This window comes from Bufo gargarizans, chromosome 2 (assembly GCF_014858855.1).
Source record: "Bufo gargarizans isolate SCDJY-AF-19 chromosome 2, ASM1485885v1, whole genome shotgun sequence".
NCBI lineage: Eukaryota > Metazoa > Chordata > Amphibia > Anura > Bufonidae > Bufo > Bufo gargarizans.
In genome coordinates this window covers 513,025,980-513,170,158 of record NC_058081.1, presented here as the reverse complement: position 1 = coordinate 513,170,158, position 144,179 = coordinate 513,025,980, and the positions used below count along the sequence as shown (strand labels likewise).

The following is a 144,179-nucleotide window of genomic DNA, read 5'->3' as shown; positions in this document are numbered from 1 at the left end:
ATAAAGTGACACATGTCAGATTTGCAAAAAATGGTGAAAACAGGCACGGGGTTGAAGGGGTTAACAAGTGAAATGCTCTATTGGGTTCAGATCAGGTGACTGACTTGGCCATTCAAGAATATTCCACTTCTTTGCTTTAATAAACTCCTGGGTTGCTTTGGCTTTCTGTTTTGGGTCATTGTCCATCTGTATTATAGGATCTCAATACCAGGAAAAAAAACGCTTCAGTTTTGTCCCCATTCATTGTCAATGGGGATAAAACTCAACTGAACAGATTAGAATGCTCTAAAATGGATTCCTTTCCGTTTAGTTGCGTTCCCAGACCGGAGAGCAAACCACAACATGTTGTATTTTGCTTTCTGTCCTGGGATGCGGATGCAAGACGTATCCCGCATTACCCCAATGCAAGTCAATGGGGACAGATCGGTTTTCTCTGACACAATCTGACACAATAGAAAATGAATCCATTCCCCATTGACTTGCAATGGAGTTAATGACGCATCCGTCTTGGCAATGTTAAAGATATGTTAAAGATAATACAACTGGATCCGTTTATGACAGATGCAGATTGTTGTTTTATCAGTAATGGCAGCGTTTTTGCTGGACCCTGTTGGATCCAGCAAAAATGCTAGTGTGAAAGTACCTGGCATGGTCCCTCAGGTGACGGGTGTCAGGAGGTTTTAGTAGATAACAGGTCGGCACTACCTTCTCGAAGTTTGCGGTGCACGTGTCAGTGGAATGTTGTCCAATCAAACAATGTAGTAAGAAGACCGGCACCTCGCAGGAATTTCAACCAAGAATGCGATTTATTGGTCACATATTATAGTTCCATAGTGACGCGTTTCAGCACAAATGTGCTTTCATCAGACTACAAATAAACATCTCACTTACAGGCTTTAAATACAGGGGAACTGATGTCATCAGTAAAACTCCTCCCCCTCATTGACGATAGTAACCATATCATCAAAATTTTATAACCAGATGTAATCCAATATTCGGTAATTAATCCCGCTGGGGGAAAAAGGAAAAGTACATTTGTAAAAATTCGTTCTTCCACCTCTACAGAAGTTAGGTGTCGCGTTTGTTTGTGTTTGTATATTCCCTGTTGTTTTGTATCTGGGCCTGAGACAGAGACTTCCATTCGTCCATCTGGGAAGAAATGGGTTGTCTCTGCTCCTTACTTTATTTCAGGACCTTATAGAGAAATCAGGGCCTAGGTATCCTGCATATGAATACATAGAAAAAACACAGTGCAAAAAAAACGCACCACAATTATCGCAATAAAGGCGAATAATATGCAATCTTGGAGACCCAGACCAGATTTTGGATAGAATTGGGATCCAGAACAGATTTTCAAAAATACCAACAGCAACTATAAAATACAGGGACAATAGAATCGGGGCGATACCACTGAGGAAGGGGACAGCGTCTCCCCGAAACGCGTTTGGTGAGCATCTAGGTAATATCCTGGACTAAAGACCCCGAACCCTATTCTGGATTAAAAGTGCACTTCTTACAAAGAGAAAGACTTCCTGGATACATATTGGAAAAGAGTGGATACGTCATCCCGCCAGCGCTCGGAAACAAGCGGCTGCATACCTCACGTAGGAACATCACGTGAGAAGCAGCAGTGAAGAGACACGAGGGACGCTAATACCACAGCCGGGACGCCGGCATACTGAGCGGTACAAAAGACTACCTACTAGTCCCATCGAGCAGAGCGCAGGCAGAGGTAAGCCCACACCTGTGGGGAAATTAATATTCCTCTAACTGAAGTGACACCTACCACGGTGATTACCGCTGTTATTATATAAGAAAAGAACAGAGCTGCACTATACAACGTAAAATATAGTGGAATAATCAACAGCCCTCTATGTAAAGAATATACTCTGCCGGTAACTACAAACAGCGGACAACTATCTCGCAACAATGTCAGCTGTAGAAATTGCTATACTGGTTTTTGGAAAGTTGCTGTGCAGGAACTATTGGTTCATTTCAAGTACGGACTGTTAAACACCGGTCTGTAACAGTGTATAAACATCGTGGATAAAGATACACTCTCTTGCTGAAAAATTGCTTTATCTTACCAATATATTGAAAGCATTGAATTTTGTGTATCTGAGATCTTCTTAATATATGGACTTCAATCAGTGAAAGCTGGAACAATACATGGAAATTGAAATCGTTGTTTTAGGCCTCTTTCACACTACAGTTTTTTGCGTTCCGTATACGGTCCGTTTTTTGCGTTCCGTATACGGTCCGTATACGGAACCATTCATTTCAATGGTTCTGCAAAAAAACGGAATGTGTTCCGTATGCATTCCGTTTCCGTATTTCCGTTTTTCCGTTCCGTTGAAAAGATAGAACATGTCCTATATTTGGCCGCAAATCACAGTCCGTGGCTCCATTCAAGTCAATGGGTCCGCAAAAAAAACGGAACACATACGGAAATGCATCCGTATGTCTTCCGTTTCCGTTCCGTTTTTTGCGGAACCATCTATTGAAAATGTTATGCCCAGCCCAATTTTTAATATGAAATTACTGTATACTGTATTTGCCATATGGAAAAACGGAACGGAACAACAGAACGGAAACGGAACCACAACGGAAGCAAAAAACGGAACAACGGATCCGTGAAAAACGGAACGCAAAACACTGAATTCAACATACTGTAGTGTGAAAGAGGCCTTAAGGGAATACCATTTAGGTTTGCAGTAACCAGCGGCACCATCATCTTTTTAATTCAACAGCTAGGACCATTGGGTCCAAAGAACGTCTGGTGCCAGCGGTTCCTGCACTATATATATTATTTTTTATTTTTGTCTTTTTGATGTTTTTGATGTATCAAGATTTTAATATATGAATTATTGTATTCATAGTGTATTTTATTGAATATCTATTTGTGACAGGCGATAATATTTCCAATTTAATTTTACTCAATAAACCATGTTTGTATTCCTTATATGAATGCCAGTCCAATCCAATTTTCCATCTACAACTTATTTTGAGGGGTGTCTCAATTTCTGGACTAGAGCACCTGCCCTGAGGGGACAGAGGTGAGCGGGCCCTATTTTTTGATTCACGTTTGTTTGTGTTTGTATATTCTGGGCCTGAGACAGAGACTTCCATTCGTCCATCTGGGAAGAAATGGGTTGTCTCTGCTCCTTACTTTATTTCAGGACCTTATAGAGAAATCAGGGCCTAGGTATCCTGCATATGAATATTACTACAGTCAAGGTCTATTCATATTTATAGGTAGTTAGGGCCCGGATTAGGGTTGTCTAGGAGGCGACCTGTTTCTTCCCTAGTTTCCAGGCCCAGTTACTGTTCCCCTTCCCTCCTGTGTTCTGTATGGAGTTCCCCCTCCCCCACACACTGATTGAGACAGTACCCTTATGAAACGCTGACCAATCAGTTTGGCTGTATTTGAGCACACAGTATGTCTCTGAAAACCCCACAATTCATCCGGCTGCTTCTGTCCTGTGTCACATCATCAATAAACACTAGGGACCCAGTGCCACTGGCAGCCATGCATGCCCAAGCCATCACACTGCCTCTGCCATGTTTTACAGATGATTTGGTATGCTTTGGATCATGAGCTGTACCATGCCTTCGCCATACTATACGCCTATATCCTGGAGAGTGTTGTTCACTTGGTTGATTGTTGTGAAGGGGTTTCTTTTCACCAAGGTAATTATTCTGCCATCACTGTTGTCTTCCGTGGGCGTCCAAGTCTTTTTGCACTGTTGAGGTCACCAGTGCTTTCTTTCTTTCTCAGGATGTACCAAACTGTAGATTTTGCCACTCCTAATAGTGTAGCAATTTCTCGGATGGGATTTTTCGGTTTTCGCAGATGAAGGAGAGCTGCATGGAGAGCTTCACCTGCATGGAGAGCTCCTTTGACCGCTCGTTTATTTCTCAGCAAAATCTTCAAAATGCAAGCACCACACCTCAAATCAACTCCAGGCCTTTTATGTGCTTAAGTGAGAATGAAATAATTAAGGAATTGACCACACCTGCCCATGAAACAGCCTGTAAGTCAGTTGTCCAATTACTTTTGGTCATTTAAAAACAGGGTGCCAAAACTCCTAAACCCTTCATCCAATTTAAAAATTTTAATGTGGATACCCTCAAATGAAAGCTGGTAATAAAAACTAAATTTGTGTCAGTGTCCAAATATTTAAGGACCTAACTGTATATGCTGCGTGTAGTTGTTTTTTTTTTCGTCCGAAAGCTGGCATATATGCCGGATACAGTGACCGGAGTGCTGGAGTTCACAACGCAGATGTGAACCTTGCCTTACCTTGATTTCTGCATCTACTTATAAGATATTGTCTGTTATCTAAAGGTCCCTTTAGATGGGACAATACAGCAGCAGGTTGTCGGGAAGGAAGCTTTTACATGCAGCGATCTCCTCCTCAGTATAGGGAGGAGCGATCGCTAATGTCATCGCTTGTCCCCATACACACTCGTTGTTTGACGGCAGCAGAGCGTGTTTACACACTACAATCTGCTGCGGGCAAACAACGATTTTTGTGTAAACATGAATAATCAATTACCTGATTAACGAGTGTTTTGCTCATTTATCGATTAATGGTGGCACTTTTACACAATGGCAGATACTTGCTAAGGAGCGTTCTTATGAATGCTTATTAGCGATTATCTTGCTGATTCTCAGCCTGTGTAAAGGGCCCTTAAGTCAGATGTGCAAAGTACAACTATTTGTATTGTTAGATTAGATCGTGTTCGTCTGTCATTGAGACTTAGATAATAATCAGATCATATTTCATAATAATCAGTGCAGAAATCCAGGTCATTCTAAAGGGTTCACTTACCTTTTCATTGCATCTGTAGGAGCTATGTGCACAGCTGCCCAGGATTTAATGGAGAACCAGGCTTCAGACGAATTCCCTTCACACGCGGCAGATTTTGGTGCAAAAAATTCCGCGACTAAAAATCTGTTCCATTCACCTTAATGGAGATTGCAGAAATCCATCTGCTTGCTGCCCCATTTAAATGAATGGAACTGATTTTCAGTCTCAGAATTTTCTGCCACAAAATCTGCCGTGTGTGAAGGCTCTCTAAAAAGGCAAGGTGCTTAGACTGAGGCAACAAGCATACAGTTACAGTCCCATAGAGGGCACAAACTTGATGGTTACTCACAGTATTGTCAAAAGACAAAAAAGTCTGGTATCCTGTTAGTCAATGAAAAAAAGGTTTAATTGCGCTGGGAGTTTAATATTCATGATTCATCCTCAGAAAAAGTCACCTGAATGTCAGTGAGCTGCAGAAAGTCCATGTGACCAGCCAAGAAAGAGGTTACAGCACCCGCCCGAGTGACGCGGTCCTTTCCAACAGCTGAACCATGGGGGTGCCCGGAGTCAGACAGACTACCACCGACCAGCTATTAATCATTAGCTAAATCAATATTTAACCCCTGTCTAACCTCTTTGCCTGATACCTGAGATTTTGCACAATTGTCTCAAAGTGTGTAAATCATAAAACATGTATGATGCATTGTACACGCTGGAGGGTTGTGGAACATAGATTATTCTATAAGATTGTGACAACCACCCGCCAATCCCGTCGTACTATGCCACAGTTGCCATACAGGTCTCGTTCACTAGAGACTTCTGGAGGCGAATCCACTGTGAGCACAGTAGACGTTTAGGATTGGTTGGTGGGCCCAGACAGGATACAATCACGATTGTATGTACAATCAGTAAAATAAAATTATTGATTTTGAGCTGAAAATCAAATTAATTTGCTGCCACCACTCTTCGTATTGAATCGGCGCGAAGAGACCCCGGCTAGCTAATCCTAAAGGGACGAAACGGTTATTTGCAACCTAGCTAACCAATTAACAATTTATAGAAATAAGACAATGCTGTAGTACGTCTCTTCTGAGTACAGGGTTCTTAGCATATAGATAGACCAGATAATCAAGTAACAAGGGCAAAACTGGAACAATTAAATCGTTTAGTTTTTAGAATAAAACTATACACAAAAAATATATACATTAAAACTGACAGGTAAATATACCTGCCAGTCAAACAGATTGGTTGGATAGAAATAGGTAAGAGGTAGAAGGGAATAAAATGTCTGTAAGTTCAGAATTACTGTGGTAAAGTCCAGTAAAAGATAAAGTCTTTGAAGGAATAATCCAAGATGGCGGGGTGCGCGTGTCTAGCGGAGCGGTCCTGATGTTAATCGACGTCAGATGGTAGATGAAGGACTAGGATCTGCGTAGGTCACTCTGTTTTACCCACTCTGGCGGTGGGAGTGGCTGGGACACGCACAAGTCCAGCCTTGTGTAATTGGAAGAGGGGCAGAGGGCGAAAATCTGGAAGCATCATTGCTTTGCCAGTTTCTCCGTACCCGTAGGTCAAATCAGGAAATAAAGTTCATATTTATAATCAGGACAATTTTGTGCATCATCTGATATCAAATATGACTGGAAGACAATACAGTGTGCCTGAGAACCGTCATATCTCAGAGAGGGAATTTCTGATTTGTTTGCGGATTTCCAGGAAGGTGTGTTAGAATAACCAGGGGGTGCTCCTCTGTCCAGGAAGATTCTTTTGGCATGGAGGTGCTAATTGACTCTAATCTGTGAGATGTGCTAGCAAAGTGAATTACTTCTGGGCTGAAAAAAAAAGAAAAAAGACTTTAACTCTTTGTGTGCAGGGGAGGGCTCTTGTGATTTTAAAACCGGACGCATTTTAAAACCGGACGCATTTGCAATTTCTTCGTATTGCTGAGATCGTGAAGCATCACAAAGATAACACGCAAAACCTTATACAAAGCGCATCACTGGAAACGTCAGGAGAGAAAATAGGTAAGGATTGCTTTAAGGGGTTATCCAACCCCAGAAATGCCCCCCCCCCCCCCGGGCCCCTCACACACAATGTACTTACCTTGTTCCCTAGCACCCACGTTGCTTCTGAAACTCATACAGCTGCCGCTGAATCTCCCTGTCGCGTGGATGAGAACATCTGGGGTTGGGGGTGGGGTAAGTGGTTGGGCAGCCAATAGCAGGCGGTGACAGGGACGAGCCTCCCTAGCGATGCTGGAGAGGCTCATCCCAGTTACCGCCAGTTATTTGTTCCCCCCCGACACCGGATGTTTTCATCTGCGTAACAGAAAGACGCAGCAGCGTCCGTGAGGGCTTCAGAAGCGGCATGGGTGCTGGGGAGCGAGGTACGAACATAGTGTGTGAGGGGCCCGGGCATATGGGGGGGAAACTTCAGGGGTCGGATAACCCCTTTTATTTCAGACTATTTATTGATGTTACCCAACTTATTTAAAGGGTTTGTCCAAGTTCGATAAAAACTCAGGCAGCCCCTGTAAATGTGGTAAAATAAAAATAAAAAAAGACACCCCCCTTTCTCCGCTCATGTGTCCTACGCTGTTGCTCCAACTTTCCCCACTGCTGTTTGTTTTCCTGGCTGCAGCAGTGACATTCAGTGCACAGGGGCCACTACTGCAGCCAATCGCAGAACTCAGTAATGACATCCGGTGGACTGTGGCTAGTGGTACGTTACCGCTGCAGCCAGGAAGATGACGTCAGCAATCAAGAGGACTGGAGTGCGGCCTGGAAGAAGCTAAGGAGAAAAGTATCTATTCTTTATTTGTTTAACACACTTACAGGGACTGCCCAGATTTTTATTGAATGTGGACAACCTATTTAACAACCTTTAAATAAAAATAATAAACCTTTATTTGGTTTTATACTGATAAAAAAAACTTGGCCTTAAGCCCCATAGATCTGGAGATTTACAGCCGTAGTGCCCAGTTTTTTTTATAAGCTGTAGAGGGAAGGGTGATATTTAAATATATATATGTATATCCATTGTAATATACATAGATGTTTTGGCCTTGAATGACCAGTGAGGATATGTATGTATATGTATATACCCCCTGTATTAGGGAAGTGGGATATATATAATGTACATGTGTATATATTAGTGATGAGCGAGCATGCTTAGCCGAATACCAGTTGCTCGAGCATCGCTATGCTCGGCACATGGCGGTACTCGGCCGAGTACTGCATGTGCTTGAGCGCAATGCTCGAGTCTCCTCCCTGCACGTTTCACGGCTGCTCAGCAGCAAATAAACGTTCAGGTAAGTACTGCCCTCACTGTAATGCCAGTAGCCATGTTGGCTACTGGCATTACAGTGATTGGCTGGCTGGAACACGTCATCGGGTGCTATAAAGCAGCCAATGATACATGTTCGGCTCATTCTAAGTCAGGGAGATCTGAGGATAGGAAGAGACAAAGAGTGTAGGGAGTGTATGCAAAAAAACTTTTCAGACCCTCAAAAGTCCTTTTAAGCCCTTAAGGACTCAGCCCTATTTCACCTTAAGGACTTCGCCATTTTTTTGCAAATCTGACCAGTGTCACTTAAAGTGCTGACTTTAAAATGCTTTTACTTACCCAGGCCGTTCTGAGATTGTTTTTTTCGTCACATATTGTACTTCATGACACTGCTAAAATTGGGGCAAAAAGGTTAATTTTTTTTGCATAAAAAAATACCAAATTTACAAAAAAAAATGAAAAATTAGCAGATTTCGAAGTTTCAATTTCTCTACTTCTGTAATACATAGTAAAACCCCCAAAAATTGTGATGACTTTACATTCCCCATATGTCTACTTCATGTTTGTATCATTTTGGGAATGTCATTTTATTGTTGGGGGATGTTACATAGCTTAGAAGTTTAGAAGCAAATTTTGAAATTTTTCAGAAATTTTCCAAATCCCACTTTTTATGGACCAGTTCAGGTCTGAAGTCCTTTTGTGAGGCTTACGTAATAGAAACCACCCAAAAATGACCCCATTTTAGAAACTACACCCCTCAAGGTATTCAAAACAGGTTTTACAAACTTTGTTAACCCTTTAGGTCTTCCACAATACTTCATAGCAAATGGACATAAAATGCAAGAATTTAGATTTTTGGGAAAAATTTTCCAATATAATCCATTTTTCCCAAGAACAAAGCAAGGGTAAACTGCCAAACAAAACTCAATATGGGAAGAAGTGGAGGGCACTCAGATGACTGGGTATATAGATACTCAATATTGTCAATACAGGTATAGTATGTAAGGTTTATTATATAAAATATATATACGTAGTACTGGATCTATCGATTCAGTAATCTTTGATACATATATACAGTACAGACCAAAAGTTTGGACACACCTTCTCATTCAAAGAGTTTTCTTTATTTTCATGACTATGAAAATTGTAGATTCACACTGAAGGCATCAAAACTATGAATTAATACATGTGGAATTATATACATAACAAAAAAGTGTGAAACAACTGAAAATATGTAATATTATAGGTTCTTCAAAGTAGCCACCTTTTGCTTTGATTACTGCTTTGCGCACTTTTGGTATTCTCTTGATGAGCTTCAAGAGGTAGTCACCTGAAATGGTCTTCCAACAGTCTTGAAGGAGTTCCCAGAGATGCTTAGCACTTGTTGGCCCTTTTGCCTTCACTCTGCTCGATTGGGTTCAGGTCCGGTGACTGTGGAGGCCAGGTCATCTAACGCAGCACCCCATCACTCTCCTTCATGGTCAAATAGCCCTTACACAGCCTGGAGGTGTGTTTGGGGTCATTGTCCTGTTGAAAAATAAATGATGGTCCAACTAAACGCAAACCGATATGGAATAGCATGCCGCTGCAAGATGCCGTGGTAGCCATGCTGGTTCAGTATGCCTTCAATTTTGAATAAATCCCCAACAGTGTCACCAGCAAGGCACCCCCACACCAGCACACCTCCTCCTCCATGCTTCACGGTGGGAACCAGGCATGTAGAGTCCATCCGTTCACCTTTTCTGCGTCGCACAAAGACACGGTGGTTGGAACCAAAGATCTCAAATTTGGACTCAGACCAAAGCACAGATTTCCACTGGTCTAATGTCCATTCCTTGTGTTCTTTAGCCCAAACAAGTCTCTTCTGCTTGTTGCCTGTCCTTAGCAGTGGTTTCCTAGCAGATATTCTACCATGAAGGCCTGATTCACACAGTCTCCTCTTAACAGTTGTTCTAGAGATGTGTCTGCTGCTAGAACTCTGTGTGGCATTGACCTGGTCTCTAATCTGAGCTGCTGCTAACCTGCGATTTCTGAGGCTGGTGACTCAGATGAACTTATCCTCCGCAGCAGAGGTGACTCTTGGTCTTTCTTTCCTGGGGCGGTCCGCATGTGAGCCTGATTCTATGTAGCGCTTGATGGTTTTTGTGACTGCACTTGGGGACACTTTCAAAGTTTTCCCAATTTTTCGGACTGACTGACCTTCATTTCTTAAAGTAATGATGGCCACTCGTTTTTCTCTACTTAGCTGCTTTTTTCTTGCCATAATACAAATTCTAACAGTCTATTTAGTAGGACTATCAGCTGTGTATCCACCTGACTTCTCCACAATGCAACTGATGGTCCCAACCCCATTTATAAGGCAAGAAATCCCACTTATTAAACCTGACAGGGCACACCTGTCAAGTGAAAACCATTTCAGGTAACTACCTCTTGAAGCTCATCGAGACAATGCCAAGAGTGTGCAAAGCAGTAATCAAAGCAAAAGGTGGCTACTTTGAAGAACCTAGAATATGACATATTTTCAGTAGTTTCACACTTTTTTGTTATGTATATAATTCCACATGTGTTAATTCATAGTTTTGATGCCTTCAGTGTGAATCTACAATTTTCATAGTCATCAAAATAAAGAAAACTCTTTGAATGAGAAGGTGTGTCCAAACATTTGGTCTGTACTGTATGACAAAAGTTGGTTTGTTGATTCAGAATATGTTGACTTGCTTATACAGGTGATCAGTCTGTATAGAGGTACTGATTAAAATAAAATGAAATCATGTGCACAATAAAACCATTAATAGTATGAGTATTGTTGCTTAAATCTTGGATAAATATTTATGGCCGTATATACTGTTGAACAGTCTTACCCCAGGATTTAAGCAACAATACTCATACTATCAATGGTTTTATTGTGCACATGATTTTATTTTATTTTAAGCTGCTGTTTCCCGGTACGAAAAGATCAGGTCCTTGAGGACTGCCTCATAGAATTGGAGGAATGTCCCTGTGCTGCCAGCACTTCGGGATAGTACAAAAGCGTTGTACATGGCAACCTGCACCAAGTAGACCGCAACTTTTTTGTACCATGCCCGGGTTTTGCGCATGGCATTATATGGCTTCAGGACTTGATCAGAGAGATCAACTCCTCCCATATACCGATTGTAGTCGACTATACAATTGGGCTTGAGGACCGTTGCCACGGTACCTCGCACAGGGACAGGGGTGATGCTGTGGACAGTATAAGGACATCCCTCTTGTCCTTATACCTGACCAGCGACAGGTTTCCACTGGTAAGGGCATGGGTCTCACCCCTGGGGATAGGTACCTGGAGGGGGTAGGTAGGGAGGCCGCATTGATTTTTCCGCACGGTCCCACAAGCGAACGTGGATCTGGCGGCAAGGGACCTGAACAAGGGAATGCTAGTATAAAAGTTATCCAAGTACAAGTGGTAACCCTTATCTAGCAGTGGGTACATAAGGTCCCACACGAGTTTCCCGCTAACACCCAGAGTGGGGGGACATTCTGGGGGTTCAATACGGGAATCTCGCCCCTCGTACACACAAAATTTGTACGTGTACCCTTAGGTACTCTAACAAATTTTGTACATGTTCACACCATACCTCGCCCGCGTAGTGGAAATGTATTGGCGGAAACTGAGTCTCCCCTTGAACGCAACAAGAGACTCATCAACCGCGACCTCCCTTCCAGGTACGTAGGCCTGCGCAAATTTGGCCCCGAAGTGATCCATGACCGGCCGTATCTTATACAGACGGTCATGGGCAGGATCACCTCGGGGGGAACATGCTGCATTATCTGAATAATGCAGACATTTCCAGATGGCCTCAAACCGGGGATGTGTCATGGCCATACTGTAGAGTGGGGTCTGGTAGAGGACGTCCCTACTCCAGTATTGCCTGACACCGGGTTTTTGCACTAGACCCATGTGCAGCACAAGGCCCCAAAATGTCCTCATCTCGGCTGCACTGACCGACGTCCAGCCACCGGGTCTAGCCAAAAAGGAGCCCGGGTGCTCAGCAACAAACTGCGTACAGGTTCGTCTGCTCCACCATTAGATTCACAAATGGATCACTGAAAAAAAATAAAAACTTGAGAAGTCCATTTCAGTAAACCCCACTGTGGGAATCTGGATTCCTGGATTGCCAACAAAATCCAGAATCTTGGGCTCAAAATCCACTGGGGGACACCAGCTAAGTTCACCGGTAGGGGGCTCCGGTGGGCTTATTTGGTGGGCCGGGAAACCAGTACGAGCCCCAGGGCAGCTCGTACTAGGGTGGGCCACAGGGTCCCTAGCATGTGGGGCCCCTGGCTCCGCCTGGCGGCTCATCGTCATCAGATGATTATGAGGAGGATGCGGATGACAAGAGGAACGTGGGGTCATCCTCATCCTCTCTGGGGCTCTCGGAGTCGGAGGCAATCTGGGCGTATGCCCCCTCCACTGAGAACATCCGGCGGCCATGGGTATGTGTGTGTGTGTGCGTGTGTATGTGCGTGCGTTTAAAATTTATTGCATGTGCGTATGTGTGGGGGCACGGGTGTTTGCGTACTAAAGAGTAAAAAAATTAAAAATGGAAAAGTTCAAACTTGCTGATCAGCGGTACAACGCTGATCAGCGGTGGGGCGGGCGATGTGCCGGCCAGTCAGTGCATGCACAAAAATAAAAGTGGGGTGGGGGGTGGTTGGTTGTGGGAATAGGGGGCTGGCGGTGGTGGGGGTCTAGGGTCTCAAAGCTGGAAAACAGTAAATTAGTAAATTTAGATAAAAGTTTTTTTGTTTTTTTCCTAACTAACTTTTCCCTTCTATCCCTGCCTAACGATGCCTCTCCCTCACTGACCCCAACCTAACTGGAGGGTGATTGGTGCATGAGGGTGATGGGTGTCAATGGGGGGAAATCGCAGGAGCCTGGTGAGCACGATGCTGGACGGTGCAGGTGCTGAACAGGAAGAGGAGGGGAGAGAGGAGCGCTGGAAGTTTGAATCTCGCGCCTCTCTCCCTGCACCAATCAGCACAGCACCCTGGACAGCGGCATTCAGCGCCACGGCCAGCTATATACAGTGGATATAAAAAGTCTACACACTCTTGTTAAAATGTCAGGTTTCTATGCTGTAAAAAATGTAGACAAAGATAAATCATTTTAGAACTTTTTCCACCTTTAATGTGACCTATAAACTGTACAACTCAATTGAAAAACAAACTGAAATCTTTTAGGTGGAGGGAAGAAAACAAAAACTCTAATAATAACTGGGGATGTAGCTGTGTTCAGAATTAAGCAATCACATTCAAAATCATGTTAAATAGGAGTCAGCATACACCTGCCATCATTTAAAGTGCCTCTGATTAACCCCAAATAAAGTCCAGCTGCTCTAGTTGGTCTTTCCTGAAATTTTCTTAGTCACATCCCACAGCAAAAGCCATGGTCCACAGAGAGCTTCCAAAGCATCAGAGGGATCTCATTGTTAAAAGGTATCAGTCAGGAGAAGGGTGCAAAAGAATTTCCAAGGCATTAGATATACCATGGAACACAGTGAAGACAGTCATCATCAGGTGGAGAAAATATGGCACAACAGTGACATTACCAAGAACTGGACGTCCCTCCAAAATTGATGAAAAGACGAGAAGAAAACTGGTCTGGGAGGCTACCAAGAGGCATACAGCAACATTAAAGGAGCTGCAGGAATATCTGGCACTCCTTTAATAGTGACCTCCACAGTGCCCGTCCCTTTAATAGTGACTGCCCCTTTAACAGTGATCTTGACAGTACCTGCCCCTTTAACAGTGACCTCCACAGTGCCCGCCCCTTTGACATTGAACTCCACAGCAGCCGTCCCTTTAATAGTGGCCCCTTCCCCCCATGCATGTAGCAGTGTAGTTGTGCCGTCGTACGTCATATGACTCAATATTTAAGGACCTTCGAACTGCTAAAACCTGTGATCAGTTGTTATGGCAACCTGGAGTAGGACCTGCGAGCTTCTATTGGCTAATAAGCGTATTTAAGTGAAAGGCTTACTGGCTTCTTTTGGCTAATGCAGGTCATTTTGGGGGAATATCTCAGGAACCTTCCCGGACACCTGATGTACCTGTATGCCAAATTTGGTGAAGATCGGTCCAGTTGTTTGGTTGCGCATAAAGAACGTCCAGACAGACAGAAACTCATATATATATATATATATATATATATATATATATATATATATGTGAAATAGGCAGTCATCGAGAAATGACTTACACCTATTTATGAATATTAGTTATTAATAGTAATCAAAATATTAATCATTAATTAATATCCCCTTTTACATTAGTGAGCCAGGCCCACTGCTAATAATTTGTTTTTGTGTTTGGCTTTGGTGAAGAAAATCGCTTACTCAGTGAACTAGTCAGGCAAGAGTGATGCGGTCAGTGGTTTCTGAGCGTCCAGGGCTTGATAGTTCGGACAGGTAACGCTTTTTTTTTTTTTTTTTTCAATCAGAGCTAAAACACAAGGCAAGATCTACAGCAGAGAACCTAAATCTTTAGATTTTTTTTGTGTATAATAATTTTTTTGTTGCCTTTCCCGAACAGTTAACACGTGCAAACATCCACAAAAGAAATCTCATACAGTCTCTTGGAGAGAACCATCGCCATTGGAGCTGTTCAGAAGAAGTCCGGCTGGGCGGGAGAAGGCGTTCCGGATACTAGAGGACCTCCTCCAAGCAGCAAACCATAGACAAGGACAAGGAAAGGACAGCACCAAAGAAGATGGTATCTCAACAAAAAGTAAGTATGGACTTCTCCACACTGAAACACCTAGCAAAACACAACATATTCACCTCCATCCTCCCCACCACTTATAAATCTACAGAGCTGCTATGGTCCACTTTGTTGGACCAGGCATATACTCACGATAAAGGTATGCATCAGCAAAAGGGTCTTCAGTTAAACTAACAAACGGCTCCAAATGTTAACTAAATTGGTGCACATCTATGAATATACCATTTGGAAGCCAGAACATGCAGAGACACTCACCAGCACAAAAAGGGCAGAGGAAGGTTTCCAACACGGCAAACTTTCACTGCAATTGTTGTGTTGAGAACATCAGACAAGTACACACGTTAGAATCTCAACTTCAAGAAAAAAAAAAATGTGTGTTAGAGTCTAAACTCTCGGAAAAGGAGAGTTTCTACTCTGACATGGACAAGGAGCTGCTCAGACTGTACACTGAGATAAATCAGCTCAAGAACAGCGCGGCATCAACAGATGCTTTGATTGTTCAACTTTGAGAGGACCTGACTACAAAAACGCAGACCATTGCGGATTTGCAACAGTTAATCTCAAATTTGTCACAACCTGGTACTAACGGCATGTTGCCCACGAAACAGGTTTACAACGGTGCCGATGTCTCCCACGGATCAAACATCCGATGCTCTAGACACTAGGGGACAGGTGGAACAGATGCTACAGTTCTCCCCAACACCCAGGGAGAACAGATATAGCAGCCGTATCTAGGATCAGGGCAACACTTGGGGATGGGGAAGTGGTTGGCAATATACCACTTCCAATCCGCCAACGCGTCCGGAAAGACAGGAGGAAGTTTATCCTAACCATTCCAGTATGGAAAGGATAAATATCCTGTTACGGATCTGCAAGGAGATCCGAAAATACGATTCCAATGTAGATCCGTTCACTTCATGCAATATTTTCAAGGGTCATTGTAACAAATATTCAGTGGCTCCCGAATATCGTATCAAGTTATTCAAATTATGGTTACCCATACACCTGAATCAAAGGTATGAGGTAACAGGGAGGACTCAACACAAAAATGGACAGTTTCATGATAAGGAGGAACGTCTCAACATACTCATGAGACTGGCAACGGGCCGTTGGGATGTTACTTTGGACATCCTGACAAAATTTAAGCCATGAAGCCATGTACAGGAAGGTTACGAAGGATCAAGGTATCGGAATTCCACAGGGTATGATCTGTATGTGCAGTTAGGGTGCGGCCATGATTATTGAGCAGTGTAGACAGGATACACTGCACAATAAAAAAAAATCTGTTAAAGTGAGGGAGTGTGTGCCTGTACACGTTAGATCTCAAGAGGAGCGTGTACAGCACACCAAATCTAATTCAACTGTTCGCCCTACGGCCCCGCCATTGGAAAAGACAGGAAGCATTCGATGCTTTCTGTGTTTACTATACGGCACATAAAGAGGAATTGTCCACAATGGCCACAAAATAATCGTGCAAATCCGGAAAAAAATGGCAATAATAATGGTTTCAGGATGAAACCCAATTATGCCAAATGAGCGGGGTAAAAGGTTGAGAAAAATCAGGGACATTCACAAGGGCAGGCACCAAAAGCTTGTGGCCATTGTGAATACCCCAGCCCAGACAGTAGAGGATGGGTTCAGGGTAAGATCCCACAAGTGGCAGTATCTACCTCACAGGTACCTACTGGGAGTCTGGTACAAATTGATTGAAGATCAGGGTTCCCTAAAGATCTGGCGCCAGTATGTCCCATCATACTGGATTCTTCAGGGAGACCCCACATAAAAGCCAGAATAAAGGACCAAGAGACAAAAATCATGCTTGACCATAGTGCGGAAGTTTCCATTACCAATGTCAAACATCATTTACACCCCAACAGCCCTCAGTGTGTGGTGATCGGATTTAATCACCAACAAATTGTCCAGATTGCCAGATACATGACCCTTAAGATCCCAATGTGGTATTACCCCGGTTCTGACAACATCATCGGAACCGACGTTCTGACCCAAAATGGGTGGATCTTAGATCTGGCAAACTGTATTGTATGGAAGGGCCCCAGACAATCCAAGGTGTTTGTTCATTCGACGTCAGTGTCTGGGACCACCCTTGCCAGCAATGGAAAATTTTACTGACATACTCAAACACAAATGACAGGGCGTCTCACACAATCCGGACCTTGAGCTCATTGTGTACGTGCATCCCGATCTGTGAGCCCAGAGCAAAAATGACTGTTGCAGACCGATTGGAGTTTAGGTCGACATACAAGGTCCCGACCCTCCACCTCAACGCCAATACCGCTTTCTGCCAGAAGCCACCCAGTCAATTATGGACACTGTCCAGGAATTGAAGACAGGGGGTGTGGTCATAGAGGGGAATTCAAAATGCAACAATTCCTTCTGGCCAGTAAAGAAGTAGGACACCAATGCATGGAGGCTCACCATAGATCTCCGGGTCCTTAAAGGGTACACCCCAATGTCCGTTCCGGTGGTGGCACAGACTCCCGACATTATGGCTAGAATAGGCGTCAAAAGTCACGTATTCTCGACCATAGATGTTGCCAATGGATTATTTTCCATTGAACTTACGGAGAACTGCAGGTACAAATTTGCCTTTACGGTGGGGAACAAACAGTACACGTATTTTCACCAGGCATTAGCGGCCTTACTGAGCATGTTTTCATGGCCGGAATGTCTTCTGCAATACGTGGATGGCTTTCTCTTACAGAATGCATTGAAGAACACTTTGTTCTGTTTACAGAGAGTTCTTGGGACTCGAGTCCTGCCCTGGCCAGAAGTTTAGTCCCTACAAGGCAAATTTGGCCAAAGCAGAGGTGACTTTCCTTGGGGTCCAAATTTATTTTGGAGCCAAAGGAATCGTGGCAGCCCGAGAGGAAGCCATGGTAAAGTTACCTAGGCCTGGCACTCTAAAGGATTTGAGAACATTCCTGGGAGTAGCCAACTTCATGCGGAAGTTCATAAAAGATTTTGCTGCCAAAGCGAAACCTCTCTATGAACTCCTCCGAGGTGAAGAGCCTTCACTCAAAGGTTGGTCTGATGCTCAGGAGGAGGCCTTTTCTACCTCTGCCCCTGTATTGGCCACACCCCATCCGGAGGGGGAAATGGCCATACAGGAGCATGCAGGGATGGAGTCTATCTCATCGGTCCTTCTGCAGCAGATAGGGTACGAGACTAGACCGCTGGGATACTTCTCCAGGCTACTTTCGCCCGTTGAATGAGGGTTCGATGAGTGTGCCAAACAACTGTCAGCCATAAACTATGCCGTCAAAACTACCGAGCATATTGTAGGCTTCAGGCTCCTCGCCTTGCAGACTCCACATTTTCCTTTGGCCCTCCTGCTCCGTGATACACTTCCCGGAGTCTCCCAACAGAGATTCAGGAGGTGGATTATGGATCTCAGTGGGTGGAATCTGAAGATGAACCACAAAGCCAAGTATGTTCTGTCTCAGTTATTGAACATGACTGGAACAGAACATGACTGTGGACAACCAGCGCAAATCAACGCATCACAAATGCTCAGGACCGACTGACATCCAGAAGACAGAGTCATCTTTGTTGATGGCTCTCGATTCTACATGGTAACACACATGCTTTCTGAGACATTATCTAAACTAAATGTGTTAAGCAAACACCTTCAAATCACTTTTCAATAACTTTTGTTTCAAGATAACACGATGAGTTAAGAAACTTGAGTTAAGAGTTTGTGTGTTAACCCTGCTACATCTGTATGCGACAGGTTTTGCTGTGCTGGATGAGACCAAAGGTACCCAGAGTCTTGTCAGGTTGCCAGGTCACATGTCAGCACAGCGGGCAGAACTGGAGGCTGTCAAGGAAGCTCTGCTCCTTCAACCTCCAGGGAAACAAACTATAGATAGAGACAGTTCATATGCAGTTCGCTCCCTCACCCTGCACCTTGATACATGGAAGAGACAAGGATTTTTGGACAGCCCAAAAAAACCTCTGGCTCATGTGTCGGTCTTGAAAGAACTGTGGGAATGGGGCATGACACACGCGGCGAAAGCAGCCATCATTAAAATCCCTGCTCATCATAAAGGGGACGAGCCTTTGACGCTAGGCAACAACAAGGCAAATGAATTGGCAAAACTAGCAGCAGTGTCTGGGACTCTTCGGGAACCAGGCACTGAGCCGCTACCAGCTTACCGGATTGCACTAAGACAAGCCAATCTGAAAGATGGTCCTGTCTCATTTGAGGAGGAACAATCCAAAGATCCTCTTCTAATGGCACACATCACATCACCACAGCATCCCTGGTCAACACGACAAGCGATCCTGTGTTATGATACCGGTACACAGCAACTTCCTCTTCCCGTGGGGCCGCAGCATCTGCAAGCAGAACTGACGAGTGTGAACCCACCAACTGTTTGGACACTTTGGCCGGGATAAGCGCTTGTCTTTTCTGAGGGACAAATTATACTGGCCAGGAATGTCCAATATAGTGGAAGAGGTTACCCAACAGTGCCTGGTATGTGCTCAAATGAACCCAAGGGCGTCTGCCCTGAAGCCGGTGTTGCAGCAGGTTCCTCCTACAGATGGTCCATCGCCTGCAATCCAAATTGATTATATAGGACCTTTACAAGCAGGAAGTCGTAACTGTCGTTACGCGCTGGTGATGGTGGATGTCTTCTCTAAATGGGTTGAAGCCCTCCCCACGGTCAATAATTCGGCTGAAATCACTGCCCATGTTCTTTAGGAACAGGTTCTGTCACAATGAGTCAGACAGAGGAATCCATTTCAAGGGTAAGGTAATGAAAGCGCTTTGTGTTTTTTTTAGACATAAAGCAAAGGTTTCATGTTCCTTACCATCCTCAGTCTGCGGGCATCATTGAGCGGATTAACCGGACCATTAAAACAAAGCTTTCCAAAGTACTACTGAAGAAAGGTTCCTCGTGGGTAACCTCTCTTCCAGCCGTGCTAATGGACATCCGAGTGTCACGGCGGACGTGCACTCAGTATAACAGACAACGCTCCAACCAGGCTCTGGACGAGAGACAGGGGAAGGGTCACCTCCTAGCTCATCCCTGACCTCTTTCCCTGCACTGCTCAGCCCACATGCAGACCTTGAAGGTAGGTGTGCTGTGTCCTCCAGCCTGGGCTGACAAAACCCTGAACTCCCTGAGATGGTGAAGTGGGGAAATAGGAGCAGCCTGCTCGCACAGAACCTGGATGGGATAGATGACACAAACAACCAAACTAGAAATGACACTTATCTTAGAGAGCAGGAACTGACAGCCAACCTTCCCTACAAGCTTCCCAGACCACAATGATCAGTATAATCCGCTCAGAGCACTTAGCTGGAGGCCATTTAAACTAATGACTCCACCCAGTGCACCTGATGAGAGGCGGATCCAGCACGGCACCAAAAACAAATACTAAACTCGTGCTGCTATCCTGGCCGACCTCCGCACATCGTCAGAGTGGGGCATGAAAGTACCCCCCCCCCTTCTACGGGTAACTTCCGGACACCCCGGACCAACCTTATCCGGATGGGACCTATGAAAGGCCCTCACCAGTCGGCTGGCGTTGACATCTGACGCCGAAACCCACATCCTCTCCTCAGGACCGTATCCCCTCCAGTACCTGGTACTGGAGGGAACCCCGAAAAACTCTCAAGTTGAGAATCCTGGAGATATCGAACTCCAAGTTTCCCTCGACTAGAACAGGAGGAGGCAATGGCGATGGTACCACCGGTTTAACTTTTTTTTTTAAAAAGACCTGTGGAAGACATCATGGATCCTCCAAGTCTGCGGAAGATCCAGCCGAAACGCCACAGGATTGATCACCACAGAAATTTTATACGGACCAACAAATCTTGGACCCAATTTCCAAGATGGCACTCTCAACTTGATATTCTTAGTGGACAACCACACCAGATCACCCACACACAGGTCCGGACCAGTCACACGTCTCCTGTCAGCCATTCGTTTATACCTCTCACCCATCCTCTCCAAATTCCCTTGAATCCTCCGCCAGATAGAGGACAAGGCAGAAGAGAATCTCTCCTCCTCTGGCATCCCAGAGGAACCAGACCCAGAAAAGGTACCAAACTGAGGATGGAAACCGTATGCGCCAAAAAATGGCGACTTACCCGTGGACTCCTGCCTACGGTTATTCAATGCAAATTCTGCTAAGGACAAGAATGAGGACCAGTCCTCCTGATTCTCAGCCACAAAGCACCTCAAGTAGGTCTCCAGGTTTTGATTGGTACGCTCCGTCTGACCATTTGACTGCGGATGAAAAGCCGACGAGAATGAAAGTTGAATGCCAAGCCAAGAGCAGAACGCCCTCCAAAACCTGGAGACAAAAAGTGTGCCCCTATCAGAGACCACATCCGAAGGAATACCGTGCAATTTCACAATATTATCCACAAAAATCTGCGCAAGAGTCTTAGCGTTAGGAAGACTCGTTAGTGGTATAAAGTGAGCCATTTTACTGAAACGGTCGACTACCGCCAAAATCACTGTTTTCCCGGAGGAACTCGGCAGGTCCGTAATAAAGTCCATGGACAAATGCGTCCAAAGACGAGATGGAATAGACAATGGAAGAAGTGAACCAGGCGGTCGAGTATGAGCAACCGTTGACCGAGCGCAGGTTTCACAAGCTGTCACGTAATTCTCAATGCTCTTATGTAACCCTGGCCACGAGAACCTCCGGGACACCAGATCACAGGTGGACTTACCACCAGGATGTCCAGCGAGAACAGTATTGTGATGTTCCTTGAACACCTTGTATCGTAGGCCCTCAGGAACAAACAACCTCCCTGGGGGACAAGAACCAGGAGCCCCCTCCTGAGCTCCCAACACCTCCATCTCCAATTCAGGGTACAGAGCGGAGATCACCACCCCATCCACCAAAATCGGCGCTGGATCTTCTGAATCACCTCCCCCAGGGAAGCTGCGAGACAAGGCATCTGCCTTGACGTTCTTGACCCCTGGGCGAAAGGTAACCACGAAATTGAACCTGGTAAAAAACAGTGACCATCTGGCCTGCCTAGGGTTCAGACGCTTGGCAGATTGCAGGCAAGCCAAATTCTTATGGTCTGTATACACCGTAACGGGGTGAGACGCCCCCTCTAACCAGTGACGCCATTCCTCAAAGGCCAACAACTCCCTATCTCCAACATCATAATTCCTCTCGGCGACCAAGAGCTTCTTGGAGAAGAAGGCACACGGGACCCATTTGCCAGGAGAAGAACCCTGTGACAGCACCGCCCCAACCCCCACTTCTGATGCATCAACCTCCACCACGAATGGCTGAGACACATCCGGCTGCACAAGAATGGGAAGAGACGCAAAACGCTCCTTAATAGACGAAAAGGCCTGCAATGCCTCATCCGACCAGACAGACATCGGCGCCCTTCTTGGTCATATCAGTAAGAGGTTTGACTAGGGTGGAATAATTCAAAATACATTTTCTATAATAATTCGTAAACCCCAAGAACCGTATCAAAGCTTTCTGATTCTCCGGTCGGTCCCACTCCAGAACCGCCCAGACCTTTTCGGGGTCCATACGAAAACCGGAATCAGAAAGCATGTATCCCAAGAACGGAAGCTCTTGCACCGCAAACAAACATTTCTCCAATTTGGCATATAACTTATTCTCCCGAAGGATCGTCAAAACCTGTCTCACATGATCCTGATGGGTCTTCAGATCAGGAGAATAAATTAAAATGTCATCTAGGTAAATTACTACGAACCTCCCCACCAAGTGATGAAAAATGTCATTGACGAATCGCTGAAATACTGCTGGCGCATTCGTCAACCCAAAAGGCATTACCAGGTTCTCTAAATGACCCTCGTGCGTATTGAAGGCCGTTTTCCACTCATCCCCCTCCTTGATCCTGATCAGATTGTATGCTCCTCTCAAATCCAACTTGGAGAACACCTTGGCTCCAACAATCTGATCAAAAAGATCAGAGATCAAAGGCAGGGGATATGGATCCCGGACTGTAATACGGTTCAACTCCCGGAAATCCAAACACTGTCTCAGTGATCCATCTTTATTCTTCACGAAGAACAAACCTACTGCCACTGGAGACTTAGATGGTCTAATATGACCCTTTGCCAAACTCTCGGCGACATACTTTCGCATGACCTCTCTCTCTCGGGTTGAGCGAGGTTGTAAAGCCGAGACTTAGGCAACTTAGCCCCTGGAATGAGATTCACTGGTCAATCATAGTCTCGATGAGGGGGCAATTCCTGAGCCCCACCCTCCGAAAAGACATCCGAAAAATCCGAGAGATACTGAGGCAAGGCCGTAATGGACACATCAGAGATAGATGTGACAAGACAATTATCCGAACAAAACTTGCTCCAACCAATGATTTGTCTCGCTTGCCAGTCTATAATTGGGTTATGTCTAGACAACCATGGCAGTACGAAAAAGTCAGCAGCACTCGTCAGTTAGTGGTAAATAAAGTAGATTTATTCCATACAAACAGCAAACCTTCTAAAATACCGGTACATAAACAAACAGGATGTTACCCCTGCTTGGGATGCTGTCATTGTAATAGCATGACAAAAGGGAAGACATTCGTACATCCACATACCGGAAAAAAATATAAAATCAAACAATTCTATACTTGCAACTCCACCTTTGTCATATATACTCTCCAATGCCCGTGTGGGCTCCTTTATGTAGGAGAGACCACACATGAAATAAAAAAGAGGATCACACAGCATAAATCTAAGATCAGGAAAAAAGCATTGGATCTTCCGGTTCCAGACCATTTTGATAAAATGGGACATAATCTGTCACAACTCCGATTTCAGGTTATAGATGGAATTTCACCATTACGGAGAGGAGGAGATCAGGAGACGCTCCTTAAACAATTGGAGTTGAAGTGGATTTATAAACTAGATACACGTGAACCAAGGGGACTCAATAGGGACTTCAATTTGGGATTCTTCCTATAGGGGTCTCTGTGCATCTCCTCTGAAATGTAGACTGGACATATATTTATTATTTTGTGTAACTTAAGATTGTGCCCAACCTAGTTGTGATGAGTTTTAATCAATATTTTTTGATATGTTCACTAACACGAACACTGTATATTTCCCCTTTATTTTTCCTCAGGGATGTCTACATTGGGGTCCTCCTCCGTCTCGTACTCTCTAATGCTGATATCCCCAAGATCATTTAGCAGATGGTCCAGAATGTATGGCCAACGGACATGTCCTAGTATGAGGGGTGAGTCCTATCCATGCTCTGTTACCTGTAAGCTGAAAAATATGGCTGATGAATGAATGAATGAATTCGTGGTGCCACGGGAGTCATTGTCATTGAATTTGACTGACACTCGGGATACCTACGAGATCCTAAAAAATTCCTAGTGGAGGGCATCTGCCTCATCAAGTGATACTGAGACAGGATTGCCTTCATAAAGGAAAGGACAGTTTGGGATGTGATGACCTCAGAGGGGTGTATTGCTGAGGAGATACGGCAATTACTCTGGAGGAACCATATCAAGTAAAATGTGGCTGTAAGAGAGCTTTGAATCTTGTGGGGTGGAGAAAACACCATGGATTGAATGTTGGAGGTATTTTGGAGCAAGGAGAGATGAACTCACACCTACAGGGATGCGTCCGGAGACCAATGAAATAGTGACAGGAGGAGGAGTCGAGTGACGCGCGCGTTATGTAAACTGATCGCGTCTCCATGACGACCCCTATGTCACTAACAAGGGACAGAATGGACGCGCTACAATGACGTGGAGCAAAGTCTGCCTCCGCGCCATTGACAACTGGTGACGTCAGTTAAAGAATTTTTTCTATTGGCTATTGATCAAAGGGGACGCATGCGCATTGGAGACTCCGGGACGCCGAACAAAACTCGTTCTAAAGACGATCCGGAAGAGAGGAAAATAGACCCCATGGACATTTCCCTGTGGGAGAGGTAATGGAATTTAAGTTATATTGCACAAAGACGCTATTGGTTAATGGCCATGTATATGCACCAATGTAATGAACGGTTGAACCTGGGGGAGGGCTCAGGTAATTGACTAGGCACTATATAAAACACATGTTTTTGTATTCACTTTACTGCTTGATAAAGACCGGGAACGGTCGAAACGTCACATTCCTTTGCTGTTTGTATGGAATAAATCCACTTTATTTACCACTAACTGACGAGTGCTGCGGACTTTTTCGTACTGCTATTTGATGGTGGATCAACAGCCAGGATCCCGATCTGCTGGCACCAACACTACCGTGGTTAAGGTATAGTGCATGGACTTTCCAAATTGGCTGATTTTTGGAAACAGGAGTGCTGCCGGACCTATCTATATAGACAACCATGGCAACACCAAAACTATTGGAGCTGGCAAATCCTTCATGACAAAACAAGAAATAATTTCAGCATGTGAATCACCCACCCTTAAATGAATACCATGAACAATGTGAGTAAGGCTCCTTTGAGAAAGAGGGGAAGAATCAATTGCAAAAACACGAATCTCGTTCTCTAACGTGCAAGTACTTAGTCCTAGGTCTTGAAGAAAAAGAAAGTCAATTAGGTTTACCCCAGCACTACAATCAAGGAAAACATCAACAAACAAATTTCTAGACTCTAGCGCCACCATAGCTGAAAGGAGAAAACGGGAACTGCAGGGAGCTTGCATACCCGTCTGCTCCAGCACACCATTCATACTACCAAGTGTCAGGGGAGGTTTTTTTTTCTTTTTCTCTTCCACCTGTGGTTTAACATAAGGACAAGAAAAAATAAAATGACCCCTCTTCCCACAATAGTAACATAGATAGTAGAGACTTTCGAAAAGTGCACAATCAGAATGGCAAGATATCTGACCTAACTGCATGGGTTCCTCCCCTACCCCAGAGTAACAAGCAATATCATCCTGGGCAGCTGGTGAAACAAAACCACACGCGGGAGGAATCCCCTGCACGGAGGGACCCTTACACCTCTCTCCGATACGTCTATCCAAACGTATAGCCAAAGACATTGCATTCTCCAAAGTATCTGGGTATTCATGAAAAGCCAGGGCATCTTTCAACCTTTCAGATAACCCCTGACAAAACTGACTACATAACGCGGGGTTGTTCCACCCCGACTCAGTAGCCCACCTCCGAAACTCTGTGCAGTAAACCTCAGCAGTATGTTTACCCTGTAGTAAGTTACGCAATTTCGATTCTGCCATCGAGACTCGATCTGGGTCATCGTAAATCAATCCCAGGGCTTTAAAAAACTCCTCCACCGACCGGAGGGCCAGAGAACCGGGCGGCAGAGAAAAAGCCCAGGATTGCGCATCCCCTTTAAGCAAAGACATGATGATACCCAACCTCTGATCTTCATTACCTGATGAAAATGGACGCAATCGAAAGTACAAATTACATGACTCTTTGAAGCGGAAAAAATCATCCGTTATCCCTGTAAATTTCTCGGGAAGAGCGACTTTAGGCTCCCCAACAATTTTCACAGATAGTGCTACAGGCTGGAGAGAGTGATCAGTGGTACCAGTTCAGAGGTAGAGGGCAAGTGTGTTACGGTGATAAGGATCCCCTACGAAACAGAAGGTCTCCAACCTGTGAAACCACACCTGGACTCTTGCAACACCCCTATCCATCAATTGGCCGATCCTATAATATGGAAAGTCATCACGGGAAAAAAAAAAATCATCCTATACACCTGGAGGATTTCCGTGGATGACTTCAGAGTAGACCGTTGGGATCATAGATGTGAGGAGTTTGTGAGGAACCAAATTGACAATTAGAGGTTGGATAGAGGCGGGGCAAAAGGTAAGAAAAGATGAACCCCTGCACAGGAAATTCAGGGGGAGAAGAGATCTGGTAGCCATGGGACTAGGCAGAGGTGCATTGGGATTGGGCGCCCTGAGCACTATGGATATGGAAGCCCTGAGAAGTAAACTTACGAATGTTGCACATCACACCAGGGAAGGATTCAAGACCCAGCTTTATGTAAAACACGTCCTTGAGGGTTTTCAGCATTCGCACATAGATGCCACTACTTCTCTATCTTCTGCTCTACGAGAGGAGTTTAGAAGGTTAGTTGTGGATCTCTTGGAGGAGCAGGACAGAGCTCAGCTTGCCCTGGCGTGTACAAGAGTTCAAAGTGAACTCTCGGACAACCTTAAACCTATTGCATCATCCTTGTACAGTGGCCACTACCCATTTAACCTCCGTCAACGGGCAAGTCCCCTGATCTCTCAGTTTGCAGCCAATCACACTAACTGGAGGGTGGTCCAGATGTCAGAATCTCACTTGTACTGCGTCGTCATTGGCACCTGTATCTGGCCATCTTAGACAGGGATACGGTGTTATTAACCTGGGAATTGTTGTGAATAACCATACGGTACTTCATCCACAGCTCTCCTCAAATGTTCTAACCTATAAGAGAGGCCATCCTTATCTGTTTGGCACAGAGGGATGTTGGAAGAAAAAGGATGCTATCCTCTGTCGAGGTAATCAGAATCGGGTGCTTAGACATCAGTGTTGGAACACCGAGGGGTCCTGCGAGATGAAGGCCAGCCCAATACCCTCCCTCCGTCTGAAATACTTGGGACAGGGGTATTGTGTTGGTACTAAGGAGAAAATATGTCATATACCATCTTTGGAACTAACTGCACTGAGAGAGGAAATCTCCTCCCAGGAGCGTATTACACCCTTAGTCCCGTCCTAGGGTTAGACGTTGCAGAACAACAGGGAAGGACACAGATCTCTCCGGAGAAGAGACTCAAAATCCGCCCTGACACTTCCGTGAGACTTCAGAAGATTCTTCTTGGATTTGGTAAATAACTCAAGCATCTCCTGCTAGACTTCAGCCAAGAAGACGAGATACTTCTGAATCTTCTAAAGGCTGAGAATCAGGCCACCATCCAACTAACCCATAACAAGACCAAGATAACCGCGATTGCAACTGCATTAGAAAAGGACTCAAACGTGTCATGGTGGGAGAGTCTATTTGGCTACTGTAAAGGGGGAATATCACCAATATTATGCGAATATCGATAATTAATATTCATAAATAGGAGGAACGTCTATTGATGACTCCTTTATACAACAATAACACAATACTTTCGCTATGCTTTACACTGATTACTATACTAGCTGCATGCGCCTTACTCACTACCGCTAACAAGTACACACTACACAAAGGGTACAAGTAACACAGTATTTATTAATACCTGACACTACGCATACAATACAGTAACAATACAGCACTAAATATACAGTACTCTACTACTCTACACGTTCCCAATTCCACCCATAAACTAACTAGACAATTCACACATACAAGTAACATTAACAACCCACCCACCTGACTAATATTCTATCCCTAGGGGGCACGACGAGGGTTAACAGTGGTCTAACCGGGGTGTAATCAGACCACAAACACTAAGGGGGACTCAGGGGTAAGAAAGGGGTTATACCAACAGGGAATCTGGACCGGTAAGGAAGGGGTTAAACAGTGAATCAGGGGTGGTAAGATCAGGGAGGGTAATTAGGGGTGGTAGGATCAGGGCAGGGACTTGACAGGGTTAATCAGGAGGCACAATTGGGGTATCAGGGGTGTATTGCTGAGGAGATACGGCAATTACTCTGGAGGAACCATATCAAGTAAAATGTGGCTGTAAGAGAGCTTTGAATCTTGTGGGGTGGAGAAAACACCATGGATTGAATGTTGGAGGTATTTTGGAGCAAGGAGAGATGAACTCACACCTACAGGGATGCGTCCGGAGACCAATGAAATAGTGACAGGAGGAGGAGTCGAGTGACGCGCGCGTTATGTAAACTGATCGCGTCTCCATGACGACCCCTATGTCACTAACAAGGGACAGAATGGACGCGCTACAATGACGTGGAGCAAAGTCTGCCTCCGCGCCATTGACAACTGGTGACGTCAGTTAAAGAATTTTTTCTATTGGCTATTGATCAAAGGGGACGCATGCGCATTGGAGACTCCGGGACGCCGAACAAAACTCGTTCTAAAGACGATCCGGAAGAGAGGAAAATAGACCCCATGGACATTTCCCTGTGGGAGAGGTAATGGAATTTAAGTTATATTGCACAAAGACGCTATTGGTTAATGGCCATGTATATGCACCAATGTAATGAACGGTTGTACCTGGGGGAGGGCTCAGGTAATTGACTAGGCACTATATAAAACACATGTTTTTGTATTCACTTTACTGCTTAATAAAGACCGGGAACGGTCGAAACGTCACATTCCTTTGCTGTTTGTATGGAATAAATCCACTTTATTTACCACTAACTGACGAGTGCTGCGGACTTTTTCGTACTGCACGACGAGGGTTAACAGTGGTCTAACCGGGGTGTAATCAGACCACAAACACTAAGGGGGACTCAGGGGTAAGAAAGGGGTTATACCAACAGGGAATCTGGACCGGTAAGGAAGGGGTTAAACAGTGAATCAGGGGTGGTAAGATCAGGGAGGGTAATTAGGGGTGGTAGGATCAGGGCAGGGACTTGACAAGGTTAATCAGGAGGCACAATTGGGGTATCAGGGCAGGGACTAGACAGGGTTAATCAGGGGTGGCAGGGACTAGGGCAAATCAGGGGTTTATGGGGTCAGGGAATTAAAGGGTTAAACGTTAGTGGTATAGTGGTCAGGGAATCAGGGGTTAATCGTTGGTGGTATAGGGAGGGATAAAGGGGTTAATGATACTTAATGTTCTGCTCGTTGTCCAGGGGGGGCTCGTCAGTCCAGGGGGGCTCGTCAGTCCAGGGGATGATGTCTCTTTCTGCCCGGTGGTGATTTCGGACTGCTGAGCGGAGCGCCGCCCGCCTATTTAAACTTGGCGGCGCCCGCTCGCAGTCCCCCTTTTGCCGCTGTGCGCATGCGCACTGCCGGCCTGAACACGTGGGCCGGCGCGGTGATGTGACGTCACCGCGCCAGCCCGAGGATCTCGGGGCGCGCTTACAGGGGGGGGATCCTTTGATCCTCCCGCCTGTGAAGCGGGCGCCTACCTCCGGCGCTGTAATTACAGCGCCGGAGGTCAGCCACTCACAGGGGCATGGGAACTCTTTGTTCCCATGTCTCTGTTAGGCGTACCATCTCTGGCGCGACCGGAGATGGTGACAAAGGGCAAAGGATCTCATTGATCCTCTGTCCTTTGTAGAGGCCGACGCTGGACATGATTGTCCAACTGTCGGTCTCCTCCACCCCTCCAGCAGGCAGCATGATTCCGGCCATATATGCCCATAGATGCTTGGGGCACATCTATAAGCATATATGAACGGACAGTACATATGGGGGCATATTTATACTTTCAGGGGGCATAAAAGGGGCACATCACATATCAAGGGGGCACATATATATATCAAGGGGGCTATATCAAGGGGGCACATATATATCAAGGGGGCACATATATATCAAGGGGGCACATATATATCAATTCCCACAGGGGCATGAATGAGCCTCTGGGGAATATCAGAGGCAGATGGGCGCAGGTGCTGGGCACATCTGCGCACATCGCCCTCTGAGGGAATTATGCACCGCCAATACATATATATATGTATGCCCCAGTAGGCATGCATATCTACCACCCTTCCTCAACAGCTACAGTCCGAAGGCTACTTAATTTTTCAATCTGTTGATACACCCGCTGATAGTTCTTCTGATTATCATCATGTACATGGGACTGTGCCCAATTTACCGGAGGGTTAAGAGACTTGCGGACCAATTAAACCAGAACCAGAGATAGAACTTCACAAAGTTAATCGGAGGAGGCTTAGGATATAAAGTCCTGAAGCAAGGGATCTCATGGACATACTTTGTTTTCTATGAGGGTTCAGGATGTAAATCCAATGCAATCCTGAAACCCCATAGTATTGTATATATATATATATATTGTTCATTTGTAAGTTTTTTCTATGGGATTAGGAGTGTTGGGTGGGGGTGTGAAAACATGGGATTTGTGTGAATGGGAACAAGAATAGGGCACTATAGGGACAGGCCCCCTCCTTTACTGCGCTATTTGGCACTTTAACCCCAAGAACGGTGAAGTACGTAAGGGAGGGACTGAATGTTAGTAAGTGCGGTGTTCTTTCCCGCAGTTAGAATTTAGGTATTATGACATCACCTCTTATTCAAGTAATTCTGACCTGCCTTGTAAAGACCTATGTATCTGTCCATGGGAGAACCTCAACGATAGATTATTCAATCAAGAAAGGAGAAGTGTTGGATTGAAAGTCGGCCGTTGCTGACAGAAGGCAATTCCCCGGTTGACTGGGAATAAAGTGCTATGTGGATCGACCTAGAGATAGTGAAGCCATCCCAGAGTCTGACCAATAAAAAAAGTTGACAGTGGGAGCAGCTGATACCTGAATGTAAGAAGAAGTGTTGGATGGAAGTACGGTGAGGGTGAAGCCATCCCAGAGTCCGACCCATAAAAGACGACAGTGAGAGCGGCTGATACCTGAAGATCGACACTGAAGTTCCATAGCAAGACCCAGAGAGAAGATGTTGTTTTCTGTTGATGGAGACGTTTGGTTACGGTGAAGGGCAGGGAAGAGGTCGCAGCCACGAGGGGCGATGTCTAGGTACCTAAGTAACAGATTATACTCGCCAACAGTGAGTGGGGTTGTGGGTGAAAATACATCCCAACCCTTCCTTCGGACTTTATTGTTGTGTAATCGACAATAGGGGCAATTAGAGAGAAGGGTGAATATATATATATATATATATATATATATACACACACACACACACACACGTACATCATATATATCCCACTTGGCTAATACAGGGGGTATATACAGTACATATACATACTGTACATATCCTCACTGGCCATTCAAGGCCAATACATATATATGTGTATATTACAATATATACACATATATATATATATATTTAGTGTAGTTAATATATTACTGTGCGCGACTATTAGTATATATATTTATATGTCCATTGATATAAATATAGTTATAGCAATAATAAGACTGTAGACTTGTTATTGTATAATAAGAGTTATTATTCGTAGTACAGCCTATAGTCATTTATTGTAGTAGTCGCCGCCGTAGTAGTAATTTGCACGTAGTTCAGTTCAAAGTTAGTGCAAACAAGGAAGTTAGTTAGTATTTTATAGTATAAATAGGCAGAGTCTTAAAGAGACGACACACCTATTTATGAATATTAATTATTAATAGTAAATAGTAATTTATCGTTTTCTCAGGCAGCGACACATTGCAGATTTTTTTAAACAAAATTTTGATTTATCAATGAGCAGTGAATTCAGATAACCCCTTTAAAACAGAGCAATGATTCTGCAATCATGAGGTCTCACGTCGCCTGCTTCTGCCAAGTTATATCTGTTCCTAGAATATCTCGGTGACTACCAATATAGCCTTGCATGCATTGCAAGTTTCCATCCAGCTGTCTCAAAATCAAGAATGGCAAGTGTCTCCAGATATTGGCATGCCGAGCGGAGGAAGCTCCTGAGATTCTTTATCATGTATGCAGAGTGTGTAGAATAGGCACCCCCTGACGCCGCAGGCTTCATGCATACTGGCAATCTCTGCAGCTTTCATAGGTCAGTACAGCGGCATAACTAGAACTGGGGTCCACAGCTAATTTTTGAATGACCCCCACCCCCAGAAACTCCCTCCTCCTATGCAACATTCACTACTGCCACTAGTGAAGATCGCTCTCTAGACCGACCCGGCAGCCGCTCTGTCCGTTTCCTACATGTATTTTCTGTATGTCATTGTTATGGTATACTGTATAATGTCATTGTATAATACCGTTGAGGAGGCTCTAAGACTAAAATCTTTCAGACGCCGTCCTGGAGGGGCCCTTCTGAGTTTGGGTCCTGCAGCAGCCACTTCCCTTTCTTTCACTATAGCTACACTCCTCGGTACGTACATGGTTCCGAGTTCAGCCATGTGGTGGACTTTGGCACTTTATAGACAGTAATGTCTCTGGACAGTGACAGTGGTTGGAGGGGTTTCTCTCAGTGTGATTGGTGACCAGGCAGAACTAACAGAGGGAGAAATTATTTCATGCAGACATAGACTTAGCGGCTCATTTACTAATCTGAAATACGCCTAAATTAGGCATATTTTAGGCGCAGATGGTTGCGCAACGGTTTATTGCACCACCATCTGCGACTTTTCCCCGCTCACGCCAGGTCTAAAAATGTGGGCGGGAAAGGGGAACATAGATGTTTTGGGCGTAGAAAATAGTCTAATTGTTAGACAGCTTGGAAGCTGACTTGAATTTAGCACTGGCACTGGATGCACGTGAAATTCTGGAGAGGCTGGTGCCTCTTCTTAACTTTGGCAGATCCACCACCAGCTATCGGGCTTTATTAAGACCGCCATCTAAAACGCCAGTTTTAATAAATGTGCCCCTTTGTGCCTTTATTTTCTGTGACACTAACAGTGCAACAAGCCGGACCGCAGGGGAAACACGTGAGGCTGCGGTGGGACAATGGGGGTAGTAGTTGTTTGTATTCACAGTTAGCAGAGCCTCCCTGGGTCGGCAGTGCAGTGGATGGGAAGACAGCACTAAATCCTCCGGGGCACTCTCGGTTACAGGGAACACCAGCCAGATGAATGTTGAGGTGCCCTTGATGGAATAGGTGTTTAAGGTGCTTTGGTGGCTGGGCCCCTGTGTTCCTGATGCCAGCACCGTAAGGTGCAAATGTTGATAGTAGTAGTAGAAATGATGAGGAGTCGGTTGTAATCAAACAGTTGAACATTTACTGAATCAATTGTCTTCAGGTAGTCAGTACAGATACAGTTAATTTGTATGGCATGAGTGATGACTTATCAGGTTTAGGCAATTGTCAGTTGATAAGTTCTCTTTAAAGGCTGATACTTTACAGGCAAGACTTCTGTAATTATTCTAAGTCCAAAACTATAGCACTCTGGTATTAAATATGCTGTTTTCTACTTATCTTGAGCTATCCCATAGGTGCGTTTCTCCCTCGCGGCAGGCAAACTCTCTGCAACATTATTTGCAGGATGCTGTCCTGAAGTATTCAGGTTCACTATATCCCGAAAGGCTTCTAGTGAATAAGGATAATTATGGCCTTTAATCCTCCAGTCATGTCCAGGAACTAGGAAAGTTACTATCGTTCATTTGTGCTTGTGAAGTCCATAGGCCATACTCAGCTCTAACGTTCACTAGGCTTGCTTTATATTTAGACATAGATTTACTGTCCAGTGCTAAGCTGCTGTAACTACTCCTAGTTTGTCCTCTCCAGGAATGATCAAGTCCCGGAGGAAATAAATTGCAGCTACATTGTGTATAAGGCCTGTTTCTCGCCTCCATACACTTGTTTTTCTCCTCTCTACAATATACTACACTCTGAACCCAACAAACTTCGTTCACAAACCCCTGGCTATATACACTCACCTAAAGAATTATTAGGAACACCATACTTATACGGTGTTGGAACCCCTTTTGCCTTCAGAACTGCCTTAATTCTACGTGGCATTGATTCAACAAGGTGCTGATAGCATTCTTTAGAAATGTTGGCCCATATTGATAGGATAGCATCTTGCAGTTGATGGAGATTTGAGGGATGCACATCCAGGGCATGAAGCTCCCGTTCCACCACATCCCAAAGATGCTCTATTGGGTTGAGATCTGGTGACTGTGGGGGCCATTTTAGTACAGTGAACTCATTGTCATGTTCAAGAAACCAATTTAAAATGATTTGAGCTTTGTGACATTGTGAATTATCCTGCTGGAAGTAGCCATCAGAGGATGGGTACATGGTGGTCATGAAGGGATGCACATGGTCAGAAACAATGCTCAGGTAGCCCGTGGCATTTAAACGATGGCCAATTGGCACTAAGGGGCCTAAAGTGTGCCCAGAAAACATCCCCCACACCATTACACCACCACCACCAGCCTGCACAGTGGTAACAAGGCATGATGGATACATGCTCTCATTCTGTTTACGCCAAATTCGGACTCTACCATTTGAATGTCTCAACAGAAATCAAGACTCATCAGACCAGGCAACATTGTTCCAGTCTTCAACAGTCCAATTTTGGTGAGCTCGTGCAAATTGTAGCCTCTTTTTCCTATTTGTAGTGGAGATGAGTGGTACCCAGTGGGGTCTTCTGCTGTTGTAGCCCATCCGCCTCAAGGTTGTGCGTGTTGTGGCTTCACAAATGCTTTGCTGCATACCTCGGTTGTAACAAGTGGTTATTTCAGTCAACGTTGCTCTTCTATCAGCTTGAATCAGTCGGCCCATTCTCCTCTGACCTCTAGCATCAACAAGGCATTTTCGCCCACAGGACTGCCGCATACTGGATGTTTTCCCTTTTCACACCATTCTTTGTAAACCCTAGAACTGGTTGTGCGTGAAAATCCCAGTAACTGAGCATATTGTGAAATACTCAGACTGGCCCGTCTGGCACCAACAACCATGCCACGCTCAAAATTGCTTAAATCACCTTTCTTTCCCATTCTGAGATTCAGTTTGGAGTTCAGGAGATTGTCTTGACCAGGACCACAACCCTACATGCATTGAAGCAACTGCCATGTGATTGGTTGACTAGATAATCGCATTAATGAGAAATAGAACAGGTGTTCCTAATAATTCTTTAGGTGAGTGTATATATTTTTAGGCACCAGCACCACCTAGGGGCGAATGGGTGTAATGACATTGCCAGCCTGATAGATAGGAAATACCATACATTGCAAATACATTAGATAAATAGGCAGATGTTTAAAATGTCCATTTTACACACATATGTGGGACGCTGCAACAGGTTACACGAGGAAGAGAATGCACAGGAGGAGTCAGGGGTTCTCATTTTTGGTTTGGGGCATATATAAGAGTAGTTTAGGGGCTCATAATCTCAAATCAGAGGTGGCTGCTCCTCTGATCTACTCAATAATCTATTTGTTCAGATATTTTGGAGGAGAGCTGATTGTTGATGTCAGTGCAGAATCCCAGGATACCTGCACTAACAGATCCGCTCCTCCCTGGAGTGCAGAGAACCTGAGCCTGTAAACAGACAGACTCATCATTACTTTAATATTACTTTATTTTAAGACGGATGCAGACAAATCATGGAGAAGAGCCTGCAGTCACACTGGGGCCCAAATTCCTGAGGGGGTCCCTCTCCCACATTAGAGGTCAGCATGACTGCAAAAAGCATCTGATTGTTCAGTATGGGCAATAATAGACAGACGAGATCAGATCAAGATTAAGAAACAGACCTTGTCTTGAATGCTTTGGCACAAAAACAGGAGCAATCATGTGGTTGCAGTGAATTAAAGTGGTCAAGTCTATCTTTGTATGAGCAGGCCGGTCACAGTGCAGATGGAAAGGGGGCGGGCGGCTGGAGGTCACTTTTCTTATTACCTGGGGACTGTAAAAAATGTTTAGTAGGGGGCGTGGCCTGACTGTCATGGTGTGAGGACGCAAGTCGTTTCAGCTCCGCCACTATCCTGCGTTATCCTCATCGTCTGAGCATCTGACTGGAAGAAACACCCCTATGTGATTCGGGGCCTCGCGGTTTACCGGTACCCGGGCTTTCTGGACTGTAGCTGCTGCGGTCTCTGTCTGCGGGATACCTTTGTGTGCGGCCTGTGAGCGGAGCGGTTCCCTGTGCTACGGACCCCTCGGTGAGAGCGGGGGGAGTGGGGACGCTACAGGATTGTACTCACCGGCTCTGGCGATCGGGTGGCGTCTGGAGCGGCAGGTCGCGGTGGCTCCCGGGCCCTCTCCCTCCTTCCTTGCTGGTCTGCCGGCGGCTCCCCACGTGTCTGGTGGTGCGGGCGCCATCTTGCCGGTGACGCTGGGGACGGTCCTTTTCGCGCTCCTGGACTGGCGCGGGTCCCTTGTGCTCCTGGTGGCATCGGGTGCAGCGTGAGGCTTGCCTGTAGCTGTGGGACAAGTGCCCTCTGGTCCGAAGCTGACAATTGTGCTGGCGAAGTGGTGCAGCGGCTGTCCTGTTAACCCTGTGTGAGGGAGCTGATTAAAGGGCCAGTACGCCTATTGCCGGTGGAGGGCTGGTCACCTTATGGGCCGAAAAACGGGCACCTCGAGTACAGCTATTCCACCTAAATTAATGCTGGACAACATGAGCCAAACGGACAATCGGGAGGCTGGGACCTCCTCTGGGCACTCAGCAGTGGACCTTGCGAAAGTTATGGCGGCCATCACTACCTGCCAGACGGCGCTCACGGTTAAAATTGACCATGTCCAGGCTGATCTTACTCTCCTCAGACATGATATAGAGAAAATTAGAGAGAGAACAACCGAAGTGGAAAGGAGGGTGAGTGACGTGGAGGACAGGGTTCAGCGTGATGACTCTGCGATAAACGCTCTGCAGAATCAAGTCAAGACTCTGATGGCGAAGGTAGAAGACGCCGAGAACCGTAACAGACGGAATAATATCCGCATTATGGGGTTACCCGAAAGAGCAGAGGGGCCCTCTCCTGAGGAGTTTGTGGAGCGTCTTATAAAGCAACTCTTTGATCCGATAAATCTCTCAGGGACTTTTGCGGTGGAACGGGCCCACAGGATTCCCACTCGTCCCCTGCCTCCGGGAGCACCTTCTCGTCCTTTTATCTTCAAGGTCCTTAATTATAGAGACCGTGATGCTATCCTGGCTGCAGCTCGCCGACTGAAGGACATTCATTTTGACAACACCCGGATTTCCTTTTACCCGGACTTCTCTGCAGAGGTGCAGAAGCAACGTAGGCAGTTTACGGCGGTGAGGGCCCGACTAAGAGAAAAGGGACTTATGTATGCCATGATGTATCCGGCACGGCTTAGAGTGCAGGAGGGAGAGCAGGTGAAATTCTTTGCCACCCCTGAAGAGGCATCGGACTGGCTTGACCGCAGGGGCTGAGCGCTACATATCTGATGTTTTGGGGTGTCTCTCCGTTTGTTTTCAGATGTTCGCAATATCATCGGAGCTGAATGTGTGATGGTTGAGGTTGCCTGCTGCACAGTTTCAGTTGCGGTTTACCTAGGGCAGTGGGGTTTAAAACGGGGTCTCGGTTTCCCCTTTTCTATTAACGAGGTAAATGGGGGGAGGGTTGTTAGGCTTGGATAAGTTGGGGGCATCTGGGCAGGGTGGGGGGCATTGCCTGTCGGTACGGGCTTGTTTTGGGGCTCTGGTTCTAAGTTGGGGAAGATGGTATGACTGTGTGAGTGTATGGCTTGGGTGGTGCGGTTGCTTCTGGGGTTATTGCCTTAATAAGCCGCCATGATGTCGGTATGTCGATTTGTCTCTTGGAATGTCAGGGGTCTCAATGACAAGATTAAAAGATCACTGGTCTTTAATTTTCTGAGAATCCACAACCCGGACGTTCTGATATTGCAGGAGACACATTTACAGGGGCGGAAACTTTTGGCGTTAAAGAAGCCCTGGGTGGGCTCGGCATACCACGCTGTTTACAATTCTAGGGCCCGAGTCCCGTGTCCATTCTGGTAGCAAAGTCCCTTCCTTTCCGGTCATATTCTGTGTATACTGATGCGATGGGGCGCTTTGTGATTATCCATGCTGCAATCAGGGGCATTGATTATCTTGTGGTGGGTATTTATATTCCCCCTCCCTTTCGTAGGGAAATCTTGGATGAGATTATGAGGAGAGTAGCATCTATGCCTCCGGCGCCTCTGATTGCATTTGGGGATTACAACGCGACACTGGACCGGTCATTAGATCGGCTTCGCCCTAGTGATGCCCATACTGACGCGTTAAGCTCCTGGGCGGATGTATTTGATTTAACAGAGGGTTGGAGGTACTTGCACCCGGGATTGCGCCAATATTCCTGTTATTCTGCCCCGCATGCAACGCTTTCACGGATAGACTTAGTTTTCCTTAGTAGAGATCTATTACCCGCTCTGGTGGTGGCTGACTATTTGCCACGAGGTATTTCTGACCATGCCCCCCTGTTGGTGGTTCTGAAGCAGCCCATTGCACCAGCTGGGAGAGTATGGAGACTCAATAGTAAATGGCTGGAGGTCCTACCAGTTCTTTGGGTGGTACAGTGAGGTATAAAGGACTACTGGGATCTCAATGAGGGCTCAACTAACCCGTTGACAGAGTGGGATGCCTTTAAGGTGGTAATGAGGGGCACTCTGATTCAAGCAATAGCAACGTATAGGAAGGAGATAAGTGTTACTAGGACTAAGTTAGAGGGGGAGGTGGTAGAGAAAGAGCAGGCTTTTATTGCGAATCCAGATGGGGAAAACCGTAGGTTATGGGATGAGGCTCAGAGGAAACTTAGTCTACACTTGACAGAATATACCCAGAAGAAGCTATTGTATCAAAGGCGTTTATTATTTGCTGATGGGGATAAGAATGGGAGTGCCTTGGCATTCCTGGCTAGGACTGAATCGCCTCAGACAGTGGTCCCGCACATCACTTGTGGGGATGGCGTGAGGGTATACCGGCCGGAGGACATCTGTGACCATTTTGTTAAATTTTATGAGGATCTGTATAGCTCCAAAATTGGGTTGTCCCCGGAAGAGACCCGGTCCTTCCTTCATACCATTCCCCTCACACCTGTTGCGAGGACGGATAGGAATTTTTTAGAGGCTGCTATTGATGTAGAAGAAATTAAGGCGGCGATTGGGGATATGGCAGTGGGGAAATCACCTGGTCCGGATGGGTTCCCAGTCGAATGGTACAGATTGGATGTTGAGATGCATTCTGCACGTCTATTGAAACTGTTCAATTATGCGTATGAGGCCGGTGGGTTGCCTTCATCCTTTGGAGAGGCTACCATTGTGGTGATTCATAAAACTGGGAAGCCTCCGGACCACTGTGCGTCGTATAGACCTATTTCCCTACTGAATACTGATGCCAAAATCTTGGCTAAAATCTTGGCCAAGAGACTTAGTAGGGTAGTCTTATCTACTATTGATCCTGACCAATCTGGCTTTATGCCTGGGAAGACAACGGATATCAACCTTAGGAGATTATTTACGAACTTGCAGGTCAGGCATGATAATGCGGGTTCAAGAGCTCTGGCTTCTCTGGATAACGAGAAAGCTTTTGACTCGGTAGAGTGGCATTTTATCTGGGAAACAATGTCCCGCCTTAGCATCCCTCCCTCCTTTGTTCAGTGGGTTCAATTATTGTATCAGGCACCTACAGCGCGCATCAGAGTTAATGGCGTTCTTTCCCGACCTTTTAGGCTATTTAGGGGTACGAGGCAGGGCTGCCCCCTGTCCCCGTTGCTGTTCGCTTTGATAATGGAACCCCTTACGCAGTTGATCAATAATAGCTCTTTGATAGAAGGGTGGACGATAGCTGGGATACAAGAGAAAGTATCGCTATACGCGGATAACCTGTTGGTCTACTTAGCGGACCCTGGTCCCTCCTTAGAAACCCTGCTAGATGTGGTAAATGGGTATGGTAGATATTCAGGACTACGAGTGAACTGGGCCAAATCTAGTCTGTGTATAGTGGACACGGAGGAGGGAGTGGATATCTCTCCGGTATCCCCCCTGAAGGTGGTAGATAGTTTCCTTTATTTGGGGATACATATACATAGAGATCCTCGGCAGTTCTGTCATCTAAACTTGAGGCCCACTATGGAATATGTCACGCGCAAGTTAGAGGCCTGGGAAAATCTCCCCTTGTCTTTAATAGGCAGGATTAACATCTTTAAAATGGTGTTGTTACCAAAACTATTATACGTATATAGAGCGGCTCCAGTGAGGGTCCCGAAGTCCCACTTTGATGCCTTAGACAAGGTTACGACCCGATTCTTATGGTGTCATCGGGCCCCTAGGATAGCAAGGAAGACGTTGAAAGCCTCCTACTTACAGGGGGGTTTGCAACTTCCCGACCTATATGTTTATTATATTGCGACACGCCTGATGTACGCATCCTGGTGGATTAGAGCAGACCCCAACAATCCTGCGGTGGTGCTGGAGGCAGCGCTGGTTGGCTCTTATGAAGCTCTAACGAACTTGGTTTACAGGGGAGGGGGAGTTTTGGTCGAGGGGAGATACACGGAGTCTATGGTGACAGTTATAGAGGCCTGGGAGAGGTTTGTGGAGACTCATATGGATACTCAGGCAGGGAACATCTGGTCTCCATATATCCCACTATGGCGTAACAAGCACCTCCCTGAGCTGCTACATTTGCCAGATTTTGAATTTTGGCCTAGGAAGGGGCTTAAGAACATACTTTTGAACTGGAAACCTCCCAAGTGTCCCACGGTGAATCAGTGGGTGCAACTTATTAACAAGGATCTTCAGATGTACAAATTGACGTATGAAGCGAGAGGAGCCCCTGATCGTTTTGACAAAATCTGGGGTATATGGGTGCAAGCGGAGGGTACGGTTTGAGGTCCACGGTCGGTTGGGACTGCATCACCCAAGTGTGTGGCTGTGTGTGTGGTTGTGGAGTGAGTGAGTACAGACCTTTGTTCTCCTTTTCTTTTGTGACAACAGTGATGTACTGTAATTAATTACATTTGTATCTCGTACTGTTGTACATTTTTGTCATTGATAATTCTGTCTGGTCTTGCTTGCATGCGTGACTGGCAACTGGATCTGTTTTAACTTGAAAAATGTTAAATAAATGCTATAAAAAAAAAAAAATGTTTAGTAGCATCCATGGAAATCTGTGATTTGTGTAACTTCTGGTAATGATAATCATCAAGTTGCTGCAGCCATGGCATCGGGGGCTCTCTGCTTCATCTAGTGGTGATATGCGGTAATGCCGTTTTTCAAGATCATTTTCACATCTTCAGTCTGCTTCCAAGTCACCAATATCACAGCCAAAGGTTACTTTGACATCTGTCTCTTGAAGCCAAGCCCAACGCTGGAGGTAAACTGAGACTGACCTTTGAACGACAGCTATCGCCGGGATTATATGGGGACTTCATTAACACTGTGGGAATTACCTGGAGCTGCACACCTAAAGGGAACCTTGGTGGCTTAAGGTGGATTTACATGTCCAGATTATCGGGAATGAATGTTCCCAACAATCTGCCTGTATAAAAGGTGCCGCTGATCACCGAATAAACGAGCGAATTGCTCGTTCATCGGGTGAAACTGTCATTAGTGCAGGCACCTAAATTACTGTTTCTGGGCAGCAGATTGTGCCATCTAAACAGTGATCGGCTGCCCAGAAGCTGTAGGAGGACAAGCGATCGCAATAGCCAGAGGTGTAGCTAGTCTTTCCAGCACCGGGGGCAAGAATTCAGCATGGTGCCCCCCCCCCCCCCCCCCCCGACACCCACATCCCCACTTGTCACTCAAATTTACATAAATAGGCAAAAGTTCAAAACTTTTTAACACTAAGCCACTCCTCTAACTCCACCCAATGTATAACTATACTCACCCAGTCCCACTTACCTAATAAAACCTATCATAGGGTACACGGCTAGCAATACACCTTGCAACTGGTCCTACTGCATCCAGAGTGTTACTGGCGTCGGCATGATGTCCGTTGGATCCAGAACAAGGTCACTGTGGTGATAGAAAAAAAAAAAAACAATAATCACAAAAGGAAAGAATGGCGACTGCCCCTGTGAAATCCCCAGCAGGGGGCATTGTGCTGGCCCTGTAAGACAGAGCCATGGCCAATGTATAGCAGGGTAATCTAGGGCATTGCTTTCACCTTGGTGCTACCACACAGTATTAATTCCCACATTGTGCCTCCTTCACAGTAGTTATACCCACATTGTGCCACCTTCATAGTAGTTATGCCCATATCGTGCCTTCTTTACAGCAGAAATACCCACATTGTGCCCCATTACTGCAGTTTTGCCCACATTATGCCCCCTCACAGTAGAAATGCCCACCTTTGTGCCCCCTCACAGTAGTTATGTCCTCCTTGTGGCCCCTTCACAGTAGTAATAGCCATCTTTGTGCCCGATCACTGTAGTTATGTCCTCCTTGTGCCCTACGGGCCATAGTGCCCTCTCCAGCTCCATAAAAAAACTCTCCACACAAATACTTACCCATTTCCCTGATGTCAGCACATCCGGCTGTTCCCAGAACCAGCAGATGTGGTCACACACACATTGCGCTGCTGGTTGATTCTCGGGCTTTCACCGCTCCTCCTCCTACACAGCGGCATGATGGGCAGCCTACCAGGGAGTGGACAGCTCTCTGCTTCACTATGTAAACAAACTGCCGGTGCTCCCCCTAAGCCTCTGCGCCCGGGGCACATGGCCTGGTTGCCATCCCTCCTCCTCATACTGTGGAGGCAGGGGTGGGTTTAAAATTTTTAACAACAGGTTCCCTACTCAACGGCGGACACGCGGCATCACGACACATGTTTACATATACATACACCATATACTGTACATGGTAAACATACATAAATACTACACACACATACCATCCATCTAAGGAGCTAAACTATCAGCGGTGTGTGAAGCAATGGAAGTGAACATCTCCAGCCGCCCTGCCGCCGATAGGGCACCGGATCGGGACAAGGCCGGTCACACAATTCTCCGATCCAGTTGTCATTTTAACAACCGGATCTCAAGAATTGGAGGGAACTGGCTGAATCCCATGCCTGTGTGAAGTCGATTGCTGCCTAGAAATGGCCGCTTCACCTGCTCGTTAGTGGAGGAGAGCGCTGCTATTACATGCAGTGATCACCTCCACAGTATGGGGAGAAGCAATCACTAATGCCATTGCTCGTCCTCATACAGAGTCATTATTTGCCGGCAGCAGAGCGTGATTAGACAGCCAATCTGCCGCCAGTAAGTGATCATTTTTAAGCCTGATTGTGATTGCCTGATGAACATTACTAGCTCGTCGGGTAATCAGTGGCAGTATTAAACAGGCAGATCCCCGCTAACGAGCGTTCCTATAATCTGACCAACAATTGGCTGATGTAATACAGCCTTAACTTTAACATAATGGGAAAGATTTATCGAAACTTGTGTAAAGTAGAATTGGCTTTGTTGCCCATAGCAACCAACCAGATTCCACCTTTCATTTTTCAGAGCTCCTTTGGCAAATGAAAGGTGGAATCTGATTGGTTGCTACAGGCAACAAAGCCAGTTTTTATTTACACCAGATTTAATAACTCCCAAAATACTTTTTTTTGCAGGAAATGAAAAAAGTTGCAGTAGGGTGAATTGCACTGCACCATTGTTGTAATTATTTGTGCCATTCATTATTTTTGTATGGATGAGTCCATCACATGATAAATTCGGCACATAGCTGGGGTCTACATTACCTATGCCTGTATAGAATCCGTACTGAGAATGTGCCTGTGGACACTGGCCCTGAATCTGCTGGAAACTGCGCCAAAAACCATGAAGGTCGGTGCGCTCTGCCTGTCATTGGCTGCGCTCCTGAGACACAGCGCGGTCTGGGAACATGTTCTGTCCTTGTCCCGTGTGACCAAGGCTGTTAATGAGACAGTGATGCGACCTGGAGGGTTCCCTCAGATTACACTGCAGAATACTCTCTCACCCATAATAATACTCATCCTATCATCAATGCTGAATTATATAAGCTTCAGGAGCTGTAAATCACATTGTGTCCAAGGTCCCTCAAGATCATCTCATGTTTCATCTCCATTTCCCGTCCGGCTACTACACAAGTCACAGTTGACATTTAACCCAGCAATGAGGATTATCCCCATCGTGATCCTTTGTTAATGAACTGGTGGAATTTAATTAAACTTTTTCATTATCCGGTGAGAGCAGAAGAGACATTAAAGGAGTTGCACCAAGTTTTTAGTTTTCCCCCTATCCAGCGATCGGGGACAACTAGCTGATAATTGGGGGTCTGAACACTGGGACCCCAACCAATCACAAGAAGGGGGTGTAACGGCTACCCTTTGAATGAGAGGGTATCAGCCGTTGGGGACGTCCTCTTTCCTGGCAAGCTGCTGGGTACAAGTACGGCTGGTATAATCCCATCCACAAGTTCCAGAGGTAGAGTCAGGTTCAGCGGTAAAAAGAGCGGCGTAACGATCCCATAGATTCCCCTTTCCAAGAACGAGACGAGGCTCCGTTTAAAGGGTCAAGCAGAACCGACTGTACTTTACGTACAACCTCTTTTATTCACCAACAAGAAAACATAGTACTGCCCACAGGGTTTTGAAATACAACCAATCAGTATATTACAACACATACACAGCAACCAATCGTTCACGCCCCTAGGGGCCCAGAAGGGAGACTGCGACACAGGACAGATACAACACATCCCCACAATGCATCATGGTTTCCTCCTCTCTGTCCCAGAGACAACCGAGAAGTAATCAGATTATCTCTCAGGACAAAGGGAAATCGCCAATACATATGTGGAGACAACAGGACAGACATCACCATTTAAACACACAATAGAACAATGGGACAATAGAAACCCACCCAGCATATTCCAACTGCGTTTGGTCATATTAATAGTCCGGACCTGCGGCATAGTTCTGTTACAGGGGGGTCCCGTTCCCCCATTCTGATGGTGCATGCGCACTTCTGCTCCAATCATTCTCTATGGGAGCGCTGTACATAGCCAAGTGCTGTACTCAGCCATCTCTGGTGCTCCCATAAAGAAATGAGCGACAGGGCGCATGCTGGACCAGTCGCTTCATTAGAACGGGGGAATGGGACCCCCGGTGGGGATCCCAGTGGTCAGACCCCGAGCAATCAGCTAGTTATTACCTATCGCTGGATAGGGGGATAACATAAAAACTTGGGACAACCCCTTTAACCAACTTATGATGCAAATATTGCCAACTTTCTATTATATGTTGCACTTCAACTTACAGTTTTCAAGATCTCTATTTGCTGTGAATGAATATAAACATCCAGAAGTTGAAAACCTGACCTAATACTTAACATGGATGAGGGCTTGTCACTCTGTATAAGTGTAGGCAATCTGTGAGTTTAACACATCAACTTACCTCCCAACTTTTGAAAAATCGCGAAGAGGGACAATATGTGTGCTGCGCATCGCTGCCATTTCTTCATACTAGGCCACGCCTCTAACTCCGCCATCAGAACTGCGGCAGCTGGGGATCGGTTAGGTGAGCGTAAGTTCCTTTATTTTTTTTACAGCCCTTCAATATCCTATAAATATTAGCACATAAATCATCAGATTATAGATATTTTAAGGTCCATATTGCACCAAATAATGAATGTATGGTCTAACATACAGATAGAAACCATACAGATAGTTTAGTAAGGAGCAATTTAGGGAATTTGTTAATGCACATAATTCTCCAGGTCAAAAAGAGGGACATTTAAGGATCAAAGAGGGACTTGGGTCAAAAAATGGGACTGTGCCTTCAAAAGAGGGGCACTTGGGAGGCCTGTATCAACAGCACAAATCTGTCTCCTGTCCTATTTGTTCAGGTAAAACCTCTCCCGTTCACCTCAAAATAATGGTCTATGAAAGTCACTGAAAAAGTCAAGGAAAGTTTATTTAATTCATCAAGTTCCAAGATGAGGATTACTACATTGATAATAGGGGTTGTATTCCAGTGCATTGGTTCATACTCGACCTCTACACAAATCTAACACACAAAATGGTTTCATTTTCCTTCAGATGGCATTTGGAGATATAAGGAACCTTTGCTTCTCAACCTCTTTACATACAGTACATGACGGCGCATTCTACACAGGGGCAGTATTATCATTGCCATATGCATAATTGTTGGCCTTTTCAGCGGGCTTGGCCGTCTATCTAAGGCCGAATGCATACGGCCGAGAGCGGTCCGTGGTAACACGGGCTGGATTCCTGTTCAGAGCAGGAGCGCACGGCGTCAATGGTTGCTATGACGCCGTGCGCTTCCTGCTGCCGCCGCAGTACAGTAATACACCGGTATGACCTATACCGGTGTATTACTGTACTACGGCGGCAGCAGGAAGCGCACGGCGTCATAGCAACCATTGACGCCGTGCGCTCCTGCTCTCAGCAGGAATCCAGCCCGTGTTACCACGGACCGCTCACGGCCGTGTGCGTTCGGCCTAATGTGTATTGGGAGCTCCTGACTCCTGAACCCATCATCTGAATTTATAAGCCACCAGAGGTATCTGGCAAAATCTTTCTCCTCCCTCCCCATAAAAAATACATGCACGCTTGGCCAAACCGAGCATGTATTTCTATAGGGGAGTCGGGAGAGATGGCTGTTGGCCTAATTATTGGGCCAACCGCTATTGACTGTGTATGGGCCCCTTAAGGGTCCGAACAAGGTGGATATAAATCTGTGGCATTAAGTAGACATGTTCCATACATATCACAGGCCACTTTCATTAGTATCTGTAAGCCAAACCCAGGTTTGAGTAAAAAGCCACGAATATCAGACAAGGAAGTGGGAACCAGCCACGCAAAATACCCAGGATGATTTAACAGTTTTGAATGTATGAGCTTGTATTTTTACAAAAGAACAGATGAGGGTACTTACTACGGGCTTGTTCACACGACCATACGGCTTTTTTTTAGCGTTTTTCGGGATGTTTTTAACGGATCAGTTTTTTTTTGTTTTTTTAGTAGTGTTTCCGGTTCCATTCCATTTTTCCGTTCCGCTTTTCTATATGGCATATACAGTAATGACATCGAAAAAATTTGGCTGGGCATAAACGTGATTTGCGGGCAATAACAGAACATGTTCCATCTTTGAACGGAAATACGAAAACGGAATGCATACGGAGTACATTCAATTTTTTTGCGGAACCATTTAAATAAACAGTTCCGTATACGGATCATATACGGAACAGAAAAAAACAGCCCGTATATTTTAAAATCTGGATGTAAGTGTTCAGCTAGAAGGTCCAAATCCATATGAAATTGTGTTTCCCAGTAGATTTGTACTTGAGACTAGACCTGCAATAGATAACTGTAACCTCTCCTGACATGTCTGTTTTAGTAACTACTTACATTCCCCATTTAATAACAATTCTGGAGCATCTATTCTTCAAACTCTATGTTGTGCCATTCCTTTATTATTCCTGCTAGAATTTATAAAATAATTACTTGCAGGGTCCACATGAGTGTTACCAGTTTGGGGGGGGGGGGGGGTGTCCCTGTACAACCTGACACTTGCAGCACTGTAAATGCTAGATTGTGGAGGCACCTGAGAGTATGTTCCGCCAAGTGTATTCGGCTTATCACACTTTGAACATATGCTGATTTTGTACTTCTGAGTTCTTGAGTTATTTTGAGTTGTTGGATCTATTATGTTTTTTACTTTTTCTATGTAGTCCTGCGTGACTCGCTATGATGTATATCTATTATATTTAGGCCGTGAACAAGGTCCGAGATGAACGGAAACGTTGCCCATGTCATTATAACATCTTTGGATGGAATAAAAGTCTAAATGCAACTTAACACTTCTCCGAGTGCTGTGGTCTTTTATAATTTTATTTTGGGAAACTACCCTACCACTGAGCACCAGGACACAACCACTGATGTGGAGTGCCAACCATTTCTCTTCTTATTTCCAGATTGTGGAGGGACACACTCTCAGCTGGTAACACTGATCTGGACCTTCATTGAAAACTGCTAGTAATTCATTCATAAACTTCTAGCGGGAATAATAAAGGAATGCCACATCATACAGTCATAAAAACTGATGCGTCAGAATTGTTAGGAAAAGGAGAGAAGAAAAATAGCAAAATATAGCTAAACCAAGTGTATCAAAATACTTTGGGGCACATTTACTAAGCCCTAAGCTGGCAGTGGTCTGCCGAAGTTATGTAGGGGCACCGGCCTCTACATAACTTTGGCGCATCCAGCGCCGATTCGAAATGTAAAAACAACTTTCTAGCTGTCTTACATTTAGACCATTTTCTACGCCTAAACCAGGCATAGAAAATGGTAAATGAGACGGGCTTGCCAGCCCTTCCCCGATCACTTTTTTAGACCTGGCGTGAACGGGGAAGAAGTCGCAGTTAGGCTAGTTTCACACTAGCGGTAGTACTTTTAGTCCGGCTGCCTCTCGCCGTGCGCTGCCGTCGGAGCTTTGCCCCCATTATAGTCAATGGGGATGGAGGGGTAGTCCGGGGGCACACATGAACTAGTGGCAGGACGGATCCGACAGGCTGTTCACCCGCCGGACCAGCCTGCCAGACTCCTTTGCCACTAGTGTGAAACTAGCCTTACTGCTGCACCATGATATGCAACAGAATGTGCGCCAGATATATGCCACAAAAGTGGCGTTTATCTGGTCATAAACGATCCCCTTTGTTTCTGAGCACCAAGGGTATGTAAGTAGTCTCTAGGGGGGTGATTATACTTGTATCTAAACCCGTTACAGGGGGTGATTATTCTTGTATCTTATAGGAGGGAGAGGCCTATTGGATCCTTATAGGGAATAGCCAACACTAACAGACCCCTTCAAAGTGGCTGGACCTGCGGTGGGGTTCATACTTACCTTGTCCTGCTTCTGGATTCCAGCAGCATTGCTCTATGGAGGCCTTGGCAGGTTCCGGGTTTCTGGTAATCAACATCCTGTTAATGGGAGTCTGTCTGCAGTGGTGACTGGTCCCAAAGACGTGGGTGCAGCGGTGGAGCAATGTAGCCAGAATCCAGAGGCAGGGACTAGGTAAGTATGAACCCCACTGCAGGTAAAGCCAGAAATGTGGTTGTTTGGCCTTGGAGGAAGCAGCTTGGTACGGTGACCACTGCAGCCAATCATATGCCTCAGCGGTCACAGCGCCTTTCCTGGTTTATCACTGCTTTGATGTAGCGTTCAAGCTGCAGGACCAAGCAGTTTTCTGGTCAGGAAAGTGGATGGGGTGAGTTAAATTTGTTTATTATTTTTAACCCCTCCATCACTATTTTACTAAGCATTCTGTATTAAGAATGCTATTATTTCGGGTACCAAACATGTTGATTTTTCTCACGCGCGTGCAAAACGCTTTGCACTCACGGGGAAAAAAATCGCGCATTTTACCGCAACACACCCGCAACGCCCGTGTGAAAGAGGCCTGACAATCTGAAACTAGTAGGAATCTTTTCCCAGGGACTGTGCACTTTTTAGATTAACAACACCAAATTCAAGGGAATCTGTCACCCGCGACCTTCCTATCAGACTGTTTGGATAGACACATAGCGTTGGTTCACCGGATTAAAACGCTGTTCTTATTGTGTTGATCAGAGTCTCCGTTCCAGAGTTATGATACTTTTCTTAATATGCAAACTAGGCCTTTGGTGCAATAAGGGCGTCACCATTGCTCTTGTTGCACGTAAGCTCTGCTCTTTTCTGTGGCCTGCACCTTTCTAGCTGCTTTGATTGACAGGGTCAGACAGTGGCAAAGGAGCCTGAGAGGGGCGGGCCACAGAATGGAGTGGCACTTTGGGTTCAAATTGAGCAATTATAAAACCTTCATGGCACCAAAGGCCTAGTTTGCATATTGAGAAAAAGTATCAACTCAAGAACGGAGCTTCGCATCAACATTCGAAAAACAGGGTTTTACTCACGTGAACCACAGCCATGTGTCTATGCAAACAGTCTGACAGGGAGGTCGCTGGTGACAGACTTAGGCCGGGTTCACATCACATTTTTCCCATCAAAAAAAGTATACGTTAAAGGGGTTGTCCGGGTTCAGAGCTGAACCCGGACAAACCTCCATTTTCACCCTGGCAGCCCCCCTGACTTGAGCATCAGAGCAGTTCATGCTCCGATGCTCTCCTTTGCCCTGCGCTAAATTGCGCAGGGCAAAGGCATTTTTTAGGAGTTCCGGTGATGTCCCGGGGCTCTCCATGGGGCTGACAGGAACCCCGGTGACGTCACCGGCACTGATGGGCGGGATTTAGCTCTGCCCTAGCCAGTAAAACGGCTAGGGCAGAGCTAAAGCCCGCCCCTCAGAGCCGGTGACGTCACCGAACACACTGCCGGGTGGAAGTTACAGCCCAGCAGTGTGTTATTGAAAACAAAAGGGCCCGTGCCCTGCGCGGTTTAGCGCAGGGCACGGGAGCGCATCGGAGCATGAGATGCTCCGATGCTAGGCTCAGGGGGGCTGCCTGGGTGAAAATAAGGGTATGTCCGGGTTCAGCTCTGAACCCGGACAACCCCCTTTAAACGGATGCCTCAGACTGATGCCATAGAGTGGCATCTGTTCACCATAGCGTTCCATTGTAAAAAATAAGTATACTTTTTTTACAGGATTGTGCAGGATACAAGAACGTGGTGTGCTGCATATTTGTATCCTTTTTTTTTTTTGTAACATATACCTCAAACGAAGGCATAAAACGTGATGTGAACCCACTCTTACGCTGGGTTCAGACCTGAGCGTTCGGGATGTTGCGCTCCTGGTTTTGGCTTCCAAATACTGACCGTGTGAAAATAGCCAAACAGTGGAATCCACAGTGAAAATCCATGGCTAATCTGCCATGACGATACATGCCTTTAAGTGCTAGTCATCTAGTAGATTCAGGCTTGTCCATGGATATGAACCATGGTTCTGTCCAATGACTGATCACGTAAATGGGCCTTTATCCTTAAGGCTCCTTTAGACTGTTCAATGTTCTGGCAGATTATCGCTAATGAGCGCTCGTACGGATACCTGTTAGCGATAATCTGTCTGTGTATAGGTGCCGCCGATTACCTGATGAACGAGTCAAGTGATTGTTCATCGGGTAAAATGATCATTGGTGCGATCCCCTAGATCAGTGGTGGCGAACCTATGGCACGGGTGCCAGAGGCAGCACTCAGAGCCCTATCTGCGGGCACCCGCACCCTGTAAAAAGTCTATGGTGTACCAATATGCCTTAGACTTCTCCAGCCATTCATCAGCGCAGGGCGCACTATGAACAGCACAGGCAGCGCAGTGAATGTAGGCAGGCTATTATAGCTAAATGATAAAGTACATGGAAGGTATACCATATTGGTATTCAAGGAAAATTGCTGTGTTGGCACTTTACGATAAATTAGTGGGTTTTGGGTTGCAGTTTGGGCACTCTAAAAGGTTCACCATCACTGCCCTAAATCATCGTTTGCTGGGAGCAGATCATGCTATATAAATGTGCTCTGCTGCCGGGGCAAACAGGGATTCTGTATGCTTACTTACTAACATTTCAGTCGGTAAAATCGGGACCCATAAGCAACACCCCCAGGAACCTCCCAACCAGGAATACCCACTTATGGAGGGGGTTTATGCTATCCTCGCCCATTTTCAGCCTGGGACAGCGCAAATTTGCCAGGACTGTCTCTGAAAATCAGGGACAGTCCTGCCAAATTCAGGACAGTTGGCAACTCTATGTATGGGGACGAGTGATGGCATTAGCGATCACTCCTCCTCATACTGTAGAGGAGATCGGTGCTTGTAAATGTGGCAGTCTCCTTCACTGACAAGCAGATAATTATCGTGAAGGAACGCTTCCTTCCCGACAATAGTCTACTGAGTCTATCATTGTAAACCTGCAGAATCTCCAGCCTGAAATGGCTGATAACAGGGAGCAATACCCTGTATTCACCTGTCCTACAGTCAGCCTCTCATTGGCATGCTGATAAAAGCTATTGATTGCATTTATCCAGACTGTAGGTTTAGTGTGCTTTTAGTTTGCCCTGCGTCTGTCCACCCCCCAGAGCTGCTTTACTTACAGCAAGACCTCATTTTCCTATGAAAAGTCAACACCCTGGTCACGCAGTACGACTAAGGCCTCATGCACACGACCGTTGTGTGTTTTGCGGTCTGCAAATTGCAGATCCGCAAAACACGGATGGCGCAATTTGCGGAATGGCACGGACAGCCATTGATATAACTGCCTATTCTTGTCCGCAAAACGGACAAGAATAGGACAGGTTATATATTTCCTTCGGACCACGGAACGGAGCAACGGATGCGGACAGCACACAGAGTGCTGTCTGCATCTTTTGCAGCCTCATTGAATACAGGATGTAACTCAGGATCAGTACAGGATAAGTAATGTATGTACACAGTGACATCACCAGCAGAATAGTGAGTGCAGCTCTGGAGTATAATACAGGATGTAACTCAGGATCAGTACAGGATAAGTAATGTAATGTATGTACACAGTGACTCCACCAGCAAAATAGTGAGTGCAGCTCTGGAGTATAATACAGGATATAACTCAGGATAAGTAATGTATGTATTATTCACTGTATGGAGGTGTTATCCATAGTATAGGAGTATTATTCACTGTATAGAAGTATTATTGAGTGTATACTATGGGTATTAGTTAATGTATGGAGTTATTAATCACTGTATGGCGGTATTATCCCTTGTATAGGGGTATTATGCAATGTATATGGGTATTATTTAGTGTATGGGGGTATTATTCACTGTACACAGGAGTTATCCATTGTATAGGGGTGTTATTCACTGTACAGGGGTATTATTTAGTGTATGAGGGTATTCACTGTATGGAGATGTTATCCATTATATAGAGGGATTATTCACTGTACACAGGAGTTATCCATTGTATAGGGGTGTTATTCACTGTACAGGGGTATTATTTAGTGTATGAGGGTATTCACTGTATGGAGATGTTATCCATTATATAGAGGTATTATTCACTGTACGCAGGAGTTATCCATTGTATAGGGGTGTTATTCACTGTACAGGGGTATTATCTAGTTTATGAGGGGATTCACTGTATGCAGGAGTTATCCATTGTATAGAGGTATTATTGACTGTATGCAGGTGTTATGCATTGTACAGCGGTGTTGTTCACTGTCCGGAAGTATTATGCAGTATTTGGCAGGAGAATGGAGTACGTCCTCGGTGCTCTCGTCTTCTTCATCATTCCAATATTATCACTCTCTCATAGACGGAGAATCCCTGCAGCTCCGCGCTCTCTGATTCTTGGTCCTCCCCGCTCTCCGTCCACAGCATCACGTGACAGGTCGGAAGCGGAAGTAGTGGCAAAACCGCAGACCTTGGGGATCCTGGGGTCCGGTTCTTCTGAACGTGAGTCATGTGACCTCGGAGCGGAGGCTGTCCATGGCTGATATGTACGGGTGGAGGATGCGCAGACGTGTCTGACACCCTCAGGGAGATGGTAGATATGACTGATAAGGGGCAGGGGACTGATGTAAACAAGGGGCGTGGTCTAATTCATTCAGGGAGGTGGATGGGTGCTGACTGCTGGAGGGTGACCTGTATACTGAGGTGGCGGTTGCATATGGACCCTGGTGTCTGTGGGGCCCCCTCAGGCCTTGTTTACAAGTAGATTTGTGTTGTGGTGCTTTAAATTGAGCCTCTGGTGATGGATACAGGGAGGGGTACGTGACATATCTACAGGGGGTGACAGATATATATACATTGGAGGGCAGGGGTGACTATTGTGACCTCAGTGTATGCGCTATTCATTATATATTGCTTCCTTCCCCCTGCAGGTGACTGTGCCACCATAAACCATGCCAGGAAAGCTGAAGGTCAAGATAGTGGCGGGACGCCACTTACCGGTGATGGACCGCGCCAGTGACCTGACCGATGCCTTTGTTGAGGTCAGTCAGAGTAGATTGTAAGCTCTTCTGCCACAGCCTACCCTGGATTCTAAATGTCGTTTTGCCGGTTATCGGTTATGATGCGACAGCGGAGCCCTTCATGGAGGGCCCTGTGCTAAATAATACTTATTGATCTACCAAAACTAAAATCTACCTGTAAATCGCATACGCCGAATCATCTTTTACAGTTTTTTCGCTTTATAAGACGCACCTGCTGATAAGACGCACCCCATGTTTTAAAGGAGGAAAATAAGAAAAACATTTATCACACCTCATATCAGATCCTCAGATCAGACCCCCCATATCAGAGCCTCAGATCTGACCCCCAAGACATGACATCACACCCCCATTGTCACGGCAAGGTGTGTGAGGGAACACCACACCAAACACAAGAGGGGGGGGGGGGGGGAAGGTATCTGGCCTAGAAGCTAGGGAGAGGAAAAGGCCACCACCTAATGAATCCTAACCCTAGCCCTGACTTCTAACGGAATGAACGGACTTCAGTGGTAGGACCGTTCATTCACTGGAACCTAAAGCCTGTAATGCCCTGAGGTAGTTATAGGGCCCAAATATGACCTGTTCCTTAAGCAGAAAGAACAGGGGTCTTGACTGAGACCAGATGGCAGGAGAAACAAAACAAATACAAAGGAATAAGACACTTAACTCCTGATGTAGAAGAAAGAGGAGACACCACACACCAGCTCTTCCACTTGCAAATGAAGCTATACACCACAAGGAGTGACGGGAGTAGCCAGACTTAAATAGTAATGACCACTATGCTGCACCTGACTAGAGGTGTGGTCATTACCATCAACTGCAAAGTAAAATTAAAAGAGGCTGTCAGATGACATCACGTGCAGACAGCCTCTCTGACCTTCTAACACCTAGCCTGGGAGGATATCACATCAGACCCCTACATCAGAACATTACATGAGACTAGGGTTGCAGTAAACAAATATTTTAGTATTCTATTGATTATTTTTTACGATTAATCTAATAAGAAAAGCCTTCTTAAAATAATGCATTCCTTTATAAAAACAATATTTGTATTTCTTACAGTGGTATAGCAAATAATTGCACACACATAAGGCTTCTTTCACAGATACAATATACATTCTGTCAGAAGAACAGCCAGATTGTACCATATCGGGTATATCTGGATACTGCCGGCTGCTGCAGCGATTGACTGTAATGGGGTCCGAACTTGTTACAGCATTCAAGCTGGGTTTTGTAATGACAAAAAAAAGAAAGAAAAAGCTTTGGACGATACCCAGCATGTATGCCGAAACATGGCCAGATGGACCACATTATAGTCAATGAGGGCATATAGCTGGTTGTATCTGGCTATACCCAATACGGTGTACTCCTGCCGGCTGTTCTGCTACCAGAATGTGTATCTAAGGTTATGTTGTGAACTCCATCAGTCTGTTCCGGTGGAGGAACAGACTGCCGGAGTTCACTGGCTCCCATGATGTCCCCCTTTCCCAGTGCCTCCATGCCATCCACCATGTCCCCCACTCCCCCAGATCAGCCCCTCCATGACAAATAACAGGTGCCCCCATTAACCCCCCCCCGCACCAATAACTTTATACATACTAAATCACAGGTACCCCGATTAACCCCCCCCAATAACTTTATACATGCCATTGTCAAATCACAGGTGCCCCCATTAACCCCTCTACCCCCCCTCGCCAATAACTTTATACATGCCATTGCCAAATCGCAGGTGCCCACATTAACCCCCCCCCCTTCCCCGCCAATAGCTTTATACATGCCATTGCCAAATCTCAGGTGCCCCCGCCGCTGCTACCTTTATACTTACCTTTCTTGTCAGTGCGGCGTGCGCTAACACATGGAGTCCACAGGAGACGTGTCTTCATCCCAGCATGCACTAGGACCTGACGACACACACAGCGTCAGCCAGCTCGCTGACGATGTGTGAACGCAAGGCCACGGATCGGTGAGTGAGAAGCTTCACTTCACTCGCGCTCCGTGGTCATGTGATTTAAACAAATCCTCGATGCAGGGGAACTAGGAGTTGTTTCAGCCCTACAGGAGACCCCCCACATCAGAACATTACATGAGACCCTCATATCAGGACATTACATAAGACCTTCATATCAGCCCTCCATTTCAGACCTTAAAATAAAAAACTTCTCTTACCTCTCCAGCGCCGCAGCTCCACTCCGGGTCCGGTGGTCTCTTCAAAAGTCACACTCCCCTGTCTTCTCTGGCCAGCGCTGCACAGTCACCTGAATTCATGCAGCGTCGGGTCATAGTGTGCGCACTACGTCCTGACGCTGTATGCGCGCCTGCGGCCACAGGAAGGAAGACCAGGGAGGGTGAGTACAGGTAGCACTTGCAGCACTTCACTCCCCTTTCCCGGCACCTAATGTATACTAGTGAGCGCTTCCATAATTGAAGTACTTACTAGTATTCACTATATAAGACGCACAATACACCCCCCCCCCCCCCCCCACACACACTTTTTTTTGGGGGGGGGGGGCAAAAGTGCGTCTTATAAAGCGAAAAATAGGGTATCTGGAAAGGAAGCCTTAACCTTTTTCTCTTTTCTGTTTAACCTTCAGGTGAAGTTTGCAAACACCACTTTTAAGACAGATGTGTACCCCAAGTCCCTCAATCCACAGTGGAACTCGGAATGGTTCAAGTTTGAGGTGACCATTTACTCCCCCGCCCCAATAACAACTGGCGATGGGAAGATACCTTTGCCGGACATTAAAGGGATATTCCGGTTGTGACAAGTTATCCCCTATCCTGTGGATATGGAATAACTGTTAAAGGGGTTGTCACATACCCAGAATTTCACCCAAGCAGCCCCCTGTTATGAGCATCGGAGCATTTCATGCTCCAATGCTCTCCCTTACCCTGCACTTTTTTTGTTTATAATAACATACTGCTGGGCGGAGGCTGCCTGGGTGAAAATGTGGGTATCTCCAGGTACAGCTCTGAACCCGGACAACTCCTTTAAATCAGTGAGGGTCCTACCAGTCAGAAGAACAAGAAACCTGAATGGAGTGACAGGTTAGGCAAGTGCGCTGTTGCAGCATCCATCTCTATGGGACTTCTGGAAATAGTTAAATGCTGTAATCTAGGGTTGTCTCGGGTATTGAATTATCGATACCCAATCAATACTTTTGTCCCGGTATCGGTTCGATACCGGGATTTGCCATTTACTGATACTAGTGCGGCACCTGAGGGGTTACTGCCGAGAATCGCAGCTACCTCTCATAGAGGTCAGGTGCCGGCTATGTTATTCTGCAGCCAATACCTGCCTCCTGTATTTGAATTAATGAGTGCACCCCCCAACCCCAGTATTAAAGTCATTGTGGCGAAGTGCGCCCTCCCCCCAACCCTAGTATTAAAAAGATTGGTGGTGCAGTGCACGCAGCTTTTTTGGTGTTTTTTTTTTTTTTTGCGTGGTATCGAGTATTGCAATACTTTTTTATGGTATCGAAACTGAATAAAAATTTTGGTATCGAGAGAACCCTACTGTAATCAGCCATCTCCGGAACTCCTTAGAGATGAATGGATCTGCCACTCCGTTCATTTTGGGGTTTTTAGAATAGTACGTGGTCCCCATTCTTGTGATTGGTAGGACCGCCACTAATCTACCTATCCTGTGGTTGGGGATAACATATCACCACCGGAATACCCCTTTAACTTCTCACGCCCTGTCTCTCTCTGCTGCAGGTTGATGATGAGGATTTGCAGGATGAGCCTTTACAGATCACGGTACTGGATCACGACACGTACAGTGCCAATGACGCCATTGGGAAGGTGTACATAGACATAGACCCTCTATTGTACACCGAGGCTGCTACTGTCATCTCCGGATGGTTTCCAATCTATGACACCATACATGGTGAGAACCAGTCTGATGTGGATGTCACCTGCTCCTCCATACTGGAGTCGTCCTCTTCTGTCAGGTTGTGTAATGCTGCTTCAGCTGGGTGTATCTGTTTCCTGGGAAAACTAGGTGGCAACCAATATGGCTGCTATTGCAGCCTTCCCAAAGTTTTCCACCTAGCTTTCCCAGATTCCTGAACAGCATCTACCATAACCTCCTACCCCCTTTATATTGGTATATAACTAGTGGGAAACAAACCCTGGCAGAGTTGTATTGGGGGTGTAGCAGTTCTCACCCATCTTTCCTAAAAAGAGATAGAAGAAAATGCTGAAAATAAGTTTTAAAAACTTGACAGAAGATCACAATTTAAGGTCTGCTTAGAAGTCCACCCTAGGTGAATGGAACCCCTGCTGTAAAACACCGTCATTCTGAATTTTTATTGAGCCCATCTATTTGACCACTTATCTCTGCTCATTCTAGCGATCAGTGGGCAGCACTCAGACATCACCAATCAGAACCTTTAATATGTCGCTATGACATATCAACCGTTTTTTTTAAAGTACAAGGACACGTTAAAGATGTGGATTTAGCCTTGTATGATGATGTGCTGGATGGAAATGCGCTATAATCCTTCTTGCTTCTCTTGAAAATAAATCGCCCATGCTGAGCCTTCCTCACCGTCAGCAGCTATGGCGCTACTGTCCCCATGGCTTTTTGGACGTGGAGTCATCTTTTCTTCTGTAAACCCTCCAGTCATCTATGTGGATTCTCACTGGCCCCTTCCTTTTTCTCTATGTGCTTCCCTCTCTTTTGCCTTCTCCCATGTTATGCCTCTGTGTGGCTCCTCCCATTCTAGTTCTCTCATCCTTGTCCTTACTGTATGGCTCCTCCCACTTCCACTGAATTGCATGCAATGTCAGATCTAATGCACCCTGGCTCTGGATAAGACATCAGGGCTGTGTCCACAGTAGGACTGGACATGTAACTATGTAGTGCTGCAGCGCTCATATCTGTATCTGTGTTGGCTTAAAAGCTTTGACTTTTTGCACTGTTGTCTCTCTCTTCTTACAGGGATTCGTGGTGAGATCAGCGTGGTGGTGAAAGTCGATCTGTTCAACGACCTAAATCGCTTTAGACAGTCTTCATGTGGAGTCAAGTTCTTCTGCAGTGAGTGATCTGAAGAGATTTGCAATGTCCCACAGTCTGCTACTAGGGTCGTGTGATGAGAATAGTAGTCCTTAAAGGGGTTGTCCTGGTTCAGAGCTGAACCCGGACATATCCAAAATTTCACCCAGGCAGCCCCCCCTAACTTGAGCATCGGAGCAGTTCATGTTCCAGTGCTCTTCCTTGCCCTGCGCAGGATCGCGCAGGGCAAGGGCTCTCTTATTTACTATAGCACACTGCCGGGCGGAGGCCTCCGCCCAGCAGTGTGTTCGGTGGCGTCACCGGCTCTGATGGGTGGGCTTTAGCGCTGCCCTAGCCATTTTACAGGCTAGGTCAGCGCTAAAGCCCGCCCATCAGTCCCGGTGACGTCACCGGGCTCACTGCTGGGGGAAGAAGCCTCCGCCTGGCAGCTCGAAGGAGAGCCCGGTATGTCACCTGAACTCCACAAAATGCCTGCCTGGGTGAAATTCTGGGTATGTCCAGGTTCAGCTGTGAACCTGGACAACCCATTTAAAGTTGTGTCCAAATTAGGGGGAAAGGGTTGTTATTAATGAACTTAATAGTACTATACTATAGCCATAGCACCCGTTCTGATTTTCCATAGTACGTTATAGAGGAAGAACACCTACCAGACACCTCTGCACCACAAAGTACTGCTGTTACCTCTAAGAAACCAACAGATTTTCTCTGAGAACAATCAGATGTAAATACAGGCCATGATTACAGCTGCCCAGCTATCCAGACTTCTACTGGCAGATCTGCCAATTTACAATGCATTCGGAAAGTCTTCAGACCCTTTTTTCATATTTTTGTTATGCTGTGGCCTTGTGATAAAATGTAAAAGAAAATTCTGGTTTTCCTCAAGCAATCTGCACTCAATACCCCATAATGAGAAAGTAAAAACAGAATTTCAGAATTTTTTACTAATTTATTTAAAAAAAGAAAATTTGGCATGGACCCTTTGCCCTGACACTTCACATTTAGCTCTGGAGGCCTCCCATTTCTGTTGGTCTTTGATTGGAGTCCACCTCTGGTAAATTCAGTTGATTGGGCATGATTTGGAAAGACATACCCCTGTGTATAAAAGGTCTCACAGCTGACAATGCATATCAGAGCAAAAAACAAGCTTGAAGGGGACAGAACTGACTGTAGAGCTCAAAGACAGGATTGTGTGGAGTCGTAGATCCAGTGCTCCAGACTAAAAAAAAATATCAAGGAGCCATTGGCTCCTAACCTGAAAAATTTAGGAACCAAATGACATTTTTAGTCGCCAAATTTAAAATAGATATAATATAGCTGGGATGCTTAGGAGCATGGGCTTTTCTTGGCTACATCCCACGCAGTTTCCCATCTATCTCTAGAACAGGGCCCCCAAAATTAAGAAGAGAGCACCACACATGTGTGGTGGGCGCTCTCTGCTATTTCCAGAACTCCCATAGAAGTGAATGGACAGTGAACTACGCAAGCATGATAACCTCTCCATTCACCTATATGGAAGTTCCAGGAAGTTTCGGCACTCCCATAAAAGTCAGTAGACCATTTTGGTCGCCACCTGGAGCACTGAGATCTGGAGAAGGGTACAAAAAAAATTGTGCTTCACTGAAATTTCCCAGGAGCACTGTGGCCTCCATAAATCTTAAAAAGAAGAGGATTGAGAACAACCAGGACTTCCTATAGCTGGCCGTCTCGCCAAATTAAGTAATCGGGGAGAAGGGCCTTGGTAAGAGAGGTGGCCAAGAACCCAATGGGCATTCTGGCTGAGCTCCAAAAATCCTGTGTGCAGATGGGAGAAACTTCCAGAAGGTCAAACATCACTGCAGTATTCCACCAATCTGGGGTTTATGGCAGAGTGGCCAGAAAGAAGCCTGTTCTCAATAAGAGACGCATGAAACTTTGCAAAACAATAAAAAAAAAGCACCTAAAGGACTCTCAGACTGTAAAGCCAGATTCTCTGGTCTGATGAAGCAATGATTGAACTTTTTTGCCTTAATTCAAAGCATCGTGTCTGGAGGAAACCAGGCACTGCTCATCACCTGCCCAGTACTATCCCTACAGTGAAGCATGGTGGTGGCAGCACTATGCTGTGTGGGTGTTTTTCAGTGGCTGGAACCGGAATACTGGTCAGTGTTGAGGGAAAGTTGAATGGAGCAAAGAGATATTCTTAATGAAAACCTGATCCAGTGTCCTCTGGACCTCAGACTAAACAAAATGTTCCCCTTCCAACAAGATAATGACCCTAAGCACGCAGCCAATACAGCACATGAGTGGCTTAGGGACAACTCTGTGAATGTCCCTGAGTGGCCCAGCCAGAGTCCTGACTTGAACCCAATTGAACTTCTCTGGAAAGACCTGAAAATGGCTGTCCACTGACTGTCCCCAGCCAAGCTGACAGAGCTTTAGAGGATCTGTAGAGACGAATGGCAGAAAATCCCCAAATCCAGGTGCGTAAACCTTGTGGCATCATACCCAAGAAGACTGGAGGCTGTAATCACTGCCAAAGGTTCTTCAACTAAGTCCTGAGTAAAGGGTCTGAATACTTGTGTCAGTGCAAGATTTTAGTTTTTTCTTTTCAATAAATTAGCAAAGATTTCTAACATTCTGTTATCACTTTCTCATTATGAGGTATTCAGTGCAGAATGATGGCGATTTTTTTTTATTTTTTATTTTTTATTTTTTTTAAATCACGAGGCTGTAACATAAAATGTAAGGATCTGAAGACTTTCCTAATGCGTTGTATGCATCTCCCTTTCGTATATTGCTGTATAACTAGATTTTTATTTGTGGTTATGGACTCCATTACTTTGTGTGGTATGTATATAGCTGCAGGAAGATGTTACACCTGAGTGACCAGGCTGGTGTGGTACACATGCAGCGCCCTCTAGCAGCCAGGATGTATTACAGTTGCTCATCTGGCGTGTATATTTTGAGCCTGTAGAACACATTAAAATGATTATATTTTAATACTTTCCCTATAACCTAATCCTATGTATCTACATTCCAGCCACGTCCATTCCTAAGTCATACCGTGCAGTCGTAATCCATGGCTTTGTAGAAGAACTGGTGGTGAATGAGGATCCAGAATATCAGTGGATTGATCGAATCCGGACTCCAAGAGCTTCCAATGAGGCTCGACAGCGGTTGATTTCCCTGATGTCCGGTAAGTGGGTACAGGCAATGTGTATTTCCTCCTGCTAAATAGCTGCATTAAGGTATAAAGAATACAGCCTCCATGCAGTGTCATGTGACGATGTGACATAATCTGTGTACAATACTGTCTACAGTACCTGAGCTGATGGGTGTCATGCGTTCACGTTACGTGGCCATTTTTGTCTGCTCTTTGCTCCTTATATAATCAACTGGCAGGAGATGAACACTTGTCATCAGTTGTGGCTGCAATTCCAAAGGTCTCCTGTTATATCACCATGTGTGGATTCCAATTGTTTAACCCTTAATTCATGAGACTCCTTTTAATGCAGCAGCTTTTGTGGCAGCACCTCAGAAGAAGATTGCAGCACTGACCAGTCCCAATGCCCGGACGGCTAATGCTGTTAGCCTTTTAGATTTCACTGCATTGTTGACAGAGGGAAGAAGCTTTCTCTGTGAACCCATTGGTGGCCCGAGATATGATTGTGGGATGCCAGTAGATTATCATGGCAGCTGAGGGTGTAACAGAGGCCCCTAGGTCTGCCGTGAGGTCAGAATGTAACGCTGACTGGAAATAATACTAAGTATTCCAAAGCATTATATAAGTAATCAAACAATTGCTGCTACAAGTCCCCTGGGGGGCAAAATTCAATTCATAGTTTTACAACTACTTACAATGATCAATATAAACCTCACCTTGTCTTAAAGAGGTATTCCCATCTAAATGTTGGGGCATATCCCTAGGATGTGCCACAAATGTCAGATAGATGTGGGTCCTATCTCAAGCTTGGGGGCCTCCAAAGTGAAGGGAGAGCAGCCGCGCGTGTGGGGCCACTCTCCATTCATCGCTATGGGCATTCTGAAAATAGCCAAGCTCGCCCACATGCCATTTTCAGAAGTCTCATAGCAGTGAAGGAGAGCACACTGCACATGTGTGGTGTGCTCTCCTTCACTTCAGGGACCCTGTTCTCAAGATAGATGCGGGTCCCACTTTTGGGACCTGCTCCTATCTGATATTCTAAAGACTTACATGGGCCAGTGACCGGGGAAGTTATTGGGAAGGCACGTTCCTTCCTGATAGTTGTCAAGGAGCTGCCGATCGCTGTCATCACCTTAATCACAGTTTCTGAGTAGCTGATCGTGTTGTCTGAACAGCAATCTGCTGCCCAGAAGTGATGATTCTCCATGGAGATCAGCGATTGCTAGTCCCCATACTAAGGGGGAGATTGTTGCATATAAATGCAGCTCTTGCCTCCTGTGGCAAGCGGGCAGTTATTGGGAGCGAAGAGTTCATTCCTGATAATTGCCTGCTGTGTAAGCTTGCCTGCTGTGTAAGCTTGCCTGCTGTGTAAGCCCTTTACTGTCCAGACCTGTGACCTGCTTCGTTTTTTATGTACACTAGACTACTAAGGGGCATCAGTCCATCTTAGAAAATTTCAATTTTGCCATTGCTGAGACACCAGGTGCCAGTGTAATCAAATTCCCATGTACTGTCATTGTAACCAGGCGAGCTGCAGAGGAAGATCGGCCTAAAGGTACTGGAGATGCGAGGCAATGCCGTGGTTGGCTATCTACAGTGCTTTGATCTGGAGGGAGAGTCTGGTCTAGTGGTTCGGGCCATTGGAACCGCGTGTACTCTGGATAAACTAACCAACTTGACTCCGTTCCCTCCTGCCTGCCACTCCCCATGTAAAGATCTGAAGGAGTAAGTATGGATCCATAGAGATAGTGTCCTACTGTGCTCAGGCCTGTATGGTCAGTAATAATGTGATTCCTGAATTTTATTTTATTTTTATTTTTTATGCTCATAACATCAAACTTGTCGATTTTATATTAGAGCACCAAAACAGAACAAATGCTTCACATAGTTTATATGACTCTAAAGCTGGATTTACACGGGCCGGCTGAGCAGCCAATTGTCGGGTAGGAACGCTGCCCGTTCAGTGAAGGAGACCTCTGCATTTGCTTCACTGTATGAGGAAGAGGGATCACTATTCCTCCTACAGATTCATGGTTTCTGAGCACAAGATCGCTGTTTAAATCACACAGTCTGCCATCCAGAAACTATGACCCATGGTGCCTGCATAAACGGCAGAATCACCTGATGAACAAGCGTTTCGCATGTTCATCAGGTAATCAACTGCACATTTACGTGGCCAGATTGTCGGGAGCGGTCGTTGCCAATAATCTACCTGATTCTCAGGGCGTGTAAATGCACCATAAGTGAGTCCATAAGTGTATTTAGGAACCTAATATATACATAGATGTGAGATAGAACTAGATAGATACCGACATAGTGAGTGCTGCTCTGGAGTATAATACAGGATATAACTCAGGATCAGTACAGGATAAGTAATGTATGTACACAGTGACTCCACCAGCAGAATAGTGAGTGCAGCTCTGGACTATAATACAGGATGTAACTCAGTACAGGATAAATATTGATATAAATCTTAGACGTGTAATGCTACTTTCATATTAACGTTTTCAATTCCGCTATTGAGATCCGTCATAGGATCTCAATAGCGGAATTAAACTTCAGTTTTGTCCCCATTCATTGTCAATGGGGACAGAACTGAACGAAACGAAATGCACCAGAATGCATTCCGTTCTGTTTGGCTGCGCCCCCACCGCGGACAGAATAACGCTGCAAGCAATGTAAGTCAATAGGGACGAATCCGTGTTCTCTGACACAATAGAAAGCGGATCCCATTAACTTTCAATGGTGTTCATGACGGATCCATCTTGGCTATAAAAGACATAATACAACCGGATCCGTTCATGACGGATGCATGCTCTTGTATTATTGTAACGGAAACGTTTTTGCAAATCCATGACGGATCCGCAAAAAACGCTAGTGTGAAAGTAGCCTAAGGCCGTATACGGAACCATTCATTTCAATGGTTCCGGGGGAAAAAAACGGAATGTACTTCGTATGCATTCCGTTTCCGTTCCGTTGAAAGATAGAACATGTCCTATTATTGTTCGCAAATCGCGTTCCATGGCTCCATTCAAGTCACTGGGTCCGCAAAAAAAAAACTGAACACCTACGGCAATGCATCCGTATGTGTTCCGTTTTTGCGGAACCATCTATTTTATGGCCATCCCAATTTTTTCTATGTAATTACTGCATACTGTATATGCCAGTGATGGCGAACCTTTTACAGATCGAGTGCCCAAACTGCAACATAAACCCACTTATTTATCGCAAAGTGCCAACACAGCAATTTACCCTGAATACTACAGTCCAATATAGTATATATTCCATGTACTTTATCACTTAGCTATAATAGCCTGCCTACATTCAGTGCGCTGCCCGTGCTGTTCATAGTGCGCCCTGCGCTGCTGAATGGCAGGAAAAGTCTAAGGCATATTGATACAGCATAGACTTTTTCCAGGGTGTGGGTGCCCACAGAGAGGGCTCTGAGTGCCGTCTCTGGCACCCGTGCCATAGGTTCGCCATCACTGGTATATGCCATATGGAAAAACAAAACGGAAACATAACGGAAATAAAATAAACAGAACAACGGATTGGTTAAAAAACTGACCGCAAAACACTGAAAAAGCCATACGGTCGTGCGAAAGAGGCCCAAGGCTGCATAAGCGAACCCTTTGTGTGCAGAAAATCTGCATGAAAACCGCACAAAAAAATGTAAATAAATCTGCACTATTTATCGCGGATTTGGTGCAGATTTTATTGTGGATTTTTTGTTTATGTTAATAACCGGACTGAAGTCTATGGGGAAAACCACTCTACAGAAGGTGCAGAATCGCACAACCAATAGACATGCTGCGGATTTTAAAATCCACATGGCAGGTTAATTTCCACACATACAAAAATATGCAAAGTGTACGTGATATTTTACAAATCTCATTCACTTTGCTGTTACTCATATTATGTGATGATTTTTCCGAATAAACGCTCGTAATCCACAATGTGTGCAGTTACGCTAAAGGTAGATCTGCAGTGGATGATGTATAGGGGAATTCCTCTGTTTCCTGGCCTCCACGTAATTCTCTTCTGCGGTGTAAGTAAATGCTATGAGCTGTGTTGCAGCGAAAGTGCTTCTGTAGGTGTCAGCATCTGGTGTACCCCAGTCTCTGCAGGGTGTGTCACTCTTCTTTCTCTTGCATGCCTCTAAAGATGGGGGTCTTCCACTAACCAGTTCTCAGCCAAATTTTTCTTAACCTGTAGAACTTGTGTCCTGTTCTCTTTTCTTGCACGCGTTGCTGCTGCCTCTCCCAGGTCTCTGCTGGTCCAGCCACCAAGCCACGGATATCGCTCGACTCACAACAGCCCTATTCACACTGCTTCCGGCTCACGACTTACTCAGAACTTCTCTGTGTCTGTCCCCACTCTCATCTACACTGGTACGAGACTGCTCACCCACAGGAGTTGGGCGAGGCAGGCAGGGTAGGATTGTACTGCCACAAACTACCCATGGATAAGCGTGTACAGAATCCCCTCCACTGACCTACAGCTCGGCCGCATTCACTAGGAGACACATTTATTTCATCTATTCTGTCTCCCAATCAGTGACTCTTGTACTGATCCTGAGTTACAATGATGTCTTCTACTCCAGTTTCATCCAGAGCTGCAGTCATAGTTCTGCTATTACATAATGTATTCTACTACAGACAGATCCAGAGCTGCAGTCACTATTCACCGTCACACCTGCTGGCACACAGATCTTTAAAAACACACTTAATATAACCTAGTACAGCAGAACGTTGTCCCATATTCTACATCAGAATCAGTAAAGCACCTGTAGCTAATATGAATACTACAAGTCCCCTAGTGCAACACAGTAAAAACCTCTTTCTACATCAGGGCGATGGAACTAACCGCAAACTAGCAGAAACGCCGAAAAATGCTGCTCTGGATGTGACTGGAGTATCAGACATGTAACTGCAGAATTGGATGCAACTGGAGTGCAATTCATAATTATCAGCAAATTAATTTACAATCTAAGGAGAAGATCAGGAGTTTTGCACTCTGCTCCCTAACCTCCATCAATCTTCTGACTTGTCACTTAGTGGACATCCCCTTTGACCTGTATAGAAATGATGGGATCATGGAGGATAGTGGTCAGTGGAGGGGGCAGCAGGTAAGTGACCACAGCTGCCGGACTCCGTAGTGTTAGATCTTACTCCATGTAGCTGATGCATGATAGTGAAGCTGGTGGATAAGGAAACATCTGTATGACCCGGGCAGCAAGGAGGACGCCTCCTCCTTCTTTGTGTTACTGCAGCTTCTTCACAATCCTGGAGATTTTCTGCTTCTTTTCCTTTTTTTTGTGTGTGCTGATTTTGGTGTCGTTGGTGGCAGACGCTTGCCTGAGGAGGTGCAGCATTGACAATTGGAGGCGCTGGGAGAGTTGTACCCCCAATCATTCCTTCCAACCCCAGTAGGGGAGGTCCCCCACCCAAATGATTAATTCCAGGGGTTACTTAATATATCTCCACCTTCTTCTAACAGGACCCCCTTCAATGAAGAGCTTATCCCCAATATTCACTCATCCGGACCCTCCACCCCTCTGAAAAACCAAACTTATTCCTTTTCACCTTCCAAGTCCTACAGCCGACAGTCCTCTTCTTCAGACACAGATTTGAGTTTGACACCTAAAACTGGTAAGACACGTCCATCCACCTTTATTTTCAGTTATTCTTTGTTTCACTTGTCCTTTTTTTTTTTTTCGGTTTACTCCTTTTTTTTTTTTAAACAATTTGCTCTCATCATTGCTGTGAGTTATCAAAATGATGTCTGAAGATTTATTAGAAGTCACACAGGGAGGTCTCTCCGCTGGGTACAATAATGTGTCCTACAGTACAGTTCTGCGCTCTCCCCTGCTGGGTACTATAGCTCTTTACACCCATTACCCTCCCCATCCCATTGGAAGCAGTAATATTTGGTATCCTCCCATTCTAGTTCTGTCTGCTCCCCCATAACAAGTGCTTTCCCCCTGGCTTCACACTCCAGATTTGCATTTAAATCTTCCTTTCACCTGCTGGTACGTGATACACAGTGCTAGACCGAGCATCAACCCTGACACCTTAGCTGAGATCCCATAATGCCTGCATCTCCCCCGATTCATAACAGCACATCACCCACTGTCTACCAATTAAACCTTCTGGATGTGACTGGTGTATATATCTTGACGTAACTCACTTTGTACAATAACAGACAGTCACTTACAGTAGAGTCAGTGGTGCAGCTGCAGGTTTGGTGTTCCTTCCCTTACTTAGTGCACAAACCTTTGTGTGATCTGAGAATAAGGTCACCCTGAGCTCCAGAACTGTACTCCAGGCCAGCGGCGGTCTCCATTACATCTCTTTCTGATCGGAAGCTGCCGCCGTCAGTCTCGCTCAATAAAGCAGCTTAGTCAGGAGATGAATGTAATGAAATGACTTGCACCGCAGTCACATGGTGAGGATGTGATGGCGCTATTCAACGACTGTAGTTCTATTATAATAGACCCGGAAGAGGCTATGACAGTGAGGTCCTTATAATAATCGATAGTCAATGTATTCTTAGTAGAATATAATCTGTTACTGATATATTTCTCCTATCAGACCCTGTATAATCCCCTTCATAATCCAGGACTCGCCACAGCGTGCCAGGAGGTGCTGCCTCCCTCCTCGTGGTCTAGCTTGGCATAATTCATTACATCTGCCGGTCTGCTCTTCTAATGGAAGAATTAACCATTTGTGTGGTCAAGTGACCTGCGAGACATTTCTAAATGTTTATTATATATATATACAGTACAGACCAAAAGTTTGGACACGCCTTCTCATTCAAAGAGTTTTCTTTATTTTCATGACTATGAAAATTGTAGATTCACACTGAAGGCATCAAAACTATGAATTAACACATGTGGAATTATATACATAACAGAAAAGGATGAAACAACTGAAAATATGTCATATTCTAGGTTCTTCAAAGTAGCCACCTTTTGCTTTGATTACTGCTTTGCACACTCTTGGCATTCTCTTGATGAGCTTCAAGAGGTAGTCACCTGAAATGGTTTTCACTTCACAGGTGTGCCCTGTCAGGTTTCATAAGTGGGATTTCTTGCCTTATAAATGGGGTTGGGACCATCAGTTGCGTTGTGGAGAAGTCAGGTGGATACACAGCTGATAGTCCTACTGAATAGACTGTTCGAATTTGTATTATGGCAAGAAAAAAGCAGCTAAGTAAAGAAAAACGAGTGGCCATCATTACTTTAAGAAATGAAGGTCAGTCAGTCCGAAAAATTGGGAAAACTTTAAAAGTGTCCCCAAGTGCAGTCACAAAAACCATCAAGCGCTACAAAGAAACTGGCTCACATGCGGACCACCCCAGGAAAGGAAGACCAAGAGTCACCTCTGCTGTGGAGGATAATTTCATCCGAGTCATCAGCCTCAGAAATCGCAGGTTAACAGCAGCTCAGATTAGAGACCAGGTCAATGCCAACAGAGTTCTAGCAGCAGACACATCTCTAGAACAACTGTTAAGAGGAGACTGTGTGAATCAGGCCTTCATGGTAGAATATCTGCTAGGAAACCACTGCTAAGGACAGGCAACAAGCAGAAGACACTTGTTTGGGCTAAAGAACACAAGGAATGGACATTAGACCAGTGGAAATCTGTGCTTTGGTCTGATAAGTCCAAATTTGAGATCTTTGGTTCCACCCACCGTGTCTTTGTGCGACGCAGGAAAGGTGAACAGATGGACTCTACATGCCTGGTTCCTACCGTGAAGCATGGAGGAGGAGGTGTGATGGTGTGGGGGTGCTTTGCTGGTGACACTGTTGGGGATTTATTCAAAATTGAAGGCATACTGAACCAGCATGGCTACCACAGCATCTTGCAGCGGCATGCTATTCCATCCGGTTTGCGTTTAGTTGGACCATCATTTATTTTTCAACAGGACAATGACCCCAAACACACCTCCAGGCTGTGTAAGGGCTATTTGACCATGAAGGAGAGTGATGGGGTGCTGCGCCAGATGACCTGGCCTCCACAGTCACCGGACCTGAACCCAATCGAGATGGTTTGGGGTGAGCTGGACCGCAGAGTGAAGGCAAAAGGGCCAACAAGTGCTAAGCATCTCTGGGAACTCCTTCAAGACTGTTGGAAGACCATTTCAGGTGACTACCTCTTGAAGCTCATCAAGAGAATGCCAAGAGTGTGCAAAGCAGTAATCAAAGCAAAAGGTGGATACTTTGAAGAACCTAGAATATGACATATTTTCGGTTGTTTCACACTTTTTTGTTATGTATATAATTCCACATGTGTTAATTCATAGTTTTGAGGCCTTCAGTGTGAATCTACAATTTTCATTGTCATGAAAATAAAGAAAACTCTTTGGTCTGTACTGTGTGTATATATATATATCCCTAGTAGTTGGGTCCATAGAATAAATAAAAGGAAAACTAATGGGGTTACACTGGCTGACAGATGAGGAACATGAAAGACGCGGAACTATTTGCTCATCTCAGTCATGGTTTTGATAACTCGCCTTATTGCGGATGGTTGTACCCACCCATTGTGGCATCACATAGGCCCGCAGTATACATCTGTTATCCTGGGCATTGCTTTTATTCTTTCTATTATTTTGTATCAGTTTTGTTATTTTCTTCCTTCTCGTTCTGTTCTCTCTCGATCACCCGACACTCCATCCTCATTCTCTCCTTCTACAGCTCTAATTCCAAAGGGTCCTCGATTTTTCATCTCCCCCAGCTCCCCTTCTCTTACTTTTGAGTCCCCGAGCCTCAGACATCCCAATAGTCTTCTCCTGGCCTATAGCGTCTCCCTACCACACACTAGTCATGACAGCCCACGCCTGAGGAAATCTGTATCGTTCAGCGATGAGCTGCTTCTGACAGCTGGTAGGATTGCTCGATGAAAGTCTTGGTTTTTTGAGTTCTTGCAAGCACGGCATTTTATTTTTGGCGGAATGTTTGACACTAACGTTATAAATGTGCACAAAAATCCAAAGTGACACTAACATCAGCACATTTTAAGACAGTGGTACCATGAATGCACTCTCATAGGCTGCATTCTTAGTGACATCACTGCTATCTAGTGAACGGGTAGGTTGCATTCTCAGTGATGTCACTTCTGATCTCTAGTGAATGTATAGGCTGTATTCTCAGTGATGTCACTGCTACTCTCTAGGGCAGTGATGACAAACCTTTTAGAGACTGAGTGCCCAAATGGCAACCCAAAACCCACTTATTTATTGCATAGTGCCAACACTGCAATTTATCCTGAATACTATCATGCAATATAGTATATCTTCCATGTACTTTATCATTTAGCCATAATAGCCTGCCTACATTCAGTGCTCTGCCTGCGCTGATGTATGTCAGGTAAAGTCTAAGGCATATTGGTACACCATAGACTTTTTCCAGGGTGCAGGTGCCCACAGAGAGGGCTCTGAGTGCCGCCTCTGGCACCCGTGCCATAGGTTCGCCGCCACTGCTCTAGGGAATAGATAGGCTGCATTCTCAGTGATGTCATCGCTGATCTCTATTGAATGAATAGAAAAGGAATGGATAGTCTGCTTGTCAGTGCTCATTCCTACTCTCTAGGTCAGTGTTTCCCAACCAGTGTGCCTCCAGCTGTTACAAAACTACAACTCCCAGCATGACCGCACAGCCAAATGCTGTCCAGGCATGCTGGGAGTTGTAGTTTTGCAACAGCTGGAGGCACACTGGTTGGGAAACACTGCTCTAGGTAACGGCTAGGCTGTATTCTCAGTGATGTCACTGCTACTCTCTAGTGAATGGATAGGCTGCATTCTCAGTGATGTCACTGCTACTCTCTAGGGAATGGATAGGCTGCATTCTCAGTGATGTCATCGCTGATCTCTAGTGAATGAATAGAAAAGGAATGGATAGTCTGCTTGTCAGTGCTCATTCCTACTCTCTAGGTAACGGCTAGGCTGTATTCTCAGGGATGTCACTGCTACTCTCTAGTGAATGGATAGGCTGCATTCTCTGTGATGTCCCTGTGGCTGTCTAGTGAATGGATAGGCTGTGTTCTCAGTGATGTCACTGCTACTCTCTAGGGAATAGATAAGCTGCATTCTCAGTGATGTGACCCCTGCTGTCTAGTGAATGGATAGGCTGTGTTCTCAGTGATGTCACTGCTACTCTCTAGGGAATAGATAAGCTGCATTCTCAGTGATGTGACCCCTGCTGTCTAGTGAATGGATAGGCTGTGTTCTCACTGATGTCACTGCTACTCTCTAGGGAATGGATAGGCTGCTTTCTCAGTGAGGTTCACCACTACTCTCTAGTGAATGAATAGGCGGAATTCTCGGTGATGTCACCACTTCTTTCTAGTGGAAGGGTTGTTGCATTCATGATATCTCTCCCTTAAAATTATCTGGGGATGTTTTGTGCTTGCAGCAGGGGCCATGCATGCCTGGGGCCCCTTACCATCTTTTTTGTTTTGTTTGTGAAGCACATTATGCACGACAGACCTCAAGAAATAAGGTTTGATAAATTCACAATTTTCCTGATTATAAAAATTGTCAGCAAATTGCCCCATTCAACATACTGCGGTAGTAAAGATGTAGCTGTGCTCTGGTGGATTGCATTGTGGGGAGTTTTCATGTACATTGCTGAACTCACAATTCTTACTTCTGAAGGACAGGAACCATTATCTGCAGGAGGGTTGTCCTGTTTGCACACTCTCCTGGCCTCTTAGCAGAGTGCAGCCACTTTAGTCTGTTCTCATAGCCTGGAGGTCACTCACAATTCGGAGAGGTAGTGGAGAAGCAGCCAGGAACATCACTGTTACCCTGCAGTCTGGTGGTAAGACCACAACTCCTACTATAACACATTGAAGGAATTGTCTGTTGAGCAATGTTCTGATATATTCTGCAGAGAATCATGTATATAGCGGTGATGATGTTGCCCTGTAATGTCCGTCCTACTACTTACATTACACGGTATATGTCTGCAGGGACTTGGGCCTGGGTGTTTTTTTTCCTTTGTGCGGCCCGTAAAGATTGGTCACACTCCTATTCTGATGCCCTCCTATTTCCCACCGCTGTCCTATCATCTCCATCACTGTATACATCTGTCTCTATCTGGTGTGACCCCTCCTATCTTTATATATATATATATATATATATATATATATTTGCACATGTTGTCCATAGGACTATGCTGACGCTGGGGCCATGTTTCCTTATCTGATCACAGCTACTGATGGATTTAGTGCTTGGGGTTTCCTGTTGGGCTTGAAAATCCCTCCCTTATGCTTTTTATTTAAAAGTCCTTTGTACATACAGCTCCATCATTGTTCCATGGAAAGCTCTGCCTCTGTAGTGGACTGTGTGTTTCAGTTCCTCACCATTTTTAAGATCTCTGCTTGCTGTTAGTAATTGGTAACATTCACTGTTACATCCTGGATCTGAAAGTCATCCTACTCCTGGATTCTTCATCAGCAGGTAAGAGCCATCAACCTGGAGTCCAGGACAGCAGAGAGATTTGTGATGTGCTCCTGCTGTGTTCACGCTGGACTGCCTACACTTATACATTGTAACAAACCACCTGAGGTGTGCACAGGACTAGCCTCCCCATCTAAACCTTGTTTCCGTTTACTGACAGCTGGTTAAGATCTTTGAGAATGGAGGAATTTAAACACAAAGGGGGAGATTTATCAAAAATGATGTCAAGGAAAACTGGCCCATAGCAACCAATCGGATTACATCTTTCATGTTCAGAAATAGCTCACAAAAATGGAAGGTGGCATCTGATTGGTTGCTATGGGCAACTAAGCCCGTTTTTCCTTTACACCAGTTTTGATAAATCTCCCCCATCGTCTATTAGAAACTTTTATACAGGACTGGAGACGGCCTTGCCCCCTCTTGCCAGAGCAACAATCATAAAATTGGGTAGAACTCCACACCTTGGAGGAAAGACGGCGTCCACTGTGTTACCTTGTATTGTTGCCTTACTCCTTTGCGTTGTTGGAGACGTAGTGTTTTCTGCAATAGATTGCTAGTCAGATTTTGATAGAAGGCGATCGTGCTGCCCGAGGGTTTATAGTAATCCAGCAGAATTAGAAGTATTGAAAAAAATGTGTACGCCCTCATGTTTTATGCCCATCATTAACCTCAGAGGTGGCTACATCCTCACAGCGGGTCATGTATTTGTGGAGAATTGCCTCCACTGCTCCTCTTGTCCCTTGTTAATTTGTGGTTTAACCCTGTGGGTCTCACCCTGGTCTCCAGCCTTTCCTCCAAAGTGTGGATGCAGCCCGGCTATAAAGCAGCAATGACCTGCTCGTAGTGTCCATACAGCATTGGTCAAGATTCGGCAAGCACCCAGGAACATCTCATTGGATTTGGTGCTTGTGATTTTGAGTTTTATCTTTTTGGTGGCGCCCTCTAGGTATGGGGAGTGGAAGTGCAGGAAGAGAAGGTGGTACCTTTAAAACTCTACTGAGGCAGCAGACACAGGTGGCACTGGAGCAGCGGGTAAGTAACATGTGTGGTCTGGGTTAGATCTTGTGACATTTAACAGTGTCCAGTTCATGTGGAGTTTTCCATCTAAATTGTATTGGGGGACTACTGCCCTTTCATGAGCCCCACTTGCCTTCTCATCCAGACACAAGCACCCTGTTGTTCTCTGTATGGACAGTGTTGGAGCAGCACCCCGAGATCATGCAGTACATTTTTAGTGTATCCATCCGAAACCCTTCAATTCATTGATGTAGATGTATATCCTTTAAGGCCACTTTCAGATGAGCGAGTGTCACGCTCCGGACTCGCAGCACATCACCCATCCTGACCTTCCAGCACTGACTGGGTCGCATTGCATTATATTGATTTATGATGCTATGTAACCCTTACAGTCCTGGAATGTATTGGATAACACGGACAGCATTATGTCCTTGTTATCCAGTACATTCCAGACCACTGGCAGTGCTGGAAGTTCAGGATAGGTGATGTGCTGCGTGACACTCGCTCGTCTGAAAGCGGCCTATTGCGGTATCCCCATAGTCCAGAAGTTCTGGTAATCCAACATACAACTAGAAAATATACTACATATATGAAAGACCCGGAGTAGCAGGTGTTATGTTCAGTATATTGTGCTAATTTATCAGCCCTCCAGCTCTTAACCATTTATGTCAGAGCAGAAATCCAGTGATCTAAAGGTTTGCAACACCAGAAAGCCATTAAAACCCCTGTGAGGTTTGACTTGTGGTGAATTGCAGGTCCTTAATAATAGTGATCTTCGTATTGTCACTAGTCTTGAAATGCGTCAGAAAATACGGCAGTTTTAATGACCGTAAGTAGATGGGTTTATTTCTAGTGCCGTAGTCATCAGATTTCTTCTAGGGATTCCCTATGGCTCTGTTCCCATGTTACAAAGCCTCCAAGACAGGTCAACACAACCTAAACTCTTCTCCGAGCATCCAATAATCCAGCATCTTTAAAGTCTCGGTCAACTTAATAAAAACTTTTGATATGTCATAGCAACATATTAAAGGTTTTGATTTGTGGGGGTCTGAGTGCTGAGACCCCCACAGAACGCTAGACCGAGGGGAGACGAGCGCTCACATAGTGTGCTTTCTTTCCTTGCTGCAGTCTGTAGGTCTGTTTCAATTCTGTCTCCTGCAACGAGGAGAGAGAGGATGCTATGTGAGACCTTCTCTATCCTTGTTCTAGCAATCGGTGAGGGTCTCAGCATTCAGACCCCCACTGATCAATACCTTTAATATGTCACTATGACATAAGAAAAGTTTTTTGAATGTTCAGTGACCCCTTAATAATAGGACAGTTTTCAGGCTCATGTGTCGTTACTTTCTGATGGGTGGGGTCATATTCATAAGACCTCTACAATCCTGAGAACGAAGGAGCCCCAGCGTTGATGCCCCTGCAGCGCAGCTCATCACCCACTCTGCAGTCTGTCCTCCCTGGGGCTGCCTGAGAACGAAGAAGCCCCAGCGTTGATGCCCCTGCAGCGCAGCTCATCACCCACTCTGCAGACTGTCCTCCCAGGGGCTGCCTGAGAACGAAGGAGCCCCAGCGTTGATGCCCCTGCAGCGCAGCTCATCACCCACTCTGCAGACTGTCCTCCCAGGGGCTGCCTGAGAACGAAGGAGCCCCAGCGTTGATGCCCCTGCAGCGCAGCTCATCACCCACTCTGCAGACTGTCCTCCCAGGGGCTGCCTGAGAACGAAGGAGCCCCAGCATTGATGCCCCTGCAGCGCAGCTCATAACCCACTCTGCAGACCGTCCTCCCAGGGGCTGCCTGAGAACGAAGGAGCCCCAGCATTGATGCCCCTGCAGTGCAGCTCATCACCCACTCTGCAGACTGTCCTCCCAGGGGCTGCCTGAGAACGAAGGAGCCCCAGCGTTGATGCTCCTGCAGTGCAGCTCATCACCCACTCTGCAGACCGTCCTCCCAGGGGCTGCCTGAGAACGAAGGAGCCCCAGCATTGATGCCCCTGCAGCGCAGCTCATCACCCACTCTGCAGACTGTCCTCCCAGGGGCTGCCTGAGAACGAAGGAGCCCCAGCGTTGATGCTCCTGCAGTGCAGCTCATCACCCACTCTGCAGACCGTCCTCCCAGGGGCTGCCTGAGAATGAAGGAGCCCCAGCATCGATGCCCCTGCAGTGCAGCTCATCACACACTCTGCAGACCGTCCTCCCAGGGGCTGCATGTTCTTGTGTCCTACAGTCTGTATTTTGCCAGTGTAATGATTGTTCCGCTCCCTGACAGTCTTTCTTCCCTGCAGGAATTCCCTTTTTTCACTCTGACTGCATTTCCTGTGGGCTTCCTCGTCCATGTCGCTGGTGTGGTCAGCGCTCGATCTGTGAAACTTCTGGATCGGATTCACAATCCGGGTACGTTCTCTGGCTCTGTACTCATTTAGCCACGATTTCCATATATTCAGCTGTGACACACTGTTTGGGCCAGCAAGAGGTTCAGTGTCTGTGAATGGGAAAGGAGATTATGGGGGGTTTTGAGATAGAGGCCCACCATGCTTCACATACATTGGTCAGCAGCGATCCCTGTCTTCCCTCCTTGATACTGATACATTTTGGAGTCCCATCACTGAGCTTTTTGGCAATTTAACACTTGACTTGTCTTCCCGTGTGATTAAAGGGCCCATGCATTTGTAAATTGTATTTTTTTTAATAGTAAAACGCCTGCAACTTTCGACTAGTCTTTGTTTCGAGTCCTCCCCATTTTGCTTCCTGTCTGTAAATAGAGACATTCTTGTTTGTACCCAATGGAGTAACCTGCCCCGATCTAGCAGCGCTTAAACAGCTTAAGGTTTGTTAAAATGTGCAGACGGTCCTCTGTAAACTAATGGGGTCATTTATCAAACCGGTGTAAAGTAAAACTGGCTTAGTTGCCCATAGTAACCAACCAGATTCCACCCTTTCATTTTCCAAAGGAGCTGTCAAAAATGAAAGGTGAAATCTGATTGGTTGCTATGGGCAACTAAGCCAGACTGATAGCTGTTACTTGCACTGATACCTTTTCACAAACCCTCAGCTGTGTGAGACGATAAGGACCCATGTGAACAAGTAGAGATCTTACTAACTTCACATTATACAGTTTATGTCTCCGTAAAGAAGTTCCCCCTTTTAGGATAATGAAATGATGAAAGGCCTTGAGTGTAGTCATCCTCTTCTTTATATGGTCTCAGTCCCTTTAATACTTCATTAATGCCTATTTCCTAAGGACTAATACTAGGGATGAGCGAACTTGTGTTTTAGGTTCGGCGTACAAGGTTCGGGTTATCTAAGAATTCCAATATGGATTCTGCCACCACGGACCATAACTTATTGTCCATGGTAGCAGAATCCATAACGGAATGGAATACTAGAACCTTGTACGCCAATGTATTAGTTCGCTCAACACTAACTAATACATTGCTACTCTGAGACTTACACCATATTGTCATCAATCGAGTTATAGCTCTTAGCTTGTGACTTCATTTGGAGCGTTTTTTCATCCGGAGATATTAGATGAAATGTCTCAGTCCTGTAGACATTGTGGAGATACAGTGCTGATATATGAAAACCCAATCCCTTACATGATCATAATTGTACAGATTCGATTTATATTTTATAACCGTACATCATCTTATACTCCAGTCACATCCAGAGCTGTATTTACAGTTTTGCTGCTGCATTGCCTTCTACTCCATTCAGACAGACACCCTCCTTCCTTCTCTGTAGCCTCTGTAGACATCTCATTGTGAACTTTTGCTCCGTTTCAGTGCATTGTGTGAGATGTAGTGTTTTCTACATCAGGCTGGCCATACCTTGCCTGGTGTAACCAGACCATGCTGTGTACAGACACTGAACCAGCAGGGAAAGCAGTGAGATGGAAGATTGATTGAGACTTGATTGTTGACTTTGGTTGTGATTGGACTATGAGACATGATATCTGTCCGGATCAGTAAAGTGAAATGTATTTTCACAGTTACCATCCTAATTTAGAGATGGGTACTGTAAATTGATAATCTGAGTGTCGTGGTATCCAGTGATGTGTTATGAATGCATGATCAGCGCTGAGTGACATTGTCCTGTTGTCCCCATCATTAGAACATCTGTCCATTACGCCAGATGCCTGAGTTATCAGAGAATGTATAATGTGCCACATAAGATCCTTTCCGCTCATTATTATGTCATGTGTGACCCTAGTTTTTATGTATAAATCAGTCGCCCCGCTCACCTTTTGACGCACCTAACTAAGCATGAAAGCTCCACGTGTCTGTCATGAAATGTTTTCTCTTCTAGATCAGGAAGATTGTCTTTAAAGGTAGCGCCTCATAAGTTATGCTGCAAATCTTGTAAATCCTACTCCAGTCACACCCAGAGCTATGTCAATGCTTCATGCTGCTGTTTGTAGTCCTGTGTCACCCTAATGGCTTAGATGAGTTCCCATAATGGACTTAACTCTGCTGTCTTTTGTGATGGGAGACGTAATTCATACTTGAGTAGCAGGGTGTGTTAAAATATGGCCACTCGGCATACTCTGTACAGACCCCAGCAGGTGCAGCAGAAAATCTTTCCTGACAGATAACTGGAAACCAGCAAGGAGCATTAGAGCGATAGAAGACCCTGCTGCCTCAGAGCTAGCTGGAAAAAGCAGGGGACAGCAGAGAGATATGAGAGCTAGCTGGAAAAAGCAGGAGGCAGCAGAGAGATATGAGAGCTAGCTGGAAAAAGCAGGGGACAGCAGAGAGATATGAGAGCTAGCTGGAAAAAGCAGGAGGCAGCAGAGAGATATGAGAGCTAGCTGGAAAAAGCAGGAGGCAGCAGAGAGATATTAGAGCTAGCTGGAAAAAGCAGGAGGCAGCAGAGAGATATGAGAGCTAGCTGGAAAAAGCAGGAGGCAGCAGAGAGATATTAGAGCTAACTGGAAAAAGCAGGAGGCAGCAGAGAGATATGAGAGCTAGCTGGAAAAAGCAGGGGACAGCAGAGAGATATGAGAGCTAGCTGGATAAAGCAGGAGGCAGCAGAGAGATATTAGAGCTAACTGGAAAAAGCAGGAGGCAGCAGAGAGATATGAGAGCTAGCTGGAAAAAGCAGGAGGCAGCAGAGAGATATTAGAGCTAGCTGGAAAAAGCAGGAGGCAGCAGAGAGATATGAGAGCTAGCTGGAAAAAGCAGGGGACAGCAGAGAGATATGAGAGCTAGCTGGAAAAAGCAGGAGGCAGCAGAGAGATATGAGAGCTAACTGGAAAAAGCAGGAGGCAGCAGAGAGATATGAGAGCTAGCTGGAAAAAGCAGGAGGCAGCAGAGAGATATGAGAGCTAGCTGGAAAAAGCAGGAGGCAGCAGAGAGATAGGACTCTATTGCCTGAGAGCTAGCTGGAATCCAGCAAAGTATAGCAGAAATGTGTAATATCCTACTGCATGAGAGCTAGCTGGAAAAAATCAGGGGTAGCAGAGTGTTAGAAGACCTTACTGCCTGAGAGCCAGCTTGAATACAGGAAAGGATAACAGAAATATGTAATATACTCTTGCATGAAAGTTAGCTGGCAAAGAGCAATGGATAGTAGAAATATGTAGGGTAATATCCTACTGCCTAAGAGCTAGCTGCAAAAAAATCACGGGGCAGCGGAGAGATTTGAGAGCTAACTGGAAAAAAGCAGGAGGCAGAAGAGATTCCGGTATGAGAGCTAAGGCTGCTTTCACACTAGCGTTCGGGTTTCCGTTCGTGAGCTCCGTTTGAAGGAGCTCACGAGCGGACCCGAACGCAGCCGTCCAGCCCTGATGCAGTCTGAATGGAGGCGGATCCGCTCAGACTGCATCAGTCTGGCGGCGTTCAGCCTCCGCTCCGCTCGCCTCCGCACGGACAGGCGGACAGCTGAACGCTGCTTGCAGCGTTCGGGTGTCCGCCTGGCCGTGCGGAGGCGTGCGGATCCGTCCAGACTTACAATGTAAGTCAATGGGGACGGATCCGTTTGAAGATGCCACAATGTGGCTCAATCTTCAAGCGGATCCGTCCCCCATTGACTTTACATTGAAAGTCTGGACGGATCCGTCCCAGGCTATTTTCACACTTAGCTTTTTTTAGCTAATATAATGCAGACGGATCCGTTCTGAACGGAGCCTCCGTCTGCATTATTATGGGCGGATCCGTTCAGAACGGATCCGCCCGAACGCTAGTGTGAAAGTAGCCTAACTGGGAAAAAGCAGGAGGCAGCAGAGAGATAAGACTCTACTGCCTGAGAGCTAGCTGAAATCAGGCAAAGTTTAGCAGACATATGTAATATCCTATTGCCTGAGAGCCAGCTGGAAAAAAGCAGGGGGCAGCACAGAGGTATAAGGTCCTACTGTCTGAGAGCTAACTCAAAAAAGCAGGGGTCATCAGAGAGATATAAGACCCTGCTGCCGGAGAGCTAGCTGGAAAGCAACAAGGGGAGCAGAAAGAAAATCCTGCTGCCTGAGAGCAAACCTGAAACCAGCAGCATTTTACTGCATCCCTAGATGTGACTGAAGTAGAAGAAATGATGTAATCGAAGGTGCTGTATAGTGATGATGGTGGAAAGCGGAGCTGCTCTTTTAATGATTTCATCAGATTCTAAATTACTGTGTGTTGCAAAATAATACGTTTCGCCAAGTCCTCCCCTCCCCCTATTCCAGACTTTATTAACTGTGCTGTGTCTTTTCAGTCTGTGTAGTGACTTCTGTGCTGATGCTTCTCTAACTCACCTGATTTGCTGTTTTAAACTCAGCCTTTGTCGGGATAATGGGTAACACCAGATCTTACAAACTGCTAGACTGGAGTAGTTACAATGCAGGTATATCCCCTCCATCGGTCCTTCCATGAAACCTGAACACGGCAACAAAAATTATGGCTGCTCAGTGAAACTCTAGCTCATCTGATGTGGGGCACTGCCTGGGGAAGGGCTGTCCACGTCCAATCAACAAATCTGCAAGATTAGCTCTGTGCAACCAGTCAGTCTGATCTAAGGGGGCTCCCATCTGCACCACTTTTCTGTGCCCAGTCAGTGCCGCTATTGCTGCCTCACGTCCAGTGAGCTGGCTTATGGGAATCGCACACAAAATACCCACACAACTCTCTAACAAGCGTTCCAACAAAGGCTTGTTAGCGATGATGTGGCCGACCCTCAGCCAATGCAATGCAGGAAGGCGGTGTTCTTGTTGCCTCCTAATGGAGTGCGACTAGAAGAGGAGAAAGCTGCTGTACTCAAAACGAGCAGCATCACCGCATGCGTTTCAAGCCACATTTATTGAATAGAACTGTTCTCGGTGTTTGGTGTTTTCTTTCATCTCATCACATTAGTTGTGTTGTTCACCGTCCTCTATGTTGTATTGGCTCTTACAGTGGCAGCACACAGCCTGGCATAGCAGTTATGCCTGGGCTCCATGGGAGGCAGTGTATCTCAGGGCCACCATCTTGAGTTATTGGCCTGTCCTGGTGTGGAAAATTACAACCCCCAGGTTATTATATGAATACCCTATTACTGGAAATTTCCACGTTTTGTGAAATTGGCTCTGATGCTGTGTTTATGCTGTGTCCTTCATGGGTGACAAGAGCGATTAAATGGGGGAAGCTCCATAAACACTTTGCCATTGTCGATAATCCCACCAGGACAATGAAGTGAACCTGGTTATATCAGCACCACGGCCCCTCGGGCAACATTTTCCATGTCCGGCCGGATAGAGGCTGAGTGGGCGGACGATATACCCGGGATTAGTGGTGTTATTCTGCCTGCAGCTGCCACTAAGATCTTAATTCCTCCTATTCTAGGACATCTGCGCCGTGGTCACATGACCCCCTGTCTTGCAGCGTCCGGCTCCCAGGGGCAGTTTTTCCCTTTAGAATCATTGGTGAGAAAGGGGCTCAGAATCTGTGGCAGATTGTAGTCAACAAGCTTCTCCCGCAGGCTGCACAGATCTCATTGAGCAGGCGACATGCGTGGAAAATTCAGAAAAACGCACATCACATAAAACTCACGTGTGATATAAGAGGTTTCCAACCTTTTATCAGGGGCCACCTGCAAATACACTGTGTGCATAATTATTAGGCAAGTTGTATTTTTGGGGATTAATTTTATTATTGAACAATTACATCTAAAATGTTTATAAACCACCAACCTGAATATTTAAAGGGGTTTTCCGGGATTTTAATATTGATGACCTATCCTCAGGATAGGTCATCAGTATCAGATTGGCTGGGGTCTAACACCCGGCACCCCTGCCGATCAGCTATTTGAAGAGAAGGCTGCACTCCATGCGAACGCAGCTTTCCCTTCATTATTTACATGCTTGCCATCGACATCGCAGCGACGAGCAGGTGTAACTACATGCCATCCCATTCACTTCAATGTGATGGCTCGTTCCTATTCAAGTGTATAGTAACAGCGAGCAGGTAAACAATGAAGGGAAGGCTGCGCTTGCCCGGAGTGCGGCCTTCGCTTCAAACAGCTGATTGGCGGGGTTCCCGGGTGTCGGACCCCTGCCAATCTGATATTGATGACCTATCCTGAATATAGGTCATCAATATTAAAATCCAGTAAAACCCCTTTAAGAAAGTAAAAGTGGGGTTTTTGGCTTTCTTAGAATTTTTGGACAGCTATTAGTGTGTAGAATTATTATGTAACTAATTGAAATGTAACTTGTTTATTATCATCTGTTAACCACTTAGTGACCACCAATACACCTTTTTACAGCAGTCACTAAGGGGCCTTAGACTGGGCCGCCACTTTTTTAGGGCAGCCCAGTCTGACCGCTGCACTGTTCCCCCTGGGGAGCGGGGCCCGGCTCTGACATGAGAGCTGCGCTCCTGCTTTATCAGCCCGGACCAGCAAGAGTGCCAATCCGGGCTGTTTAATGCTTTACATGCCACGGACAATGGAGCCAGCCACATGTAGGGAGCGGACTCCTTCTGTCTCCCATCGGAACCCTGCAAATGCAATCGCTGGGTACCGATGTGTGTAAAGGCTGGCTGGGGTCTGATATAGGACCCAAGCCAGCCTTGAGTATTTTCCATTAGACTGTGCCTCTCTGGCGCAGCCTTATGGTCAGTGCCAGGAAAGCACTGCTATTAAAATGCAATGCACTATAGGGATAGTGCATTGTATTTTAAAAGCAATACAAATGTTGTCTGTTTATTAAAAAGGACCTGTCACCACTCCTGACATGCCTGTTTTAAAAGCGCCATGCATTCCCCATGTTATAACAATTCCGGAGCATCTATTATATCTGTATGTTGTACCATTACTTTTTTATTCCCGCTAGAAGTTATGAATGAATTGCTAGCAGTCTGCAGTAAGGATACCGAGGGGTGGTAACCAGTTGGGGGTTGTCCCTCTGTACCCTTACTGCAGACTGCTAGCAATTCATTCATAACTTCTAGTAGAAAAAATAAAGGAACAGCACAACATAGAGCCATAAGAATAGATGTTCCAGAATTATTAAATAGGAAAAGCATGTAGCTATTAAAACATGCATGTCAGGGGTGGTGACAGGTCCACCCCTGACATGCATTCCAGTAAAAAAAATAAAAACATAATAATGCTTTTTTTTCCATTGAAAATGCTTTTCAATAAAAAAAAAATATAGCACAAAAAAAAAAAATCTACCTCATATGTTTGGTATCGCCATGTCCATAACGACCCGCACTACATAAATATCATGTAAATTATCCCCAACGGTGAATGCCTTAAAGATAAGACAGAATTGCCATTTTTTTTCTTAGTTGCCACCGAAGAAACTTAATAACAAGCAATTTTTACTCCAAAATGATACCAATTAAAACTACGAGTCGTCCTGCAAAAATCAAGCCCTCACACAACTGTTAAAAAATAAATAAAAAAAAGTTATGGGAAGCGACAATGCAAAAAGATTTTCTTCCTTTTAAAAAAATAAAAAGTTTTATTGCACAAAAGTGGTAAAACCTAAAAAAAAAAGATATGGATTTGGTATTGCTGTAATCGTACTGCCCCAGAGAATAAAGGTATTATGATATTTATACCAAAAAATGAACGTAAATGTATGTAAAATGTATAATGTAAAAGCTCAGTAGCAGTACTGCTGTTTTTTCCCCATCTCTCTCCCAGAAAGAGTTAATAAAAGTGAATCAGAAAGCTATGTGTACCCCAAAATGGCGCCATTAAAACTACAACTTGTCCCGCAAAAAACAAGCCCTCATACAGCTAAATAGAAGAAAAAAGAAGTTATAGCTCTTGGAAGGCGACGATGAAAAAAGGAAGAAAAACGCTTGGTCAGTAAGGCTCAAAACAGGCTGGTCACTAAGGGGTTAAAGTGAGAATACTAAGCAAACAATTCAAAATTTACAAATAAATATTTCTGATATTTCCCCCAAAAAAATCCGTGACCAATATAGTCCCCCTTCTTTTCTATTATAGTCGTTAGCATTTCATCCATGGAGTCTGTCACTTTCTTAATCTGTTGACGATCAACTTTTTCTGCTGCGGCAACCACAGCCGCCCAGACACTGTTTGGAGAGGTGGACTGTGTTTCTTCACCGTAAATCCCCCGTTTCAGAAGGGCCCACAAGTTCTTAATAGGGTTTAGGTCAGGTGAGGAAGGGGGCCAGGTCAGTATTCTTTCATCTTTAAGGCCTTTACTGGCTAGCCATGCAGTGGAGTACTTCCATGCATGTGATGAAGCATTGTCCTGCATAAAAATCATGGTTTTCTTGAAAAATGCAGACTTTCTCCTGTACCATTGCTTGAAGAAAGTGTCTTCTAAAAACGGTCAGCAGTTGTTGTTTTTTTTTTTAACTCGTTTTATTGAACTAATGCAATAAACAGGTCAATACCAATAAAGGTTGGGCATAAAACCTACATACGGTAGACCAGCATACACTTGTATGTACATATACAATGTTGTTCCTGAGATATGAGTACAAAAAGTCTTGTATTGCACACATACCAGGGAAAAAAAGCATACATTTAGGTGATAGAGGCTAAAGCAGTAGTCTCTGATGGAACAGATTACATGGTCTGCGGAGAAGAGCATCATGATCCTCAGATTTTTAAAAAATGTCAGTAGGTATGGGAGTTGATTTTGAGACCATCTTTAACATGAAAAGGCCCAACTAGCTCATCTTAAATAATGCCAGCCCATACCAGTACCCCACCTCCACCTTGCTGGATTCAAAGTGGAGCTTTGTGCCCATTACTGATCTAGCCACGGGCTGATCCATCTGGTCCATCAAGATTCACTCTCATCAATCATAAAACCTTTGAAGAATCTGTCTTCAGACATTTCTTGGCCCAGTGTTGATGTGTCTTGTTCAGTGGTGGTCGGGTTTCAGGCTTCCTTACCTTGGCCATGTCTCTGGGGCACTGAACACCTTGTTCTTCTGGGCACTCCAGGGAGGTTGCAGTTCTGGAATATGACAGCACTGGAGAGGATAATGAGTTCCTAGTCTCTTCATGTTTGATTCTTCTCAAATCTTTGGCAGTTAATTTGCATCTTTTTACCCTCAACATGTTTCTTGTGACCCTGTTGACTATTTACAACAAACCGTTTGATGGTTCTGTGATCACGCCACAATATCGTAGCAGTTTCAAGAGTGCTGCATCCCTCTGAATTAAATCTCTTTTTTGGCCCATTTTGCCAGAGGAAAAACAAGCTGCCTAATAATTATGCAGACCTTGATATAGGATCTTGATCTTCTTGGGCCACACTCTCCCTCATTACACATTACATCATATACATGATATAGTCAAAATACTCGCTTACCTAATAATAGTCCACACAGTGTATGAGGAGTCGTACTGAGCCACACAAAATAGTCAAAAAAAAATCCAGATGCTAAACCTTGTCTGAGGGGCCACCATACACATTAGACTATTGTTGGCCGAACCAGCCATTTACAGCCGGATCAGCTAATAATCGTTTCTCCTCACCCCCCTATTGAAAACACATATATGCTCAGTCATAAAGCTAATGGGCATAACTCCCTCCCCCACACCTATATTACGTTGTAGGATCACTAGAATTCCCATCTGGCACCACAGCAGAGCATGCTCAGTACAGACACTGATCCAGCAGGGGGCGAAGTGTTGCTGCTAACAGGAAACCAACAGCTGTGGATGTGAGTAAAGTATAAGGTATGGAAATGTGCTCTCCTCCAGATTGAAGAAACCTCTCTTTACTACCACCTGCACAGGCGGCTCTCTTCCTGGTAGAGGACAACTAAGTTGCATACAGTCATGTGTGCTGAGGACGATTGCTTCCACCATTTATAGATGATATTAATGGGTTTTTGTGACTTCCATTGCTGAAGGAGTCATCATGGTAGCTGTACTCCCTTCGGTTAACCCTTTGGGTACATCTTGTCGAATTGCCTGGTTGCAAAATAATAGGCACATGTATTGTAATAACTCAATTTCACCCCCAAATTAAACAGAAAACTGGAAACAGTAAGCAATGAGGAGGTGTAGAAACACAGCCCATGTGAAAGTTCTTCTACACTGTATACAGATGAGGATTTCGGGGCTCTGATGATAAGGGGGGAAGGCAGGGCTGTTTGTTTGTGTTGACATTTCACTGAGCTGCCATAGTTTCTGTCTGTGATGTCACCAGCTCCGAGCATGCTCCAATCCCCCATCTTTGGCTACTGTCTGCTGGTTCTGCCTTGCCAAACCCAAGCTCACTAAAGCTTCTGCTGCTGCCCCAGAGGAGAGGGACCCCCATGTAGTTTGCTGAACACCCCCTCTCCTGCTTCCACCCTCCCTCGGCCCTTAGTCTCTAGTGTTTCTGTATATCCTTAGTGGTAAATGCTACAATGGTGCCTCCTTGTGGATTGTGTGGCTGGTGTCACGTTGTTTACATCTAGCTGCTTGTGCCCATATGATACACATAACCAGTCCTGCATTTGTTGGTATGAGACCACTCTAATGATGTGCCAGGTAAGTAAATGAACCCCCTCGTCTGCAATATTGTTACAGCTTGTTAGTAGTGACCCGCTCCCCCTCCGATGCTGCTGATCCATTCAGGGCTGAGATAGAAAACAATTGCATTGTTTCCTTGTTGAATACAAAGGAGTTACCTATAGCAGTTTTTTTTGTTTGTTTTTTAATGCAAAATGAAGGACACCACAACCGACTCTGATAGTCAGTGGGATTCATCAGGTTCTGTTGGTGCCTGCCATGTTAGAACAATGTAAATAACTGAAGCCAACATGAACAGAACCTTAGCTAAACTAAGATGGCGGCCATTTCTACCCCTGTCTGCTGTGCATGCTGTGTGGCAAACAGTATTATTTTGTAATATTTAGCAACTTCGGGAATGTGGTTCTGCAGGGCTGCAACTCTGCAGGGCTGGAAACTGTGCCATCTGGTGGAAGAATACAGCTCTGCAGGGCTGGAAACAGTGCCATCTGGTGGAAGAATACAGCTCTGCAGGGCTGGAAGCAGTGCCATCTGGTGGAAGAATACAGCTCTGCAGGGCTGGAAACTGTGCCATCTGGCGGAAGAATACAGTTCTGCAGGGCTGGAAACAGTGCCATCTGGTGGAAGAATACAGCTCTGCAGGGCTGGAAACGGTGACATCTGGTGGAAGAATACAGCTCTGTAAGGCAAGATACTGATCTAGAAAATTACAGCACTGCAGAGCAGGAAACGCTGACATCTAGTGTACAAATACAGTGTCGCAATGCATGAAACTGACATCTAGTCATGTTTCTCAACTTGTTCTGAGGGCCCACCTACCGATCATGATTTGAGAATATCCAACAGGTTGAATACATGTAGTAACTCCTAAGGTATTGGCAATAACATTATTACCTGCACAATACTAAGAATATCCTGAAAACATGACCTGCTGGGGGTCGTGAGGACTGGAATAGTGAGTGACCTCTAGTAGAGAAATACAGCTCTGAAGGGAGGAATTACTGACATCTATGGAAGATCATGGCTTTGCAGGGCAGGAAAGACATCTAGAGAAGACAATGACTGTGCAGGACAAGAAACACTGACATCTAGTGGAGGAATATAGCTTTGCAGGGCAGAAAACACTGACATCTAGTGGAGGAATACAGCTTTGCAGGGCAGAAAACACTGACATCTAGTGGAGGAATACAGCTTTGCAGGGCAGAAAACACTGACATCTAGTGGAGGAATACAGCTTTGCAGGGCAGAAAACACTGACATCTAGTGGAGGAATACAGCTTTGCAGGGCAGAAAACACTGACATCTAGTGGAGGAATACAGCTTTGCAGGGCAGAAAACACTGACATCTAGTGGAGGAATACAGCTTTGCAGGGCAGAAAACACTGACATCTAGTGGAGGAATACAGCTTTGCAGGGCAGAAAACACTGACATCTAGTGGAGGAATACAGCTTTACAGGGCAGATAACACTGTCATCTAGTGGCAGACAATGGTTTTGCAAAGTAGCAAACGCATATCTTGTAGAAGAATACAGCTCTGCAGAAAAGTGATCGCTCTCCTCAGCTGTCTCACACTGGTTACTAAAATATCAGCATGTATTCCTGTATCAGCAATGTATTCTGCAGCGCAGTACAGAGAATGCGTTCACTCTCCCCCTTGTGAATGTGAATCTCTGATCAGAGGAATGTGCCCATGGTTGCATGGCTGGGATTCATTGTGATGGCTGTATTCTTGCGGGGTTTCGTGTAGATGCTTACACAGAAGAAGGGGAAGTCCTGATGAAGGCCATACTGATGTTTTACAGTGCGGCATTTCTGCACCCTTGTGGGGGAATCTTAGCGCAGATCTGACTTCTTCAGTAACCTCTGCTCTCACATCCTCTTTATAGTTTTCTGTTTGATTTAATGATGCAAAGGATATATGGTGGATGTTGGGTCATGTAATTAGCTCTGGCTTATTCTCTTTTGTGACCACCAAGGGGTGCTGCAGCTTTTTTATTTTATTATTATTATTATTATCATTACTTTTATTATCATCCTGGTAATCGGGTATCCCCACTGCTGCATTCCTCCAGACCCTCGGCAGCTGACATCAGTTCTGCCATCTGTGCAGAAATTAACAAGGCGTCCATGTATTGCATATGAACCGGCCTTGGTAGCACACATTGCCATGCTGTGGGTAACGATGACACCTTAGATCCAATTCAGCTTTTTTTTTCTGTTCCTCCAGATGACCCAGAAACGAGAGATGCCTGGTGGGCCGAGATCCGGCAGGAGATAAAATCTCACGCCAAAGCGCTGGGCTGCCATGCTGTTGTAGGCTACAGTGAGTCCACTAGCATTTGGTGAGTGATGCAGGTACATGGGCTTGGTCAAGAGAGGGCTAATGACTGCCCTATGGGTGGGGCTGTGACTACCACTGGTTGGGAGATGGGAGCGGTTCCAGGTCATTTACCAGCTGTGTCTTCTCCCTGCAGTGAAGAAGTCTGCATCCTGTCCGCCTCGGGCACAGCCGCTGTACTGAACCCCCGATTCTTGCAGGAAGCTGCCAGCGAATGCTGTTTGGAACAAAGGTTGTCGTCGCAGCCCGGCTTCTTTGTAGGGTCAGACAAGGGAGAGTTTGATTTTATCCTTCAGAGCAAGGATAGTGGCGCTCGTCTAGGGTAGGTCATGTCATTATAGGGGCAAGTGCAGGATGAACACCCCAATAACTAACATCACCAGAGGTAACGCCTCTTTACAGCTAGATCATAGGACACATTTAAAGGGGCAGCTTCCCAGCCAGAGCCAAACACATCACTTCACCCACCCCTTGGCCCCATGTGGAGCCTAGGCCACTACTGTTGAGTGGAGGGAGGGATTTGTAGTAAAAGCGGCCATGTTGGATTTTCACCCCCAATCCTGTCCATCAAAAAGCCAACTCGATTCCTTTTATAAGAGTCCTCAGGCTGTTGAGGGGGCCTGACCACTCTACCTCTGGGCACCTTACATGGGAACTGATGTGCCATTTTTTTTGTAGTTGGTTCCTGTTATTATGGCAGGACTGCCCCTTCAAATACCTCAGCCAAACCAAATGGCACAAAAAGAACTAACCCACAGGATGCGTGCTAAGATTCCACTGATGAAACGGGTCGTTCAGCGCCATTCGTTTCATGCTTTGCTTTTTGTGTCAGTGTGGCCGCCTATTGGGGGAGTGATGGGGTCTCATTCCCGGGCGTCTGTTATTTAATGGCTCCCAGTCTGGGGGCACAGGACCTTGCAGCCTCATGGACTATACGTGAAGCTCTGCCCACTACATACTGTAATCCTAACACTAGTCCAGCTCCTGCTGTAACTTTCTAGCCCCAGTCATATCCAGAGCTGCAGTTACAATTCCGCTGCCTTACATGGAAGACCTCGAGAATGCAGCTCTGTATGTGGTGTAACAGAGATTTCAGAGTGCAGCTCAGTATGTGACTAAAGTATAAGATATGGTTTTACTGCAGATTGATGGCTGCAGCTCTGCATTGTCTGAAACGTAATACATGAAGTAACAGCAGAATTATGAGCACAGCTCTGGATGTGACTGAAGTATGACATGGGACCGGACTGTAGGACATGATGTAACGGCAGAATGGTGACTGCAGCTCTGGCTGTGACTGGACTGTATGACATGATGTAACGTCAGAATGGTGACTGCAGCTCTGGCTGTGACTGGACTGTATGACATGATGTAACATCAGAATGGTGACTGCAGCTCTGGCTGTGACTGGACTGTATGACATGATGTAACGGCAGAATGGTGACTGCAGCTCTGGCTGTGACTGGACTGTATGACATGATGTAACGTCAGAATGGTGACTGCAGCTCTGGCTGTGACTGGACTGTATGACATGATGTAACGGCAGAATGGTGACTGCAGCTCTGGCTGTGACTGGACTGTATGACATGATGTAACGTCAGAATGGTGACTGCAGCTCTGGCTGTGACCTGACTGTATGACGTGATGTAATGGCAGAATAGTGACTGCAGCTCTGGCTGTGACTGGACTGTATGACGTGATGTAATGGCAGAATGGTGACTGCAGCTCTGGCTGTGACTGGACTGTATGACATGATGTAATGGCAGAATGGTGACTGCAGCTCTGGCTGTGGCTGGACTGTATGACGTGATGTAATGGCAAAATGGTGACTGCAGCTCTGGCTGTGACTGGACTGTATGACATGATGTAACGTCAGAATGGTGACTGCAGCTCTGGCTGTGACTGGACTGTATGACATGATGTAACATCAGAATGGTGACTGCAATTCTGGCTGTGACTGGACTGTATGACATGATGTAACGTCAGAATGGTGACTGCAATTCTGGCTGTGACTGGACTGTATGACATGATGTAACGTCAGAATGGTGACTGCAGCTCTGGCTGTGACTGGACTGTATGACGTGATGTAATGGCAAAATGGTGACTGCAGCTCTGAATGTGACTGGACTGTATGACGAGTATAATTCATGATGCAGGAACCATGTTTGTAAGAAAAAAACTCTTCTTTTGTCCACAGGACGGAAGAGTCGCCGCTGCCACCATGCAGTTTCTGTCACATCCCCTATGACGAGCTGAACATGCCATTTCCCGCTCACCTCACCTTCTGTTACAGCTGCCGCAAGCAGAAGGTTCCCGATGTCCTGTTCACTACCATAGATTTGCCGGCTGATACTCCAGTAGTGGGAAAAGGCTGTCTAATTCAGGCGAGGTACTGATGTCTGCATGTCCTGGGTCATGTCTCCTTGTCGTCCACATTAACCCGTCACAACTCCTCTACATGTGAGGTAGCTCATCTTATTCTTTGCCGCATCAGGTTGTGTCGTCTAAAGAAGAAGGCGCAAGCAGAGGCAAATGCCACCACCATCAGTAACCTGCTGCCCTTCATGGAGTACGAGCTGCACACCCAGCTTATGAACAAGCTGAAGCTGAAGGGGATGAACGCCCTGTTCGGCCTGAGGATTCAGATCACAGTCGGGGAGAACATGCTGCTGGGACTGGCGGTAAGTGTCACCACCAGCAGAAGATGCCACTGAACTCTGTGCTGCCCTAACCGGATGTGGGGAGAGAGTGAGGCCCCCACTATCCCTAGGGTACCACTGTGTTCACTCCCACTTCATCTGTAATTGGGGTCTTTCTTAGTCTGCCACAGGGGTGTATCTGGCCTCATTACCAACCCCTGGGGGGATCCAGATTTCCGGTAAGACTCCCAACGAAGGACCATACGAGCAACATCTTTCCCACATGCAGAAGAAGATCAATGAAACCATTGCCAAAAACAAGGAACTTTATGAAGTCAACCCCCCGGTGAGTGGCTAGTGATGTTGATTAAAGGGGTTGTCTCATCATGGACAATGGGGGCATATCGCTGGCAAGACCCACTGTCTAAAGAGACCACACCTGTAATCATTTACATAACTGCATGCAGAGTATTCAGCAATCTGACATTTCTATCTGAGTGCGTTAGTTCTTTTTGAAAACGGGGGACCAACTCCATATTAATGGTCACTGGTTTGGAGTGGGTTCTCATACAAGCTCCTGTAGTTGTAATGTGTAGATGTCACAAGACTTTTCTCAATTATTATGCATTCGTGACCAGGTTATTATCATTAAAAGGGTTATCCAACACTAACAAATGCTCCCCCATATGGGGGGCCTCTCACACTGATACTACTTACCTGGCTCCCTGCGCCGCTCCTGGCCCCCGCACCTCCGCTGCTGCTTCTCCCCGTGCGTGGATGAAAACATCCGCCTGCCATTGGCTGACCCCCCTCTCCCCCGACACCAGATGTTTTTAGTGGCACAGGGAGCCAGGTAAGTAGAATCAGTGTGAGGGGCCACGCATTTGGGGGAGCATTCGTTAGTGTCGGATAAACCCTTTAATTACTGATTAGTATACACTGCTGTTATTATTAATGTAGGAATTACTGGAAGAGATTATTGGGTCTCCTATCCCGGAGCCACGGCAGAGAACAAGGCTGCTCCGCTCTCATTCTGAAAGCTCCGATGAGGTTCTGGAACTTGATCTCTCTCATGGTAAAAAGGATGCCTTTGTCCTGGAGGTAAGAAACCAAATGACCGCAGTTCGGACTGACATACACTTACGCCTGTCTTGATCTCGTTACACTAACATAAGATGCGCTTAATTTATTAAGAGGCAAATTCCACTTAATAAATTAGGCGCATTTCTGCCCTGCCGTGTGCCAGATACTGCAGTCTGTGCCGGCTACAGGCTGGCGAAGACTTCAGCTATAACTTATGATTCCGTCTGGCGAAAGTTATAGTAAATTCGGTGGGCAGCACTAAGCCCCCTACCCAGAAGCCTCACTTCTTTGCTTGGCGCTTCAGAAACCTGCTGAGAAGCTTAAAAAAATGCACATTACGGTGCACATATCATATTGTGCCATAATTTTTTACTTATTTACGCCACAATAGTGATGTAAAAGCCTTAATAAATGCCCCTCCATGTTTCCTTCCATCTGTGGCTCGTAAGTGGCGCTGGGTATATTCTAAGGTCTATGACCACTGACCCAAGTTATAAAAGGCTATATGTTGAGGAAGACTCCTTCAAAGGGGTTTTCTGCAATATTTGTATTGATCTATCCTCAGGATTGGTCATCAATATCAGATCGACGGAAGTCCAACACCCCCGCCAATCAACTGGTTGATTGCAGCGGTGAGCAGGTGTAATTAGAAGTTGTCCCATTCACTTCCTATAGGAACGAGCTGTTCCATTCACTTCCTATAGGAACGAGCTGTTTCATAGAAGTGAATTGGATGGCTTCTTGTATTTGCACCTGCTCACCGCTGTGCTATTGGTGGCTTCCAGGCAAGTGAGTTGATCGTTGGGGGTCCTGGTATGAGAATAGGTCGTCGATAAAAATATCTTGCAAAACCCCTTTTAATCCAGTGTCAGTAGGACCAGCAGGCAGGTTTTCCAGACAGTTTCATAGGTGCAAATCTGCTGACAGATGTCCTTTAACCCTTTCCGACCTCCGTCATAATAGTACGGTGGAGGTTGGGTCTTTAAAGATAGAGCGCACTTGCGAGAGCAGCGTAGCCTCTGGGTGTCTGCTGTTTCATACAACAGACCCCCAGGGCTAATGTCTGCAGTCAGCTGTAATACAGATCACAGGCTCTTAATCCCTCAGATGCCATGGTCAAATGTGACCACGGCATCCGAGAACTCAAAACTCAGAAGCATTGAGCTTCCCCATGCAGCAGTCAGGGAAGCCGTTCGTTGCCTGTGAAAGGGCCTGCTGAGGTTCCGATGTTTTTCACAGGTATATTCCATTGAAGACCTGCAGGTGGCAGCACTACATTGCAATATATGGAATTTGTCAACGGATTTATTTCTATCTATATATAGAAGTGGCAATTTAATTATTGAACCATGGGAAAGTAGAAAAAAATATAAAAATTTAAGAAATATATTAAAATTTTAATCGCGTCCGTTCCCCTAAAATAGAAGTAAAGAATGAAAAAAATAAACGTCATTGGCATAGCCGCATGCGAAACACCCGTACTATTTAAATATAAAAATAGCATTGTAACGGGGGGAAAAAAGATTTTTTTTTTTTTTTGTCACTTCACCAAAAAATAGAATAAAAAGTGACCAAAAAGTCACACACCCCCCAAAATTGTATAACTAAAAATTACAGATCGTCCTGCAAAAAATTAATTAAAGAAATTATGGCTCTGGGAAGAAAAGGGAGTGAAAAACAAAAATGACCAGGGGTAGAAGAAGTTAAAGGAATGTTCTGTTATGTTGCTGCCACCCTCTTCCCCCTTTCCCAGTGTAAAATTCAACATTTTGTTTAGCGCTGTCAGGTCCTACTCCATGGATTGTGGGGGTAGCTGGATTGGAACCTGTATGTTTGTTTGTTTTCTTTCAGATTGATGACACTGATGCTGTGGAAGATGTCCACTCACTCCTGACAGATGTCCCACCCCCTCCAGGTGACAATCCCTGCTGGTTGCAAATGCTGCTCAATGAAGAACACTTTTCAATGTTAAAGGGGTTGTCCGAGCTAAACCCGGACATATCCCCATCTTCACCCCTCCGGCCCCCCTGATATGAGCATCGGAGCTTAATTGCGCAGTGCAAAGGCATTTTTAGGAGATCCGGTGACGTACCGGGCTCTCCATAGGAACTGCTAGGCGGTGGCAAATGCTCTGATGCGCATGAACCCGGACAACCCCTTTTAAATAAAGTAATGTGTGGAAGTAATCTCCATGAACAGTAGTATACCTCTCTAAATACATTACTTATATTGTACTAGTCCTGAGATGCTGTACTATACTCCATGTATAGTTTTATTCCGGCCGCTTCTTGGCATGTTTGCTGTTCTGCTGTCGGACCTCCATTATAGTGAATGGGGCCGGAGTGGACTTCCAAGGGCACGCGCCGCACAGATCCGGCAGGCCTTTCACCAGCCAGAACAGAAATAAAAAAAAAAAACTGATCAGGCACCATTGACTTAGGCTACTTTTACACTAGCAAGTTTTCCGGTATTGAGTTCCGTCTTAGGGGCTCGAAACTGGAAAAAATGCATCAGTTTAACCCTAATGCATTCTGAATGGAAAGCATTTCGTTCAGTATGCATCAGGATGTCTTCAGTTCCGTCCCCTTTACGGTATTTGGCCGGAGATAATCCTGCAGCATGCTGCGGTATTAATGCCGGATCCGGTACCAAGAGTTTATGAAATTGCCGCATTGACGGATCCGGTTTTCTTGTCTCCGCATGCGCAGACCTTTTAAAAATGTAAAAAAAAAAAAATACCGGATCTGTTTTTCCGGATGACACCGGAGAGACGGATACGGTATTTCAATGCGTTTGTCAGACGGATCCGGAAACAAATGATATCCGTTTGCATACTGATTTCCGCATCAGATGCCTGCCAGATTCTTCTAACGCTAGTGTGAATGTACCTCTAGATTGATTTTAATGCCTGATCAATGCTTGCAGTGGTTTTGTGTCTGACCCCAAAATGCAACTGAACTGATGCATACTGACCAGTTTTGTCCCCGTTGACAATGAATGGGGACAAAACTGATCAGTTTAAGGCTACTTTCACACTAGCGTTTCTATTTTCCAGTACTGAGATCCGTCATAAGGTCACAATACTGGGGGGAAAAAACGCTTCCCATTCATTGTCAATGGGGACAAAACGTAACTGAACAGAATGGAATGCTCCAAAATGCATTCTGTTCCGTTTTTGGTTGCGTTTCCATACCGGAGATCAAATCGCATGCGGTTTTCTTTTCATCATGGAATGCGGAGCAAGATGGATCATGACCCACAATGCAAGTCAATGGGGACGGATCCCTTTTCTCTGACACAATAGAAAACTGCAAATTTGGCAAAAGAAGTGGGAAGCAAGGCGCTCATAGGGTAGTAAGTTTTGGGTACCAAATCTAGAGAGTATGCTGTGTCAATTGTTTTGCTCACCTTCTGGTGTTGTGCATGCGTCAGTACAACACTCGCGAAGGCGTGGGGGTTGGTGCTGTCAGTATCTTCTCAGTCCTTGGAGTTGCCAGTTCTCCAAAGGAATTATAATGAATGCTGTAAGAAGCTCTGGACTGGGGTCGTACACAATGTGATACCTCTTGGCGCAAAACCACAACCGCGAATTACGTCTTATAAAAAAGTTTTTATCTTTTATCAGGTGACAACGCGTTTCGGAGTAAAAGTACTCCTTTTTCAAGTCTTTGGTTCGGGCTTCTGTGTGTGGCACGCCAAAGCGCCTTGATTGGTCGCGCTTACTGCATGTTCCCGGTTCCAAAGACTTGAAAAAGGAGTACTCTTACTCCGCATCCTGATCAAAAATAAAAATATTTTTATAAGAAGTAATTTGCGGTTATGGTTTTGTGCCAAGAGGTATCACATTGTGTACGACCCTAGTACACAGCTTCTTACAACAATAGAAAACGGATCCGTCACCCTATGAACTTTCAATGGTGTTCATGATGGATCCGTCTTGGCTATGTTAAAGATGATACAAACGGTTGGTTGTATTATCAGTAAAGGAAGCATTTTTGATGAACCCTGCCGGATCCATCAAAAACGCTAGTGTGAAAGTAGCCTAAGTATTGTATGGGCATAGTGACTTCACCAGCAGAATAGTGAGTGCAGCTCCGGAGTATAATACAGCATGTAACTCAGGATAGGATAAGTAATGTATTGTATGCACACAGTGACATCACCAGCAGAATATTAAAGGGGTTGTCTCATCCTGGACAGTGGGAGGCATATCGCTAGGATATGTCCCCAATGTCTTATAGGTGCGGGTCCCACCTCTAGGACCCGCACCTATATTGAGAACAGAGCCCCGCAAGTGAAGAAGGGCGCATGCGCAGCCGCCCTCCATTCATTTCCTATGGGGCCGGCGAAAATAGCTGAGTTTTGGAATGGGAGCATGGGCCGTGCATGCGCGGTACGCTACCATTCACTTCTATGTGGAGCTGGCTTGGTGGAGGCCGCACCAGAGTCCTCCTGCCACCACCTTGCGGGGCTCCATTTTTTATATACCCCCATTGTCCATGATGAGACAACCCCTTTAAGTGTAGCTGTGGAGTGTAATACAGGCTGTTAATTGTATAAGTCATTTGACTGTAGTGCTGCTGTTCTTATCGTTATGCAGGATTCTACAGCTGCAACACCGAAATCATGCCTGGGATCAACAACTGGACCTCAGATATCCAGGTCAGGGCTGTTCGCTACACTGTCTTCTTCATGTATCTCCAGGCACTCTTCTTATAATGTCCTAACTCTCTGATTTCTTCATTTAAGATGTTCACATCTGTCCGCGTCATAAGACTTCCCAACGTAAACCTGACCAACCAGACCTTGAACAAAAACTTCAACGACATGTGTGAGAACCACCTGAAGGTACAGGGTCCTTCTCCTTGGTGGCGACATTAGAGCTATTATGGGGGTTTCTGTTATAGAGAAAAGCCTGTTAATGAGTTTAGGGCGCATGCTGATCCAGGGGTGACGTCAGCATCCAGCAAACTGGTTAGAGGCTAGGGACCACTACATTCTGGGAGGAGGGGTTTGGCATGGCCAACCTAGACGTACCACTGCGTACCACCATTTAGGGGTCTGGAGACCTTCAGCCCCTTGAAGGGAACCTGTCACCACAATAACAGCTCCCTATCTGCAAAGAGTACCATGCAGCTTTGTTCATCAAGCCCCCATAGATGTTTTTGGTTACTTTGTCTAGTGGCTAAATTTGCAGAAAGCTTGTTTGTCATCCGTATCATTGGGGGACACAATCTTGACATTGGGTATAGCTATGGCCACTAGTAGGCGACACTAAGCAAAAAAAAGTGTTAGCTTCTCCTCTCAGCTATATACCTCCTGCAGACACGGAGCTAATCAGTTTTTAGCTTAGTGTCCGTAGGAGGCAGACCTCCCTGCTTTGCAGGTCTGCTGAATTTTTTTTCTTTTCATATTCAGTTTGCATATGTGTATTGTTAGCATGGCTCCCCTCCCTGGGTAGAGCGGTCGTACTGTCCTTGTTGTCACCCCTAGATGCTGGTTCCCTACTGAGCCGCTTCAGCCTTCTCTACTTCTTCCCTTTCTCCACATACTGTCACTGCCTGCTCGGCTAGTGTTCATAGCCATTGGGGGCTCGGATGCCCCCTTTCTGCTGTGGGGTGCCTGCGCAGGTGGTGTTGGTCCAGGTTCTCTAGCCTTGACTTGTTCGTCATGGTCCCGCTGGAGTGTTCTTCTCTTCTGGCAGTCCGGTATGGTGTGTGGGGCCTTTGCCTGCAGGCATCCCTACTTCCTCTCCCATGGGAGGCAAGTTTTGTCACATCTGCAGTTCTTTGGCATTGATATATCCAGAAAGTTGGGAGTGAATTGCAGAGACTCTGCGCTTGCACACTGAGCCTCTAAAGCTACATTCATATGAACGTATTTTGTTTCTGTGTTCGGTAAATTTTTTTTTATTTTTTTTGCGGATTGGATGAGGGCCCATTCATTTTAATGGGTCTACAAATAATGCGGACAGCACACCATGTGCTATCTATATGTTTTGCAGACAAGGATAGGCATTGTTACAATGGATCCGCAAAAAAAAAAAAAACGGATGCCATACGTACGACATTCGTTAATTTTTTTAATTTTTTTTTTTGCGGACAGCAACACACATATGGTCCTGTGAATTTAGCCTAAAGCAAAGAACACAGCAGTTGGGCTTTCTGCACAAGCCTTGAGAACAGATACATATGTGCGGTATCTCTGGCACCTAATGTCTGACTTAGGGCTCATGCACACGAATGTATTTTCTTTCCTTGTCCACTCTGTTCTTTTTCCGACCATATGCGGAACCATTGTTCTTTTTGCATACTATGTGGGGGGAATAAACCGTTTTTTCTGCAAAGTTTGCCATTGGACAAATTAACCAAAAACATCCACTGAGGCTTGATGAACAGCGTTTTAAGGTACACTGGGTGGTTGGTGGGGCATTATGGTGGTGGCAGGTTCCCTGATGAGAAGATATTGCTTCATAATAGTGGGGTCATGAGTGTAGACAAGGCTTTTGGGTTCATCTGGAAGTGAAGCTGAATGTTTGTGTAATGAAAAAAAATCTGCAACTTTCTTAAACTGGATTCACATCTGCTTTTTTATTTCCGGCAGTTTGTTCCAGCGGAGCAACAGAATTCACTGTATCTGGCATACATGTCGGCATTTGGCAGGACAAAAAATACTACATGCAGCATTTTTTGTTAGTCCGAAAGTCGGCATATATGACTGACGACGGCTGGATCCCATTACAGTGAATGGGGATTCGGCTGTGCACGGTGGTGTCCAGTCTTTTCCTCCATCAGAACAGACTGCCGGAGTTAAGAACGCAGCCTAATACAGTTGTGTTTCCTCACCATTTTCTAGATCTCTCTTCCTATCAGTAAATGGGTATATTCCTGATGAACTGAAAGCGCATCATTTCTATTTCTATTTGTTTCTATTATACAACACTAAAAGAACACCATAATAATAATCATACACTTATGTTTTTTTGCTCATATCCCGTGATGTTTTTATGACATTTTTTATTTTATTTATTTTTTTGTACAAAGTATGAACTGTCTTCCATCAACTGGGAGAATACTATTAGTGTGCAGACAATCCAAGGCACCTTGATATTCCCATGGCAAATACTTTCATTTAAACGCTCATTAAAAACTGGCACAGCAGCGACATTTCGGCCACATATGGCCGTTTTTAAGCCAATGTACATTCAATGTACATTCAGCCTTTTGAGCCTCTTTATTTCCTCCTGCTGTGTAGGTAACGTGTGGAGTAATCCGAGTTCTCCCTTTTTTTCCCCCTTAGAGTCTGTACTTTAAGCTGCGTTCCATGATCCCATGCTGCCTCTGTCACGTCAATTTCACGGTCGCTGTGCCGGAGGACGAGTCCATACAGGTGACTCGAATCTGTTCTTGTGGTAACAGTCTGCCTCAGTGGTGGTGGTAACTTTAACATTTCTTTGCAGGTCGCGGTCACTGCAGTGGCAATTACCTTTGACAAGCAAGATGCTTTACAGACCAGTAAAAACAAGGCAGAACTTCCGCTACCGCGAGGTGAGGAGCCGAATGAACGGATAGTAGTGTTGTCACTGCATGAGACATGGGTTTTTCTAGTGGCGGTTCACCAAGCTCCGTAAAACCACCTGGCACATGCTTTGAGCATGTCCCCTGAAATGTTACTGCAGCCTGGAGGTTACATCGTGATGTGTAGGGCCCACTTTAAACTTTGCACATCTTGATATAACTGTACTTTTGAGGAGCAAGCTCATGAGTTGTAGTATAGCTGACACCAAGCCCAATAACCAGCTTGCAGATAATTCTGTTTCTAGTCATTTAATCCCTCAGATAACGTGGTATGTAATGACTGTGGCATATAAGAGGTTAGTCAGTGGGTGCTGATCAGTCGGTATGGCAGCCTGGCTGCCTTGTGAAGGCTTTCAGACCTGCCATAGTAAACTGCCTGCTAAGCCCTGCCTGCAGCAGAACTCTGTAGGAAGTAGGAAGCATCACCCATAGACTGCAATAGTCTACAGTCACATGTTTAATTCCCCTAAGAGGGATGTAAAAAATTAAAATCGCCCTCTTCCAAATTTTAAATCTAAAAATAAACAATAAAAAATGGGCATAATTAGCATTGCTGCTCCAAAAATATCCGAACTATTAACTCTTATACGTACCACAAAATAACTGTACATCATTGGTGCAGTGTAGGCGTATAGAGCACGCTCACATGCTGAACCTGCTCCATACACGGCGGGTATCATCTGTATAATACAGCAGACCTCCAGCCGCAATGACTGTGATTGGAGATAACTTTGATCCCAGTCATTTAACTCCCAGATGCCACATTCAATAGCGAACGCAGCATCTGAGCAGTTAGATGGAGGGGGATACTTCTGCACTCTGATTGAAGCCCCAGCAGCGAAATTGCAGGTCTGCAATCAGTTGTTATGGCAACCTGGCTCCCAGGCCCATCATTGGAAACTGCCTGTTAAGGTGTGCCTGGGGCATAACTTAATAGGCAAACTGTCAGAATCCCATAGACTTTAGTAGTATTCTATTGCAGTCTATGGTACAGGTGATGAAAAGGGGACTAAAAATTACAGTAAAAAAAACATTTAAAAAAAAAAGAAAAGAAAAAAAACCATTAAAAAATTATTTTCTTTTTTTCCCAAAAGTTTTTATTAGGAATGAGCGAATCAACTTTGGATGTTCCATCTGAAGTCGATTCGCATAAAACCTCATTCTAATGCCTCATGCACACGACTTTTGGGATTTTCTGCGGACCCATTGACTTTCAAGTTGTTAGTCATCCGTGTTTCCAGTCCGTGAAAAAAATATGACCTGTCCTATTTTTTTCACAGACAACGGTTCGCGGACCCATTCAAGTCAATGGGTCTATGAAAAAACACAGAGGCACACAAGATTGTCGTCCGCGTCCGTTTTTTTCCTATCATTTGCATGGCAAACTAAACTTAGATTTTTTTTTTACTTTCCTTCATGTTTGGAGATCCTCCAAAAATAAAAGAAGACACACGGAAACAAAAACGGACACGGATCACGGAATAACGTGTGTATGAGGCCTAATACTGTACGGGGCAGGAGCTCCGTACAGTATTGAAACAAAGTTTCGAGGAAAGAGTAAAATAAAAATTGGCCTGGTCCGGTTAACTGTTTAATAATGTTTTAGGACTAGTAAACTATGACACTTTCCCAACTGTTTTTATATCTCTACTTTGTGTCAGTAAATAGACACATTGTTGTTCACATTTAAAGTCTGAAAAGCTGCCCTTTCCTAATACTTCTTACTGCTGAGGGTGTTACAATGTGTCAGTTTAGACAGTGCTCTTTGAGCTAAACAGCATACGGCATACATATTAGGAGGGGGCGGCACAAACAGTGGAGTACATACAGGGGTCGCAGTTGCGACCAGGCCCGGCTGCCTGTGGACCCCCCTGGCCCCTGCAGTCAGTGTTCCCTCTAAGCTGCGCTGGTGGGTGGCCGCGCAGCAATTATTGTAGCCCAGCTCACAACTTTATAATCCCCGCTCAGCCACGTTGCGCCGCTCAAGCTGCTGGCAAAATGCCAGCAGTCAATGCAGTGATAGTGTCAGAAACGTGGCATGCAGACTCGTCGCCGCCCCGGCAGCTTGAGCTTAACATCTCTCCCTCTGTCATGCGACTCCTGCCCCGCCTGCCTGCTTCATTCATAAAGTAGGAGGAGCCGGCAGACGGGGCAGGAGGCGCATGACAGAGGGAGAGATGTTAAGCTCAAGCTGCTGGGGCGGCGATGAGTCTGCATGCCACGTTTCTGTCACTGCACTGACTGCTGGCATTTTGCCAGCAGCTTGAGTGGTGCGATGTGGCTGAGTGGGGATTATAACGTTTTGAGCGAGGCCACAATAATTGCTGCGCGGCCGCCCACACGCGCAGCTTAGAGGGAACACTGACTGCTAGGGCCCGGGGGGTCCACAGGCGGCCGGGCCCCCTGGTGTGCCGGGCCCGGTCGCAACTGCGACCCCTGTATGTACGCTTTGTGCCGCCCCCTCCCCAGCCAACCAATGTCTGACACCCGATGTCTAACACCTGACGGCTGATGGCATTTAGGCTAAGGGCTGATGCCTGACCCCTGACTGCTGATGGAGTTTAGGCTGAGGGCTGACACCTGATGGCTGACACCTGACGGCTGAGGAGGTATTTTTTTTTACTGACGTCTGAGGGACGAGGGACTTTTGAGTTAGTGGGAGGGAGTTTTGGCTGACGTCTGAGGTAGGAGAGAGTTTGGTCTGAGGGAGGAGGACAGATGGAGTTTTGCCTGACGGAGGAGGGAGTTGTGGATGATGTCTGAGGATGTCCTAATATGTATGCCGTAATATCAGTAAGAGCTCATGTACATGTCCGTTGCCCAGCTGTGCCCATATTCCGCAATATACAGGCAACGGCCATCTGCTTACCGCATGACGGATTCACTTGAATAGGTCTGCAATCCCGATGATACGGTGTGCTTCCGCACCCCAAAAAAGAAGTACATGCACTATTTTTTTCTGTACAGATTGCGGAACCCATTCAAGTGAATGGGTTCGCAGACAGTGGGGCACACGGTCGGTGCCTGCGCATTGCAGGCTGCAGGTTGAGGTACGCAGCATGGGCCTGACTGGCTCACGTTCATGTACATGAGCACGAACACAAACCTCTCTCCTGTCCTGGACAACAAACTGATCTGGAGCAATTCTAATCCGCCTGCAGCAAAAACTTGTTATTATAGATGCTGTCACATAATATGGTGTGTCGTTTTCCCCCTCCGACCCTCAAGAATCCCTTGACACTGACCTTTTTCATCTTGTACAAGTTTCTGCAGACACAGAGGAGCTTCTCCAGTTCTCTTTAGAATTATCATCAGAGTCTCCCGGAATGCAACCCTTCTCTCCAGCTAAAGGTGAGTCCCCGGGGGAATTTGGGAAAACCCTTTACTGTACTGTGTACACAAAAACATATACTTCCAGATATATATCTGGCAGTTTAATGTTATTACAGTTCTATTCAGTGATGTCAGTAACAGGGGGCGGGACTGTGACAATCTCTCAGACATGATATAGAGGCTGGTAGTCAGCAGTAATAGATGAAATAGCTGTTACTGTAGTATAAGGTGTGTGGATCTAATGTCTGATCACAGTGTAATTATATTACTATTATATTCTGTGATATCAGTAACAGGGGGCGGGGCTGTGACAACCTCTCAGACATGATATAGAGGCTGGTTGTCAGCAGTAATAGATGGAATAGCTGTTACTGTAGTATAAGGTGTGGATCTCATGTCTGATCACAGTGTAATTATATTACTATTATATTCAGTGATGTCAGTAATGGGGGGCGGGGCTGTGACAACCTCTCATACATGATATAGAGGCTGGTTGTCAGCAGTAATAGCTGGAATAGCTGTTACTGTAGTATAAGGTGTGGATCTCATGTCTGATCACAGTGTAATTATATTACTATTATATTCTGTGATGTCAGTAACAGGGGGCGGGGCTGTGACAACCTCTCACACATGATATAGAGGCTGGTTGTCAGCAGTAATAGATGGAATAGCTGTTACTGTAGTATAAGGTTTGTGGATCTCATGTCTGATCACAATGTAATTATATTACTATTATATTCAGTGATGTCAGTAACAGGGGGCGGGGCTGTGACAACCTGTCAGACATGATACAGAGGCTGGTTGTCAGCAGTAATAGATGGAATAGCTGTTACTGTAGTATAAGGTGTGTGGATCTCATGTCTGATCACAGTGTAATTATATTACTATTATATTCAGTGATGTCAGTAATGGGGGGCGGGGCTGTGACAACCTCTCATACATGATATAGAGGCTGGTTGTCAGCAGTAATAGATGGAATAGCTGTTACTGTAGTATAAGGTGTGTGGATCTCATGTCTGATCACAGTGTAATTATATTACTATTATATTCTGTGATGTCAGTAACGGGGCGGGGCTGTGACAACCTCTCAGACATGACATAGAGGCTGGTTGTCAGCAGTAATAGATGGAATAGCTGTTACTGTAGTATAAGGTGTGTGGATCTCATGTCTGATCACAGTGTAATTATATTACTATTATATTCAGTGATGTCAGTAACAGGGGGCGGGGCTGTGACAACCTCTCAGACATGATATAGAGGCTGGTTGTCAGCAGTAATAGATGGAATAGCTGTTACTGTAGTATAAGGTGTGTGATCTCATGTCTGATCACAGTGTAATTATATTACTATTATATTCAGTGATGTCCGTAACAGGTGGCGGGGCTGTGACAACCTCTCACACATGATATAGAGGCTGGTTGTCAGCAGTAATAGATGGAATAGCTGTTACTGTAGTATAAGGTGTGTGGATCTCATGTCTGATCACAATGTAATTATATTACTATTATATTCAGTGATGTCAGTAACAGGGGGCGGGGCTGTGACAACCTGTCAGACATGATACAGAGGCTGGTTGTCAGCAGTAATAGATGGAATAGCTGTTACTGTAGTATAAGGTGTGTGGATCTCATGTCTGATCACAGTGTAATTATATTACTATTATATTCAGTGATGTCAGTAACAGGGGGCGGGGCTGTGACAACCTGTCAGACATGATACAGAGGCTGGTTGTCAGCAGTAATAGATGGAATAGCTGTTACTGTAGTATAAGGTGTGTGATCTCATGTCTGATCACAATGTAATTATATTACTATTATACTCAGTGATGTCAGTAACAGGGGGCGGGGCTGTGACAACCTCTCAGACATGATATAGAGGCTGGTTGTCAGCAGTAATAGATGGAATAGCTGTTACTGTAGTATAAGGTGTGTGGATCTCATGTCTGATCACAGTGTAATTATATTACTATTATATTCAGTGATGTCAGTAACAGGGGGCGGGGCTGTGACAACCTGTCAGACATGATATAGAGGCTGGTTGTCAGCAGTAATAGATGGAATAGCAGTTACTGTAGTATAAGGTGTGTGATCTCATGTCTGATCACAATGTAATTATATTACTATTATATTCAGTGATGTCAGTAATGGGGGGCGGGGCTGTGACAACCTCTCAGACATGATATAGAGGCTGGTTGTCAGCAGTAATAGATGGAATAGCTGTTACTGTAGTATAAGGTGTGTGGATCTCATGTCTGATCACAGTGTAATTATATTACTATTATATTCAGTGATGTCAGTAACAGGGGGCGGGGCTGTGACAACCTGTCAGACATGATACAGAGGCTGGTTGTCAGCAGTAGCAGAGGGAGTAGCTCTGACTGAAGGATATAAACACATGTCTATGTCTTGTCTTCCTGCAGATCTCCAGGAGAAGACAGGATCTCCAGCCAGTGCACCTCAGAGAGGTAAGTTTGCTGCTACCGGCTGCTCCTTGGTAACTGTCTGATTCTTTTTTTGTTTCTTGGAGATGCAGATAATTTTGTTTCATCAGGAGGCCTGTGATGAGCAGAAGACATCATCCATCTTTTTCTTTGTCTTTTTGTTCTGTCTCTGTCCGTACGTCTCCAGCCTCTGCCGTTGATTACGGTTCCTTTGCAGACAGATGCAGCAGCTGGATAGAGCACATTAAAATGAGGGCTCAGACCATAAGACGCGGATCAGTAAAAACAAGTAGGACGCTGTGTGTTTCTTCATTGTGCTGATTCTTCCAGGCAGACATGTGATCCACGGTGGGGGCAGGGCTACAGAGATCTAACTCGCCAGAGCAGAGTGTGAAACCGATTGTATGTAGATAGCGGCAGACACTGGGTGTGCAGTTCATTCTTAATACTGGATCTTAGGAGAGCAGTGGCCACGGTCACCCAGATCCATAAAATCATTGAATCATCACAATTTATAGCAATAGGAGCCATGGTTATCATCATCTGACAGGTAAAATCTAGTCTGTAGCTTTACTTATTCTCTGATCAAATCCTATTTTGCCTTCAGGACTCCATAGCTCAGTAGTGCCCCCTGCTGGTTCTGTGTCAGTACAAAGTATAGTCGGTGAATGAGCCAGTTCTATGGAGCCTCATTTAAAGTGTATGTCCACATCGGATCATTATTATACTTATTTTGTACGTCTTTCGTTACTCTACAGCTGCTCTCAGAATTCTGCGGTTTAAGAGGTGAAATCTCCCAGTATTTCTTGCTTATTCGGTGATTGCACAGGACTGTAAGAGCTCATCTTAGGTGTAGGGATGTATCTGTTTCCAGTAAAAGCCAGCAGAATAGTGAGTGCAGCTCTGGAGTATAACACAGGCTGTAACTCAAGATCAGTACAGGATAAGCAATTTATGCACAGAGTGACTCCACCAGCAAAATAGTGAGTGCAGCTCTGGAGTATAATACAGGATGTAACTCAGGATCAGTACAGGATAAGTAATGTAATGTATGTACACAGTGACTCCACCAGCAGAATAGTGAGTGCAGCTCTGGAGTATAATACACAATATAACTCAGGATCAGTACAGGATAAGTAATGTATGTGCACAGTGACTCCACCAGCAGAATAGCGAGTGCAGCTCTGGAGTATAATACAGGATGTAACTCCGGATCAGTACAGGATAAGTAATGGATGTGCACAGTGACTCCACCAGTAGAATTGTGAGTGCAGCTCTGGAGTATAATACAGTATGTAACTCGGGATGAGCACAGGATAAGTAATGTAATGTATGTACACAGTGACTCCACCAGCATAATAGTGAGTGCAGCTCTGGAGTATAATACAGGATGTAACTCAGGATCAGTACAGGATAAGTAATGTATCCACACAGTGACTCCACCAGCATAATAGTGAGTGCAGCTCTGGAGTATAATACAGGATGTAACTCAGGATCAGTACAGGATAAGTAATGAATGCACAGAGTGACTCCACCAGCAGAATAGTGAGTACAGCTCTGGAGTATAATACAGGATGTAACTCAGGATCAGTACAGGATAAGTAATGTATCCACACAGTGACTCCACCAGCAGAATAGTGAGTGCAGCTCTGGAGTATAATACAGGATGTAACTCAGGATCAGTACAGGATAAGTAATGTATGTACACAGTGACTCCACCAGCATAATAGTGAGTGCAGCTCTGGAGTATAATACAGGATGTAACTCAGGATCAGTACAGGATAAGTAATGTATCCACACAGTGACTCCACCAGCATAATAGTGAGTGCAGCTCTGGAGTATAATACAGGATGTAACTCAGGATCAGTACAGGATAAGTAATGAATGCACAGAGTGACTCCACCAGCAGAATAGTGAGTGCAGCTCTGGAGTATAATACAGGATGTAACTCAGGATCAGTACAGGATAAGTAATGTATCCACACAGTGACTCCACCAGCAGAATAGTGAGTGCAGCTCTGGACTGTAATACAGGCTTTAACTAAGGATCAGCATAGGGTGACGGACCCTTAAGCGTTAATTATCAGGATAAGTTGCCACTTACGCTGGCAGACCCTGATGTAACGCACAGGTCCAGCTCCAGGGTCATTAGCTGGTTAATCCCCCACGTTGGAGAATATGAACAGCACAATCTACGTTACAACTTTCACACTCTCCCGTGTCCAGTGATTTCTTCTTTTCCAACTCACAATGAATATTTGTGAAATTTGCGCTTCTTGCTTCCTCCATTTTTTTTTTCTTTCTTTTTTCAGCTTTAATTTTCTTTCATCCATGATTCTTTTGCAGGAATGTCCTTCTGTTCAAGCCACCATTATTACTCCTTCACTGGCATGATCTGCATGACTATACTCCATAGATATCCCTTCCTGTCACCTCTGCCTTACGCCACAAGGCTGAGCTTCTCCAATATGGTGTCTGTCTGCCGTCACCTAGTTGACAATAAGACCCTTACTGTCGTCCGTATGTTCATTTGTCCGTCTCTTCACCGCTGCTCTTACCACAGTTTTTCATCTCTTATAGTTACGTCTCTGGATAAGGCAAGTCCATTGGGTGAGGGTCACTTGAAAAACCGCTTCGGTGCTGCTCTTGGTAGTCCAACCGTTACCGTAGTCAAGATGACTCCTCTTTCCTTTATACCAAGGGCCAAAATAACCAAATATCTTGGTATTATCAACATGTTTTTCATACGAGAAACAACGTCATTGCGTGAGGTAAGTCGCCAAGAACTTTTACTGCCAGTAAGCAAAGGCCTTGGAACTTGTGAGGAGTTGGAATGGAAACTTTATAAACATTCAGAGTCTGAAATTCCAGCCTCGCGTAGTCCTGCTCAGACACCTAAGGGTTTGTGACAGTGTATTAGTGACGATCCTCAGTGAGCTAAGCACAGCAGCAGCACAAATCTCCCCCTTGTCCAGAATATTGCCGATTGCGCTGATGTGCACTAATACATAGTGACGAGACCTCAGCTGTGTGATCAAGTCTAGGTCAGAATAGGTTTTCAGCCTCAGGATCTTATTAATAAGTGCTAACAATCTGTTTCACATGCAGAACATAACAGAAATGTCTCTTTAAGTGACATTGCCCTTTGTTGTTTGATCCTCGATAACCTTTCACTCTCATTGTTTTATCTCAGGAAGGAGGAGTGAGCGGATTCCTCCATGCCTTTATATGTGAAGTATTCGCTATGGTCCGTGCCCATGTTGCTGCTTTAGGGGGGAACGCTGTGGTGTCGTACATTATGAAGCAATGCGTCTTTATGGAAAACACAAATAAGAACCAGGTGAGTGGAAGCAGCTCTTCCTCATGCTCCGTACTACGAATTTATCACCTTTAAACACCATATTACATATAGGTGGGAATTTATCAAGGCTGGTGTTTTATATGCCAATCTTGATCTACTTTGCACGGGTGTTCAGATGTGCCTACTAGAGGGCTTTTCAAGGACTTTCTGTAGGATAGGTCATCTATAGCAGATCGGAGAGGTTCTGACCCAGCACCCCCATCAATCAGCCACTAGAAGAAGCTGCAGCTACTGGAACAAACGTAGTGGAAAACTCGCCCTCTGGTACTGCTGCTGAAGTTTATTGTGTACATACATTGTATTACATATTCTGAATTTTATGTATTATACTCCAGAGCTGCACTCACTATTCTGCTGGTGGATAGGCTGATTTTAATTAGTGTAAGTATAAAGCTGTAGCCTGCACTCACTGGAAGCCTTTTGGCACCAGCAGAGGTATAGAGTGGGCTCAGCATGCATGTTGGTACCTGTATCCCCTAAATTTAATGGAGGCCATTTTGGCACCAAAAATGATTTAAAAAAAAGCAGCATGCATTTGGAACCCACACTCCCTGAATTTTATGGTGCATAACAGGTAGCATTTAGTGTTAGGTTCTCGTCTTCTAGAGATCGCCTTGACGTTTGGCAGACGGGCCAAATGGTTTTGTACAAAATAAGCGTAGCATTAGCATCAGAATGTTTTCTATTACTATGGCATTATTGTACTTTATTTGGTTTGCAGAGTGCTGTTGCTTTGTGTTTTTTTTTTTCTTTTTCTTTTTGTTTCTAGCCATAGCAAAGCGCACCTGCGCATTGGGATGTGCTGACTAAGGCTATTTTCACACTTGCGGCAGTGTGATCCGGGAAGCAGTTCCGTCGTCGGAACGGCCGGCCAGATCCGCCGATCTGGATGTGACTAAAAGCATTTGTGAGACACATCCGGATGCGGATCCGTCTCACAAATGCATTGCAAGAACGGATCTGTCTTTCCACTTGTCATGCGGACAGACGGATCCGTCTTGTATCTTGCATGCGCAGACCGGAAGGACGGATCCGGCATTCCGGTATTTTGAATGCCGGATCCGGCACTAATACATTCCTATGGGGAAAAATGACGGATCCGGCATTCAGGCATGTATTCAGTTTTTTTCGCCGGAGAATGCTACGGTTTTATCTTTTGCCTGATCAGTCAAAATGACTGAACTGAAGACATCCTGATGCATCCTGAACGGATTACTCTACATTCAGAATGCATGGGGCTATGCCTGATCAGTTCTTTTCTGGTATAGAGCTCCTGTGACGGAACTCTATGCCGGAAAAGAAACACTAGTGTGAAAGTACCCTAACCCCCTTTTTCTTTGTATTCTGCTGGTGGAGTCACTGTGCACATACATTACATTACATTACATTACATATCAAGTACTGACTCTAAATTACATCCTGTATTATACTCCAGAGCTGCACTCATTATTCTGCTGGTGGAATTACTGTGTACATAAATCACATTACTTATCCTGTTCTAAACCTGAGTTACATCTGCTGGTGGAGTCAGTATGTGCATACATTAAAAGAAGAATTCCTGCGCTTACTCTCTAACTGCACCTAAGTACCAGTGACTAGAAGTGGGGTTCTACCACGTCTGCTGTCCTCTGTAATAAGTATCTATATGTGACACTGTCACACCTACCTGAACTTGTAGAGGAGAGTCTGTGATGTTGATGTGTAGTGGTGAATACTTGATAGTTGTCCCGATCCTCCAGTCCGGTAGAAGCAGTCAGGCTGTGTAGTTGGAAAACGTGCTCTGGGCGGTAACACGTTTCCTATCTTTAAAAAAAGCTTGCGCACCTAATCAGAGCACGGGTGACGTCACGCTAGCTTACGGCTACAGGAGCTGTCGGCTTTCAGTTGTCGAATGCGAATAGCTCCATCATGATATATAGAATAATCTGCCCATGTGAAAAAATATATATAGGCAGAACAAAAAGATCACTGCAGTAATGTATAAGGGAACACATATACAGTATTGAGAGAAAATATGAGGGTCATCCCCTATGCAGACATTACCTGGAGGTACACAACAGCAAGTGGACGGGGTCATCAGTATGTGGCATGGAGAAGGTAAAAACTGGAAGGAGAGGAGGATACCGGTCACTCGCTGAGACAAGATGGATTTTTCAATTTGAATAGCCTCGCCTCCACTGGATTAAATAGCGAAGTGGAGCTATTCGCATTCGACAACTGAATTTGTGTTCTGTCTCCCTAACTTAAAGACTGCATTGCAATAACCTGATCTGAATAGACCCGCCCCAAAAGGATTAATAAGGAGAAGCACAGGCAAGAGGAGTCTATCCCCGAGGAAGAAAGGTGATCCTTTTGAAACACGTCAGATTTTTAGTCCACAACAGCTCCTGTATCTGTAAACTAGCACAGTGGCGTTGCTAGGGCTGGTGTCACCCAGTGCGGTAGAAAATGGTGTCACCCCCGGAAGCAATAATTTTTTAGTCATATAACCAATAATTTAGTTATATAATGATTTAGTTATATAATGTGGTACAATAATTTAGGCTACTTTCACACTAGCGTTCGGGGCTCCGCTTGTGAGTTCCGTTTGAAGGCTCTCACAAGCGGCCCCGAACGCATCCGTCCAGCCCTAATGCATTCTGAGTGGACGCGGATCCGCTCAGAATGCATCAGTCTGGCAGCGTTCAGCCTCCGCTCCGCTCAGCAGGCGGACACCTGAACGCTGCTTGAAGCGTTCGGGTGTCCGCCTGGACGTGCGGAGGCGTGCGGATCCGTCCAGACTTACAATGTAAGTCAATGGGGACGGATCCGTTTGAAGATGACACAATATGGCTCAATCTTCAAACGGATCCGTCCCCCATTGACTTTACATTGAAAGTCTGGACGGATCCGTCTGAGGCCGTTTTCACACTTAGAAATATTTTAACAATATAATGCAGACGGATCCGTACTGAACGGAGCCGCCGTCTGCATTATATGAGCGGATCCTTCTGAGACGGATCCGCTCTGAACGCAAGTGTGAAAGTAGCCTTAGTTAATAATAATTTAGTTATATAATGTGGTACATAATGTGGGCAAAATATACCTAATTACATACCATTCCCAATACATAAACTTATTTTTATGTGAAAAATTGCTATTTTTTTTTTTTTTTTTAAGTGATACACTTTGGTGCCAGGTGGTGTACCATAATAAAAATGCCAGGGTACACCCCCTGGCACCAAAGAGTATCACTAATAAAAATGTAAAATAGCCCTTTTTCACATAAAAATAAGTTTATTTATTGGGAATGTTATGTAATTAGGTATATTTTGCCCACATTAGTACTGTGGGACTCTTTGTTTATTATATATAAATATAGGGGACACATACTGTGCAGTAAAAATATTGCTATTGCCAAAGTCAGGAGGTAGGCAGGCTGGCAGCTCCAACAGCCCTCCGATGCGGCGCTTGCAGGAGTGTCACTGTACGGGCCTGCGCACTGGATATTCCGATGCTTCTGCTAGTAATCGGAAAACCAGTGCGCAGGCGCGAACACCCAGATCCTCGGCACAGGCGCAGAATTTGACCACTGGAGGACGACGACAAGCTGAAGACACTGGGCAGGCCGCCTGTGTGAGTGAGTCACTGCTGTCACGCGGACGTGACCAGGGCAGGTGCAAGGATTTTTTGGCAACACAAGCGAAGCTACATCTCAGCGACCCCCCAGCTCACCTGGTCCTGGTTCTGTCTGCAGCAGCTGGCTTCTCCTCTGTGTGGTCCTGGTATCTTAGCTCTGCTTCAATCGCTGGTTTGAGGACTGTACTTTTCGCCCTATAAGACGCACATAGGTTTTAGAGGAGTATAATAAGAAACAATATTTTCCATTATACCTCAGGTCAGACCCCCAATGTTAATCATACCTCAAATCAGCCCCCATATCAGCCGTCAGCCCCCATCTATCATGCCCCTCATGTCAGCCATCATGCCCTCATGTCAGCCCCCCATGTCAGCCGTCAGCACCCCATCCATCATGCCCATGACAGCCGTCATGCCCCATCCATCATGCCCCCCATGTCAGCCGTCAGCCCCCATCCATCATGCCCCCATGTCAGCTGTCAGCCCCCTGTCCATTATGCTCCCTAATGGGGGACAATGTTGGAGTCTGCACCATCAGGTGCGGTGACATGATGACCGACAATGTTGGAGGGGGGTGGCACACTTCTTTTCTTCCCCTCCAGGCTCCATAGCATGGACACGTTGTACATTTTGTCCCCCATCTCTTCTCTCCCCCTCTTTTACAATACAGCCCCCCCCCCCCCCCCCCTCCAATCAACTCAGCAGCTCCTCTGGGCTGAGAATGATCAGTAGTACTGTACCTGATATATCACTGGGGTCTGGCTGGAGTGGGGTCGGGTCCTGGCTCCAGTCTCAGCCTTAAGTTGTCTTCTCCAGTCCAGCAGGGTCGGCCAACAAGTTGTGCCTCACTCAGTCTTCTCTGTGTTCTTCTGCTGCCAGCCTGGAGAGGCAGCTTTACAGGCCACAGCAGAGCAGCTCCACCTCCTCGCCTCCCTCCATCCAGAGTCCTCCAGACAGCTACGCAGGCGCTGCCATCCGCCGCGGCCCCACTGACGGACTCAGTCACGCCTCCTTGGACCTGAGCGCCGCACGCACCGCACGGCACACACGTAGGCTGGCACGTAGGCTTACACAATTTAGAGATGGGAAGTTCGGATCTTTTTCATGAATCGGATTTTCGGTTCACTTCCTGAGCCAGCAGAAGCAAGTGAACTGAAGATCAATGCGCATGCGCAGCTCATCGAATCTTCGGTTCACTTGCTGAGTCGGCTCTCAAGTGAACCGAAGGTCTGGAGGGACTCGCTCTTGGCAAACACAGCTCTGCCGCAGTGAATGCAGTGGAGCAGACTGATGTAATTACACTGTATAGTTATTGCAGGGATTTAGATAATTGTCTGAGTTTATTAGTTAAAAGAATCCTGTCACCGAGTCCCTGCCAGGCTTCCTACTCTGCTACAAGCACCCTATACACACACAGCTCTGCTACATGCAATCTATACCCCCTATACACACACAGCTCTGCTACATGCAATACACCCCCCCCCCCCCCCCTGTCAGGGGACAGGGAGCCGCAGAGCAGGGAGCCTGGCAGGGACTCAGTGACACGATTCTTTTAACTAATAAACTCAGACGATTCTCTGAGTCCCTGCGACTCACCCTGTGCTGTGAGTCAGTGCTGGACTGCTGGCTGCCTCTGATTGGTTGGAGGGCGGGGAGGGGCGGGGCTAGCTTCCACTCTCGGCTCCTATTACACTGCCTGCTGCTGCCGGCTATCTGACTGAGCTGTTTCACTCGATCAGCTCAGTCAGAATACACATAGTAAGTCAGTCCGGCGGCCGGAGGGGGCGGGTGACACCCCATCAGACTGGTGTCACCCGGTGCGGCCCGCACCCCCCGCACCCCCCTTGCAACGCCACTGAACTAGCATGAGGTCACCGACTCTCTGATTGGGAGCGCAAGTTTTTTTGAATAGGAAACATGCTGCCGGCCGGGGCACGTTTTCCAACTACACAGCCTGACTTCTTCTACCGGACTGGAGGATCGGGACAACTATCAAGTATTCACCACTACACATCAACATCACAGACTCTCCTCTACAAGTTCAGGTAGGCGTGACAGTGTCGCATATAGATACTTATTACAACTTAGAGGACAGCAGACGTGGTAGAACCTAGGGGTGGGCCATATAGGCGATATGCGATATAAATTTGTGCCACAAAATGGATTTTATGCATATCGCCTATATCGCCGGACTGCGATATGACCACGGAGCGATAGTGAATGATCGCGCTCTCGGCACGCACCATGTTCTCCTGAGCCGGCACAGTGGAGAAGGAGGGAGTCTCTCCCTCCCCACTGTGCGAGGCTGCCGCTGGCCACTAATAAGAACATAGGAGGAGGGGAGGGACTGTGGCCACTGCGCCACCAATGAATGCCTGAATTCCAACGTAGCATTCATGTGCCGGCCATATCCCTATGACTGCACGCTGAGATCCGCCGCAATTAACCCCTCAGTTGAGGGGTTAATCGCGCGGATCACAGCGTCCTGTCAGAGGTCAGGTGCCGGGTATGTTCTTCAGTCTCTGCATTGGTGGCAGTGGGAAGTTCCAATCGGAGTCCCAGCAGTGTAATGCTGGGGCTCCAATCGGTTACCATGTCAGCCAGGAGTCACGCTACTGAAGTCCTGGCTGCCATGGTATGTTAGTGAGCAGCCGCCAGCGCTCCTTCTTCTGTCTGTGCGGCGCATTGCTAATGCTCATAGCATTAGCAATGCACCGCACAGACCTATGAGAAGGAGCGCCCGGCGGCCACGGCGCACGTGAGTATAATGCTGCTCATTAACATACCATGGCAGCTAGGACTTCAGTAGCGTCCTGGCTGCCATGGTAACCGATCGGAGCCCCAGCATTACACTGCTGGGCCTCCGATCGGAACTGCCCACTGCCACCAATGCAGAGACTGAAGAACATACCCGGCACCCGACCTCTGACAGAACGCTGTGATCTGCGCGATATGGCCGGCCGGCGCGTGACTGACGTCACTTAGTAATGCTCCTGCTTCCTGAAGTGGGAGGAGCGTTACTAAGTGACGTCAGTCACGCGCCGGCCGGCCAGCTCGCTGCAGTGCTTTCATAGTGACAGTGAGTACAGAGGCTGGCCATGTTATCAATAGGAGAGAGATTGTTTTACACACTAGTAAAATACTTTACACACAAATCCAGTTATGTGCGCAGTTTAGGACACATAGGGCCATGAGGGGGACCAACATAAGATGCTATATGTCTTATCCTGGCCCCATGTGTCATAGCACACATCCCCTATAACAGCGTCCTCCACAGATCCACCCCATAACAGCGTCCTCCACAGATCCACCCCATAACAGCGTCCTCCACAGATCCACCCCATCACAGCGTCCTCCACAGATCCACCCCATCACAGCGTCCTCCACAGATCCACCCCATCACAGCGTCCTCCACAGATCCACCCCATCACAGCGTCCTCCACAGATCCACCCCATCACAGCGTCCTCCACAGATCCACCCCATCACAGCGTCCTCCACAGATCCACCCCATCACAGCGTCCTCCACAGATCCACCCCATCACAGCGTCCTCCACAGATCAACCCCATCACAGCGTCCTCCACAGATCCACCCCATCACAGCGTCCTCCACAGATCCACCCCATCACAGCGTCCTCCACAGATCCACCCCATCACAGCGTCCTCCACAGATCCACCCCATCACAGCGTCCTCCACAGATCCACCCCATCACAGCGTCCTCCACAGATCCACCCCATCACAGCGTCCTCCACAGATCCACCCCATCACAGCGTCCTCCACAGATCCACCCCATCACAGCGTCATACCCAGCCGCGCCAGCGGCTCATATGGGAAAATCCAAGCAAATAGACCTCTAGCACAATTCCCTTAAAATATTGCATTGCATATCGTTATCGCAATTTTTAGGGCCCTAATCGCAATCGCACAAAATTCCCATATCGTGCAGCCCTAGTGTACATAGATTACAGTAATTATCCTGTACTGATCCCAAGTTACACCCTGTATTATACTCCAAAGCTGCACTCACTATTCTACTGGTGGAGTCACTGTGTACATACATTACTTATCCTGTACTGATCCTGAGTTACATCCTGTATTATACTCCAGAGCTGTACTCGCTATTCTGCTGGTGGAGTCACAGTGTACATACATTACTTATCCTGTACTGATCCTGAGTTACATCATGTATTATACTCCAGAGCTGCACTCACTATTCTGCTGGTGGAGTCACTGTGTACATACATTACTTATCCTGTACTGATCCTGAGTTACATCCTGTATTATACTCCAGAGCTGCACTCACTATTCTGCTGGTGGAGTCACTGTGTACATACATTACTTATCCTGTACTGATCCTGAGTTACATCCTGTATTATACTCCAGAGCTGTACTCACTATTCTGCTGGTGGAGTCACAGTGTACATACATTACTTATCCTGTACTGATCCTGAGTTATATTGTGTATTATACTCCAGAGCTGCACTCACTATTCTGCTGGTGGAGTCACTGTGTACATACATTACATTACTTATCCTGTACTGATCCTGAGTTACATCCTGTATTACACTCCAGAGCTGCACTCACTATTCTGCTGGTGGAGTCAGTGTACTTACATTACATAACATATCCTGTACTGATCCTGAGTTACATTCTGTATTACACATCAGAGTTGCATTCACTATTCTGCTGGTGGAGTCACTGTGTACATACATTACAGTAATTATCCTGTACTGGTCCTGGGTTACATCCTGTATTATACTCCAGAGCTGCACTCACTATTCTGCTGGTGGAGTCACTGTGTACATAGATTACTTATCCTGTACTGGTCCTAAGTTACATCCTGTATTATACTCCAGAGCTGCACTCACTATTCTGCTGGTGGAGTCAGTGTACTTACATGACATTACTTATCCTGTACTGATCCTGAGTTACATCCTGTATTACGCACCAGGGCTGCGCTCACTATTCTGCTGGTGGAGTCACGGTGTACATACATTACAGTAATTATCCTGTACTGATCCTAAGTTACATCCTGCATTGAACTTCTGAACAGTTAGCAAACTCGAGGACAGATAACCACTTATCTAAGCTCCATAATGCATACAAGGCACTTCTACATCAGATGACTATGCAGTACCTGGTGTAAAGACTTCACTTCCCAGAATGCAAATCACCAGAGCAAGGTCTGTGCACACACTGAACAAGCAGGACTTCTTGAGAGTTCAGCTCTGAAGACTGACAAATAGTGACCTGTTAATTGTACATGTTACTTGTAATTTGGGGTTCAGAGGTGACATTGGATTCTTACCCCTTTGTTCTTGTAATCTCCCTTAGGCACAATGCCTCATTAATATCAGTGGAGACGCAGTTATCTTCACACGGGATTTAGATATGGACATGACCAACTCTGCAACACACCAGCACTCCAGTCAGACGTCTGCAGGAGAAGGAACGTGAGGGTGGAGTGGGCGATTCTGATCTGCAGGAAGCCGTGCCATTTATTGTGTTTTATTCTGCATCATTTCTGTTACTTTTTGATATCCAGATAATTGGTGTAGAACATGCGCTAATTCCACCATCCACTGAGCTCCGCCATCGGCCACTGAAATCCATCAGCCATTTTACCACCTCAGGTTGGGTAGCAAGCCTTTATTGGTCTTGTCTGCTTGGAGGAGCGCCCAAGATCTGCATATCTCCATGTGGAAGGAGATGACAAATCGGTTTTCCAGTGGGACTAGCATTCCAATTCCAAGCATGCCTCTGGATGGTATGGCTTTGTAGTCTCTCAGTCTGTCATCTCCTGCACGAGTTTATAAAAAGATTAACCACAAAAACAAAAGACTGACTACTCGTATGAAAGCAAACATCTGCCTGGCCGCAATGTCACCTGATTTTCTGACTCCTCTTCTAATTGCATCTGAAGGGCTCATTCACTGACATGAAACAGTGGCCTGGTTACAGACCCGTCTGAATCCGTAAAGCTTCTCCCTATAGCCCTGCTAAAGCCATTGTATTATAAATGCTAATGGCAGCTTCTCTTATGTACTGACTGAACAGTTGGGGGTTATGGAGACCCCAGGACAACTGCGAAGAAGGAGGGTGATGGAAACGGGTCATCTGTATATTTTCCACCACGCTGCCAACTGATCAAATACTGCATGAGGTTATAAATTTACAGTGGACCGCAGGGGGCACGGCCCAAGCAGTAATCTACATCCCTGCAGTCTCTAAGGCTCTGGACCCTCACTAGGAATCATCAGCTTTATGTACCATCTTCTCTTTAAATTATATCTATTTTTGATACTTTTATTGAAATAGTTTTATGTTGCAACGACTGACCCATCGGGAGGGGTCGACCGCTGCATGGGATGCAAATCTCACAATGGAAAGACTTGAATGTAAATATGAAATAAATCATGATAAAAAAACTTCTCCACTCGAAATTTGTAGAGCCTTCTTTCCAACAAATACATAGTAACTGGTCAGGAAACAATGTAAAGGTGATAAGCTTGGTAGAGTGTATTAGTCTACGCCAGTTATGCCAAACGGCAACCCAAAACCCACTTATTTATTGCAAAGTGCCAAAAGGCAATTTAACCTGAATACCCATATAGTATATCTTCCACATACTTTATCATTTAGCTATAATATCCTGCCTACATTCAGTGCGCTGCCTGTGCTGTTCACAGTGCGCCCTGCGCATATTGGTACACCATAGATTTTTTCCAGGGTGCGGGTGCCCACAGAGAGGGTTCGGAGTGCCACCTCTGGCACCCGTGCCATACGTTTGCCACCACTGGTCTAGGAAGTACGTTTTACCTGCACTGATACACTGTAACAAAGCCTCAGGAGAGGAGCGAGATGTGTACAGTTATACTGTAAATAAGAATGTCCTTGTTCACTGCCAGCAAGAGATTGAAATATACAGTCCGTTAGAAAGTTGGAAAACGACACTACCGGAAAATAAAAGAGCACCTGGAAAAATGTATGCAATTGAGATGAGGCTGACAAAGTATAAACTGCTAGTGGTGCTTGGTCAATGGATACCCTGAAGAACATGAATTGTAGTGTGGGCAGGAGTCATCTTGTTGGAGCACCATATCTCCTAAATGAGTCAAAAAGGCAGAAGGACTGGTTCCAAGATATCCTGGACATACCAAAGGCTGGTCAATGTCAAATATCACACGGGAACAGGCATGGTAGCTAATGGTGCCCCACACCATGGCACCTTTTTGTTGGTCCTACGTGTCTCCACAGAATGTATGGTGGCAGTAGGATGTCTCCAGGCCTCCTGTGAACTCTAGTGCCATTGTGTGTACCAAGGCAAAACTTGCTTTCATCACTGAACACTTGTTTGCCATTGATGGCTGCTTCAGAGTTAGCAAGGGGGACGGAGAGCACCTACTGACATCATGCATAGTGTGGAGACACACAGGACCAAGAAGCAAGTGTCATGTTGGGGGGGCACCATACCATGGCTGTTCCCATCTTGTATTTGTGAAGAAAATATTGCCCAGCCTTTGGTATGTCCAGGAAATTAAAGAAATTGGTCTTGCTGCCTATTTTGACTCATTCGGAAGATGTGGTATTCCAACAAGATAACGCCACACACTGCCCGCATTACATAAAGTGCCCTTCAAGGTATCCGGTAGCTCCCCTGGCCAGTGCTTTGGTGCAGGTTGCACGCCATATAATCTATGGAAATTATGCATCGCTCACATGAAACACAAGTACAGCTCAGGATGGCCACATGAATAACCTGTATGCTTTGTGGCAAGTGTCCTTTACATTAGTTGCCCTCTCTTAAGGTGCATTTATTGAACATCATGGTTTTCCTTGTCCAGAGATCATTTTAATGTAATTAGTCCTGTTTCAGTCACCATAGTGAACTCTTATAAATTGTTATAAATCACTATTTATACTCATGCCCTTTGTGTCATCTGTATAAAAGTACTAGTATTTAGTTAAAGGGGTTCTCAGGGCTCTCCTATATTGATGACCTATCCTCAGGATAGGTCATCAATATCAGATCGTTGGGGGTCTGACATCCAGCACCCCTGCTGATCAGCTGTATGAGGAAACTGAGCACACAGTGCACATGTGCTGTCTCCCTTCTCTCTTTCTGCTGCTGCTGTTATGTCTATGGCAAAGCAGCAGCAGAACAGGAAGAGAGAAGGGAGACCGCATGTGCACACTGAGCGCACCATCTCCTTATACAGTACATCTGATCGGCTGGGGTGCCGGGTGTCAGACCCCTGCCGATCTGATATTGATGAGCTATCCCGAGGATATGTCATCAATGTAGGAGAGCCCGGAGAACCCCTTTAAAACAGATTTTTAGCTATGAAACTGGCTGACCTGTTGTATGTGCTCTTGGCAGCTGAAGGCATCTGTGTTGGTCCCATGTTCATATGTTCCCTCATTGCTGAGAAAAATGACATTTTAATATATGCAAATGAGCCTCTAGGAGCAATGGGGGCGTTGCGATTACACCAAGAGGATCTGCAACTGCCAGAATTCTCCACTCTGACAGGGCTAAGTGTGATGATAATTTCACTTCCTGGCCGTGTCAGTCAAAGTGCAGAGGACGTGACCGTTGCAGAGAGAGTTGAACCTCTAGGCGTAATGGTAGCGCCCCTGTTGCTCATAGAGGCTCATTTGCATATATTAACCACTTTTAGACCAGGCCATTTGCACCGTTCCTGGCCAAGCCTAATTTTGCTAATCTGACACTTGTCACTTTATGTGGTAATAACTTTGTAATGCTTTTACTTATTCAAGCCATTCTGAGAATGTTTTCTCGTGACACATTGTACATCGTGTTAATCGTAAATTTAAGTCAATATGTTTTACCTTTATTTATAAAAAAATATATATCTAAAAGTTACCCTGAAAATTTGGAACAATTCACTATTTTCTAAATTTGAATCTCTCGGCTTTTAAGACAGATAGTGATACCTAATAAAATACTTATTAACATTCACCATATGTCTACTTTAGGCTACTTTTTACACTTGCATTCGGGGTTCCATTTGAAGGCTCTCACAAGCGGCCCCGAACGGATCCGTACAGCCCCAATGCATTCTGAGTGGATGCGGATCTGCTCAGAATGCATCAGTATGGCTCCGTTTTGCCTCCGTTCCGCTCAGCAGGCGGATACCCGAACGCAGCTTGCAGCATTTTCGTTTCCGCCTGGCCGTGCGGAACCAAACGGATCCGTCCAGACTTACAATGCAAGTCAATGGGGATGGATCCGTTTGACGTTGACACAATATGGTGCAATTGCAAACAGATCCGTCCCCCATTGACTTTCAATGTAAAGTCAGGAGTCCCTATTAACCGCCTCCGGACCGCCTAACGCAGGATCGCGGTCTGGAGGCAGTCGATTCATTCCTCGGTGACGCATCCGTGCGTCATCTCACGAGACGCGAGATTACACACACAGCCGGCTGCGCATGCGCACTGCGGGCCGGCAAAAGTTCAGGTAGTATTTCGTCACCAGCCTGCCAGCCAATGATCATCGCTGGCAGGTTGGTGATTTTCAAAAAATCTAATCAGAAGCCATATACCACCTTATATTTATAAATATAAGGTGTTAAATGGCTTCTGTGCTCCTCTGCTGGTCCTTTTCTTCGGTTAGTCCCAGAAGAGGAGCACAGTTCACAGTGAGTACACCAAACATTACACTTAGCCCCAGATCACCCCCCATCACCCCAATTAGCCCCTTGATCACCCCTGTCAATCACCAGCATGGGTATATGTAAAAATACACCCCAAAACACATTGCCCTACTTCTTCTGAGTACGGCGATACCACATGTGTGACACTTTTTTGCAGCCTAGGTGGGCAAAGGGGCCCAAATTCTAAAGAGCACCTTTAGGATTTCACAGGGCATTTTTTACACATTTGGATTTCCAACTACTTCTCACGAATTAGGGCCCCTAAAATGCCAGGGCAGTATAAATACCCCACAAGTGACCCCATTTTGGAAAGAAGACACCCCAAGGTATTTCGTGATGGGCATAGTGAGTTCATGGAAGTTTTTATTTTTTGTCACAAGTTAGTGGAATATGAGACTTTGTAAGAAAAAAAAATTAAAATCATCATTTTCCGCTAACTTGTGACAAAAAATAAAAACTTCTATGAACTCACTATGCCCATCAGCGAATACCTTAGGGTGTCTACTTTCCGAAATGGGGTCATTTGTGGGGTGTTTCTACTGTCTGGGCATTGTAGAACCTCAGGAAACATGACAGGTGCTCAGAAAGTCAGAGCTGCTTCAAAAAGCGGAAATTTACATTTTTGTACCATAGTTTGTAAAGGCTATAACTTTTGCTCGAACCAATAAATATACACTTATTGCATTTTTTTTATCAAAGACATGTAGAACAATAAATTTACAGAAAAATTTATGTAGAAATGTAGTTTTATTTGAAAAATTTTACAACTGAAAGTAAAATAATTTTTTTGCACAAAAATTGGTAAATTTCGATTAATAACAAAAAAAGTAAAAATGTCAGCAGCAATGAAATACCACCAAATGAAAGCTCTATTAGTGAGAAGAAAAGGAGGTAAAATTCATTTGGGTGGTAAGTTGTATGACTGAGCAATGGGAACGCCTCTATGTTAGAATATACCATCGGATTTGAGTTGGATCGTGAAAACTTAGATCCGACAGTATATTCTAACACAGAGGCGTTCCCATGGTGATGGGGACGCTTCAAGTTAGAATATACTGAGAACTGTGTACATAACTGCCCCCTGCTGCCTGGCAGCACCCGATCTCTTACAGGGGGCTGTGATCCGCACAATTAACCCCTCAGGTGCCACACCCCCCTCTCTCCCCAGTATTAAATTCATTGGTGGCCAGTGCGGCCCCCCTCCCCAGTATTAACTTCATTGGTGGCCAGTGCGGCCCCCCTCCCCAGTATTAAATTCATTGGTGGCCAGTTTGGCCCCCCCCCCAGTATTAAATTCATTGGTGGCCAGTGCGGCCCCACCCCTCCCTCCCCAGTATTACATTCATTGGTGGCCAGTGCGGCCCCCCCTTCCTCCCCAGTATTACATTCATTGGTGGCCGGTGCGGCCCCCCCCCCCCCGTCCCCCCCCCCAATCATTGGTGGCAGGTGGCAGCGGAGAGAGTTCCGAATTTTAGAAACATTATACTTACCTGCACTGTCTGTGGCCGGCCGGGAGCTCCTCCTACTGGTAAGTGACAGGTCTGTGCTATAAGCAATGCGCCGCACAGACCTTTCACTTTCCAGTAAGAGGAGCGACCGGCCGGCCGGCCACAGACAGCCCAGGTAAGTATAATGCTTCTAAAATTGCCAAGTAACCATGGCAGCCGGAACTGCAGTAGCGTTCTGGCTGCCATGGTAACCGATCGGAGCCCCAGCGATTAAACTGGGACTCCGATCGGAACTCTCCGCTGCCACCAATGATGGGGGGGGGATTTTAATTAGGGGGGGAAGGGGGGGCCGCACTGGCCACCAATGAATTTAATACTGGGGAGGGAGGGGCGCTGCACTGGCCACCAACGCACTGGCCACCAATTAATTTAATACTGGGGAGGTAGGCAGGGGGGGCCACCAATGAATTTAAAACTAGGGAGGGAGGCGGGTCTGGCCCCCTGCTGCCTGGCAGCACCTGATCTCTTACAGGGGGCTATGATACGCACAATTAACCCCTCAGGTGCGGCACCTGAGGGGTTAATTGTGCGGATCACAGCCCCCTGTAAGAGATCGGATGCTGCCAGGCAGCAGGGGGCAGTCATGTACACAGTTCTTAGTATATTCTAACTTAAATCGTCCCCATCACCATGGGAACGTCTCTGTGTTAGAATATACTGTCGGATCTGCTGTCTAATGCAGACGGATCCGTTCTGAACGGATGCAAGCGTTTGCATTATAGGTGCAGCTCCATCTGTTCAGATAACAGACGGATCCGCACCGAACGCAAGTGTGAAAGTAGCCTTATGTTGGCATCATTTTGGTAATGTTTACAATTTTAAAAGCAATTTTTGAAATTTTCAAGAACATTTTCAAAATTTACTTTTTGAAGTACCAGTTCAGTTCTGAAGTCACTTTGAGGAGCTGACATAATAGAAACTACCCATAAATTACCCCATTTTAGAAGCTACACCCCACAAACTATTGAAAAATAGACACTGAGGTATTATTACAGTGAAACCCCCCAACCACATTTTGGAAACTACACCACACAAGGTGTTTCATAGAATTTATAACATTGTTTATAACACGGAGAAAATGAAAAATTACATTTTTTTTTTGCAAGAAAATGGTACTTTAAGCCCAAACTTTCTTTTTCACAAAGGATAGCAGGAGAATCTAACCCCACAATTTTCTACCCATTTTCTCCCGAAAACAGTAACACCCCAATTATGGTTGTAAACTTCTGTATTGGGATACACCAGGGCTCAGAAAGGATACACCAGGGCTCATGGAATTTGCTGAAATGGTTCTTAAGAGTGATACATAAAAAATAAAAAAAATTATTGACTGAGCTGTGTGAGGGTTTATTTTTTGTGGGACAAGCTGTAATTTTTATTGGCACCATTTTGGGGTACATTTGGCTTTCTGATCGCTTTTTAGCAAATTTTTTGGGAGGTGAGGTCACAAAAAAAACCACTTTGGTGTAATTTTTTAATTGTTTTTACGCCAACCACTTGATGGGGTAGATAATTCGATATTTTTATAAATCCGGTCGTTACGAATGCAGCGACAACAAATATGTCTATTTTTTATTTTATTTTTACATTTTACACAATAAGCATCATGTTTATGTGTTGCCATTTTCTTAGAGCCATATTATTAAAAATTTTCTGGCTATGGTCTTGTGTGAGGGCTTGTTTTTTTGCGGGATGAGGTAATTTTTATTGCTACCATTTTGGGGTATATACGACTAATTGATTGATTGATATTCTGTTTTTTTGAGTCTATGAAAGACATCACAGCTCATGTATACAGCGATCTAGAAAGCAGGGACACAAGGGGAACAGTCCCTGCCTTCTCTATGGGGATCCCTCCTGTCACTGACAGTGGGCCCCCAGCATGCAGCTGCACGATTTCTGTGCAACTGCAATCTCTAAAAGGATGTTCCAGAACATCCATGCAGAGATAAACCCGACCGCACAGGATTTTTATAGTCTATGGGTTGCCAGAAAGTGGTTAAAGTATAATTTTGCTCAGCAGTGAGGGAACTAAATTTCAGGATAAACCTAAAAATGCACTCTAACCTTTACAGGTGAACTTAATGTGACCTTCTCTAAACTTTTGAAGGTACATGTCCAACTGTTCAATAACTGTTCAATGTTTTAGTACTTTTTGCACAACTTGCCGTTCTCTAACAAGAAGCTTAACAGCAAAATTCACAACGGGTGTTTGATCCATGATTTGCCCAATAAATTTCTAGGTTCAATTAGAATTGATATTTAAACAGTCCTCCTCATCATGCTGTTTACAATTTGACATCTGGAGACCAAGATGACGCCAAACAATTGATCAACAGTACTTTACCGATGCGAGGTTTCAAGCAAGATGTTCTCAGATGGAAGAAACTACAGAGTGTCATCAGCAGGTTGCAAGAGAGGTGACTTCATTGTTGACAATTCCCTGCGATGAATGCCGCACAACTCCAGGCACATTTAAGGGAGGTGAGAGGCACCCAAGTGTCACGCCAGACCATTTGAAACAGTTTACATCAACGTGGTCTGCATGCTAGACGACCTGTAAGGGTACCTGACCACAGGCATCATGGTCATGCTTAGGCAGAATTGATGGCCGCCAACGATATTGGAGACATCAAGGAGAGTGCTATCTTTTGCCTTTGGTGGTGGTGTTTCAGTATGGGCAGGTGTGTCTAGTCAAAACAGAACTGCCCTACACTTTGTGAATGGTACAGTGACAACCCCCATATTGCTTGAATAGCATCATTAATCCAGTCACTGTGCCTCTGCATGAACAACACAGGCTTAATTTCATCTTTATGGATGACATTCTGCCAGCTCATTGATGTCCCATCATTAGGGAATGGCTGCTGGAGACTGGGGTACCTCAAATGGAGTGGCCTGCACTTTCTCCAGACCTGAATCCCATTGAAAAACTATGGGATCAGCTGAGCCGCCGTGTAGAGGCTCGTAACTCTATACCCCAGAACTAGAGATGATCGAACTTCTGTTTTCAAGTTTGGTGTACAAGGTTCAGGTTATCTAAGAATTCCGTTATGGATTCCGCTACCACGGACCATAAGTTATAGTCTGTGGTAGCGGAATCCATAACTGAATTCTTAGATAACCTGAACCCGAAACTTGTATGCCGAACTTGAAAGCAGAAGTTCGGTCAACACTAACCAGAACCTCAATGACCTGAGGGCCGCCCTTCAAAAAGAGTGGGGTGCCATGCCTTAGAAGACAATAAGTCGACTTGTGAACAGCATGAGACGTCGTTGTCAAGCTGTAATTGGTGCTAAATGCCGCATTACAAGTTTTTGAGACATGAAGAAAAAGACTCCAGTATAATTTGGATTAACTTGATTTCTTTTTATTGTATGGTTACTGCGGCTTTAAATGTTACGTTTTGGCCATGTGGCCTTCTTCCGACTGCCGTGAACATAAGATATATCATTTTAGTATACATTTCATATCATATCATAAAGGGAACATGTAATTGACTGAACATATGAGGATATCTATTCATCACAAAAAATGGATCGCAAAAGCAAGAGACCCAGTGTCATATCGGAATGGTCGTCCTGTAGTACTATCCAAAAAATAGATAAATTACTGTCATTTGTAGGCTCCTTCAAAGTTGCTTGTCATGGTACCGCAATCAATTCCTCTGGTTATTAACCAATCACATTCCCCTCAAGATCATGATGTTACCGATATATTAATCATCTAATACTGATGTATTGATTAAGGAAGAACTGGTAAATTCTAGCAGGTACAGAAAACATCAACATAGTGTGCTATAGTTCGTACTATTGAGGTCAAGGAGACCTACCGGCGTCCGGAACTCACTCACCTAATGCCGCTGGTGATGAGGGGAGATCAAGCGCAATGTAGAGGTGAATTTGCAGAGGTACCGCTAGTGAAGACAACGCTGGATGCAGAAGATAAAACCAGTTTTTTAAAGGCAGCCCGCGTCTCTGCCATGTGAGCATCACTTCCGGTATCGGCTGTTTAAACCAGAAGTGAGGTAATCTGTGAAGCGCATGTGGAACGCATCGGGAACTTCCGGTATCAGCCGTTCAGACAGGAAGTGATGTAGCCAGTGGAACGCAATCACGTGATCCTATGGGACGCAACTGCAACTCCAGAGGATGCTAGCGCTAATATAATAGAATATGGAGCTAATAGGAGTATATAAATAGGTGGAAAGGATATATCATATCCATTCGTGACCACAAAGAAGAAGGGAACTGGGAATAAAGTTGGGAATACGGCAGTCTGAAGAAGGCCACATGGCCGAAACGTAACATTTAAAGCCGCAGTAACCATACAATAAAAAGAAATCAAGTTAATCCAAATTACGCTGGAGTCTTTTTCTTCATTTATAATTGGGACGGGAACCCTACTTCAAGCAAACCAGAACAAAGTGCGACAAGGTTGCAACAAGTTTTTGAGACATTGATGTTTTTTGTGGGGGTAAACCCATCACTGTTGTTGGCTTTTGTTTCAATAAATTGTTTGAGATTAGGAAATCTCCATTGCTGCTTCTACTTAAATGCCTTACTTTAATTATATAATATCACTGTAAAGTGAATTTTTTACGTTTTCCATCAATTTCACCCGAAACCCAAATATGCCTAACTTTGCGTGAGTAGTGTAGGAACATGGGACTATTGTCTTTAGCTGCCAAGCTCACATGCAACAGGTCAGCCAGTTTCATAGGTACAAATTGTATTATCAGGTAACCTGTGTGATGTTGAGGGGGGGAGATAAGGAAACAGGAACATGATAACCAGCTACATGATGTGGATGATCCAGGTGTAGAACTACACTGAACAAAAATATAAACGCAACACTTTCAGTTTTGCTCCCATTTTGCATGAGCTGAACTCAAAGATCTGAAACATTTTCTATGTACACAAAAGACCCATTACTCTCAAATATTGTTCACAAATCTGTCTAAATGTGTGTTAGTGAGCACTTCTCCTTTGCCGAGATAATCCATCCCACCTCACAGGTGTGGCATATCAAGGTGCTGATTAGACAGCATGAATATTGCACTGGTGTGCCTTTGACTTTCCACAATAAAAGTGCACTCTGAAATGTGCACAGTTTTGCCTTACTGGGGGCAGGGTCAGAAAACCAGTAAGTATCTGGTGTGGCCACCATTTGCCTCACCAGTGCAACACATCTCCGTCGCATAGAGTTGATCAGGTTGTTGATTGTGGCCTGTGGAATGTTGGTCCACTCCTCTTCAATAGCTGTGCGACGTTGCAGAATATTGGCAGGAACTGGAACACGCTGTCGTATACGCCGATCCAGAGCATCCCAAACATGCTCAATGGGTGACATGTCCGGTGAGTATGCTGGCCATGCAAGAACTGGGATGTTTTCAGCTGTCTGCCATCTGCCCTGAACAGTGAAAACGGGGACTCATCCGTGAATAGAACACCTCTGCAATGTGCCAGACGCCATCGAATGTCAGCATTTGCCCACTCAAGTCGGTTACAGCCACGAACTGCAGTCAGGTCCAGACCCCGATGAGGGCGACGAGCATGCAGATGAGCTTCCCTGAGACGGTTTCTGACAGTTTGTGCAGAAATTCTTTGGTTATGCAAACCGATTGTTGCTGCAGCTGTCCGGGTGGCTGGTCTCAGACGATCATAGAGGTGAACATGCTGGATGTGTAGGTCCTGGGCTGGTGTGGTTACACGTGGTCTGCGGTTGTGAGGCCGGTTGGATGTACTGCCAAATTCTCTGAAAAGCCTTTGGAGACGGCTTATGGTAGAGAAATGAACATTCATTAGACGGGCAACAGCTCTGGTAGACATTCCTGCAGACAGCATGCCAATTGCATGCTCCCTCAAACATTTAGACATCTGTGGCATTGTGTTGTGTGATCAAACTGCACATTCCAGAGTGGACTTTTATTGTGGGCAGTCTAGGGCACACCTGTGCAATATTCATGCTGTCTAATCAGCACTTTAATATGCCACACCTGTGAGGTGGGATGGATTATCTCGGCAAAGGAGAAGCGCTCACTAACACAGATTTAGACAGATTTGTGAACAATATTTGAGAGTAATGGGTCTTTTGTGTATGTAGAAAATGTTTCAGATCTTTGAGTTCAGCTCATGCAAAATAGGAGCAAAACCGAAAGTGTTGCGTTTATATTTTTGTTCAGTGTAATATCACAGATTAATATAATCAGAGGTGTAAATTCAATCAGAATGGCCCCAGTCAGTGTTATCAGGTTCAAGTCTGGTAGTCATATACGGGGAATAATAAGAAATATTCTGTTTTCACTGATGTCATGTTTAAGTTACATGACATCTTCAGTAATAGATTCAGGAAACCATTATTTTGGAGGAGAGAGGCTGTGAGATTACGTGTCAGAATCTGATGAAGCATGTAGGGCTACAGACTCATGTTTTATTCAAGTAAAAGATTGAGTCCTAATTTGTCTACACAATTAGTTATACAGCTTAAAAGTTGTTACCGCCATATCAACATCCTCATTCCAACAGGCTTGAATAGTGACAGTTATTTACAGTATATGAACAGTGGTTTGGATAGTGAGTGGGATCGACACAATGACTTAGATTTACTAATCCTATAGATGGTGTAAACCAACCTGCGGCTCTTCGGCTGTTGCAAAACTACAACTCCCATCATTCCCGGACAGCCTACAGCTATCAACCTACAGAAGGGCATGGTGGGAGTTGAAGTTTTACAACAGCTGGAGGGCCGCAGGTTGAGCATCCCTGGTGTAAACTAAAGGTCCTTTTACAAGGACCAATTATCAGGCAACGTTTCGAGGTGAGCGTTTGTACAAATGCTGGTTCCCGATAATCTGCCGGTTTGAAAGATGTCGGCAATGGCCAGGTTCGGCTGACAATACACTATTGTGAGTGGGGACGTTGACTATACATCTATTGGTTGGCTTACTTTGAGACAAAATTTTACTCTCCTTCCCGCTAAGATTTGCCCCCTTTCTAGAAAGTTATAAAACGTGTAGAAACCCCAGTTGCACAAAATTGTGGCACATTTTAGAGAGATTCTAGGTGCAGACACACTAGTAAATCTGGGCCAGTGTCCTGATGTTAACAGTCCATCACCAAACAGCAGAAGAAATGTCATGGGGTGAAAGCAGTTTTCATGTATAATAAATAAGTTTTTATACAACACTTAAATATGACATGCCACCTCTCCTGAGATGTCTGTTTTACTAAATAATTTTATTCCATGGGCAATAAGTATTCTAGAGCAGTGTTCCTCAAATCCGTTCATCAGGGCCCACCTGCCGGTCATGTTTTCAGGATTTCCTTAGTATTGACCATATGATATAATTAGTGTCCATGTATCAGGATTTACCACAGGTATTCATTCTGTGGGATATTCTCAAATCATGACCGGCAGGTAGGCTCTGAGGACTGGAGTTGAGGAAGACTGTTCTAGAGAATATCTTCACTGTTCCATTCCTCAGTTATTGCGGCTAGAAGTTTATTAATGTATCTACAACCAGGGGTGTGCCCCTGCGCAGTCTCGTACCGGTAACCTGTTCAGGGGCAGTCCACCTCCATATGGTAACACCCAGTTTCAGCTTCATTAATAAACTACTAGTAGCAATAAATATGGAATGGAACAATTAAAACGTGCCCCAGAATTATTATTGCATGCAATAAGAGTACATAGTAAAACAGATATGTTAATAGTGGTGTTTTTCAAGTTCGGGTTCGGGTATTAGTACATTTCCGTATATGGATTCCGTTACCATGGAATATAACTATGACGGAATGCACCACGTCATAATAGAAGTCAATGGTCAGCAAAATGGATCCATCTGGTTTCCTTTAAGCAGGACTTCTGACTTGCATAACGGAATCCAGAGTTCAGTTTTATGCTGTCACGTTGCAATCGCAGTATGTTGTGTGTTGCACCGCGAAACCATTATATGAAATGTCACATGACTTTCTTGTTGCACGACACATGTCGCAGTGTAGGCATACTCTAATGAGAAGGAAGACACGTATAAGATTCAGTGATGAGATCTTCAATCTGTGAGTTTGTTTTTTATTTTTAAACAGATGTATACGGCTGGCTCCAGAATATTAACCTCTTCAGGACCCTGCCATTTTTCACCTTAAGGACCAGGCCATTTTTTGCAAATCTGACGTGTCACTTTATGTGGTGATAACTTTAAAACGCTTTTACTTATCCAGGCCATTCTGAGAATGTTTTCTCGTCTCATATTGTATTCATGACAGTGGTAAATTTGAGTCATATTGTATTCATGCAGCGTTTTCGTGTCCGCCTGGCTGTGCGGAGCCAAACGGATCCGTCCAGACTTACAATGTAAGTCAATGGGGACGGATCCGTTTGACGTTGACACAATATGGTGCAATTTCAAACGGATCCGTCCCCCATTGACTTTCAATGTAAAGTCAGGACAGATGCGTCTGACTACAAATTGGACTTAGACTTTTTTCTGAAATATAATGCAGACGGATCCGTTCTGAACGGATACCATCGCTTGCATTATAGGAGCGGATCCGTCTTTGCAGATACCAGACGGATCCGCTCCGAACACAAGTGTGAAAGTAGCCTTAGAAGTTTAGAAGCAAATCTTAAAAAAAAATTGAAAAAAATCCAAAACCCCATTTTTCGGGATCAGTTTAGGTCTGAAGTCATTTTTTGGGGCTTACATAATAGAAACCATTTTAGAAATGACACCCTCAAGGTATTCAAAACTGATTTTATAAACCATTTAGGTGTTCCACAAGAATTAAAGGAAAATGGAGATGAAATTTCAGAATACTTTTTACATTTAGTCTTAGACTACTAATTGCCTCATCTTGACATGTGTTATTTCCCCCTTTATACTAAAACTTAACTTTTATTGTCCTTTTATTTACTTATTCTTATCTAACCTACTTACTTTAAAACTACCATCAGGTCTTCCCTTAGTGCTATGCTATATAGTTTTCATTGGTCACTATTCTGGTAGCTGCACGCTCGCTCCAGTTATTGCCTGGTATTCGTTTGTGCCTCCTTTATGTTGCACTTATTAAGGTCTCCTGATGCTTAGAATCTTATGCACTGCCCCCCGACATGTTTCGCCAGCTACCTGGCATCCTCAGGGGATCGGGCAGTGTGCATTAATTATCAAGATGAGGCAATTAGTAGTCTAAGACTAAATGTAAAAAGTATGTAAAGCCTCAACATGTGTAGGGTATATTTTCCATTTTAATCCATTTTTTTCTGCTAACAAAGCAAGGGTTAACAGCAAAACAAAACTCTATATTTATTACCCTGATTATGTAGTTTACAGAAACACCCCATTTGTGATCATAAACTGCTGTACGGGCAAACAGCAGGGCGCAGAAGGAAAGGAGCGCAATGTGGTTTGTAAAGGGCAGATTTTACTGGGATAATTTTAAGTTGCCATATCACATTTCAAGACCCCCTGATGCACCCCTAGAGTAGAAACTTAAAAAAGTGCCTCCATTTTGGAAACTACAGAATAATGTGGCAGTTTTGTTGGTACTATTTTAGGGTACATATGATTTTTGGTTTCTCTATATTACACTTTTTGTGAGGTAAGGTAACAAAAAAATTGCTGTTTTGGTACTGTTTTAATATTTTTTTTTTACAATTTTCATCTAACAGGTTAGATCATGTGCTATTTTTATAGAGCAGGTTGTTACGGACGCGAAAATACCAAATATGACTACCATTTTTGGTTGTTTGCTTCAGTTTTACATAAAGCATTCTTGAAAAAAAATGATTTTTTTTAGTGTCTCCATATTTTGAAAGCCATAGTTTTTTTTTCTTTTTTTGGGTGACTGTCTTATGTAGGATCTAATTTTTTTGTGGGATGAGATGACTGTTTGGTACTATTTTAGGGTGCATATGACTTTTTTGATCGCTTGGTATTACACTTTTTGTAATGTAAGGTGACAAAAAAATTGCTTTTTGACACAGTTTTTATATTTTCTTTTTTACAGTGTTCATCTGAGGGGTTGGGTCATGTGATATTTTTATACAGCAGGTTGTTACGGACACGGCAATAACTAATATGTATACTTTTTTATTTAAGTTTTACACAATAAATGTATTTTTGAAACCAAAAAAAAATCATGTTTCAGTGTCTCCATATTCCGAGAGCCATTGTTTTTTAGTTTTTTGGGTGATTGTCTTAGGAAGGGTCTCATTTTTTGCGGGATAAGATGGGGGGTTTGATTGGTACTGTTTTGAGGTGCATATGACTTTTTGATCACTTGGCATTACACTTTTCTTACGGACACGGAGATACCTAATATGTCTACATATTATTATTTTTTTCACTTTTAACACAATAAAAACATTGTTGAAACAAAAAAATCATGTTTTAGTGTATCCATATTCTGAGAGCCAAAGTTTATTTTTATTTTTTGCCCGATTGTTTTATGTAGGAGCTCATTTTTTGTGGGATGAGGTGACGGTTTGATTGGTACTATTTTTGGGGGCATACACCTTTTTGATCACTTGGTGTTGCACTTTTTGTGATGTAAGATGACAAAAAAATAATTGCTTTACCACAGTTTTTATTTTTTTCTACGCCGCTCAAGTGAGGGGGTGGATCATATGATATTTTCCCAAATAATCGATTGGTAAAAATGATCAAAGAACAATCGAGCAAAAAATCGAGTAGTTAATCAAATAATCGATTGATGGAAAACATTGAATAGTTGAAGAAACCACATAAAAAGTAAAGTATAAAAATCCTCCAGATATTGTTCTTGGTAGTATAGCAGGCAAGCATGTGAAAAAGAGCGGTCTCTTTACCATGTCTTCACCACCTCCTGGTGGCTATGCAGTTGAACAGACCGCACGCCGAGTCAGCGTATATTTCCTTTGCCGTGCAGGCACCGATGGTCCGGTGTAGGTTCACGTTCGGTTTGCGTATTGCACTCGATCTGAACTTTCGAGTGTAAGTCATGTGTTCGATGGCGTCTCACGTAGCGTCCCACCTCTTCTTTAATGGCAATTAATAAAAAGAGACTGCTCTTTTTCACATGCTTGCCTGCTATACTACATTCTCTTATTGATATGGTGTAACGGATCTCCTTGTACCCCGACTGCGTACCTCCTTTGATGGATGCTCCTAGTGCTTCCCGAGGACTCCAAGCACACCGCTCTACACCGTAACCACCACAGGAACAAGGAACAGGAACAGCTCTTACAAGAGGTAGGAGTTAAAGCCAGGGGAGTATACAGCGTATAGCAATCCCCATACACATGAGATAAGGCTCTATGTTGAAGGTAAAACAGGAACTCTTTATTGAACACTGTCACGGCTGAGGATGGGGGAAATCCTCAGCCGTGTGTTGTTAGAGGATGTCCGGTCGCTGCTTGGCCAGGACCACAGCATTAGGGAGCAGGTCACCTCCTATTGCGTCCCTAACGCTGACCCTGTCTCCTGTCAGTATGAGCCGACCTTGATGGTAGGAGGGCTCATACGCCGGAACCTAAAGTCCCTACAAGCCCTCAAGTCGGCCCTGACCTAGGTGACAGAGTAGGACAACCCACTCCTCCAAGACAGGGAGGATCAGGAGTCCCAATGGCCAAGCTGTAGGGAAAAGGGGAACACAAATGCACTAGTTCCAGCCACCTGCCACAGCCCTGCTGACTGGACCAGTGTGCAGGAAATCTGAAGTCCACAAAAACATCCACACACTGGAACCCAGATACATGGCAGCACAGAAATATACAAGAAAACATAAACCGAACATCACACAGACAAAGACAAACTGAACTTAAACATATGACCACAGTGGTGGCTCTCACAGGCAGATCAAATACACAGGAGGCTGCTCCAGCTAGCAGGGCTGAAGCAACCTACTGAAGCCTGCAAGAGACTCAGGCTATATAGGCCAAAAGGCCACACCCACCGGTCAACCACACCCAGTGACATCACACACACTGGGAAGGAAGTTAACCCTTCCAGCACACAGAAGGGAAAACACATATAAGGGGAAGTGCACACAAAACATAATACACCGTGCACACAACACACACACCTAACAAAAAGGGAGTCAGGTGAGACCGCATGCCAGGGCAGCAAGCTGCCTAGCGACGCTCAAGCTGCTCTGCTGCAAAATACCACGCTAGTTGCCTACGGCAACCACAAGTGAGGCCACACGCCAGCGGCCCTCACCCATGGTTGAATACCCATACAAAACCGCAGGCAACCGCATGCGGTCAAGGAGTCACGGTCATGGGCATGGCCGTGACAAACACACAAGCATTGACTTATATACACATTTTCCAACAAGGGTACCACCCCTGTGGACCTGGTTGGGAACTGAGGACATGACATAGCAGCCAATCCTTTACAGCTTTACAGTTTAAACACAAGAACTAACGCTATTCAACAAACACAATGGCATTGTCTGTGACGCAATTAACAAACACAATGGCATTGTCCTTGATGCAATCAACAATGAACAACATGCAAACAGACATCTTCACCCCCCTCCATAATGAATGAATAGGGGGCGAGGGGACACATGTGATGGGATTATCTTCTGAGTGTATCATAGGGTGATCTACTCATCGAGGAGTCAGCTGCTATTATAATCAGCTATGTTAATCCCATCACTAACACAATCAGTGGGAGTCTCAGTTCAGAGTTAACCCTTTTTGTGTTGGTGAATCCACACCATGCACCTTTAATGGGCAATAGGAAATATGTGGCATTTAAATTCCACACATAAATCCGGGTTCATAGTTTCTTGTAACCTCAAAAGGTCTGAGGGGGTCTCCATAGTTCTGGGTCCATAGTCCACAGGAAGGAGGATGGCCCTCAGGCTTCTCCAGCAGCCCCAGTGACTGTTCAGTCCGTCACATGGTAATCACATCAAAGCAATAAGTGGTTATACACTTCACCAATGAGAACATATGTGGCTATATATGTCACTACCGAGAACAATATCTGGAGGATTTTTATACTTTTACTTCTTTATGTGGTTTCTTCAACTAGTCGATGTTTTCCATCAATCAATTATTTGATTAACTAATCGATTTATTGTTCGATTGTTCTTTGATCATTTTTACCAATCGATTATGTGGTTCATTATTCTATTTATTGTTCGACCATCTTAACAATATGAAATGATATGTTCTTAATGATATTTGTTTTTATAGTTTTATGTTTAATAAATTTACATTTTGATGCAGCCCCCTATGGTCTGAGTGCCCGTTTTACCTATATACACTATCCTTGCACCTGTTTATTGGGGTAAACTTATATGTGAGCACCTGATTCCATTTTGATTTGGAGGTGAGCCGCCTTTTCACCTTTTACAAATAAAAAAAATACAATCAAAGCTTAATGAATGCAAAAGTCAATAATATGCAATAACACATAGTGATATGCAGTACCAAAAATTTGCCACTAGATGGCACTAACACCAAGACCAACTTACACACAATACCTGTCAAACATAAAATGTAATATGATCCGTCTCGACCACAATTATCAGATATAAAACTCAATAATGTTAATGATAGATACGAACCCTTGCTCTGCACAAACTATGACAAATCTCGGATAATTGGGTAGTAATGCCACACAACTTGTAAATTATCAAGCCTGGTATTGACTTTGGAATTAAATTATTCCAATCAGAAAGTTTCCTCTGAAATCAATATTAGATCTTTCATTCAGTAATATGCATCTTTACTGAATGGTGAATATTGATGTAGCACTTTTAACACTATACATCCGCCATACAACTGACAATATTCTAAATATCCGGCAAAACGTATGCCAACTGATGGCATTTGTAAGACTGATCAGGTTCCTGATCAGTCTTAAAATTGCCTGATCAGTCAGAAAAATGCATTGAAATGACGGATCCGTCTTTCTGGTGTCATCCGGAAAAAACGGGTCAGGCATTTTTTTCCCACCTTTTTTCGGTCTGCACATGCGCAGATCGGAAGGACCGATCTGGCATTCCGGCACTAATACATTCCTATGGAAAAAAATGCCGGATCCGGCCTTCAGGTAAGCCTTCAGTTTTTTTGGCCGAAGATAAAACCGTAGCATGCTGTAATTTTCTCTTTTGCCTGATCAGTCAAAATGACTGAACGGAAGACATCCTGAATGGATTGCTCTCCATTCAGAATGCATGGGGATATGCCTGATCAGTTGTTTTCCAGCATTGAGCCCTTTTGACGGAACTCAGTGCTGGAAAAGAAAAACGCTAGTGTGAAAGTACCCTAAAACACAGGATCTGTTTAATTCTTTCTTTTTCTGAATTAGAAGAATGGAAAAATAAACAGTAATGTTATCCCGGCCTAACACTCGTTGCATTTCAGGATGCATGGCTCCATTGTGCAGAAGTGGGAATCTTTCTGTAATCATTTCTTAGAAACACCTGGAACATAATACAGAAATTGAGAGCTGAAGTCCTGGGTCAGTCACCAGCAGCAGTATAGAGTGGCCATGATGAAGGGGGTGGGGAGGGGTAGCATCGCCACGGTCTCCAATGCCTTTTGGCTAAATATCTGCTCTGATCAGTGATAGAAGGCCATGGTACATAATGGGTTCATACATGGCGGTATCTTGTGCTTGGTGTGTGCTGTGGCTTGAAGGTGCCACCCATGGGTCCTCAGAAGCCACAGGATGGAGAGGAGACTATGGGCTATGTAGACTGTAAGAGGTGGTGACCTTGGGGTTCTAAGAAACAACTGGGGTGGTGTCCCACTGATGGATGAAACATTCTCACACACCTCAGTTTTTCCAGGGTTTTCACTGAGAGTGGCCATTTGGCACAATAATTGCTTGTTTGTGTGTGTTACTGTGTGTTAATTGTAAGTAGCTTGCAAAGTGCAATATCCTTGTAGGTGGTCTACGAACGCCTGAAGACCTATTTGGGGGACAGCCTAGGAGGACACCAGGTTAGAGACTGATCACCATAAGGTTCAGTAAGGGGAGTTCACTTGTCCTCCATAACCCTTGACGGGTCTTCTGACTTGAACAGTTGTTATTCCTTTGTTATGTATCATGGAAATGTATGAAAAAATTTACAACTTCGTATTAGCATATCCCTTTGTGAATGGGATGTGTACCTACACACGCTGACACTGTCAATTCATTGTCACAACCTAATTACAAGGAGAATGGTAATGCCCAGTTGCCAATTTATTCAGAAATCACCAGGAGGAATAACAGAGGAATGTGCATCATACAGAGATCAAAGATAAGATGTTCCAGAATAGTTGTTTAATAACCATTTAATATGCGCTTTGACTTACATGATTAGACACATGCTATTATTGTTATTATTATGGCAGAAATTGACATAACAGGATCATGATCTGGTTATGAGCCACAGTAATCGGATTAGAGAAACCGTTACAGAGCAAATCAAATTCCCCAAGCCACAGACAGAGAATTGTCTGCATCTGAGCCTACTCTGTAAATGTGGTCTAAGTTTCACCCTGATCACCCTACAGGCAGGGACGGAATGGGAACTTAAAGTGGCCCTGGAAAAATATCTAACCACATGTTGTAGGCGGGTCCCAGCTGAAAAAGCAGGGAAAACAGAAGTAGGCAGGACAACAGAAGTAGGTTGGGCCAGAAATACTGTAGTGCAACACAAAATACCACCCCAGCAGAACCAAATATCACAGCGCAGCAAAAAATACTGCAATCCACTCTGCAGTATTATACTGTATCACTGTCCTAAAGATGGCAATACAGTTGAATTCAGGAGGGAAACCTACGGCCGCTGGTCTGGAAACATAAGTACCTGATGCTCCTTGCATTAATTAACACTGAGAACATCCGATCTTTATGTATCCAGCGGCTGTGTGGAGGGCTCAAGTGGCCCACTGAGCATCAGCCCACTGGGAAATTTGTAGGATCAACAGTCAGTCCACCCCGACTATTGGTTTCACTCCTGGTGTTAGGAAATTCTCCCGTAAAATTAATAAAGTGACTACCAGTAGCAGGAGTTGTAATATTGAGGTTTAACCAGCAGAGGGCAGGAGATTGTAGTGTATAGGTGGACAGAAGTTCAGCTCCTGGGATTGTCTTCTCTGGTATTCGATCCCATAACAAAATCTGCGTTCATTTCATGAAACTTTTGTTTAATTCACCCCTCATTTACCTGTTAACACCCCCTTCACATCATCACGACTTCTGACCTGGAGATTATGAAGTGTAATGAATTTGGTAACATGGTTGCACATACTTGGTAACAAGAGGGTTCATTTGTTATGTAGGAGACTAAACCAGGGTGATAAGAACTGGTTCATATTGTGGGGTCAGATCCAGATCTGAGGTGTGTGCCCTATTTCTTCTTACCATCAAGAATGTGGCTAAGACTCCAGAAACTTGTAGATATTTGGGTATGTGTACACCCAGCATAAAAATGAGTGTAATCTGGGGTGAAAACAGGCACCACTTCCACAACAAGTGAAAGGCCGATTCATTGGCCTGGATTTGTGGGAGGGGCTGGCCTGCCTACTTCAACGGCTTGCGCCCCTCCCACCTTGTACGTCGTTCAGCGTTCTGGTTGAGCACGTACCTGGCATCGATCCTGCAGGCGACGGTAAGGAACATTCGGGTCCGGTAAGCACGGTCGGCCCCTTGGTAAGTGGGGACCCCGTGCTCCGGACAATGCATAGCCGTAGGACAGCTGTTCTCCCCCCCCCCTCGTGGTGCCGGTGAGTTCGCTGGCAGCTGGGGGCTGTGCACGCCGGAGAGCTCTCCGCTCCGGCAATATGTCAGGAGGCCGCGCTGACTCCCCTCGCTGCAGTGCGCACAGCCGGCAGCGGAACAGCCCCTCAGGCGAAGGGGGGGGCTCCCCCGCACTGTGCGTTCTGCTGGGAACAGGGCGGCCTCCCACGTGGCACGCTAGTTTGTCCGGCGGGGGGCGGAGTCAGGATGTGTCGGTCCTCCCCCCGCCCGGCTTGTGTCAGGGGGTTGCACTGGGTCCCCACGTGGTGGAGCGCCCAGCAGGCGGAGGGTCAGCCCCTTAGGCTATGGGGGTCCCCCGCTCTGGGCGCTCTGCTTGGGTGCAGTGCTGCCCCCCTCGTGGCACGCTATTTCCCAGCGGGGGGGCGGGGCTTTGATGTTTAGTGCCTCCCCCTGCCCGGCTCTATGTCAGGGGGTTTGCGCCGTGTCCCCACGTGGTAGGGTGCCCAGCCGGCGGAAGGTCAGTCCCTCAGGCTTTGGGGGGCTCCCCCGCACTGGGCGCCCTGCCAGGGAACGGTGCGGCCCCCCACGTGGCAACATTTCACCGACTGGTGGGGGCGGGGCCCACATTAGCTGGGCTACCCCCCTTACCGGTCCATGCCAGGGTGCAGCGCTGCTCCCCACGTGATAGATGCGCCCGGCCGGCAGGTGGGTCGGCCATGGAGATCGAAGGGCCCCCCCCGCACCGGGCTCTCTATCAGGGAGTAGCGCGTGCTCCCCACGTGGCTCACGAATGGCGTCCATGTGGGGTGGAGGCCACCGAGCAGAGAGTGTTCCCCCGCGCCATCCCTCGATGCCTGGGAGTTTCGTGCTCCCCACATGGTCATCGTTGGGGGGGCGTGGGTGGCGCGGTGGTCCCGCCCCTCACCCGCGACTCGGTCGTTCCTGCTCCCCCCCTGATGTTCCGGTAGCCACTACCTCTGCCCTAGGGGAAACCCGTACTGCCCTGGCTGTTCCTACTGTGGCGCCCTCTCATTTTGTCCCGACCAACGTCAGGAAAGACATCCTAGAGGGTAGGGATGTTAACCTTGCATCTTTACTGATAGCTTCCAGGGATCTGTCCGATAACAAGGTTATAGCTTGCGGGGAAGTCTCGGTGGTACTGAGAGGCCGCGACCACAGACTTAACCGCAAGTTAACCATTCCCGAATTTGTAATGGCTTTTAGCCTTTTCAGAGATGTTATATGTTCGGCTAGGCCGGATAGGAGGGAGGAGCTTGATCTTTACCTTTTTCGCGTGACGGAGTTGGGTCATAAGTATGGAGGGGTTTCGTTTTATGACTACCATTGTTCCTTTTCGGCCAAGGCAGCAGCGGCTTTTACTCAGTTTGGTTATGTTACAGATTGGTCCAACTTGGATACTGAATTATTTTGCCGGCATTTCGCAGGTCTTAAAGCTCCCTCCTGTTCGGCCTGTCAGTCCATCTTCCACTCTACCGAGTGGTGCCACAAATCAGCCAGCAGTGCTCAGTCTTTCCCTTCCGGCTCGTCGGCTGGGCCTCTCGATGTGTTCAGACCCCCCAGCTCAGTCGACAAGTTAGGCCGCCCCATCGTGCAGTTGGGTAGGTCACAGATTTGTAATAATTTTAATTTCGGGTCTTGTAATTTTGGTCAATGCCGTCTTCTACATATCTGTACCAATTGCTTTAGGGCCCACCCCAGAGTTGCATGCTCATTAAAATTAGTTAAAGCCTACATGAGTGTGGTCAATACCGATTGTTTATTAGAGCTTTTGCAGGGACATCATAATCCAGGGTTCGTGCAGTTTCTAGTTGCTGGATTCTGCAAGGGCTTTCATACGGGGTTGTTCACGACACCTGAGTACACGTATGAGTGCAGGAATCTCCAGTCTGCCGACAGGAACCCCGAGTCTGTTGACAAACTAATCGAGTCCGAGCTGGTTAAGGGTTTCTTGATTGGTCCTTTCAAGGTGCCCCCCTTTCAGCGATGGAGAGTCAGTCCTGTGGGGGTAGTCACGGGCAAATTCAGTAAGAAGGAGAGACTCATCATTGACCTGTCAGCCCCACATGGTTCCCACGTCCCTAGTCTTAACTCCCTTATCCCTTCTGAGGAAGTGGGCATGAGGTATTCTTCCATCGA

The 144,179-nt window shown here is 45.4% G+C and overlaps 1 protein-coding gene across 9 annotated transcripts; it reads left to right on the top strand.

Moving 5' to 3' along the window:
* Positions 1 to 53,599: 53,599 nt before the first annotated feature.
* C2CD5 (C2 calcium dependent domain containing 5) lies at positions 53,600 to 120,580 on the top strand. 9 transcript variants are annotated; one of them, XM_044281296.1, is made up of 28 exons: positions 53,600 to 53,669; positions 54,098 to 54,208; positions 56,797 to 56,883; positions 57,920 to 58,091; positions 59,148 to 59,243; positions 62,242 to 62,397; positions 63,891 to 64,089; positions 67,864 to 68,015; positions 71,066 to 71,254; positions 74,777 to 74,862; positions 77,130 to 77,238; positions 89,982 to 90,096; positions 90,229 to 90,324; positions 92,290 to 92,481; positions 92,587 to 92,773; positions 92,913 to 93,077; positions 93,692 to 93,832; positions 95,666 to 95,729; positions 98,415 to 98,476; positions 98,564 to 98,662; positions 101,114 to 101,203; positions 101,274 to 101,361; positions 104,656 to 104,742; positions 107,144 to 107,188; positions 107,352 to 107,453; positions 109,744 to 109,934; positions 110,357 to 110,503; positions 119,476 to 120,580. In XM_044281296.1, the coding sequence occupies exons 2-28, from the start codon at positions 54,119 to 54,121 to the stop codon at positions 119,596 to 119,598; spliced, it is 3,330 nt and encodes a 1,109-aa protein (XP_044137231.1). In that variant the 5' UTR covers positions 53,600 to 53,669; positions 54,098 to 54,118; the 3' UTR covers positions 119,599 to 120,580. The 9 variants fall into 9 exon arrangements, with proteins under 9 accessions (XP_044137231.1, XP_044137228.1, XP_044137234.1 ...); XM_044281293.1 differs by having other exon boundaries at positions 90,229 to 90,414; XM_044281294.1 differs by having other exon boundaries at positions 53,647 to 53,760; positions 90,229 to 90,414.
* Positions 120,581 to 144,179: the final 23,599 nt, after the last annotated feature.

What these genes read in the sequence shown, in the direction of transcription:
- C2CD5 (XM_044281293.1), top strand. Translation starts at nt 54,119, where the DNA reads ATGCCAGGAAAGCTGAAGGTCAAGATAGTGGCGGGACGCCACTTACCG. An exon ending in GGATCGGATTCACAATCCGG is followed by an intron (nt 77,239 to 89,981) that starts GTACGTTCTCTG and finishes CTGTTCCTCCAG; the next exon opens with ATGACCCAGAAACGAGAGAT. An exon ending in AGGATGCCTTTGTCCTGGAG is followed by an intron (nt 93,833 to 95,665) that starts GTAAGAAACCAA and finishes GTTTTCTTTCAG; the next exon opens with ATTGATGACACTGATGCTGT.